General features: G+C 42.3%; 3 protein-coding genes and 2 pseudogenes across 12 annotated transcripts; 2 read left to right on the top strand and 3 right to left on the bottom strand.

The window, feature by feature from the left end:
- Positions 1–3,709: 3,709 nt before the first annotated feature.
- Positions 3,710–28,172, bottom strand: LOC115105682 (gap junction delta-2 protein-like; annotated as a pseudogene).
- Positions 28,173–32,118: 3,946 nt separating this feature from the next.
- LOC115105683 (ras-related protein Rab-6A) lies at positions 32,119–63,144 on the bottom strand. Of its 4 annotated transcripts, none has more exons than XM_029627974.2 (8): positions 62,881–63,144; positions 43,076–43,134; positions 38,403–38,456; positions 37,176–37,281; positions 35,980–36,091; positions 34,834–34,927; positions 33,964–34,030; positions 32,119–33,749 (listed from the first exon to the last, which is right to left on the bottom strand). In XM_029627974.2, the coding sequence occupies exons 1-8, from the start codon at positions 62,948–62,950 to the stop codon at positions 33,685–33,687; spliced, it is 627 nt and encodes a 208-aa protein (XP_029483834.1). In that variant the 5' UTR covers positions 62,951–63,144; the 3' UTR covers positions 32,119–33,684. The 4 variants fall into 4 exon arrangements, with proteins under 4 accessions (XP_029483834.1, XP_029483833.1, XP_029483832.1 ...); XM_029627973.2 differs by lacking the exon at positions 37,176–37,281 and adding an exon at positions 37,449–37,554 and having other exon boundaries at positions 62,881–63,138; XM_029627972.2 differs by lacking the exon at positions 34,834–34,927 and adding an exon at positions 35,271–35,364 and having other exon boundaries at positions 62,881–63,133.
- A 9,229-nt stretch (positions 63,145–72,373) lies between these two features.
- dnajb13 (DnaJ heat shock protein family (Hsp40) member B13) lies at positions 72,374–89,461 on the top strand. Of its 4 annotated transcripts, none has more exons than XR_010460559.1 (9): positions 72,374–72,561; positions 72,700–72,803; positions 72,927–73,088; positions 73,205–73,362; positions 73,552–73,665; positions 80,114–80,227; positions 80,558–80,634; positions 81,391–88,246; positions 88,351–89,461. XR_010460559.1 is itself a non-coding variant. In XM_029627979.2 (9 exons), exons 1-8 carry the CDS (start codon positions 72,494–72,496, stop codon positions 81,542–81,544), a joined length of 951 nt encoding a protein of 316 aa, XP_029483839.1. In that variant the 5' UTR covers positions 72,374–72,493; the 3' UTR covers positions 88,109–89,461. The 4 variants fall into 4 exon arrangements, 2 of the variants coding, with proteins under 2 accessions (XP_029483839.1, XP_029483836.1); XR_010460558.1 differs by having other exon boundaries at positions 81,391–84,599; positions 88,109–89,461; XM_029627979.2 differs by having other exon boundaries at positions 81,391–81,544; positions 88,109–89,461.
- Positions 81,664–84,834, bottom strand: LOC115105685 (mitochondrial uncoupling protein 2-like; annotated as a pseudogene).
- A 3,837-nt stretch (positions 89,462–93,298) lies between the features above and the next one.
- On the top strand, positions 93,299–106,870 carry LOC115105687 (protein phosphatase methylesterase 1-like). 4 transcript variants are annotated; one of them, XR_010460560.1, is made up of 16 exons: positions 93,299–93,556; positions 95,669–95,762; positions 95,968–96,060; positions 101,752–101,809; positions 101,918–101,969; positions 102,057–102,266; positions 102,419–102,573; positions 102,764–102,854; positions 102,961–103,026; positions 103,145–103,271; positions 103,487–103,616; positions 103,752–103,796; positions 103,976–104,040; positions 104,198–104,265; positions 105,596–105,781; positions 106,440–106,870. XR_010460560.1 is itself a non-coding variant. In XM_029627981.2 (15 exons), exons 1-15 carry the CDS (start codon positions 93,471–93,473, stop codon positions 106,441–106,443), a joined length of 1,344 nt encoding a protein of 447 aa, XP_029483841.1. In that variant the 5' UTR covers positions 93,300–93,470; the 3' UTR covers positions 106,444–106,870. The 4 variants fall into 4 exon arrangements, 3 of the variants coding, with proteins under 3 accessions (XP_029483841.1, XP_064863462.1, XP_029483842.1); XM_029627981.2 differs by lacking the exon at positions 105,596–105,781 and having other exon boundaries at positions 93,300–93,556; XM_065007390.1 differs by lacking the exon at positions 105,596–105,781 and having other exon boundaries at positions 93,301–93,556; positions 102,057–102,203.
- The last annotated feature ends 37,309 nt before the right edge of the window (positions 106,871–144,179 follow it).

Raw genomic sequence — 144,179 nt, forward strand, 5'->3', positions numbered from 1 at the left:
TTATATGTTGGTTTTCAGCGCATGTACTCTGCATGTGCACACACTCCTAATTTCCTCCTGGCCACGTGTCAATGGGTTCATAATAAATAACCCCACCATTCATTACTCCTCATATTATTATGGATCAAATTGTCCACATGTCTTCAATCTTAACTGTCCCTCCTCCAATCCCACTCTTTTCCAGTGCCCTCCTGGCCTCCCCGAGGCCCCAGTCACATGGCTGTCCACTGACTGGCTGAAGGTTTAATCTCACTAAAAGGCGCCACACCCTCTATCTGGACCACTCTTATTAAGGTAGTGGCAGGTAGCCTAGTGGTTAGAGTGTTGGACTAGTAACTGGAAGGTTGTAAGATTGAATCCCCGCGCTGACAAGTTGTGGTTCTGTGGTTCTGCCCCACAGTTAACCCATGGTTCCTAGACCAGTTAACCCACTGTTTCTAGACCAGTTAACCCACGGTTCCTAGACCAGTTAACCCACTGTTCCTAGACCAGTTAACCCACTGTTCCTAGACCAGTTAACCCACTGTTCCTAGACCAGTTAACCCACGGTTCCTAGACCAGTTAACCCACTGTTCCTAGACCAGTTAACCCACGGTTCCTAGACCAGTTAACCCACTGTTCCTAGACCAGTTAACCCACTCTTCCTAGACCAGTTAACCCACTGTTTCTAGACCAGTTAACCCACGGTTCCTAGACCAGTTAACCCACTGTTCCTAGACCAGTTAACCCACTGTTCCTAGACCAGTTAACCCACTGTTCCTAGACCAGTTAACCCACAGTTCCTAGACCAGTTAACCCACTGTTCCTAGACCAGTTAACCCACTGTTCCTAGACCAGTTAACCCACGGTTCCTAGACCAGTTAACCCACGGTTCCTAGACCAGTTAACCCACGGTTCCTAGACCAGTTAACCCACTGTTCCTAGACCAGTTAACCCACTGTTCCTAGACCAGTTAACCCACGGTTCCTTGGCCGTCATGAAAATAAGAATTTCCTCTCAACTGATTTGCCTAGTTAAATAAAGAAACTCTTATCAGCAAAGCCATTAGGTCTAGGATCACTAACGCTCTTATTTCCTATCGCTATGTCATATTAGAGGTAAGATTGGGATTACAATAGATTATTCAAAGATATTGGTATTGTTTTGAAAATATGTAGTTTTGTTATTTGGTGAAATAATCATGTGTTTTATCAGGTTATGTCTGCTTCCTCTGTCTTACCCATATTAATCCAACATGTGATGGCGTTTGAGGAGGAGTTGAGGCCAAGCAAGTGACAGCTGTGGTGTACTGGGAGTCAGTGTGTGCGTTTCAGCAGGAGTCAGTGGGAGACTGGGGGAATCACGTGTAGGTAAAACACACTCCATTGCATTACACTACATTACACACAACAGACTAACTGACTGCACAATGTTTCAGTCTGTTATCATAAAACCATTCAGGTCAGGAGTTTTACTTTCATATCTAGACTGAACTGGTGCAATATCAGTGATTCATAGGTAGGAACTCGATCTATACACAATAATGTAACCTAACCTCTGAGAGAGATGTATCATTCTTGTTTCTTTAATAATTGATGCTAACGCAGGTTTTGAAACTCTGTGCAGCTAAAAGCCAATGGATTGTTAAGTTGTATTACATGAGATAAACTGCAGAGCAGAGGAGGGAGTACAGTTTAAACATGTCCCACTCTATAGAGAGCTACTGTTGCCAGTCAGTGCATGAGTAGAGTCTACGTACAGTTAAAGTGTACATTTGAAGGAGGTTCAAACTTTTCACACATGCTGGACCAGCAATTACTAATGACACTTGTCCATCCATGACCACTGAACTGAGAGCCAGAAAGCTATTGAATCACCTAACCATACCAATAGGCAGATTCTGAAACCTGACCAGAGATAGCCAGCCACTCCCAAAATGTGCATAGTTACTAATCTCTTACTCAGAGGACTCTGAGTGAGATCAGTTGGAATAAGCTCACCTGGGAATATCAGTGTTGGACAGGAATGTGCTGCTGTCTGTCGGTCTTCCTGGACTGCATGAATCATAGTCTTACGCACGCACACGCACTCGCACACACACACACACACACACACACACACACACACACACACACAGCTCTGTTCAGTTCAGTTCAGCTCACTGAATCCTCCAGTGGTGACACAGGCTATAAGCCTCCATCAAAGAGCCTTAGATGAAAGCCTAAATAAAAGCACCTGGGTTGTGATTTGTGATTAGCACTTGGGTCAATGTTTGTATTTGATCAAAGCCAGAGCCTGTCTGTGTGGAAGTCTCTGGTCTGCTGTGGACTCTGCTCATAGGTCTGCCCTGTGATGTGTACTGAGTGGATTTTGGGGCCATTGCAACTAACTCTGCCTGGCTGACTTTGTTTAGCGTGCTCATTCATGTTGTTTCCTTTTCATTACCAAGTAATTCATGTTTGCCTGTGGTTTGTTCATGTCTGGCCTGGGTACACAACTTTAATCATAGTTGTGTTTTAATAACAGGCTAACATTGTCATAAAGTATTTGCACAGAAATTCAAAGTGTCCATGCGTACTCATTACTGTATATCTAAAGTTAATAGTTCACTCAGTTTATCATGTCATCAGTGACTATAAATATGCTGCTGTATGTTGGTATCCACTCTGTAAACAAATCCTAGTCTTTCTGCTACCCAATATATGGAACTGTCCTCTTGATGTGATTTAACCTTGTGCCCTCTCATAGCCTGCACACTGACATTGGGTAGAAAGCTGAGGCGTTTTGATATTTATTTATTTGTAATTTTTTTACACATACATACATACATACATACATATATATACATACATATATACAGGTATATATATATATTATTGCTGTAATTCTGGAGCCATTCCAATATTCGCTCCCAATATCCCCATAACAGGGTGCTATGTTCATATCTGATACATCATTTTTCATCTTAACGCATGCTGATTATTACATGTCACAGTAGCAGGATGCAAATAAATGAAACAGTCTCTTTTTTAAATTGCATGTCATGTCACAATCTATCCATTCTATGAATGCTTCAGGAACATGCTTTTTTCAAAGTCCATAGGAGAAAAAAACATACAGTTTCCATTAGAGAACAAAATCTTAACAAAGAGAACATTAATTTGATATATTCTTAAAGCTGGCAATCTATGATTAATCTCCAGCGCCACCCAAATCCCAGCACCCAACCTGACGCATGCCATGCCCCCGCCCACCTAAGCCTCATAGCTGAAAAAGCAGACTTTAGGCAATTATTATTACATTAAACTATTTACAGTAACTTGGAAATATGGCACCAAATTTGGTAGTAAAGAAAACAACTTGTGGGTTACACGTTAAAATGTTCTGTGAGTAAATACTTCTGTTTCCTGTGTAATGGAAAAAGAAGGGCTTGTTGGAATTCCATTAATTCCTTTAGTGCTTCATACTGTAGTCAGTTCTTTAAGAATGCATAATACAGTAAGAGAGGAGGGGTGCTAGTGGGGGGGCGAACGAAGGAGGGGGTGCTAGTGGGGGAGCGGAGGGCGGACGGGGTGCTACTGGGGGAGTGGGAGGAGGGGGTGCTAGTGGGGAGCGGAGGGCGGAGGGGGTGCTAGTGGGGGAGCGGGCGAAGGAGGGGGTGCTAGTGGGGGAGTGGGCGAAGGAGGGGGTGCTAGTGGGGAGCGAAGGGGGAGGGGTTGCTACTGGGGGAGTGGGAGGAGGAGGGGTGTTAGTGGGGGGAGGGGTGCTAGTGGGGGAGCGGGTGGAGAAGGGGGTGCTTGTGGGGGATGGAGCAGATGAGGGGTGCTACTGGGGGAGTGGGGACGGGGAGAGGAGGGAGGGGGTGCTACTGGGGGAGCGGGGACAGGGAGAGGAGGGGGTGCTAGTGGGGGTGTGGGTAGAGGAGGGCGTGCTACTGGGGGAGTGGGCGGAGGAGGGGTGTTAGTGGAGGAGGGGGTGCTAGTGGGGGTGCGGGTGGAGGAGGGGGTGCTACTGGGGGAGCGGGCAGACGAGGGGGTGCTACTGGGGGAGTGGGGACGGGGAGAGGAGGGAGGGGGTGCTACTGGGGGAGCGGGGACAGGGAGAGGAGGGGGTGCTAGTGGGGGTGTGGGTAGAGGAGGGGGTGCTACTTGGGGGAGTGGAGATGGGGAGAGGAGGTTTCCAGTTTGTGCTGAGGTATTGTTTTAGTGTTGATTTTTGATGTTTTTTTTTAAGGTGCATCACCTCTGCTTGGCTCCTCCGTACATTGGAGCTGCCGCGGGGAAGGAAAATAACTGAAAGAAAGTTATTTTCAGTCCCTCAGCAACTCAACTTCGCCCATCATCCCTGCTCTGACTCTGCAGAATAAAGGCATACACACTGCTTTATCTGTCGCACACACACGTGCAGGCATACCTTCTTGCATATGCACACATACATAAAGAAATTAAGGGACTATGTTGCAAAAGCAAAGGATAGCACTTTTTAGGTGAGACTTATTTCTTATTTAACTGTCCTTATTTCATATTCTTACAGTAATTAGTCCTATGTCCTCTTTTTCCAGTGTGTTCTCTTGGAAGGCACCTAGTGTCACCTAGGACTCAGAGCACAACTCCCCCTACAGTTAAAATCTAACTTTAGTAACAGCAACAAAACTGCCCTTGACGTACTTTCTCTCTCTTGTAGAGTCCAAAAAGCTCTTCTCTCCAATAATCCTCCAATATGTCCATATGAGGTCCCTCTGCGCTCCTGAATAATGTTGCAGTGTACATAGAGTTAGTGTCCCTTAGGGTGGGGGTAGCTGGGCTAAGTGTTTGTCCTCCCCAGAAAAAGCTTGCTTGGTCCAGAAGTCCACGTCCCCCCATGTGGAGGAACCTCTGTCAGACATAGGCTGACTCACTGGACTGAGTTCTGCCCAGGTTGGGGGCCTGGGACACATGCGGCACGTCCTTCTTACGCACCTCACAGATGGACTTCCTGCGGGCCTGAACACCCCTGACTGCCGTCTTGATCTTCCTCCAGCCCAGGTGGTTGAGCTCGGCCAGGTTGAGCAGCACACAGATGCCGCTCACTGCAAACATGAAAATCAGGAACACCGTCTTCTCTGTAGGGCGTGACACATAGCACTCCACCTCCTTCACACAGGGGTAGCGGTCACACTCAAACATCCCTGGTACGTTGAAGCCATACAGGAAGTACTGGCCGGCCAGGAAGCCGATCTCCAGCACGTTACGGAACACCACCTGGATGACGTAGAAGCGGGAGATGCCCTCCTGCCGCCGCACCTTGGCACTCTTGGCCTGCGTGAGCCCCCGGGACACGTTGGGGATCTCCTTGACCTCCAGGTCCTGCTCCTCCTTGCCGCTGTCGGGGTTCTGCACCAGGATGCCATTGATGTTGCGCAGCTTGCGGGCGTGGTGATCGCCTCCACGACTGTGGTGACTTGCGTGACCGTGGTCTATGTAGGGGTGCAGGATGGAGTAACTGTGGTCACGCTGCTTGGCGGACTGGTGTACGGAGTAGGTGATGAAGCATAGGCTGGGCGTACACACCAAGATGATCTGGAAGACCCAGAAGCGGATGTGGGATATGGGGAAGGCCTTGTCGTAGCAGGCCTGGTTGCAGCCCGGCTGCATAGTGTTGCAGATGAACATTATCTGCTCGTCCTCATAGACCTTTTCACCCACTATACCTACTATCAAAATACGGAAGATCACTACTACAGTCAGCAGGATCCTGGAGAGAAAGAAAGAGGGGAGAAGGAAGGGGGGAAGAAGAAAAATTCAGAATTTCAGTTGTGTTATCAGGAGTGTAAAATTTCCCTGTAAGAAATTTGTCACAGAGCAGAACAAAGAATCATTGTAAGTACTGTGATACATCATACAGTACAGTATACTGTATGATGTTACTGGTCTAATATAATTCAGTAAAAGTGCCTCGGCACTGTGTTTGCATGTTGGATTTGACTTTTATTATGTGTGAGTTAGAGTGACATCATTTGTCTTAAGCCAATAAAGGCTGTGCTTATGTACCTCAGCTCAACCATAGCAAATCAATAGAGACAAAAGTAGCTCTCACACCAAGGACAAGTTTCATCAGATGTGTGTAGTAGTGTGTGTGTGTGTGTGTGTGTGTGTGTGTGTGTGTGTGTGTGTGTGTGTGTGTGTGTGTGTGTGTGTGTGCTTGCGTGTGGACGAATCCCTCAGCTGCTGCAGCGTGTACGGAGGGGTGGAGTTGTTGCGCTCTAAATAGCATGCTCACGTGAACACACTACAGACTGTGCACACTGATTGAATCAACTCTGTTTCAACGTAATTTGTCAACATATTGTGACGTGGAATCAATGTGGACAATACATATAATTTTATTAAAGTCATCAGTATGGAATCTCATCAAGTTCCAAATGTGTTGATAGCTCTGCTAAAATGAGCACAGTTGTTTCCAAAGTTAAGCAGGGTATATAGAGGTAAGCATCTGGATGGTCTCACTGAAGTGCATTACCCCTGATATACCAGTAGGAGTCACTGTTCAGGCAGAAATCGTTGGATTGTGCCTTCACATTTAATTTAAATATACCTCTTTGTTTGGGTTGATAGCATGACGTTGGAACAATGTTGATTTAAATATACCATTTTACTATCAACATTTGAACAAGGTAGAATAAAATATGTATAATCAAATCTAAAATTCAACATGCATCATTTCAACCACCTAATAATATACTGTATATTTAATGTAGTATGTACAATATTTTTTACATTTTATGTGGAATTGTCAATGTAATATCAACATATACATAGTTCTGATGATTATATTGAAATTAGATTGCTGTAACAACCTAATAGTTAGATTAAGTCAATGTATTTACATTGAAGTTTTACTCTAATTTCAATGTTTACAACGCTATTTGAAATTAGATGAAAACATTACTGGTTGATTACTTTTTTCTAATCCAATTTTCCACGTTGATTCCATTTCAACCAGTGTGTGCCCAGTGGGTATGCAAGATGAGGGGATATCACATGAATAGAGGGCATTTCACACTCATCAACACTCCTTAGCTGAATGAGAACAACACACTCACAGAAAAACTATTCAGACTTACACATTAAAATGTGTGTGTGTTTGTGTCTGTTTGCATGTGTGCGTGTGCGTGTGTGTGTGTGTGTGTGTGTGTGTGTGTGTGTGTGTGTGTGTGTGTGTGTGTGTGTGCATGTATGCATGTGTTTGTGTGTGTTGCTGAGATTTAAGACACAAAGGAGGAAGGAAGGAAGGAGAGGATGGAGAGAAGGAGAGTCTCAGTAATTATTGTGAATAATGAACATGTGGGTCCCTGCATGAATATCCATTATGTTGCTGGCTGAGCGTAACCCCACCTGTCTCCTATCCAGCCAGCATTTCCATTCATTTTTCAACATTAGACAGATAAGACATGAGCTCTCTCCCTTACAGTTCTGCCTTTCGAGACATGAGTGGAGAGCCTAATCCCACACCCCCTCAATCTACCCAGAACTACTACATCCACACACAGACACACAAGATCTAAACGGCATTATATTGTAGGCTACTGTACTTTATCTATGCTTCCTTATGTACTACAATATGCTCCACTGGCATCAGTGGATATGTAAACCAAATTAAACCAAATCAGCTATGTTTAAAATCCACTGCTAGTGCTGCCCTGGAGCAATGCCCCGTCTCTCCTGCTCTTTCTCCCTCCCTTTCTGTGTATTCATTATTTAGCACACAATATTGGGGAAGTGTTCAATGGGACATTGATTGAGTGTGTGCACTTTATTTGGACCACTAGCCTGTAGAGTTCCTCAGAAGATGCAGGCCTCCATTTCCACTGTAGCTAAGCAGCTTAGATGGCCTCCATTTACGTGCCATAGGCAGCTACCAGTGGCTGTTCAATTGAAGTCTGTAGCACTGCTGAACACGTGCTGTCATTTTCTCTCTCTCTCTCTCTGTCCCTCCCTCCCCGTCCATATCTCCTGTTCTCTCCCTCTCTCTTCTAGTTTTTTAATAGCAGTGTCAAAGGAGACCCTGGTGTGTCTTTAAAATTAGCCCCACACCCACTCTTCATAGCCGGTTACCACAGCAACCACCTTTTGAACCTCCTCTCTCAGAGAGAGAGGAGAGAGCAAGAGATGAAAGGAACATGAGGATCGAGGGTGTAAGAGAAACAAGAATTGTGTGTGTGGGGGGTGAGAAGTGAAATAAACCTAGATAAAGGTCAGAGACAGACAAGACTTAAAATGAGAAAGATCAAATAAAATAAAATGTTATTTGTCACATGTCTTTTACACCATTTTAAAAGATACACTTCTTGTTAATCCCACCACAGTGTCCGATTTCAAAAAGGCTTTACGGCGAAAGCAAACCAAACGATTATGTTAGGTCCGAGCCAAGTCACAGAAAAACACAGCCATTTTTACAGCCAAAGAGAGGAGTCACAAAAAGCAGAAATAGAGATAAATTAATCACTAACCTTTGATGATCTTCATCAGATGACACTCATAGGACTTCATGTTACACAATACATGTATGTTTTGTTCGATAAAGTTCATATTTATATCAAAAAAATCTCTGTTTACATTGGCGCGTTACGTTCAGTAGTTCCAAAACATCCAGTGATTTTGCAGAGAGCCACATCAATTTACAGAAATACTCATAATAAACATTGATAAAAGATACAACTATTATGCACGGAATTATAGATACACTTCTCCTTAATGCAACCGCTGTGTCAGATTTTAAAAATGCTTTACCGAAAAAGCCACCATGCAATAATCTGAGTAAGGCGCTCAGAAACCAAAACAACCCAAATAGATATCCGCAATGGTGTGTAGTCAACAGAAGTCAGAAATAGCATTATAAATATTCACTTACCTTTGATGATCTTCATCAGAATGCACTCCCAGAAATCCCAGTTCGACAATAAATGTTTGTTTTGTTCGATAATGTCCATAATTTATGTCCAAATACGTCATTTTTGTTCGCGCTGTAGCAGCTGTAGAACTTTTTAGGATCTGGGGACCCATGCCAAATCTTTTCAGTCTCTTGAGGAGAAAATGTGTTCTCGTGCCCTCTTCACAACTGTCTTGGTGTATTTGGACCATGATAGTTCGTTGGTCATGTGGACACCAAGGAACTTGAAAACCTCGACCCGCTCCACTTCATCCCCGTCAATGTTAATGTGTGACTGTTCGGAGGTCGGTATGTGAATTGGAGTGGGTGTAGGGTTTCCGGCATGATGGAGTTGATGTGTGCCATGACCAGCCTTTTAAAGCACTTCATGGCTACCGACATGAGTGCTATGGGGCGGTAATCATTTAGGCAGGTTACCTTCGCTTTCTAAGGCACAGGGACTATGGTGGTCTGCTTGAAACATGTTGGTATTACAGATTCGGTCAGGGAGAGGTTGAGAATGTCAGTGAAGACACTTGCCAGTTGGTCCGCGCATGAGTACACGTCCTGTTAATCCATCTGGCCCTGCGGCCTTGTGAATGTTGGCCTGTTTAAAGGCCTTGCTCACATCAGCTACTGAGAGCATGATCACACAGTCGTCCGGAACAGCAGGTGCTCTCATGCATGCTTCAGTGTTGCTTGCCTCAAAGCGAGCATAAAAGGCATTTAGCTTGTCTGGTAGATTTTAGCTCATCACTGGGCAGCTCGCAGCTGAGTTTCCCTTTGTTGTCCGTAATATTTTTCAAGCCCTGCCACATCCGACGAGCGTCAGAGCCAGTGTAGTAGGATTCAATCCTAGTCCTATATTGACACTTTGCCTGTTTGATGGTTCGTCTGAGGGCATAGCGGGATTTCTTATAAACGTTCGGATCAGTGTCCGAATTCTTCAAAGTGGCAGCTCTAGCCTTTAGCTCAGTGCGGATGTTGCCTGTAATCCATGGCTTCTTGTTGGGAAATGTACGGGCACTGTGGCGATGACTTCGTTAATGCAGCTATTGATTAAGCAGGTGACTGAGGTGGTATACTCCTCAATGCCATTGGATGAATCCCGGAACATATTCCAGTCTGTGCAAGCAAAACAGTCCTGTAGCATAGCATCCATGTCATCTGACCACTCCCGTATTGAGCGAGTCACTGGTATTTCCTGCTTCAGTTTATGCTTGTAAGCAGGAATCAGTAGGATAGAATTATGGTTAGATTTGCCGAATGGATGGCGAGCGAAAGCTTCGTATGCGTCTCTGTATGTGGAGTAAAGGTGGACTATAATTTATTTTTCTCTGTATGACCAGCTCTGTATGATCTGTGTCGTCGTTCAGCCACATCTCGGTGAAATAAGATAGAGTTTTAATGACCCGTTGGTAGGATAGTCTTAATCGTAGATCATCCAGTTTGTTTTCCAGTAATTGCATGTTGACCAATAACACAGAGGGTACCTCCGCGTTGGACTCATTAAAGAAAACATCTGCTGAAGTGGAGGGAAATAGTGATGAAACAAATTCCTAGCAGGGTAGCAGAGGCAGACAGGGTAGAACATGTGTTACTGGGGTACAGATTAAATAGAGCAGCATGCTGCTGCAGGACTGTTCTCACACCACCTGGGCCTTGTGTGTGTGTGTGTGAGTTTGTGTGTTTGCGTAAGCGTGTTTGTGTGTGTATTTGTGTGTTTGCGTATGTATATGTGTGTGTGTACTTGGATGTGTGTGTGTGTGTGTGTGTATAATCCATGTATATCACTTGTTTGTGCAAGATGGCATGTGCGTCTGGCCGTTTGGAGCAGCTGTGAGTGTGTACGCTACACTACCTTTCATTGTGTTTGAAAATAAAATGGAAGAGATCTTTACGCATTTGGTGTTTCAGATGTGAAATGCATGCCAAGTACACTGTTACACACTCCTGCTCTTACAATACACACGTGAATGTAGGGAATAACACAAGCAAACAAACACACTCGTTTTCTCATGTACAGTCAGGTCCATAAGTATTTGGACAGTGACACAATTTGCATAATTTTGGCTCTGTCCACCACCACAATGGATTTGAAAGGAAACAATCAAGATGTGCTTGAAGTGTAGACTTTCATCTTTAATTTAAAGGTTTTGTCAAAATTATTGTATGAACCGTGTAGGAATTACAACAATTTGTACACCCCCCCCCACCACCACACACCACACACACACACACACACACACACACCATTTTAGGGGCTCAAAAGTAATTGGACAAACTAACACATTCATAAATTAAATTGTGAGTTTTGATACTTGGTTGCAAATCCTTTGCAGTCAATGACTGCCTGAAGTCTGGAACCCATAAACATCACCAGATGCTGGGTTTCTTCCCTGGTGATGCTCTGCCAGGCCTTTACTGCAGCTGTCTTCAGTTCCTGCTTGTTCTTCGGGCGTTTTGCCTTCAATTTTGCCTTCAGCAAGTGAAATGCATGCTCAATTGGATTCAGGTCAGGTGACTGACTTGGCCATTGCAGAACATTCCACTTCTTTGCCTTAAAAAGTATTGGGTTGCTTTTGCAGTACGCTTTGGATCATTGTCCATCTGCACTGTGAAGCGCCATCAAATGAGTTTTGAAGCATTTGGCTGAATCAGAGCAGATAATATAGCCCTAAACACTTCAGAATTCATCCTGTTGCTTTTGTCATCAGTCGCGTCATCAATACATACAAGGGAACCAGTTACATTGGCAGCCATACATGCCCACGCTATAACACTACCTGTACCATTCTTCACAGATTTGTTTTTAAATTGAACCTTTATTAAAATAGGCAAGTCAGTTAAAAACACATTTTTGTTTACAATTATGGACTACCGGGGAACTGCCTTGTTCAGGGGCAGAACAACAGATTTTTACCTTGTCAGGGTCGGGGATTCGATCCAGCAACCTTTCGGTTACTAGCCCAAAACTCTAACCACTAGGCTATCTGCCACACCACCACAGATGAGGTGGTATTCTTCGGATCATGAGCAGTTCCTTCCTTTCTCTTCTCTTCCCATCATTCTGGAACAAGTTGATCTTTGTCTCATCTGTCCATAGGATGTTGTTCCAGAACTGTACAGGTGTTTTTTAGACTTTAAAAAAAAACTCTAATCTGGTCTTCCTGTTTTTGTGGTAAACCCTCTATATTTACTCTGGTGAAATCTTCTCTTGATTGTTGACTTTGACACAGATATGCTTACCTCCTGGAGGGTGTTATTGATCTGGTCAACAGTTGTGAAGGGGTTTTTCTTCACCAGGGAAAGAATTCTTCTGTCATCCACTACAGTTGTTTTCCGTGGTCTTCCGGACCTTTTGGTGTTCCTGAGCTCCCCAGTGCTTTCTTTCTTTTTAAGAATGTACCAAATAGTTGATTTGGCCATACCTCATGTTTTTGCCATCTCTCTGATGGTTTTTTTCAGCCTAATGATGGCTTGTTTCACTGGCAGTGACAGCTCTTCAGGCTTCATATTAAGGGTTAACAGCGACAGATTCCAAATACAAATACCACAAATCAAATCTAGATGGTTGATGGTTTGACCGGACATGGAGGTTAGTCTGTATGAAGTGAGGAGTATTGATGTTTCTTTTCAGCAAGACATTTGACAGACACTGCTAGATGAGAAGCAATTGGTGTCCTGTTCCAAAAAGCTAATGGCAAAGACCCTTATTATACCTACTGTATCTCTGGGCTTTGAAATGTGAGAATATATAGAGCTGTGGCAGATGATTGTCCTGCCAATGTATTGAATGTATAATAGAACAAGACAAGCTTCTGTAGGGGATAGTGGGGTAAGTTGAGCCATTTTTACATTCAGCTTCACTCCATCAAGAGAAATAAAGTATTATTTCTAACAAAGACATCATATTTCAGGATGTTGAGTATCTATAGAAATAATCAGAATTCATAGAACATTACAGTTTTGAAAACATAGCTTGTCCAAAAAAAGTGGTCTCTTGGATGAACAACCTAGCCCGGGTATGGGGTAAGTTAAGCCACAGAACCGGGTAAGTTATGCCGCCTACAAATTTCTGTAATGAATGAAATATTACCATGTCTATTGTTATTTCCCAAACACAATTCAACACAATCACAACAGGTTTTTTGTTATTGAATCATTTAAAGCAGATTTTAACACAGGCTTAACACCTAGCAAAAACTGTACTTTTTTTTTTACACCTTTAACATAAGCCAGGCCCTGTTGTTACCTCATATCCCAGGAATAATGCCTTGCATTACACCTGGGAAGAAAACACTTAAATTTGCTGAACTTGGCATTGGCTCAACTATTGGCTCCACTTACCCCATGGCAAACATTTTGACTATTTTAGCACACACAGCTACAAGGATGCACTAGGTTTAGGAACTCATATAGAAGCTTAGAAAGACCCCAACTGATGTATAGAACAATCTTAAAATGATATACATTGGTTTACATACAAGCATCACAATAAATTAAATAGTTAAAAAAAAATTACCTAACTTTTTCCATGTGATTTCTCCCTTCACAGACCCCATGAAATGATTACCTCTTCCTAAATATTTGGTCGAATTATACATTTTCTGTATGGTTTCAAAGAAACAATAGTGTCTCAACTTACCCCTTTGGCTCAACCTATCCCACTCTCCCATTTATATCTCGACAACAGTAGAGTCTGTGTGTGAAAGAGTCTCTGCACTGTCAAGTTGTCACAGAGATGCTCTGAGTGAGTTTGTTTTGCAGCAGTTCCCTTGGTGCAGCCTGGTCCAGGTCCTGCTGTCACTATGAGTGATTGTCATGATCGTTCAAACACCTGCTGTGTGCTGCATCAGTGAAGCGGGCCGTGCCCAGCCATGCACATCCACACCTACATTACACTATTCAAGCTGTCTGTTCAAACTCCCACTGAATAGGACTGAATGGTTTCTATCTCCTAACCTACCTATAATCAACATGACACATGTGTTCATTAGGCCTCAATAGGGGTTCACAGCAAAGTTATTGTTATTGTCTAAATTCTTATTATTTTAATTTTCATTGACAACATTCACATTTTTGAAGTCATCAGAGACATTACTGTGACAAACCATGTCACGTTTGGCATTGATATCTAAAAAAAAAAATAAGGACACCATGAACAATGAACCTTTCTGACTATGCAACTCTAATGCTTAAAATAATCATAAAAAATCTTCTTCTCATGGACTAAAAGTCAGATTCACTACAAATGTGGTCTTTGCACTCATCACAATAGTCACTGGAGTTTGAGAAATTAAAGTTGATCCATTCAAAGATGGCCATATTATACTAGTTGATGTGTATTAGCACATACGCTAATATGCTAAAATATGCTGAGAATACTTAAAAAATCTTCTCATGAACCATATATAAATAGTTGCTGCATTCAAATATGGCTGCACTATAGATGAATGTTAGCACATATGCTAATGCTAAACATGCTCGTTAAATCTTCTTCTCATGAACCATAAGTCAAATTGACTCCAGATGTGGTACAGTATATAGACTCAATAAATTAGCCTCTAATGAATTTGATAATGTTTAGTTGCTGAATTCAAGGATGGCCCCGCTACACCACTAGATGGCACCACATCAAACCCAGCCTAAAATAACCTACGGACATGAAGCCATGAAATATGGAATGCAAACTTTATGTACAGTACCAGTCAAAAGTTTGGACACACCTACTCGTTCAAGGGTTTTTCTTTATTTGTTACTGTTTTCTACATTGTAGAATAATAGTGAAGACATCAAAACTATGAAATAACACATATGGAATCATGTAGAAACCAAACAGGTGTTAAACAAATCAAAATATATTTTAGATTTTAGATTCTTCAAAGTAGCCACCCTTTGCATTGATGACAGATTTGCACACTCTCTCAACCAGCTTCACCTGGAATGCTTTTCCAACAGTCTTGAAGAAGTTCCCACATATGCTGAGCACTTGTTGGCTGCTTCTCCTTCAGTCCAACTCATCCAAAACCATCTCAATTGGGTTGAGGTCGGGTGATTGTGGATGCAAGGTCATCTGATGCAGCACTCCATCACACTCCTTCTTGGTCAAATAGCCCTTATATAGCCTGGAGGGGTGTTGGGTCTTTGTCTTGTTGAAATACAAATGATAGTCCCACTAAGCACAAACCAGATGTGATGGCATATAGTTGCAGAATGGCAAGTCTCTTCTTCTCATTGGTGTCCTTTAGTAGTGGTTTCTTTGCTGTAATTCGACCATGAAGACCTGATTCACACAGTCTCCTCTGAACAGTTGATGTTGAGATGTGTATGTTACTTGAACTCTGTGAAGCATTTATTTGGGCAGCAATTTCTGAGGCTGGAAACTCTAATGAACTTATCCTCTGCAGCAGAGGTAACTCTGGGTCTTCCTTTCCTGTGGCGGTCCTCATGAGAGCCAGTTTCATTATAGCGCTTGATGGTTTTTGCGACTGCACTTCAAAGTTCTTGAAATGTTTCGTATTGACTGACCTTCATGTCTTAAAGTAATGATATACTGTCGTTTCTCTTTGTTTATTTGAGCTTTTCTTGCCATAATATGGACTTGGACTTTTACCAAATAGGGCTATCTTCTGTATACCACCCCTACCTTGTCACAACACAACTGATTGGATCAAACACATTAAGAATGAAAGAAATTCCACAAATTAACTTAACAAGGCACACCTGTTAATTGAAATGTATTCCAGGTGACTACCTCATGAAGCTGGTTGAGAGAATGCCAAGAGTGGGCAAAGCTGTCATCAAGGCAAAGGGTGGCTACTTTGAAGAATCTCAAATATAAAATATATTGGGATTTGTTTAACACTTCTTTGGTTACTACATGATCCCATATGTGTTATTTCATAGTGTTGATGTCTTAACTGTTATTGTACAATGTATAAAATAGTAAAAATAAAGAAAAACCCTTGAATGAGTAGGTGTGTCCAAATTTTTGACTGGTACTGTATATATCCTTAGAAGATGTGTGAATATAAAGTCACTGCAACCTTAGATGACTGCACTAGATCAGTTTGTGGCACTATAGATGCCATTGGCACCAGTGACATAGGATACTAGAGCAATAACTATTGATTGAGTGGACTTTGTCTCATCGAAATGAATGTGAGATTTAAATTATGCAGATTAACAATGGGACATATCACGGAAATAACATTGAAAATATTTCACAAATCTGAAGCATAAACCATTAGTCAAATTGACCCCAGATTTGATATATAAACTCAATAAATTAAGTACTGACTTTGAAAATTATTACCTGCTACATTCAAAACCACCATACAGCACTATACTTCACTTGTGTCATCCTTGTGGTATTGAGAGAAAACCATAGTAATACTTTCACTGATTGCACATAAAGGAAGGTAGTTCCTACATGATAGAGTGCTTGCTTTGTTATCCAACTGATCTTGTGTCCTTTCTGTCATCCTGTGGACCCCGTTCATTGCTGCTTACATCTATATTGTTTAATATATTATTGTACTGAATATGGTTGGATATTTCCATGTTTTGTATTTCCTTAGAAAGACACAGGTTATTAAGTTTCCCTTCCATCTATTAGACTCTGTAGAATTCACATGGTTGCTTTTCCTGCGATGCTTGACTGAGGTTATGTGATGGTGGTGCACAGTGTGAGTTTTACTGCAGTACTGAACTGTTGGTTTATGCAAGTGTTGGACTGTCTGGGTGTAGGTGTGAGATGGTTTGGGATTCCGTGTGTGTGTGTGTGTGTGTGTGGTATTCTGCTGTGGAACAGGATAATCAGCATGCAGTAGATTGCTGCATTAGCAGAAAGCAGTGGAAGAAGGTCATCTAGAAACATCAGTGTTGCTAAACCCTGCAGAGAGAGAAATGCCCATACATTAGAGCAAATTAAGGGAAGAATGCCCTTGGGCCCTCACCAGCAGAATATCCGATGCCCACTGCAGATGATCAAAAAGATTTAATTAGAAGTTCGCCCTGCTTTTTTGAAACCTCTTCAATCAAGCCAAAGGCATAATTTACACAAGGCCATTGATTGAACTGTTTTAACTGGTCCAGAAGATCAAGGATGGGGATCCAGGCCCCACATCTACACAGCGCTGTACTACGGCATCAAAGCTCCGGCCTCAGTTCCCTCACAGCAAGACATGCTGAAAAATGATTATGTCTTACATCAGTCAATCTCACACTGGCTATGTTTACACAGGCAGCCCAATTCTGATATGCTTTTTACTAATAGGTATTTTGACCAATCAGATAAGCTCTTAAAAATATCTGATATGAAATAAATCTAATGTGATTGGTCACAATACCAATCAATGGAAAAAATATAATTTGGCTGCTTGTGTAAATGCACCCACTGAGTGCCCTACAGTGTGTCCTATACCTGGTGCTAACATGTGTCCTTTGTCCTGATTGTGTCCACATCCTGAATATCTGTCAAATAATTTGCATACAGGAAGAGACCGGCAAAGAACGTCTTCATCACTGGTACATTAATCTGGGCAGGCTGTTTCTATAGTAACGCTGCTTGCTGTGTATTTTCATTATGAGTAAAAGTCTAAAAGTATTTGTTTTTAAATATAGTTAAGTATCAAAAGTAGATTAAAATGTATGAATAATTCAAAATTCCTTATATTAAGCAAACCAGACGGCACAATCTTCACACTCCAACAGTCAGACATAATTTAAAAACAAAGCATTTGTGTATAGTGAGTCCGCCAGATAAGAGGCAGTAGGGATTACCAGGGATGTTCTCTTGATGAGTGTGCAAATTGGACCATTTTCTGTCCTGCTAAGCATTCAAAATGTAATGAGTACTTTTGAGTGTCAGGGAAAATGTATGTAGTACATCATTTTCTTTAGGAATGTAGTGAAGTAAAAGCAAAAGTTGTCAAAAATATAAAAAGTAAAGTACTGATACCCAAAAACTACTTAAGTAGTACTTTAAAGTATTTTTACTTAAATACCTTGCACCACTGGTTAGCGCCAGGTATAAACAAAGCTCTTGAAAGCCACAGGATTCGAAGTATATGACGAAACTATACTTTCAATGTCTAACTTCTCCAGATCTGCATTGCATATGTATTGCAATTGATCAGTGCTCATAATGAGCATACACAGCAAGCAGTGTGCTTATACACAGTTGTGAGTCCAGATTAATGTACCAGTGATGAAGGCCTTCTTGGCTGGTATGCAATGTGATGTGAACCACCCTGCAGCCTCTAGCGATCCACCACAGCCAGGTCTCTAACTGGAGACCCAATTAGCTCATCCAGCTAAAGAGCATGTCTGATTGCAGCCCAAGTGGATAATTGAGTCTCAAAAGCTATCTTTGGATTCAGCATGACATTATAATCACAAATCGGAGCAGGCTACTAGAGCTCTTAAAGTTATGCTGAAAGGAAGAAACAGCCAGTAAACTGAGTGTAGAGCCGGTGTCTGTTGAAATATCTGCAGTGTGAAAATGGTTTATACTTGAAATGGTGTGTTGGTAATATTGCATAGCTTTGAAGACATTCTATCCAATGCATTTGATGTATAGCCTCTAAATGCTCTGTAGCTGTCCTGTATTGCTTCTACAGTATATTTCAGTTTAGCTGTGTAGGCTGCCTAACCTGTGTGTTCATAACTCCAGTGTTAGATCCTATGGTAGCTCATGTAGTAGCTGGTGTGTTGGCTGGACACGCAGGCCCTGGCTCTCCCAGAGGCTCTCACACACATTCATCCACACAGCAGCTGTTGCCATCAGCCTCAAGGGGCAACACCGGCCCTGAGCACTGACACCAGATGCACTGGGAAAACACACACATCACGCACACACACACCTCAAACACATACTAGCACTCACAAATAGGCATGAATACAGACAGAACTAGCAGTAACATATACGTTATGGACAGTGCACTAACACCAAGGGCACAAAAACAGAGACCTGTCACATAATGTTCAGCCACACATACTGGACACCCAGAGTGAAAATGTCATTTAATCTCATATGGAGCATGTCTCCATAATAAGACATAGCTCATTTCTGGTGGCAGAACATAATGAATGAAGACCTGACCAAGCACAGAGATTAGAGAGCTGAATTACATTACAACTCTATGGCTATCACACTGCAGATGCATCTCTCTCTCCCTCCCTCCCTCTCTCTCTCTCTCTCTTGCTCTCTCCTCCTCGCTCTTTCTGTCTCTCCCTCACTCCTCCTCTTTCTCTCCCCCACTCCTCCTCTTTCTCTCCCCCATCTCCCCCCATTTCTCTTGCTCCCACTCTCAATTTGTGTTTGAGCTAGTTAAAATCCCATATTCTCCTCCCTAAGTATAGTTTTCGGTATCTCTACTTTACTTTGCTATTTAAGCAACATTTACTTTTACTCCACTACATTCCTAAAGAAAATAATGTACTTTTTACTCCATACACTTTCTCTGACTCCGAAAAGTACTCGTTACATTTCAAATGCTCAGCAGGACATGAAAATGGTCCAATTCATGCACTTATCAAGAGAACATCCCTGGTCATCCCTACTATCTCTCATCTGGCGGACTCACTAAACACAAATGCTTTGTTTGTAAATTATGTCTGAGTATTGGAGTGTGCTCCTGGCTATCTGCAAATAAATAAAAAACAAGAAAATTGTGCCATCTGATTTGCTTCATAAAAGTAATGTGAAATTATTTATACTTTTACACTTTTAGTTAAGTATATTTAAAACCAAATACTTTTAGAATTTTACTCAATTACTATTTTACTGGGTGACTTTCATATTTACTTGAATCATTTTCTATTAAGGTATCTTTACTTTTACTCAAGTATGACAATTGGGTACTTTTTCCACCACTGCATGCCACTGATCATGATAACAACCTGTGCTGCCTACTCAGATCGTCTGCACATGGAACCGTCCCCTCTTTTCCTCCCTCTCCCTCTCTTTCCTCCTCCTTCCTCTGTGTATTCATGCTCCAAACCCCTCTCTTTCCTCCTCCTTCCTCGGTGTATTCATGCTCCAAACCCCTCTCTTTCCTCCTCCTTCCTCTGTGTATTCATGCTCCAAACCCCTCTCTTTCCTCCTCCTTCCTCTGTGTATTCATGCTCCAAACCCCTCTCTTTCCTCCTCCTTCCTCTGTGTATTCATGCTCCAAACCCCTCTCTTTCCTCCTCCTTCCTCTGTGTATTCATGCTCCAAACCCCTCTCTTTCCTCCTCCTTCCTCTGTGTATTCATGCTCCAAACCCCTCTCTTTCCTCCTCCTTCCTCTGTGTATTCATGCTCCAAAACCCTCTCTTTCCTCCTCCTTCCTCTGTGTATTCATGCTCCAAACCCCTCTCTTTCCTCCTCCTTCCTCTGTGTATTCATGCTCCAAACCCCTCTCTTTCCTCAGCCTCTGCAGCTTTATCCCTTCCTCCTCATCCGTCCATCTCCTCGTTTCCATTGTTTCATCTCTCCCTGATCCACTAGTCCTCCATTATCCCCTCTTTTCGCACCACTCCTCTCTGGCACTGTCCCCACAACAGCATTGCAGTGAAAATGATGCATCAACACACTTCCTTTCACTTTTACCTGCAAGGTGTTTAAATCTGATTTAATACAAGAACCCCCAGGCTTATTCTCTCCTGGAAAAGCGCATTACAGCTTTGTAAGAGAGATCACAGGTGGTTGTGTGTGTGTCAAATGGAAGCAGAGAAAGAGGGGGAGGTGAGCGAAAGGTTAAAGAGGACAGTTAGGACAAACACACAGAGTATACACCACAGTGACGGCAGGAGGAAGGCAGAGACTTGATTTGAAGTTAGGAGATAATCTAGTCAACAGGATTATACCAGAACGGTCACATATACATACCTTCTAATCCCACATTGCACAGGTGACAGGACCCTGATGTATAATGAGTTTACCAGAAAAACTTCTCTGAAATAGCAGTCTGACCACATGAAACACAACTTCACAGCCTTACACTAACACATTACAGTAGTTTAAATAAGACTCCTGCTAGCCCGACGACACACTTAATTATTCCGCTGCTTTGTGAGACTGCCATCATTGAAGTAATTTGCGGTGGGGCACTGTACAAAACAAAGTCATAGGATCATTTCTAACCAATCAGAGTATCAAAGCCAATTACTGCTGTATTTGTGTTCTGGCTCTGGCCCAGCCCATCGGTTTCTGCACTAATCAGATGGCCCTGAATGTGTTCACATTCGGTGAAGGGTCGGGGAGGTACTCAGATTCACACTCACTGCGGAGAAGAAACGAACATCTGTGAGCATATCATTTGGCTGGAACAAGGAGTCTGGATAGCCAGGCAACCTGTATACACTATGTACAGTGCATTCTGAAATAATTCAGACCCCTTGACTTTTTCCACATTTTGTTATGTTACAGCCTTATTGTAAAATTTATTAAATTGTTTATTTTTTCATCAATCTACAGACAATACCCCATAATGACTGCAAAACAGGTTTTTATATTAAAATATGTTAGAAATAAAAAAGCAGAAATGTCATATTTACGTAAGTATTCAGACACTTTACTCTGTACTTTGTTGGTGCACTTTTGGCAGCAATTACAGCCTCAAGTCTTATTGAGTATGACGCTACAAGCCTGGCACACCTGTATTTGGGAAGTTTCTCCCAGTCTTCTCTGCAGATCCTCTCAAGCTCTGTCAGGTTAGATGGGGAGCATCGCTGCACAGCTATTTTCAGGTCTCTCCAGAGATGTTCGATTGGGTTCAAGTCCGGGCTCTGGCTGGGCCACTCAAGGACATTCAGAGATTTGTCCCGAAGCCTCTCCTGCGTTGTCTTGGCTGTGTGCTTAGGGTCATTGTCTTGTTTGAAGGTGAACCTTCACCCCAGTCTGAGGTCCTGAGCACTCTGGAACAGGTTTTCATCAAGGATCTCTCTGTACTTTGCGCCGTTCATCTTTCCCTTGATCCTGACTAGTCTCTGCGGCTTAAAAACATTCCCACAGCATGATGCTGCCACCACCATGCTTCACCGTAGGGATGGTGCCAGGTTACCTCCAGACGTGATGCTTGGCATTCAGGCCAAAGAGTTCAATCTTGGTTTCATCAGACCAGATAACCTTGTTTTTCATGTTCTGAGAGTCCTTTAGGTGCCTTTTGGCAAACTCCAAGTGGGCTGTCATGTGTCTTTTACTGACGATTGGCTTCTGTCTGGCCACTCTACCATAAAGGCCTGATTGGTGGAGTGCTGCAGAGATGGTTGTCCTTCTGGAAGGTTCTCCCATCTCCACAGAGGAACTTTGGAGGTCTGTCAGAGTGACCATTGGGTTCACCTCCATGACCAAGCCCCTTCTCCTCCATTTGCTCAGTTTGGCTGAGCGGCCAGCTCTAGGAAGAGTCTTGGTGGTCCCAAACTTCTTCCATTTAAGAGTGATAGAGGACACTGTGTTCTTGGGACCTTCAATGCTGTAGACATTTTTTGGTACCCTTTTGCAGATCTGTGCCTCGACACAATCCTGTCTCGGAGCTCAATGGACAATTCCTTCGACCTCATGGCTTGCTTTTGCTCTGACATGCACTGTCAACTGTGGGTCCTTATAAATCATGCCTTTCTAAATCATGTCCAATCAATTTAATTTACCACAGGTGGACTCCAAGTGTCAAGGATGATCAATGGAAACAGGATGCACCTGAGCTCAATTTCGAGTCTCAAAGCAAAGGGTCTGAATAAGGTATTTCTGTTTTTATTTTTTGCACAAAAAAAAAACAATTATGTGGAATTGTGTGTCGGTTAATGAAGATTTTATTATTATTATTATTATTATTTAATCCATTTTTTAAATAATGGTGTAACGTAACAAAATGTGGAAAAGTAAAGGGGTCTGAATACTTTCCGAATGCACTGCATATATCTAAACACTAAGTCCCATAGCTGTAATAGCTATAAGCATCTAAGTTCAGGCAGAATGGACCAGCACAGAGATATCAGTTACCGCTAATGCCTAGAGGCTAACCAGACAGTTCTGTTGGCCAAACAGATTGAACATGGCCCAAACACTAAGGGATCATTTACAACACACCCTCATGTCCACATCAGCAGTATTGAGCAAGCTACTGGAGCAACCAGAGGAATCTATCTAGGCTACCGAGGGACAAAGGTACAAACTCCCAGCCATCAAATAGGAGACAAATATCTGTGGTGCACTATAGGGCCACCCATTTCACAATTCACATTACCACTTATTTACATTTGACATTTGAGTAATTTAGCAGACACTCTTAAAAGAAAGTGTAAGTGAGTGTTAGTTCACAAAAGGCATTTTATTTGGGGGGGGGGGGGTTGGATTATTTAAGATACTCTTTGAAGAGGTAGGGTTTCAGATGTTTTCGGAAGATGTGCGGGGACTCTGTCCTAGGTTCAGGGGGAAGCTGGTTCCACCGTTGGGGTTCCAGGACACCGAAAAGCTTGGACTGGGCTGAGCTGGACCTGCCCTCCGGTAGGGGTGGGATGCCCAAGAGACCAGAGGTGGCAGAACGGAGGGTTGGGGTGTATGGTTTGAGCATAGCCTGAAGGTAGGAAGGGGTAGTTCCCCTTGCTGCTCCGTAGGCAAGTACCATGGTCTTGTAGTGGATGCAAGCTTCGACTGGAAGCCATTGGAGTGTGCAGAGGAGCGGGGTGACATGGGTGAACTTGGGAAGGTTGAACACCAGGCGGGCTGCAGCGTTCTGGATAAGTTGCAGGAGTTTGATGGCACAAGTGGGGAGCCAACAGCGAGTTTCAGTAGTCCAGACAGGAGATGGCAAGTGCCTGGATTAGGGTCTCCGCCACTTCCTGTGTGAGGTAGGATTGTACTTTACAGATGTTGTAGAGCATGAACCTGCAGGAGCGAGTCACTGCTTTGATGTTTGCAGAGAATGACAGGGTGTTGTCCAGGTTTACACCAAGGTTATTTTCCTCTGGAAGGGGGACACCGTGCAGTTTTCAACTGTGATCGAGAGGTCTTTGAACGGGCAGACCTTCCCGGGAGGAAGAGCAGCTCCGTCTTGTCGAGGTTGAGCTTGAGGTGGTGGGCTCTCATTCAAGCTTTGATATCTGCTAGGCACGCAGAGATGCGTGTCACCACCTGGGTGTCAGAAGGGGGGAAGGAGAAAAGTAGTTGAGTGTCATCCGCATAGCAAGGATAGGAGAGACAATGTGAGGATATGACGGAGCCGAGTGACTTGGTGTATAGAGAGAACAGGAGAGGGCCTAGAACCGAGCCCTGTGGGCCACCAGTCGTGAGAGTATGTAGTGCCGACACAGATCCTCTCCATGTCACCTGGTGGGAGCGGCCTGCCAGGTAGGATGGAAGCCAAGAGTGTGCAGAGCCTAAGACACCCAGCCCTGATATGGTGGAGAGGATCTGATGGTTCATGGTTTCGAAGGCAGCGTATAGATCTAGGAGGATGAGAACAGAGGAGAGAGAGTGAGCTTTGGCAGAGCCTCCTTGACACAGAGAAAAGTAGTCACAGTTGAATGACCGGTCTTGAAGCCTGATTGGTTAGGGTAAAGAAGATCGTTCTGAGAGAGATAGCGAGAGAGTTGGTCTCTCGCTATTTCTCACGTCTGGTATAGAATGTGGAAACACCACAATGCCTTTTACACCACACATATAGATGCTACAGAGGAAGATGTGACAATTAATAAAAGGAATGACCAAAATTTAGCTTGAGGAGTATTAGTCTTGAAGTCTGTTTGATATGGGGTAAAGCCTTTCTTGTCGGGCCTGTAAAATGCATGATCAACAGCAGCGCTCAGATTAAGTATAAAAGACAAGAACAGAAGTCCATGTCTGCATTAATAATGCTCTCTGTCAGACGCTGCAGACAAATTGAGAGAGTTGTCTCTGCTTCTGAATTGTTTCATTCATTGATTAATTCTCTGATTAGTTTATTCCTCTTTTGCACCAGACAGGCTATCAATGATTCCAGTTGCCAAACAGAGGTTTGATCTCAACTCAAAGGAGATGTGAAGAAAATTCAGATCCCTTATATCAATCGAATGGCACTCAGACACATGGAGAGATATATATACACCAGGGGAGGCTGCTGAGGGGAGGACGGCTCATAATAATGGCTGGTACAGAGCAAATGGAATGGCATCAAACACGCGGAAACCATGTGTTTAATGTATTTGATACCATTCTACTGATTCCACTCCAGCCATAACCATGAACCCGTCCTCCCCAATTAAGGTGCCACCAACGTCCTGTGGTATACACTCTCACCTATTTGGTTTTATTGTTTGTGTGGTCTACTTCATTTGTATCTTTCTGAACTTTGATCTACTCTAGCATGACCCCAAACCATATGATGCTGAATAACATGACAGAAACTACTATGGTGATACCACACCACAACCCTACATTTAACACCTTGAACATTGTTGAGGGCGACATCTTCATAGTGCAAAAGCACTGTCCAACGTGAAAACCTCATAATTATCTGTCAACGTGATTTAATTTGAAACTTTTCTTAAACAATTTGCATTATGAAGAGGCTATTTATGTATTGCTCAGTTTAGTAAACTCAAGTTAAATAATCACCTCCGATTTGATTATTTAGGTGATTATGTAACTGAAGTTTAGTAAACTAAGCAATACATAAATAGTTGCATCTTCATAATGCACATTGTTGAAGAAAAGTTTAAAGTTAAATGATATAGTAATACATTCAGCATTATTACATCAAGGGAAATGTAGTATTCTTTCTAACAAAGATATCTGCATATTTTTTAGGGTGTTGTGTATCCTTGGAAATAATCTGAATATATGTAAACATAACAGTTTTGAAAACAGCTTGGCAAAAAAGTGGTCTCTTGGCACAACTTGCCCCGAGTCTGGGTACATTGTGCATAGTGATGGGGTTAACATGGGGACACATTTCTAACACTTTGTACTATTTAAAAACACTTTCAACATAAGCTCAGGCCCTGGTGTAACCTCATAACCCAGTGACAATGCCTTGCATTTCGCCTGGGAAGAAAACACTTCAGTTGTGGCCTAGAAGGGGGCGAACCCAACTGAAGAATGAATTTGACATCATTCGAACTTGAGTAATCACATGAATGCGAGGTGTCTTCAAAATACTATGCATAAAACGGACAAAATGTAATCATCATTTGTATGGGGTATATTGATTAGCCATTGGCTCAACTTTCCCCTGGACAGATGGCACAATTGACCTTAAAGGAACTATTTTTACTAGATTAGCCCACAAATCTACAAGGATGCACTTTCATCATAGGTTTAGGACCTCATATTGTAGCTTATAGAGATCTCAACTGCTGTATAAAACATTATTTAAACTATCTACTTTGGTTTACATACAAGCATCATGAACTTCTAACACAATACATTCATTTGACTTTGTGAAAATCTGTTTTTTGGATCTAACTTGCTTACCACTTTCCACATATGGTTTCTTCCTTCACAGACTCCATGGAATGACAACCTCTTCCTAAATATTTGGTCACTGATTTTGTGTATGGTTTCCTAGAAACAAGGGGTGGCTCAACTAACCCTTTGGCACGACTTACCCCACTCTCCTCTACTGTATATAGCCTTCTAGCCACACACTCTGATAGACGTTATGCACACACACACACACACACACACACACGGATGGGAGAGAAGGTCAGGCGTTGCCCTAGCGGCAGGGGACTACCTGGGGTTGAGGTTAATGAGCACAGCAGTTCAGTTGGCCTCCATGCTAACACAAGTAGCCAAGCTCTGTAGCCAAGCTCCCCAGCTCAACACGGAAGGACAGAAAGAGAGAGTACACTAGATTTCTTCTCTACTGGACTGTACTTCAAATCATACAGCTATATATTTCTCTGGGTAAGCAAGCATGTGGAAATGGCAATGTTGTGTGTGTGTGATTATTCTGTACAGATGGTGAGTGCAGTTTACCAGTAACTCACATTGTGGTTAATGGGTGGAAAATCACACTTTGAATTTGACTAATCACACAGGCGAGAGACAATGAAGCAGATTTTTTACACCCCAGATTAAAAAATAATCTATTACAGAATGTTTGTACTCAATGCTAATTGGACTCCAATCTGTTCATGCATGACCTTCTGCCACTACACTGCTGTAACTAGAGAACACACAAAACCAGAGAAATTACACAAAAAGCAATCTCATCTCCTCCAAGTTCAGATTCATTTTTTCCACCTTCAACTCCTCCTCCAACTCATGCTGCTCCGCTCTCTTCCACACTTCCATTTCTGTCCTCTGTCTCGGTATATCTCTCTCTCCTCTTCTACTAGAGATCCCCCAATGCCCCTCCATCAATACCAGTGCCAATAGTTGAAATCAACATTAATTAACCCTAATGCCTTGTAATACCAGTTATTTATTATGTTCAATTAGCTTGTCCCTTAACTAATGATGGCCTAACAGACAAGCTAAATTCCTTTTGTGCTTACTTCGAGGCAAGCAACACTGAAACATGCATGAGAGCACCAGCTGTTCTGGATGACTGTGTGATCCCGCTTCCGTAGCAGATGTGAGCAAGACCTTTAAACATTCACAAGGCCGCGGGGCCAAACCGATTACCAGGACGTGCACTCAGAGCATGCGCGGACCAACTGGCAAGTGTCTTCACTGACATTTTCAACATCTCCCTGACAGAGTCTGTAATACTTAAATGTTTCAAGCAGACCACCATAATCCCTTAGCCCAAAAATGTGAAGGTAACCTGCCTAAATGACTACCCCCGTAGCACTCACGTCGGAAGCCATGAAGTGCTTTAAAAGGCTGGTCATGGCTCACATCAACACCATCATACTGGAAACCCTAGACCCACTTCAGGGGAGGGAAGGGGAGGCAGAGAGTAGAGGCTACTGCTGAGACACACACACTTTCAATCAGAAAAACACAATCATCACACAAACATGAAAGAATTAAGAATAAAAAACTTTTACACGCACGCACGCACACACACACACCGAGGTGATGAGTGGCAGGAAAGTCTTACCTCCCAATCATGGTAGAATGTTGCTGGACAGCAGCCTCTAGCAGCCGCTCCAGAATGGTCCACTCCCCCATGGTCATCGAAAGACAGGTTCAACCTACAGAGGAACTGGGGCTCTGGGGCTCTCTCCCGATTCCTTCCCCTCCTCCTGGGCTCAGCGCTCCAGCCAGAGGGGGCGCATCCGCCCCCGTCCCACACCAGCTTCTCCTGCCCTCTACTCGTTGACCTGGCCGATGGTTCTCTGTAGGAGTGACTGTGTGGGGGTGAACGTGTGTCCTCCCTCGGTTGGTCCAGTTCTGCTCTTCCCTTCCTGACAGAAGAGCGGTGCCGTCTGCCTCTCCTCCTCCCTCCCTCCCTCCCCCTTCCTGTGCAGTGAAGCTTGTCCCCCCCTGCCGCAACACTCAGATCTATACTATAGCTCACTGTATCTGACAGCCATGATCTCGCTCACTCTCTCTCTCTCCTTCTCTCCCTCCTCCTTTATATCTCCTTCCTCCCCCTTTTTCTCCCCCTCACTCTCTCTCTTCCCTACCCCCTCTTTCTCCTTCCTCCACCCTACACCCAGGGCTCTCCTGGTACCTCATATGCACTCCCTCCCATCAGTGCGAAGCTCTTGTCCTTGCATTGTGTTCAGTACCTTCCCTATAACCTTCCTTCTCAGACCCAGCACACTGCACCCAGCTGACCCTTCCTCTGCTCACCTCCATGCAGAGCCGTAGATACACTCACACACACTCTATGACCAACTGTCACTGCCTGGGATCCTTACTGCATTTACTACGCTTGAATGTAAAGACACATTTGCAAATAAAGCTCCTGGCATGCACAGTATTGCTTACTGAATTTTCTGGTCATGAGACACGGTGGCTCCTCCCCCAATCACGACAAGAAACTGTAAAAAGCCCGCCGGCACACACACACTCCCTCAGTAACAAATCAACTGCCTTGCTGCATGCACCGAGGCAGTGGTGCTGCAGACCTGTTGTCCTGTATCATCCCTCTAGCTAATTCCAGCAGAGTCCTCAGCCTGGAGTCAGGTCTATCGCAGAGAGCAGGGATGAGTGGCTATATAGTAAAACTATTTCTGGGTTCCATCATCTCGTTCCTCTTCTTTCACTCTCTTACTCACTTTGCTCTTTCTCTCTCCTCGCTTCCCCCTCTCCTTGTGTTTGTGTGTTGAGCTCACTCTCTCTGTGATTACTTATTTCTCTCTAGGTCTCACTCCTGTTCCTCCCTATCCTTTCTGTGCGCGCTCTCTCTCTCTCTGCTTCGCTCTATCAATGTCACACTCCGTAAGCATGCCACACACCCCCCCCCACCTTCTCACTTTCTCTCTACCCTCCTTCCTTCTCGAGTAAATGTGCTTGGATTGCTACCCTGATCGCTGCTTTACTTGTGCTTGCAATAATTCCTCCCTCCCTTGTGCCGTCTCTGTTCTCTCCCCCTATGCTATTGGAATAAGCGATTCTACCGCCACCTCTCCTTCCCTGCTTTTTTCGGTAATCCTCCTTCTCAGTGTGGAGTCTTGGTAGAGCTATCTTTCTCTCTCACTGTAGTTCTGTCTCCCATCATCCTCTTGTACACATGGTCTCTCTTTTTTATCTCACTTTTGTTCTTTCTGTTACACATCACCCTGCTAGTGCTTCTGTTGAGAGGATTACAGGTGAATCATGGTTCTGCACCCCCCCCCCTTCCTCCACACCTATTTAGCTCTGCAAGAGCCCTATCATCTCCCCTCCCCTCCTCATTCACTTAATCACATTCTGTCCATTTCCCCTTCTCCATTCCATCCCTTCTGTCTCTCTCTCTGGAGAGATGAGCACAGTATAGTATTCTGCCATGACATTGAATACTGCATTCATTAGATTAATATTATGACGGTGTGAGACTGTATATACTGTAGGCTACCCCCACCCACAGATACACACGCTCTACCACACCTGTGCATTGCCAACAGTAACAGCATCAAGCGGAAGATGGGCAGACAGATATATGGAGTCTTGGACCATAAGGAGAAATAGAGGGAGGTGAGAGGGAGGGGGGTTGGTGTTCAGATTGCGTGCAGGTTTGTGAGAGGTGAGTAGAACATGTGCCTGTGATGTCATGGTAACAGTGCATGCATTGTTATAGCATTCACTTATATAAAACCAGCCACGGCTTCCGCAGTCAATCAGGCGAGAGGGAGCAAGTTCACAACCACAAACCTTACACAGCAACATCTGCAGTGAATCAAGGATTGGCTTAACTAGCTCTGTGTTTGTGTGTGAGTGAGAGAGCAGACGGGGAGGGAAGGAGGAAGCATTGTGTGTTCAGCATCTTGGGCGAGGGGGCTTACGGTCTCACCCTCATCCAGGACACATGGTGTATCAGTCCTGTGGCAGGCAGACTGAACGCAACAGCTCTGACTGAGGTGCATCAGTGGAATATGTTTGGACCTGGTTTAGTGGTTAGTGACAGAGAGGCTCTGGAGAGCTGTTGTCAGCTGGCCAGGGATAGGGATGGGGCTGAATGAGTTCAAAGCTCTAAGGCACATAAGAGAGAGAGACGCAGGTGTGTCATCAGTGACCTGGAACAGCCATCTTAAAACACAGACACACAAGCAAACAATGAAATACACACACACGATTATTCATACACAAATGACCTTGGATGGCCAAATAGGAAACACCAAATTGCTTTAATTAATTAACAGGAAAAGGACATCTTAGATTAATGGATATTCCAAAAAGACTATTTTAAAGCTGGAATTCTTATGATTTTCTTGCCACAAAGATGCTGATCATTAATGATAGACATGGCTATTCCCTCGTCAAAATCCTGTATTGATACTCCATATTTAGGGCTCAAGCTTGAATGTTGAGTATGAATCAAATAAGATGAAAAGAGATCGGACATTTAATAACCCAAAGTGTGAAGTCAGAGAGAATTATCCAGCTACTCTAAAGAACAGGAGTCACTTAACCAAAAGAAGAATGATAGTATATGAACTACGTAGGTCATCGGGTCTCTGAAGAGAGAGGGGGATGCAAGGTTTGGTGTGAAGCAGCGTTCAGGTGTGTGTCGGAAATGTTCATCAGGGAGCAGATTTAGATCCAAGTTTAACACGATCACTCTCCTGTGGATTTTTCTGCTCATGGGCCCCTGGCCAGTCTTTGGAGAGGCTGCCATCTAGTGGCTGTACAGGCTCTCAGCAGGACAGTAAAGGGATGGGCTCCTGTTAGAGACCTAGTTGATTTATGCATGTCTCAACACCATTACCCTTTCAACGTTAGACGAGTTAAACCAACCCCAATAAGAAAATGCCAAGTCAAATTCACTGTGATAGCTGGGAGGCTGTAATCACGAACTGATATGAGAGCTGACAAATGGTGGGCGTGTAGCTTACTGGTAGGACATTGATGTCAGAAAGTGGATGCAGTGTTGATGGGGAGTGCAGACAGGCAAGATTAGAGTATACATTCTGACTTATACATAGAATGTATACTCTATGTATAAGTCAGAATGTATACTCTGACTTATACATAGAGTATACATTCTGACTTATACATAGAGTATACATTCTGACTTATACATAGAGTATACATTCTGACTTATACATAGAGTATACATTCTGACTTATACATAGAGTATACATTCTGACTTATACATAGAGTATACATTCTGACTTATACATAGAGTATACATTCTGACTTATACATAGAGTATACATTCTGACTTATACATAGAGTATACATTCTGACTTATACATAGAGTATACATTCTGACTTATACATAGAGTATACATTCTGACTTATACATAGAGTATACATTCTGACTTATACATAGAGTATACATTCTGACTTATACATAGAGTATACATTCTGACTTATACATAGAGTATACATTCTGACTTATACATAGAGTATACATTCTGACTTATACATAGAGTATACATTCTGACTTATACATAGAGTATACATTCTACCCAGTAACTTCCCCTTGACATCTAACCATACCTGACAGAAGGTCAATACTCTGGTCTGAAATGTACAGTACCATACAACACACTACCTCGGTCTGAGGATGACAGCTAGTTTTGTCCATGTGTCAGACTTCTTAAACATTGCCCCATATATGTTGTGGGGAAATTATTTAGACTTAAAATATTGAATTCAAATATTTTCCACACTAACATAACACCACTAAGTTCACAGGAAATAACCAGACAACTCCCTCTTTCCAGATTGCCTTGTCTAGCATTTATCAATTTATTATTCAACCATCAAAAACAACATTTCAGTTACTAATTGCAGACCTTTCTTGGGGATGTTGATAAGACACTGATGAATTCTAGCAGTGCAAATGATGCGCTTCATTGCACAGAGACATGGCAGCGCAATGCAGATACAGTTGACCTCTAACATCCAGTTAAAACCATTTCAATGAAAAAAGGTTACGAACTAAGAGACTACCAAAAAAAAGTGGACTTTCCTCCCAAAAAAATACTAACATTGCACTGTTTTTTCTTCAGTTAAATTTGCATTTTGGGTGGAGTAGAGGGGTAGTGATGTCACCAGAAGAGCTGGGAGACATGTTTGAAAATCAGGTGGTTGACAAAATACTCTTATTCGCCGTTTAGGGATCATCCCAACAATAATAGTATTAACAATAATACAAATGAAGAAACATGATCTATTAGAAATAAATATTACAAGTCATTATTAAATGAACATGTAAAATAATTATCATTAAACAAAAGATCAAAACAAAAACAAGCAAAGAAAAGAAATTACTCTAAAGTGTCAATATTATAACAAACCTAACAAAGCTAGGAAAACCCTAAACCATGGAAGCCCTCTACAATTAACTTTTAAAAGGCATGTCTGCATATATTATGAAGTTGGGTTTGTGTTGAATTTGATACTTATTTCAATATACAAAAATCTTTTCGTAAACACTACTGTTCTCCAAAGCAATATATTTTCATCTATGATAATAATTGTACTCTTTAGAAAAAAGTAAAGACCTAACCAAGAGATAATAGAAAAATGGCAGCCAAGGTGAAGATAGCCTTCATTCATTTGTGAGGAAAAGTAAGGGACAAATTAAGGACGGTCGTGTAGTGGTAGTGAGACTGCCCTTGTGTTGTATAATGTCACGTCATTGTGGTGGGACTGTGTGTGTGTGAGTTCTTGTGGTTTCCCTATAGTATCGTCATGCCATGTTTCTGTGAAGTGACACTGTATGGCTGCTCTGTGGTGGGACTGGCATTAGAAAGGGAGGTTGTTATGCTCAACTTTCACCCAGTGAGTGATATTGATTGGGGGCTGCTAAACTGTAATAATCCGTTCAGGACCCACTTATGGCAGAAACATTCCACTCAGTATCTATGGGTCTAGGTCCCTCACAGGCTGCCATCATTTGACAACTGTGCAACCAAACATTTCGGTACTACAGACAAATAGGATACAGTGCTTGATTTTTGGGGGGATTTTGCCAAAGTAGAGTGAAAGATCAACTGAAATAAAATAGCCTTCACATCTATACTGTGCTTGTTAAGTTTAAGGTCATCTCAGTGAGAGAGCGGGTTACCACAACGACAAGAATGATGGACAGGTAGTGTTCTTCTCTTTCAGGCTGGGGAGAAGGAGTCAGGATTCAAGGGGTTCAGACAGAGGGAGAGCAGTCAAGCAGAAAGAAAAGGTGCAGTATAGAGAGACATAGGGGGAGTGAATAAACCAGGGTGAGAAGGATCAAGAACAAAGCACAGGAGAGAGAGCGAATGAGTGATAAAGAGTTGAGTTAGCAGGAGCAGCCTCCTTCGCTGATGGGCTGTTCTGGGGGCTTCTCCAGCTTTATGTCAATCACTGGGGGAGGAGGGGTTAAGGACCAACTCAAAGAGCTCAGACAGGAACACATTAAGTCTTTTCAAACACTTCCCATCTTCTCAATATGTTTTAATAGGTTTACAAGCTACCCAATAGGTGGCTGTAAATGTTTGAGTACAATCTGTTTCTACTATTGCCACTGAAAAACATGCATAGTCAGTCACACACACGTTTCTGTGTAGAGTAAGGATACTGTCTTCTCTGCTCTTGTCCTGTGTGCTCTCCATGCCAGGGAGGGCAGCGGCCACGCGTCGGAACAGCTGCAGGGGAGAGAACAGACCTCGTTTGTCAGAGTCAGAACACTCCAATCTTCCTGTCTTGACACCAGGCCTGCAGCTCTGTGTGCTCTCGTTCTTCTTAGTACGTCATCATTGGTAGGGCTGACAATTACCATATAACCATGGAACCGGCGGTCATGAATGAAGACTGTCATGAAAATACATTAACTGTAAAAAATGTACTTATTATTTGTGGAATGAACAGCTGACTGAAAACGGGGTGGTTTGGCATTTGCATGGTTGAGTCCGTTTCTGCTGTAACATGGACTCTACAACGTGGCTCCTTACTGAAACAAACAAGATGTTGTAAAGTCTGCGGTTGCCTAGGCAACACCCCCCTCCCTGCAGCCTAGGTTGAAGATGAAAAGAGGATTCTAATACCCCACAAATGGGACCAGCTATGCTAGTTGATTTTCTAAAAAGCTTCCACATGGAATGACAACAAAAGGTTAGGACAAGTTATCTTCCTCCTAGCTTGCAGCAGCAGCACATGCAGTCAGGAGGAGAGGAGAAAATGTTTGATTTACATTTATTTTGTTCATTTTGCATTTAGTTAAATGATAAATATAATATATTAACATGTCTATTTTTAAACATTTTTTCACACCTGCCTAAAGTGGATGGTCTGTCCCAGGTTGCACGGGGGAACATTCTGGTCTTTAGTAATTATGGCCAACATGGGATGGATGGGCAAGAGTTCTGAAAATAATCCAAGGACCCCCTTTAGTGTAAAGCAAGCCAGATTTAAGAGTGTGAGCACTGCACACACGCATGCTGTGCTCTACCTGTTTGACATTGTAGCCCGTCTTTGCACTGGTTTCAATAAACAGAACATTCAGCTCTTTGGCTCTCTGTTCCCCTTCCTCTGTGGTTATCTGTCTGCAATGTCCCACGACAACAGACACACACATGAACGAGAAAACAAAAGGCAAAGACAATGTGAAGATCGTGAAGGATCAACATGCCGTGTTTCCGCCCGCTACCCACTGCGGCAGCCTCTGCTCCGTCTAAAAGTGCCCACACAGTCAGACTCTCTAAAACATCTCAGAGCACCAGCGTAACTCCAGGTTCAATACACCACATATGATTCTAATTAAAGGCTCTTCATTATTGTAGCAATTGACCCTAAACCTCTGACTGTGATGAGTGACCTTTTCAAGGGTGAGCCGAGGCAGCAGCAGTGGCAGCATGGACGGAGAGAACGACTCAGCCACACACATACCTGCTTGACGTTGTATCCTGCTTTAGCACTAGTCTCAATAAACATTACATTTAGCTCTTTGGCCTTCCTCTCACCCTCTTCAATAGCAACTTGCCTGTGGTAGATAAGAGGGTTAAACATGCAAAACAGCATCTTACAGTCAGTTCAGAGAATCTAAAGCATGCCAATCATTTGAAAACACAGCCGGAAAGCATCAATCACAAAAAAAAATGGGAATAGTACAAAGAAGTTGTTTAAAGGCATAAAAGCATTGAGGGTTATAGTGCCAAACCATGTGTTAAAATAAAAAGGTATATTTCATTATCACAATTGTTTGAACACACAAATGGATAAGACTCGAGGGTGAATCTCAATCTGTTGAATCTGTGAATAATTAAACTAATTCTAGGCCATGCTGAGCTCCAAAGGCCGTCTCTGTGTGTGGACTGTTCAACCCCAACCAGATCTGTCTCTAGAGAGCCTGTACCAAGTGACGAGGCTAATAAGTCCCTGCTTAGCTGTCTCTAGAGGGCAGTATTTCTCTCGCTTAACACAGGAGGGCCTAAAGGTCTGTCAGGAACTCACTGTGGTGCCAGTCTTAATCATTCTACAGTAACAATCAGTCGATTCATTAGTATGCTCTAATGGAGAGCCCTCCAGGACCTGGTCTGATGAGAACTGAAGAACTCTACAGGCTTACTGACATCACCCTTTAGTTATTATGTCACACCTTTTGTCTGCAAGGTCAGTCTTGTTTCCCACCAACATGATGATGACATCACTTCCTCTCTCCGTTCTGACATCATCAATCCATTTTGTGGTTTGCTGGAAAGAGTTGACATCTGATAGAAGAGGGAGGGAGAGAGAGTTCAATGTTAATCTCCAAGTTGTGACAAGTACTGAATTATGGTAAGGAGCAGAAGGACAGAAAGACAGTGCAAATATAGAGACAGTGACAACAAATAACAACATATCATTAAACTACGTAAATCCATCTCCCATTTCCTATCCATCTAGGATTCTCTTATTATTTAGCCATATCCTTGTATTCTATCTTCCTGTATGTCCAGCTAGATGTGGTGTTTGTTTTTCTGAAGAGACAGACTTCCTCTTCCAGTTAAATAGCCCTGCTGCAGCGCCATGTCTCCTTATACAGTATCTGCCCCTAACGGTCCTCAAACACACATGGTAGGAGAGACGTGAAAAAGGAGACATCTCTGAACATTACATAGAAAGGCTGCAATATGTTAATTTCATAATGGGCAAAATAGGCCTCTGAAGCAACATTAAAGCTGCCAATACCAATTATTTTAATTAAACCAATAAGACACTTAATTCTTTTGTACGTATGTGACAACAGAACTAGCAAGTAATTGGTGGCCATAATGGGGGGGAAAAACAGACATTAAGAAAGATAGAATAGAGAAATCAAGATAAAAAGGAAGGATAGAAAAGAAGTGATAGGTTGCTCTGTTGGGGAAAACAAGATGATAAATCTGCCATCCATGTATTCATGACCACAAATCTAAGAAACCACTAGACTATGGATTAAGTCTATGGTTCTTTAGTATTACAGATTTCACCGACTGATATTGTAGCCTAATTGGGTTTGCATGTAGTAAGATTAGCATAATCTTTTTATATTTATTACAGAAACAGAAGCTTTCAGACAACAAAAAATGCAAAAAGCTAACATAAAAAAATTACAAACTTGTCCAAGTGGACTCACATACAAAAAGAGTGGGAGGGAAAACATCTACAAACAAGAAAAGGGGACAAAGAGGAGGAAAGATATCTGGAAGGATAAAGAGGGTGGGAAAACAGAAAAAATGAAGAGGGACTTGAGCCAGCGGTGAAAAATGAGGACATCTTTTGTTTTGGTCAGCATCGTTCCATCACTTTTCCATCAATAGGGGCCGCACTCACTTGTGATGTCATAGACTACCACAGCCACGGTGGAATCTCGTATGTAGCTAGGGATCAGACTCCGGAAGCGCTCCTGGCCGGCTGTGTCCCAAAGCTGCAGTCTCACCTGAGCAGCACGTTAGCACCAGTACACAGGGAGAGAAGGAGAAGGGGGGAGATGGCGGAGAGGAAGAGGTGGTGGTAAGAGAGGGGAGAACTGGACGAGGGTTGAGGAGGGGTGGGGAGGGGCACGCACGCACGTCGAGTGGGCGGGGCGCGGAGGCGAGTACCTACTTGTGATGTCGTATACTACGACAGCTGCGGCAGAGTCTCTGATGTAACTGGGGATGAGGCTACGGAAACGCTCCTGCCCAGCCGTATCCCACAACTGCAACCTGATCTGTTGCGGATGGGAGGGGAAATAAAAGAAAAGGAAAAGGAAAAAGAAAGGATGAAAAGAAAATGAGAGAAAACGAGTGCAGAAACAAAGGAAAACATGAGGTAAGAAACCATAAAGAGTAAGGAAATAAAACAAAACCTAATCAACTCATGAGAGAAAAAAAAGGAGGGAGAGGGCTGCATGCAGGGAGTGTGTGACCATAGGAGGGGTGGTGAGGGCCAAGGGAATCATGGGTACTAGGCCTCATTTCTGAAATGTTCTTCCCTCGTTCAAACTTGATGTTTAATTTTAACATGAGAATGAAGAGAATATGAACAGATGGGAAAAAGGGAAGAAAATAATGAGTGTCTGGAGAAGAAAGCTAGCAGGAAGGAAGATGCAAGGTAAGCGCCAATCCCAGGCCAGGCCGGCCCTCGGGCTTCTTTAAGGTGCTAGTGTGTGCACTGTCTGGTGTGTGTGTGCGTGCGTGCGTGCGCGCGCGTGTGAACCTGGGCCAGGATAAGACACTGTTAGAGCAGACAGAATCAGGTCACAGGATACCCAGTATCATCAAAGTCCCAGAAACCACCAGTGGCAAGGACTCAGGGACCTGTGTGATTGGGTGGGGGTGTGTGCGTGCGTGCCAGTTGAATGAGTACATTTTTTAATTTCAATGAAACTGGATTGAAGGGAGACAATTTCAAAATCACCATAATGAAATGTAACATTATTCAGTCAAATCACAATGCCACAGTCATGACTAACAGACTCACTTAAAAACGAACTAATTCCTCTCATAATCAATATATTATGACAAAATCAGCATGCTACCACTCAATGGAATTTAAAAAGGAGAAAGTAAAACTTACTGTTCTGTCTTCGAGGTACATGGTTTTAGACAAAAAATCTATTCCTATTGTGGCCTGGAAATGTGAAAGAACGAAGAGAATGAGACAGAACATTCTAACAATTATGATGGTAGATTGATAAGGAAAGGCTTGAGTACTGTACTTAAACTGAAGGAACAAACCTATTGCCCATGCACCTAAAAAAAAGTTAAGTAACTGCTTCCACAGCCTTTTAAGTTAACTCAAATTTTCAATCAAAAGGAAAAAAAAAAAAGTGTTCGCTGAATCGAACATATATAGTTGGCCCAAAATTAGCTCAAACTTAAAAAAATATATATATATTTTTTTTTTAAGTATGCAAAAATGTAGTCCAATTTAAATTGTGAGTTGCTCAACTTGTCTCATCTTCATTCAACTAGAAATTATTATTTGGGCATCTTCACTAAACAAGGTTGTGGAACTAGTTACCCAATGTGCTTTTGACATAGTAGAAAAATTGTAGCCTTACATTTGACAGACATGATTACATTGTGCATATTCAACTATACAGTAATTATTGTTCAACATGTCCTGATCTGAACTCACAATCTTTTGTAGAGGTTGGCCGATTAATCAGAATGGCCAATTAATTAGGGCCGATTTCAAGTTTTCAAAACAATCGGTAATCGGAATTTTTGGACACCGATTATGGCCGATTACATTGCACTTCACGAGGAGACCGCGGCAGGCTGATCACCTGTTACGCGAGTACAGAAAGGAGCCACGGTCAGTTGCTAGCTAGCCTTAAACTTATAAAAAACAATCCATCTTAACATAATCACTAGTTAACTACACATGGTTGATGATATTACTAGTTTATCTAGCTTGTCCTGCGTGGCATATAATCGATGCGGTGCCTGTTAATTTATCATCGAATCACAGCCTACTTCGCCAAACGGGTGATGATTTAACAAGCGCATTCACAAAAAAAGCACTGCCGTTGCACCAATGTGTACCTAACCATAAACATTAATGCCTTTCTTAAAATCAATACTCAAGTATATATTTTTAAAACTGCATATTTAGTTACTGCCAACATGAATTTCTTTTAACTAGGGAAATTGTGTCACTTCTCTTGCATTCTGTGAAAGCAGTGTCAAGGGTATATGCAGCCTGGCTCGATGCGAACTGTGTGAAGACCATTTCTTCCTAACAAAGACCGTAATTAATTTGCCAGAATCGTACATAATTATGACATAACATTGAAGGTTGTGCAACGTAACAGCAATATTTAGACTTAGGGATGCCACCTATTAGATATAATACACAACGGTTTCATATTTCACTGAAAGAATAAACGTTTTGTTTTCTAAATGATAGGTTAATAATATGATCAAATCCGGAAACTAAGGCTCGTATTTCTGTGTGTTTATTATATTAGAATTAAGTCTGATTTGATAGAGCGGTGGTAGGCAGCAGCAGGCTCGTAAACATTCATTCAAACAGCACTTTCTTGCATTTACCAGCAGCTCTTCGCTGTGCTTCAAGAATTGCACTGTTTATGACAAGCCTATCAACTCCAGAGATTAGGCTGGCAATACTAAAGTGCCTATACGAACATCCAATAGTCAAAGGTATATGAAATACAAATGGTATAGAGAGAAATAGTCCAATAAATTCCTATAATAACTACAACCTAGTACCTGGGAATATGGAAGACTCATGTTAAAAAGGAAACACCAGCTTTCATATGTTCTGAGCAAGGAACTTAAAATGTTAGCTTTTTTACATGGCAAATATTGCACTTTTACTTTCTTCTCCAACACTTTGTTTTTGCATCATTTAAACCAAATTGAACATGTTTCATTATTTGAGGCTGAATTGCTTTTGATGTATTATATTAAGTTAAAATAAAAAAGTGTTAATTCAGTATTGTTGTAATTGTCATTATTACAAATGTATATATAAAAATCTGCCGAGTATAATCGGTATCGGCGTTGAAAAAACATGAAATCGGTCGATTTATAAATCTCTGGCTCACGGCGTACCATCTTCCTGTTACGCCAGCATGTATGTGTCAATGACTGATTTCACCTGTATTGCTACACTTTGCAATTCAAAGTAAATCTCAGCTCTGTTAAAAGTACACTCAAGTAAAACCATTTTATTTATCTGTCACTAGCCGGCTACCACCCGGTTACTCAACCCTGCACCTTAGAGGCTGCTGCCCGATGTACATAGAATTACTGGTCACTAATAAAATGTTTATATACTGTTTCTCATTTCACATGTACAGTGGCAAGAAAAAGTATGTGAACCCTTAGGAATTACCTGGATTTCTGCATAAATTGGTCATCAAATTTGATCTGATCTTCATCTAAGTCACAACAATAGACAAACCGTGTGCTTAAACTAATAACACATTGTATTTGTCTTTTCTATATTGAATATTTATTTTACTTAACCAGGTGGGCCAGTTGGAAACAAGTTCTCATTTACAACTGACCTGGCCAAGATAAAGCAAAGCAGTGCGACACAGAGTTACACATGGGATAAACAAACGTACAGTCAATAACACAATAGAAAAATCTATATACACAGTGTGTGCAAATGTAGTAAGATTAGGGAGGTAAGGCAATAAATAGGCCATAGTGGCAAAATAATGACAATTTATCATATAATTTAAAACATTCACAGTGTAGGTTGGAAAAAAGTATGTGAAACCCCTAGGCTAATGACTTCTCCAAAAGGTAATTGGAGTCAGGAGTCAGCTAACCTGGAGTACAATCAATGAGACGAGATTAGAGATGTTGGTTAGAGCTGCCTTACCCCATAAAATAACTCACAAAATTTGAGTTTGCTATTCACAAGGAGCATTGCCTGATGTGAACCATGCCTCAAACAAAAGAGATCTCAGAAGAACCAAGATTGAGAATTGTTGACTTGCATAAAGCTGGAAAGGGTTACAAAAGTATCTCAAAGACTTGATGTTCATCAGTCCACAGTAAGACAAATTGTCTATAAATGGAGAAAGTTCAGCACTGTTGCTACTCTCCCTAGGAGTGGCCGTAAGGGAAAGATGACTAAAATCACAGTGCAGAATACTCAATGAGGTTAAGAAGAATCCTAGAGTATCAGCTAAAGACTTACAGAAATCTCTGGAACATGATTGCATCCCTGTTGATGAGTCTCCGATACGTAAAAAAAATAAACAAGAATGGTGTTCATGGGATGACACCACGGAAGAAGCCACTGCTGTTCAAAAAAAACATCTGAAGTTTGCAAAAGTGCACCTGGATGTTCCACAGCACTACTGACAAAATATTCTGTGGACAGATGAAACGACAGTTGAGTTGTTTGGAGGAACACACAACACCATGTGTGGAGAAAAAATAAAATAAAAAGGCACAGTACAACATCAAAACCTCATCCTAACTGTAAAGTATGCTGGAGGGAGCATCATGGTTTGGGGCTGCTTTGCTGCCTCAGGGCCTGGATAGCTTGCAAACACTGATGGAAAAATGAATTCAAGCTTATCCAGACATTTTGCAGGAGAATGTAAGGCTGTCTGCCTGCCAATTGAAGCTCAACAGAAGTTGGGTGATGCAACAGGACAATGACCCAAAACACTGAAGTAAAGCAACAGAATGGCTTCAACAGAAGAAAATACACCTTCTGGAGTGGCACAGTCAGAGTCCTGACCTCAACCCAATTGAGATGCTGTGGCATGACCTCAAGAGAGCAGTTCACACCAGACATCCCAAGAATATTGCTAAAATGAAACAGTTCTGTAAAGAGGAATGGTCTAAAATTCCTCCTGACCGTGGTACAGGTCTGATCCGCAACTACAGAAAACATTTGGTTGAGTTTATTGCTGCCAAAGGAGGGTCAGCTAGTTATTAAATCCAAGGGTTCACATACTTTCTCCACCCTACACTGTGAATGTTTACACGGTGTGTTCAATAAAGACATGAAAACGTATAATTGTTTGTGTTATTAGTTTAAGCAGACTGTCTATTGTTGTGACTTAGATGAAGATCAGATCAAATTTTATGACCAATATATGCAGAAATCCAGGTATTTCTTGCCACTGCATTCTAGTCAATACCACTGACATTGCTCATCTTTAATATGCATATATTTCTTAATTCCATTCTTTTACTTTTACATTTGTGTATTGTTGTGAATTGTTAGACACTACTGCACTTTTGGAGCTAGGAACACAAGCATTTAGCTTCACCCGCAATATCATCAGCTAAATATGTGTATGCGACCAATAAAATTTGATAATTTCTAGTAGAATTAAGATATGAGACAAGTTGAGCAAACACATTTTAAGAATTTTTGCCTGTTTTCTTAAGTTGGAGCCAAGTTCGGGTCAACTAAACATGTTAAATTCATGTAACACTAGCCGAAATGTTACTTTTTTTTTTAAAGGCTGTGGAACCAGTTAGTTAATAATATTAGTTTAAACTACTTTTTTTAATCTTTTTTTTTTACAGTGTAGTCAAGCGCAGCACAACCACACCGCACCGGACTCAAATGGATAATCATAAAGACTTACTAGCTGAATCAATTGTGTTTGTCTGGAGCAAAAGCCTGCCCACTCTGTAGTAGGACCAGGACTAGGGTTAGGCATTGAGACCAGTGATGTAATAAACCTAGCCCTAACTATCATATCCAGATTCAACTCTGTATGTGTGGTCTAGCCTCACCTGGTAGGTGTTGTCGAAGCTGTCGTACATGAACCTGGTAATCAATGATGTCTTCCCCACTGAAAAACAAGACAGGCTCATGTTATGACCAACATTTTTATAACCCCATTAATCTGTGTAATAAAACATGTACTACAGTCTTGAAGGGCAAGTAACACACCAGTAAGGCTGGCAGATAGTACTGACAAAACAGACAAGTCTCATTTCACACAGGCAACACAGAAATAGACTGAATCATTCCATTTCTATGAACTAACATGTTCCAGCCTGATTTGATGCATCAAATCTCCAGCAACTCCTCAGTCAATTTGCAGGCCACAGCTCAGCACAACTGTATGACTTGACTCCACCAACCAACCATCAAGAGGCCTGGAGTAAGAGTCCAGGAGGAGCTGTCGGAGTCTGTATACTCACCATAAGAAACCCAACACCACAATATAGACTGCAAATCAACAAGGGATTTCTGAGTGAAAAACCAGCAAAAATGACATAAGAAAATCATAAAACATATTTTTTTTGTATAGACTTGGAAAAATCCCTCTAAGGAATGCTGGGAGATTGTCAGTGGCGGTGCCGGCCCAAACCTGGCCCTCTGACACCAACACTCCCTCGCCCTGCACTGGCATGTGACAACACTAAGGGAAATTAAAGGGGGATTAAAAAACAGGGAAGAGGCAGAGGAAAAGCAAGAAGAATGGACAGCATTTTGTTTCATTGCTCCAGTCTACCACATTGTGGAATGCACAAGTATTCATTTCCAGTACAACCTCCCTCTCCCTACTCCTTTCTACCGCTTCCATGTATGTCTCACCCGGCCACTCTATCATATTACTGCTGTGTCACTGTTGAACCTGGCTGGGTAGCCTCAAGTCATGTATCCTGAGCAGAGCTCTCAAAAACACAGCCTCGGGAGCATGGCATAGCAGTTCAGACGTCTTTTGTCCTCGTCTTGTCGTGTCGTGTATATATATATATATATATATATATTTACAACTTTTTTCACATACATTTTATTTTTATTTTCCGTCAACTCATCTTCAATACACTCTCCTGCAACCTGCCTCACCAATTGATATGTATAAATACGTATTATTTACCTCAAATCTGCAATCCTCCAAGAAGCTAGCCAGGAGCTAGCCAGAAGCTTCTTTACTGGCAACTCGTTAGTATTCAGCTAACCACGGTTTGTGGTCATCAGCTATCCTTTAACTCGAAAATCTATCGCCAGTTTTGTACGGCGCAGCGCGGCTCGGAACGGAACATACCGGACCGATTTTTCTTTCCATGTCCCTGGATTTCAACTGCTCTCTGGACATTCACTCCCGGATCTCAAAGCTAGCTGGCTGCTATCCGTGTGTCTATCTGCTTTCGTCGATTCCGGAGCAAACATCAATTACTCCGGAGCTAGCCAGCTCCGTCAATCACTCCTGAGCTCCGTCAATCACTCCTGGGCTGCAGTCACCTATCCGGACCCGTTTTACTGCCTACGCGGAGCCCCACCGGGCCTTCACAACTGGACTGCCGACGTTATCTACCCGAAGGAGATCCGGCTGGCTCCTCCGTCGCGACGTTACCTGAACGCCCATCTGCGGCCTGCTAACCGTTAGCTGTCTTACCGGCTGCTCTCAGAATAGACAATCGGACAATTTATTTATTTTATTATTATTATGTTTCTTCTTGGGCCTCTATAACTATATATATTGTTTTTATTTTTTTGTTGTTGTGCGATTTGGACTAATCCCCTCTACAACACGGAACTCCACTAATCTACTGACGGAACGCAAGAGGTGGCTAACAACAGACCTCCATCCTATGCTAGCTTGCTACCGATGTCCTGGCTAGCTGTCTAAATCGCCGTGACCCCCAAACCAACCTCTCCACTCCCTGGACCCTTTTGATCACTCGACTAAGGATGCCTCTCCTTAATGTCAATATGTCTTGTCCATTGCTGTTCTGGTTAGCAAATGACTTAAATGTAAATGTAAATGTAATGGTTAGTGTTTATTGGCTTATTTCACTGTAGAGCCTCTAGTCCTGCTCACTATACCTTATCCAACTTATTAGTTCCACCACCCACACATGCAATGACATCTCCTGGTTTCAATGATGTTTCTAGAGACAATATCTCTCTCTTCATCACTCAATACCTAGGTTTACCTCCACTGTATTCACATCCTACCATACCTTTGTCTGTACATTATACCTTGATGCTATTTTATCGCCCCCAGAAACCTCCTTTTACTCTCTGTTCCAGACGTTCTAGACGACCAATTCTTATTGCTTTTAGCCGTACCCTTATTCTTCTCCTCCTATGTTCCTCTGGCGATGTAGAGGTGAATCCAGGCCCTGCAGTGCCTAGCTCCACTCCTATTCCCCAGGCGCTCTCTTTTGATGACTTCTGTAACCGTAATAGCCTTGGTTTCATGCATGTTAACATTAGAAGCCTCCTCCCTAAGTTTGTTCTTTTCACTGCTTTAGCACACTCTGCCAACCCGGATGTTCTAGCTGTGTCTGAATCCTGGCTTAGGAAGACCACCAAAAATTCAGAAATTTTAATTCCAAACTACAACATTTTCAGACAAGATAGAACTGCTAAAGGGGGCGGTGTTGCAATCTACTGCAAAGATAGCCTGCAGAACTGTCCTAGTATCCAGGTCTGTACCCAAACAATTTGAACTTCTACTTTTAAAAATCCACCTCTAAAAACAAGTCTCTCACCGTTGCCGCCTGCTATAGACCACCCTCTGCCCCCAGCTGTGCTCTGGACACCATATGTGAACTGATTGCCCCCCATCTATCTTCAGAGCTCGTGCTGCTAGGCGACCTAAACTGGAACATGCTTAACACCCCAGCCATCCTACAATCTAAACTTGATTCCCTCAATCTCACACAAATTATCAATGAACCTACCAGGTACCCCCCCAAAGCCTTAAACACGGGCACCCTCATAGATATCATCCTAACCAACTTCCCCTCTAAATACACCTCTGCTGTCTTCAACCAAGATCTCAGCGATCACTGCCTCATTGCCTGCATCCGTAATGGGTCAGCGGTCAAACGACCTCCACTCATCACTGTAAAACGCTCCCTGAAACACTTCAGCGAGCAGGCCTTTCTAATCGACCTGGCCGGGGTGTCCTGGAAGGATATTGATCTCATCCAGTCAGTAGAGGATGCCTGGATATTTTTTTAAATGCCTTCCTAACAATCTTAAATAAACATGCCCCATTCAAGAAAATTAGAACCAGGAACAGATATAGCCCTTGGTTCTCCCCAGACCTGACTGCCCTTAACCAACACAAAAACATCCTATGGCGTTCTGCATTAGCATCGAACAGCCCCCGTGATATGCAGCTGTTCAGGGAAGCAAGAAACCGTTATACACAGGCAGTTAGAAAAGCCAAGGCTAGCTTTTTCAAGCAGAAATTTGCTTCCTGCAACACTAACTCTAAAAAGTTCTGGGACACTGTAAAGTCCATGGAGAATAAGAACACCTCCTCCCAGCTGCCCACTGCACTGAAGATAGGAAACACTGTCACCACTGATAAATCCACCATAATTGAGAATTTCAATAAGCATTTTTCTACGGCTGGCCATGCTTTCCACCTGGCAACTCCTACCCCGGACAACAGCACTGCACCCCCAACAGCAACTCGCCCAAGCCTTCCCCATTTCTCCTTCACCCAAATCCATTCAGCTGAAGTTCTGAAAGAGCTGAAAAATCTGGACCCCTACAAATCAGCCGGGCTAGACAATCTGGACCCTTTCTTTCTAAAATTATCTGCCGAAATTGTTGCCACCCCTATTACTAGCCTGTTCAACCTCTCTTTCGTGTCATCTGAGATTCCCAAAGATTGGAAAGCAGCTGCGGTCATCCCCCTCTTCAAAGGGGGGGACACTCTTGACCCAAACTGCTACAGACCTATATCTATCCTACCATGCCTTTCTAAGGTCTTCGAAAGCCAAGTCAACAAACAGATTACCGACCATTTCGAATCTCACCATACCTTCTCTGCTATGCAATCTGGTTTCAGAGCTGGTCATGGGTGCACCTCAGCCACGCTCAAGGTCCTAAACGATATCTTAACCGCCATCGATAAGAAACATTACTGTGCAGCCGTATTCATTGATCTGGCCAAGGCTTTCGACTCTGTCAATCACCACATCCTCATCGGCAGACTCGACAGCCTTGGTTTCTCAAATGATTGCCTCGCCTGGTTCACCAACTACTTCTCTGATAAGAGTTCAGTGTGTCAAATCGGAGGGTCTGCTGTCCGGACCTCAGGCAGTCTCTATGGGGGTGCCACAGGGTTCAATTCTTGGACCGACTCTCTTCTCTGTATACATCAATGAGGTCGCTCTTGCTGCTGGTGAGTCTCTGATCCACCTCTACACAGACGACACCATTCTGTATACTTCCGGCCCTTCTTTGTACACTGTGTTAACAACCCTCAAGGCAAGCTTCAATGCCATACAACTCTCCTTCCGTGGCCTCCAATTGCTCTTAAATACAAGTAAAACTAAATGCATGCTCTTCAACCGATCGCTACCTGCACCTACCCGCCTGTCCAACATCACTACTCTGGACGGCTCTGACTTAGAATACGTGGACAACTACAAATACTTAGGTGTCTGGTTAGACTGTAAACTCTCCTTCCAGACCCATATCAAACATCTCCAATCCAAAGTTAAATCTAGAATTGGCTTCCTATTTCGCAACAAAGCATCCTTCACTCATGCTGCCAAACATACCCTTGTAAAATTGACCATCCTACCAATCCTCGACTTTGGCGATGTCATTTACAAAATAGCCTCCAATACCCTACTCAACAAATTGGATGCAGTCTATCACAGTGCAATCCGTTTTGTCACCAAAGCCCCATATACTACCCACCATTGCGACCTGTACGCTCTCGTTGGCTGGCCCTCGCTTCATACTCGTCGCCAAACCCACTGGCTCCATGTCATCTACAAGACCCTGCTAGGTAAAGTCCCCCCTTATCTCAGCTCGCTGGTCACCATAGCATCTCCCACCTGTAGCACACGCTCCAGCAGGTATATCTCTCTAGTCACCCCCAAAACCAATTCTTTCTTTGGCCGCCTCTCCTTCCAGTTCTCTGCTGCCAATGACTGGAACGAACTACAAAAATCTCTGAAACTGGAAACACTTATCTCCCTCACTAGCTTTAAGCACCAACTGTCAGAGCAGTTCACAGATTACTGCACCTGTACATAGCCCACCTATAATTTAGCCCAAACAACTACCTCTTTCCCAACTGTATTTAATTTATTTATTTATTTTGCTCCTTTGCACCCCATTATTTTTATTTCTACTTTGCACATTCTTCCATTGCAAAACTACCATTCCAGTGTTTTACTTGCTATATTGTATTTACTTTGCCACCATGGCCTTTTTTGCCTTTACCTCCCTTCTCACCTAATTTGCTCACATTGTATATAGACTTGTTTTTTTTACTGTATGTTTGTTTTACTCCATGTGTAACTCTGTGTCGTTGTATGTGTCGAACTGCTTTGCTTTATCTTGGCCAGGTCGCAATTGTAAATGAGAACTTGTTCTCAACTTGCTTACCTGGTTAAATAAAGGTGAAATAAAATAAATAAATAAAGTGTCCAGAACCACAGTACACACAGCAATCTGTACCATCAATATAACACTACACTAAACTAGAGGTCGACCGATTAATCAGATTTTTTTATACCTAGGCAAGTCAGTTAACACATTCTTATTTTCAATGACGGTCTAGGAACGGTGGGTTAACTGCCTCATTCAGGGGCAGAACGACAGATTTTCACTGTGTCAAGTTGGGGGATCTAATCTTGCAACCTTACAGTTAACTAGTCCAACGCAATAACGACCTGCCTCTCTCGTTACACTCCACAAGGAGACTGACGGTTAACGCGAGAGCAGTAAGCCAAGGTAAGGTGCTAGCTAGCATTAAACTTATCTTATAAAAAACAATCAATCATAATCACTTGTTATCATCAACCATGTGTAGTTATTACAAGATATTATCTAGCGTGTCCTGCGTTGCATATAATCTAACTGAGCATACAAGCATCTAAGTATCTGACTGAGCGGTGGTAGGCAGAAGCAGGCGCATAAACATTCATTCAAACAGCACTTTTGTGTGTTTTGCTAGCAGGTCTTCGTTGTGTGTCAAGCATTGCGCTGTTTATGACTTCAAGCCTATCAACTCACGAGATGAGGCTGGTGTAACCGAAGTAAAATGGCTAGCTAGTCAGCGCGCGCTAATAGCGTTTCAAGCGCCACTCGCTCAGCCTTGGGGTGGTTGTTTTCCCTTGCTCTGCATGTGTAACGCTGCTTCGATGGTGGCTGTTGTCATTGTGTTGCTGGTTCGAGCCCAGGGAGGAGCGAGGAGAGGGACATTTACATTACATTTAAGTCATTTAGCAGACGCTCTTATCCAGGTCAATATGTGTGGCCCTATGGCCAGGGTGGGAAATTAACGTTTTGGTCCACCAGCAACTGTGGCAGGTAGATACGTTTACACACACACACAAAGAAACGTCCTCTCACTGTCAACTGCGTTAATTTTCAGCAAACTTGTGTAAATATTTGTATGAACATAACAAGATTCAACAACATACAAACTGAACAAGTCCCACAGACATGTAACTAACAAATGGAATTGTGTGTACCTAAACAAAGGGGGGGGGGGTCAAAATCAAAAGTCAGTATCTGGTGGCCACCAGCTGAATGTAATACTGCAGTGCATCTCCTCCTCATGGACTGCATCAGATTAGCCAGTTCTTGCTGTGAGATGTTATCCCACTCTTCCACCAAGGCACCTGTAAGTTCAAGGACATTTCTAGGGGGGACGGGACGGCCCTAGCTCTCACCGATCAAACAGGTCCCAGACGTGCTCAACAGAATTGAGATCCGGGCTCTATGCTGGCCATGGCAGAACACAGACATTACTGTCTTGCAGAAAATCACGCACAGAACGAGCAGTATGGATGGTGGCATTGTCATGCTGGAGGGTCATGTCAGGATGAGCCTGCAGGAAGGGTACCACATGTGGGAGGAGGATGTCTTCCCTGTAACGCACAGCGTTGAGATTGCCTGCAATAACAACAAGCTCAGTCCGATGATGCTGTGACACACCGCCCCAGACCATGACGGACCCTCCACCTCCATCCCACTCCAGAGTACAGGCCTCAGTGTAACGCTCAATCCTTTAACGATAAACACAAAGCCGACCATCACCCCTAGTGAGACAAAAACCGCGACTCATCAGTGAAGAGCACGTTTTGCCATTCCTGTCTGGTTCAACGACGATGGGTTCGTGCCCATAGGCAACGTTGTTGCCGGTGATGTCTGGCGAGGACCTGCCTTACAACAGGCCTACAAGCCCTCAAGTCCAGCCTCTCTCAGCCAATTGCGGACAGTCTGAGCACTGATGGAGGGATTTGGTGTTCCAGGTGTAACTCAGGCAGTTGTTGCTGCAATCCTGTACCTGTCCTGCAGGTGTGATGTTCAGATATACTGATCCTGTGCAGGTGTTGTTACGTGGTCTGCCACTGCAAGGACGATCAGCTGTCTGTCCCGTCTCGCTGTAGCGCTGTCTTAGCATCTCACAGTATGGACATCGCAATTTATTGCCCTGGCCACATCTGCAGTCCTCATGCCTCCTTGCAGCATGCCTAAGGCACGTTCACGTAGATGAGCAGAGACACTGAGTATCTTTCTTTTTGTGTTTTTCAGAGTCAGTAGAAAGGCCTCTTTAGTGTCCCAATATTTCATAACTGTGACCTTAAATCGCCTACCGTCTGTAAGCTGTTAGTGTCTTAACGATCATTCCACAGGTGCATGTTCATTAAATGTTTATAGTTCATTGAAAAAGCATGGGAAACAGTGTTTAAAAACCTTAACAATGAAGATCTGAAGATATTTGGATTTTTACGATTTATCTTTGAAAGACAGGGTCCTGAAAAAGGGAAGTTTCTTTTTTTGCTGAGTTTACATTTAGTTGAAGTTGGAAGTGTACATACACTTTCAGCCAAATACATTTAAACTCAGTTTCACAATTCATGACATTTAATCCTAGTAAAATGCCCTGTGGTAGTAGGTCAGTTAGGATCACCACTTTCTTTTAAGAATGAGAAATGTCAGAATAATAGTAGAGTCATTTCTTTCATCACATTCCCAGTGGGTCAAAAGTTTACATGCACTCAATTAGTATTTGGTAGCATTGCCTTTAAATTGTTTAACTTGGGTCAAATGTGTTGGGTAGCCCTTCCACAAGCTTCCCACATTAAGTTGGGTGAATTTTGGCCCATTCCTCCTGACAGAGCTGGTGTAAATGAGTCAGGTCTGTAGGCCTCCTTGCTCACACACACTTTTTCAGATCTGCCCACAAATGTTCCATATGAGGTCAGGGCTTTGTGATGGGCACTCCAATACCTTGACTTTGTTGTCCTTAAGCCATTTTGCCACAACTTTGGAAGTATGCTTGGGGTCATTGTCCATTTGGAAGACCCATTTGTGACCAAGATTTAACTTCCAGCGTTGAGATGGTGCTTCAATATATCCACATAATTTTCCTCCCTCATGATGCCATCTATTTTGTGAAGTGCACCAGTGCCTTCTGCAGCAAAATACCCCCACAACATGATGCTGCCACCCCTGTACTTTACTGTTGGGATAGTGTTCTTCGGCTTGCAAGCCTCCCCCCTTTCCCCCCCAAACGTAACGATGGTCATTATGGCCAAACAGTTCTATTTTTGTTTCATCAGACCAGAGGACATTTCTCCAAAAAGTTTCTGCAAACTGTAGTCTGTCTTTTTTAATGGAGCTTTTGGAGCAGTGGTTTCTTCCTCATCAAATCTACACACAATAACTATGACAAAAGCTTTGAAATTCTTGCAAATGTATTAAAAATAAGAAACAAAATTACCTTATTTACATCATTATTTCAGACATTTCGCTATGAGCCTCGAAATTGAGTTCAGGGTCTTCCTGTTTCCATCCTTGAGATGTTCCTGCAACTTGGAGTCTGTGGTAAAATTCTATTGATTGGACATGATTTGGAAAGGCACACACACGTTTATATAAAAAGGTCCCACAGTTGACAGTGTATGTCAGAGCAAAAGCCATGAGGTCGAAGGAATTCTGCGTAGAGCTCAGAGATAGGCTTGTGTCGAGGCACAGATCTGCAGCATTGAAGGTCCAAGAACAGTGGCCTCCATCATTCTTAAATGGAAAAAGTTTGGTACCACCAAGAATTCCTAGAGCTAGCAGCCTGGCCAAACTTCGCAATTGGAGAAGGGCCTTGGTCAGGGAGGTGATCAAGAACCCAAAATGGTCACTCTGGAGGTCTGTCAGAGTTCCTATGTGAAGATCGGAGAAACTTCCAGAAAGACAACCATCTCTGAAACAAGATTCTCTGGTCTAATGAAACCAAGATTGAACTCATTGGCCTGAATGCCAAGTGTCACACCTGGAGGAAACCTGGCACCATCCCTACAGTGAGGCATGGTGGTGGCAGAATCATTTACATTTACATTTAAGTCATTTAGCAGACGCTCTTATCCAGAGCGACTTACAAATTGGTGCGTTCACCTTAAGACATCCAGTGGAACAGCCACTTTACAATAGTGCATCTAAATCTTTTAAGGGGGGTGAGAAGGATTACTTTATCCTATCCTAGGTATTCCTGAAAGAGGTGGGGTTTCAGGTATCTCCGGAAGGTGGTGATTGACTCCGCTGTCCTGGCGTCGTGAGGGAGTTTGTTCCACCATTGGGGGGCCAGAGCAGCGAACAGTTTTGACTGGGCTGCGCAGGAACTGTACTTCCTCAGTGGTAGGGAGGCGAGCAGGCCAGAGGTGGATGAACGCAGTGCCCTTGTCTGGGTGTAGGGCCTGATCAGAGCCTGGAGGTACTGAGGTGCCGTTCCCCTCACAGCTCCGTAGGCAAGCACCATGGTCTTGTAGCGGATGCGAGCTTCAACTGGAAGCCAGTGGAGAGAGCGGAGGAGCGGGGTGACGTGAGAGAACTTGGGAAGGTTGAACACCAGACGGGCTGCGGCGTTCTGGATGAGTTGTAGGGGTTTAATGGCACAGGCAGGGAGCCCAGCCAACAGCGAGTTGCAGTAATCCAGACGGGAGATGACAAGTGCCTGGATTAGGACCTGCGCTGCTTCCTGTGTGAGGCAGGGTCGTACTCTGCGGATGTTGTAGAGCGGATGTTTGATTTGATTTGATTTTGTAGAGCATGAACCTACAAGAACGGGCCACCGCCTTGATGTTAGTTGAGAACGACAGGGTGTTGTCCAGGATCACGCCAAGGTTCTTAGCGCTCTGGGAGGAGGACACAATGGAGTTGTCAACCGTGATGGCGAGATCATGGAATGGGCAGTCCTTCCCCGGGAGGAAGAGCAGCTCCGTCTTGCCGAGGTTCAGCTTGAGGTGGTGATCCGTCATCCACACTGATATGTCTGCCAGACATGCAGAGATGCGATTCGCCACCTGGTCATCAGAAGGGGGAAAGGAGAAGATTAATTGTGTGTCGTCTGCATAGCAATGATAGGAGAGACCATGTGAGGTTATGACAGAGCCAAGTGACTTGGTGTATAGCGAGAATAGGAGAGGGCCTAGAACAGAGCCCTGGGGGACGCCAGTGGTGAGAGCGCGTGGTGAGGAGACAGATTCTCGCCACGCCACCTGGTAGGAGCGACCTGTCAGGTAGGACGCAATCCAAGCGTGGGCCGCGCCGGAGATGCCCAACTCGGAGAGGGTGGAGAGGAGGATCTGATGGTTCACAGTATCGAAGGCAGCCGATAGGTCTAGAAGGATGAGAGCAGAGGAGAGAGAGTTAGCTTTAGCAGTGCGGAGGGCCTCCGTGATACAGAGAAGAGCAGTCTCAGTTGAATGACTAGTCTTGAAACCTGACTGATTTGGATCAAGAAGGTCATACTGAGAGAGATAGCGGGAGAGCTGGCCAAGGACGGCACGTTCAAGAGTTTGAGAGAAAAGAAAGAAGGGATACTGGTCTGTAGTTGTTGACATCGGAGGGATCGAGTGTAGGTTTTTTCAGAAGGGGTGCAACTCTCGCTCTCTTGAAGACAGAAGGGACGTAGCCAGCGGTCAGGGATGAGTTGATGAGCGAGGTGAGGTAAGGGAGAAGGTCTCCGGAAATGGTCTGGAGAAGAGAGGAGGGAATAGGGTCAAGCGGGCAGGTTGTTGGGCGGCCGGCCGTCACAAGACGCCTACAGAATCATGCTGTGGGGATGTTTTTCCAGCAGCAGGGACACTAGTCAGGATCAAGGGAAAGATGAAAAGAGCGAAGTAGAGAGAGATCCTTGATGAAAATCTGCTCCAGAGCGCTCAGACTGGGGCAATGGTTCACCTTCCAACAGCATAACAACCCTAAGCACACAGCCAAAACGACACAGGAGTGGCTTTGGAACAAGTCTCTGAATGACCTTGAGTGGCCCAGCCAGAGCCTGGACTTGAACCGATCTAACATCTCTGGAGACACCTGAAAATAGCTTTGCAGCGACGCTTCCCCATCCAACCTGACAGAGATTGAGAGGATGTGCAGAGAAGACTGGGAGAAACGTCCCAAATACAGATGTGCCAAGCTTGTAGCGTCATACCCAAGACTCAACGCTGTAATCGTTGCTAAAAGTGCTTCAACAAAAGTACTGAGTAAAGGGTCTGAATACTTATGTAAATGTGACATTTTCTTCTTTCCTCTTCCCCACCCCCCAAAAAAGTTTTTGCTTTGTCATTATGGGGTAGTGTGTGTAGATTGAGGGGCAAAAAAAAACGATTTTATACATTTTAGAATAAGGCTGTAACGTAACAAAATGTGGAAAATGTCAAGGGGTCTGAATACTTTGAATGCAGTGTAGTGTAGCAAATGGTCATCTAAACTGCTGTGAAATATGTTTTCCATAACCAAAAATATTTACATTTCAGCTGGTGTACAAAATCAAAAGTAAGAGGCAAAAACAAAAACGGGAAGCATAGAAATAAAACAGATCTACCGCTTCTTACTTGCTTTCAAATGAGAATGATAGATCTAGAACTCACATTGCTATGTGAATTTGGTCAAGTCTCCCAAAAAGATAGATATCTATCTATAGCAACTTCAACAATGATAGCCCCTTGAATCATTCAGAAAAGATGACGGTTTCGGCTGGGAAGAATGTGGACGTCTTTACTGTCGTGTAAAAATGGGCACAGAAAAAAAGCTGACCCACTAGGAAGGTGTAACTGACACTTCAGCGTGAGAACGACACTTATCAAGAGAGCTAGTTCCACCCATTCCCCTTCTCTATAGCGAGCCCTTCATCTGGCCCACTGAATGTTGTTAACCTCCCAAAGAGAGGATACGAGAGCAAAGGGAGGGTGGAAGACAAATGACACAAAGGAATGTGTAAAGAAAAAAAAAAAGTGAGTTGGCCTCAATTCTCAGCTTTTTCTCTCACACCTGTTTTAATTATTAATATGCTCTGCTGGCATTCTATGTACCTCAGTGTGTGGGTGAGTGTCTGTGCCCTCCCTCTTTTTAAACAGGTCAAATATCTTCCTTAGATGACCGATCCTAAAACTCACATAGCCTCATCTCCCAAACCACTCATCCTTCCCAGACCCCTCCCAAACCAGCAGGTTCACCCCTCCTCCCATTTCCCTCATGGTAGGATGGTAGGACATCCAGCCCCCCCCCCCCCCTCCCCCCCCGGACACAAGTCTCCTGTCAGCTCCATTCCCCTTATACCCGTTCCCACTCCTATTGTTCTGTAGTCAGTGCCAGTGGGCAGACAAAGGCGGTCTGCATTTGGGAAAGTTCAAAAGAATGTTTAATGAGCCAAAATGCAGAGGCCCACCACTTCCTAAATACAAAATTGTATTTGGTCTTTCATTGAATTAATGAACACAAGAGTTGTTGGTTAACACATTTTTACTTACCAGGTAAGTTGTCTAAAAAGTGGGAACACTTTACAGACACAACCTGGGAAAGAGTTGCCGGGCGATGATAGTTGAAGCTGGGGATGATTAGGTGGCCAGGGTAATATGATGGCCATCTTGGGAATCAGCCAAGACACCAGGGTAAACACTCCCTCCCTACTCTTATCAGGACCTCAATTTAACATCTCATAATTATTGGGAAGGGTAGGCCTAACTTGGTAGGGTCTGGGTTTAGGGTCAAGCCATCCTCTCAAACATGTTATTACACTAATAAGACTTAATTGTGAAAAAAAAACCTGGAATGTAAAGCAGAGGAGGCTGGTGGGAGGAGCTATAGGAGGATGGGCTCACTGTAACGGCATAAATGGAATGGTACCAAACAAGAAAAATTGAAACAACGTGCCTGACCCTGTTCCACTGAGTCTTCCCACCTGCCTCCTCCGATGCAGTCACTTCAAAATCTATACTCAGCTTAATGGGAGTCTGTGGACATTACATATCAAACAAAAATCTGGAGTGTGAAATGTATTGTGTGTGAGTTTCCCAGCGGTGAGGGATTTATACTAACCAGGCCTATGTGTGCACATGAAAAGGCAGTAGATAGTTTGTCACCCTGATCCAGTGTCAATCTCTCACGCCAGTGCGGAAATCCACATTTACAGTGCCTTGCGAAAGTATTCGGCCCCCTTGAACTTTGCGACCTTTTGCCACATTTCAGGCTTCAAACATAAAGATATAAAACTGTATTTTTTTTTGTGAAGAATCAACAACAAGTGGGACACAATCATGAAGTGGAACGACATTTATTGGATATTTCAAACTTTTTTAACAAATCAAAAACTGAAAAATTGGGCGTGCAAAATTATTCAGCCCCTTTACTTTCAGTGGAGCAAACTCTCTCCAGAAGTTCAGTGAGGATCTCTGAATGATCCAATGTTGACCTAAATGACTAATGATGATAAATACAATCCACCTGTGTGTAATCAAGTCTCCGTATAAATGCACCTGCACTGTGATAGTCTCAGAGGTCCGTTAAAAGCGCAGAGAGCATCATGAAGAACAAGGAACACACCAGGCAGGTCCGAGATACTGTTGTGAAGAAGTTTAAAGCCGGCTTTGGATACAAAAAGATTTCCCAAGCTTTAAACATCCCAAGGAGCACTGTGCAAGCGATAATATTGAAATGGAAGGAGTATCAGACCACTGCAAATCTACCAAGACCTGGCCGTCCCTCTAAACTTTCAGCTCATACAAGGAGAAGACTGATCAGAGATGCAGCCAAGAGGCCCATGATCACTCTGGATGAACTGCAGAGATCTACAGCTGAGGTGGGACACTCTGTCCATAGCACAACAATCAGTCGTATATTGCACAAATCTGGCCTTTATGGAAGAGTGGCAAGAAGAAAGCCATTTCTTAAAGATATCCATAAAAAGTGTTGTTTAAAGTTTGCCACAAGCCACCTGGGAGACACACCAAACATGTGGAAGAAGGTGCTCTGGTCAGATGAAACCAAAATTGAACTTTTTGGCAACAATGCAAAATGTTATGTTTGGCGTAAAAGCAACACAGCTCATCACCCTGAACACACCATCCCCACTGTCAAACATGGTGGTGGCAGCATCATGGTTTGGGCCTGCTTTTCTTCAGCAGGGACAGGGAAGATGGTTAAAATTGATGGGAAGATGGATGGAGCCAAATACAGGACCATTCTGGAAGAAAACCTGATGGAGTCTGCAAAAGACCTGAGACTGGGACGGAGATTTGTCTTCCAACAAGACAATGATCCAAAACATAAAGCAAAATCTACAATGGAATGGTTCAAAAATAAACATATCCAGGTGTTAGAATGGCCAAGTCAAAGTCCAGACCTGAATCCAATCGAGAATCTGTGGAAAGAACTGAAAACTGCTGTTCAAATGCTCTCCATCCAACCTCACTGAGCTCGAGCTGTTTTGCAAGGAGGAATGGGAAAACATTTCAGTCTCTCAATGTGCAAAACTGATAGAGACATACCCCAAGCGACTTCGCAGCAAAAGGTGGCGCTAAAGTATTAACTTAAGGGGGCTGAATAATTTTGCACTCCCAATTTTTCAGTTTTTGATTTGTTAAAAAAGTTTGAAATATCCAATAAATGTCGTTCCACTTCATGATTGTGTCCCACTTGTTGTTGATTCTTCACAAAAAAATACAGTTTTATATCTTTATGTTTGAAGCCTTAAATGTGGCAAAAGGTCGCAAAGTTCAAGGGGGCCGAATACTTTCGCAAGGCACTGTACATAAATGTCTGTGGGGTGAGGTCAGTAGGGGCAGGACGATAATCAGTATCTCCATACTCGTTAGTATCATCATTAACTTCTTTAGCACCGGTTCTAGTGGCATGCATTCAAAATGAGTAGCTTTTCTTTTGCAAAATAACTATGAATTACCTAACTTATTTTGAAATAATTGTCAACATATGAACACCAAATTAAGGTGTGGGATGTTCACTGTATTACAAGGAACAATAGCAGGTGTATTTTGCTCCAGTAGCTGGCATATTCTGTCCGTTCATAATTCACCTGGGGCGGCAGGGTAGCCTAGTGGTTAGAGCGTTGGACTAGTAACCGGAAGGTTGCAAGTTCAAACCCCCGAGCTGACAAGGTCGTTCTGCCCCTGAACAGGCATTTAAACCCACTGTTCCTAGGCAGTCATTGAAAATAAGAATTTGTTCTTAACTGACTTGCCTAGTTAAATAAAGTTAAAATAAAATACCTGTGGGAACATACTGGCTCTCAAAACCCGACAACAGAAAGAGTTGGCCAATACTATCTGAGAGATTGTTTGGGAGGAAATTACCTCAGCCCTCGAATTGCATTTAAAAACTACTTAATCCCTGCTATTGTTCCTTGTAATACAGTGAACATCACACACCTTAATCCACTTCTAAAGTGGATACAGTGCATTCAGACCACTCAAATTTTTCCACATTGTTACATTACAGAATGATTCTAAAATGGATTAAATCGTTTCCCCCCTCAATCTACACACAATACACCATAATGATGAATCAAAAACAGTTGACATTTCTTGCAAAAATATTTTTATTTATTTAAAAAAATATATATATATATTTCTTTATTAAAAAAAAAAAATACCTGGAAATATCACATTTACATAATGTGATGTTTCAGTTTTTACATCTGGTTTCCTCCAGATGTGATGCTTGGCATTCAGGCCAATGAGTTCAATCTTGGTTTCATCAGACCTCAGAATCTTGTTTCTCATGGTCTGAGAGTCTTTAGGTTAAACATATCCAGGTGTTATTGGCAAACTAAGCGGGCTGTGATATGCATTTTACTGAGTGGCTTCCATCTGGCCACTACCATAAAGACCTGATTGATGGAGCGCTGCAGATATGGTTGTCCTTCCGGAAGGTTCCCCCATCTCTATAGAGGAACTCTGGAGCTCTGTCAGAGTGACCATCGGGTTCTTGGTCACCTTCCTGACCAAGGCTCTTCACCTCCGATTCCTCAGTTTGGCCCGGCGGACAACTCGAGGAAGTGTCTTGGTGGTTCCAAACTTTTTCCATTTTAGAATGATAGAGGCCACTATGTTCTTGGGGACCTTCAATGGTGCAGATTTTATTTTAAAGAATAAATAAATTTGATTTTTATTTGATTTGAAGGCCGATGCTCCCGCCTGAGAAACTCGCTCCACCCTCCAGTCAAACCAGCTCCACTCACATAATCTGATCCACGCACAATCTCGCAGCGTAGCCAATGGCTGTGATACTGCCCTCAGCACAAGACAATGAGAACACCCCCTCAATTGGGTAAAAGGAACACATTATTATTGCCGAGCATTGGATTTCATTATTATATTTCCTATGTTCAAAGACATTTAGACAATGACTCCACGCAAACTAAAGAGGTACGGACAAAATAAAGTGAATTCGGTAAATATTATAAAATGAATTAAATACATTTTTTTTAAATTGCTCAATCTACACACAATACCCCATAATGACAAACCGAAAACAGGTTTAGAAATGTTTGCAAATGTATTACAAATAAAAAAACTGAAATATCTTATTTACATAAGTATTCAGACCCTTTGCTATGAGACTCGAAATTCAACTCAGGTGCATTCTATTTACATTGATCATCCTGCAAATCTTTCTACAACTTGATTGGAGCCACATGTGGTAAACTCAATTCATTGGACATGATTTGGAAAGGCACACACCTGTCTATATAATGTTCCACAGTTGACAGTGGTCTGGTCTTGGTCTGGGAGGTGACCTAGAACCCGATGGTCACTCAACAGAGCTCCACAGTTCCTCTGTGGAGATGGGAGAACCTTCCAGAAAGACAACCATCTCTGCAGCACTCCACCAATCAGGCCTTTATGGTAGTGGCCAGACAGAAGCCACACCTCAGTAAAAGGCACGAAAGCCCTCTTGGAGTTTGCCAAAAGGCACCTAAAGACTCTCAGACCATGAAAAACAAGATTCTCTGGTCTGATGAAACCAAGATTGAACTCTTTGGCCTGAATGCCAAACGTCACGTCTGGAAGAAACCTGGCACCATTCCTACGGTGAAGCATGGTGGTAGCAGCATCAAGCTGTGGGGTTTTTCAGCGGCAAGGACTGGGAAAATAGTCAGGATCGAGGGAAAGATGAACAGAGCAAAGTAGAGAGATCCTTGATGAAAACCTTTTCCGTGGCACTCAGAACCTCAGACTGGGGGCAAAGGCTCACCTTCAAAACAGCTGTGCAGCGATGCTCCCCATCCAACCTGACAGAGCTTGAGAGGATCTGCAGAGACGAAAGGGAGAAACTCCCCAAAGACAGGTGTGCCAAGCTTATAGTGTCATACCCAAAAGATTTGAGGCTGTAATCGCAGCCAAAGGTGCTTCAACAAAGTACTGAGTAAAGGGTCTGAATATTTATGTAAATGTGATATTTCAGTTTTTATATTTTAATACATTTGCAAAAATTGTCATTATGGGGTATTGGGTGTAGATGAGGGGGGAAAACAACTGAATACATTTTATAATAGGGCTGTAACGTTACAAAATATGGAACAAGTTAAGGGGTTTGAATACTTTCGGAATGCACTGTATTGAAGTGCCATACAGACGGAGGTTGCTTTCTTGTGCGGCTACAGCACATTGTATCCCTATGGGCTAAACTGTTGAGGATAGATGGCCAGTCCCATATGGGCTTCCACACAACCCCCCCATCCGTCCGTGTTACCCAGCAACAGCCCCAAAACATCACTGCTCTAGAGGAGATCTGCATGGAGGAATGGGCCAAAATACCAGCAACTGTGTGTGAAAACCTTGTGAAGACTTACAGAAAACATTTGACCTCTGTCATTGCCAACAAAGGGTATATAAGTATTGAGATAAACTTTTGTTATTGACCAAATACTTATTTTCCACCATAATTTGCAAATAAATTCATTAAAAATCCTACAATGTGATTTTCTGGATTTTTTTTCTCTCATTTTGTCTGTCATAGTTGAAGTGTACCTATGATGAAAATTACAGGCCTCATATTTTTAAGTGGGAGAACTTGCACAATTGGAGGCTGACTAATTACTTTTTTGCCCCACTGTATATTTGAAGTGTAGTATGGGTTCTGGTTAAAGGGGGGGATGTTTGTTGCTGACAGTGGTATATAGGATAGCCTACTTTATAGCCTTGCCTACGATGAGAGGAACAGATTGACGTACTGCCCACCTCCATACCAGCCCACCCCCCCAGCAGTGCTGTGATCAGGCTGGTCACCCAGGCTTCACAATGCATCATTCCAGTCCTTGGTTCTCCCTCAATGCACTTTCATACTGAAAACTACAGGCCTTAAATCAGGGTGGTTCTGTCTGCAATGTATGTTGTAGGAAAGTTGGGTTTCAGGTATACCGGATCCATCCAGCATATACAGTAGCTCAAATTCTCAGAATCAGAGATAGGCAGATTGTTTCATAAGAATGGTGATGCTTTTTAAAAATCACAATTGCCACCACATCATGAGAATAGAGAGCTGTTGAAATGTACAATATGAAGTCCCCACATCAGAGAAAAAGACAGTGCTGGCTGGCAGGCAGGCAGGCGCCTATAAATCAACCATATAACGTTGATACTTGGTTTGACATGCAATGAGACGTCTTTCTTGGCACAGAGGCTGTCTTTAGCAAGAGTGACGACTGAGATGGTTAGCACCAGAAACTCTACAGCCGCTCTGAAAACCAAAGACAAATCTGACTGAATAAACACACCAGAGCAAACCCTAGCTATAGTTATACAATAGCGGCTAGTTATTGTAGTCGTAGTATGTAGCATCTAGCTAGGTTAGTGGTTCATGTATTGATTTATTTTAGCTAACGTTACAAACCGACTGCTGACTGTAACTAGAAACAATTAGTCTCCCAACAACAGCTTGTTAGTTTAGTTAACTTGCTAGCCTAAATAGCTAGCTTCCTGACCTGTGTCGAAAACATTAGTTAGAATAACTGGCTTGCGCTGCCAAATAGTTAGCCAACTAACCATAAATTAGTTAGCAATGTAAACATTTGATATCACCGAAAGGTTAAGTTAAATATCAATGATCGGTAATCGTAGCTATCTATATAACTGAATCGCCATGGTCTCAGTTGTATAGCAGTCGGTGGATATCGATTAAAAAAAAGAGACTCGCCCAAGATGAACAGGGCTGGCATTAGCTAGCTAGCCAGCCAGCCAGCCAGCTAAGTTAGCAAGCTTTTGATCACATAGCTAGCTATTTAGCGAACTCCGTGTTAAAACGGTCTCATTTTCAACCTTGGCCGAACGTTACATCATATAGTTTTCAGTTGTACACTTACCGCTCTGCTCGCCAAGAAAGACTAATTTAAATTTCCTTAGAGGGTTTCCAAAATCTCCTGCCGCGGTCATGACTGCAGTATAGTTAGGCAGGCAAAGGCAAGTTGTAGACTGGGAGAAACACACTAGGGCCCTACTTCAGTGAGCTAGCTAAATCGCTAGCTAGCCAATTCGTTAGCTACCTAGCATTAAGCAATGCTCCTCTAGTGCAGTATACTGGCCAGACTGAGAGTCGGTGAGTTTAATAGGTAATTGGCTAGCTAAACCTCAGCACTCCCCCCAATGTGTTGTGAGCAACATTAGCGTGAACAACAATAGTGGAATCTGCGGTTACTTCAAAATAAAAGTCACCAATTGATCATGCAAACGGATTTGAAAAAAGAGAGTAGAATCATGCCAGAATTGGCCTAGATAATGCTAAACAAGGTTGAAAAAGACAATTATTAGTTAATTTGACAAAAAAATCTGTTTAAGTGACTAATATTAGTGTAAATTCTACATAGTTGTGTTTTGTGAGTGTCACTCAGTAGGCTGATAGCCCATTTTCATGGGTGCACAAACCATAGATTAGGCTGTACAGTGCAATGTACAGTGCAATATTTTTTTATTTTACCATTATTTAACCAGGTAGGCTAGTTGAGAACAAGTTCTCATTTGCAACTGCGACCTGGCCAAGATAAAGCAAAGCAGTGTGACACAAACAACAACACAGAGTTACACATGGAGTAAACAAGTAAACAATATGAATGTTCAATGCACATAGGTTGACTGTTTTTTTTTTGTGTTTTTTTTTCACCTTTATTTAACCAGGTAGGCTAGTTGAGAACAAGTTCTCATTTGCAACTGCGACCTGGCCAAGATAAAGCATAGCAGTGTGAACAGACAACACAGAGTTACACATGGAGTAAACAATTAACAAGTCAATAACAGTAGAAAAAAAAGTCTATATACATTGTGTGCAAAAGGCATGAGGAGGTAGGCGAATAATTACAATTTTGTAGATTAACACTGGAGTGATAAATGATCAGATGGTCATGTACAGGTAGAGATATTGGTGTGCAAAAGAGCAGAAAAGTAAATAAATATAAACAGTATGGGGATGAGGTAGGTAAAATTGGGTGGGCTATTTACCGATAGACTATGTACAGCTGCAGCGATCAGTTAGCTGCTCAGATAGCAGATGTTTGAAGTTGGTGAGGGAGATAAAAGTCTCCAACTTCAGCGATTTTTGCAATTCGTTCCAGTCACAGGCAGCAGAGAACTGGAACGAAAGGCGGCCAAATGAGGTGTTGGCTTTAGGGATGATCAGTGAGATACACCTGCGGGAGCGCGTGCTACGGGTGGGTGTTGCCATCGTGACCAGTGAACTGAGATAAGGCGGAGCTTTACCTAGCATGGACTTGTAGATGACCTGGAGCCAGTGGGTCTGGCGACGAATATGTAGCGAGGGCCAGCCGACTAGAGCATACAGGTCGGAGTGGTGGGTGGTATAAGGTGCTTTAGTAACAAAATGGATGGCACTGTGATAAACTGCATCCAGTTTGCTGAGTAGAGTATTGGAAGCTATTTTGTAGATGACATCGCCAAAGTCGAGGATCGGTAGGATAATCAGTTTTACTAGGGTAAGTTTGGCGGCGTGAGTGAAGGAGGCTTTGTTGCGGAATAGAAAGCCGACTCTAGATTTGATTTTAGATTGGAGATGTTTGATATGAGTCTGGAAGGAGAGTTTACAGTCTAGCCAGACACCTAGGTACTTATAGATGTCCACATATTCTAGGTCGGAACCATCCAGGCTGGTGATGCTAGTCGGGTGTGCGGGCGGGTGCAGGCAGCGAACGGTTGAAAAGCATGCATTTGGTTTTACTAGCGTTTAAGAGCAGTTGGAGGCCACGGAAGGAGTGTTGTATGGCATTGAAGCTCGTTTGGAGGTTAGATAGCACAGTGTCCAAGGACAGGCCGGAAGTATACAGAATGGTGTCGTCTGCGTAGAGGTGGATCAGGACATCGCCCGCAGCAAGAGCAACATCATTGATATATACCAAGAAAAGAGTCGGCCTGAGAAATTAACCCTGTGGCACCCCCATAGAAACTGCCAGAGGACCGGACAGCATGCCCACACTGAACTCTGTCTGCAAAGTAGTTGGTGAACCAGGCAAGGCAGTCATTAGAAAACCCGAGGCTACTGAGTCTGCCGATAAGAATATGGTGATTGACAGAGTCGAAAGCTTTGGCAAGGTCGATGAAGACGGCTGCACAGTACTGTCTATTATCGATGGCGGTTATGATATCGTTTAGTACCTTGAGCGTGGCTGAGGTGCACCCGTGACCGGCTCGGAAACCAGATTGCACAGCGGAGAAGGTCCGGTGGGATTCGAGATGGTCAGTGACCTGTTTGTTGACTTGGCTTTCAAAGACCTTAGATAGGCAGGGCAGGATGGATATAGGTCTGTAACAGTTTGGGTCCAGGGTGTCTCCCCCTTTGAAGAGGGGGATGACTGCGGCAGCTTTCAATCCTTGGGGATCTCAGACGATATGAAAGAGAGGTTGAACAGGCTGGTAATAGGGGTTGCGACAATGGCGGCAAATAGTTTCAGAAATAGAGGGTCCAGATTGTCAAGCCCAGCTGATTTGTACGGGTCCAGGTTTTGCAGCTCTTTCAGAACATCTGCTATCTGGATTTGGGTAAAGGAGAACCTGGAGAGGCTTGGGCGGGTAGCTGCGGGGTGGGGGGGGGGGGGGTGGAGCTGTTGGCCGAGGTTGGAGTAGCCAGGAGGAAGGCATGGCCAGCCGTTGAGAAATGCTTGTTGAAGTTTTCGATAATCATGGATTTATGGTGACCGTGTTACCTGGCCTCAGTGCAGTGGGCAGCTGGGAGGAGGTGCTCTTGTTCTCCATGGACTTTACAGTGTCCCAGAACTTTTTGGAGTTAGAGCTACAGGATGCAAATTTCTGCCTGAAGAAGCTGGCCTTTGCTTTCCTGACTGACTGCGTGTATTGGTTCCTGACTTCCCTGAATAGTTGCATATCGCGGGGACTATTCGATGCTATTGCAGTCCGCCACAGGATGTTTTTGTGCTGGTCGAGGGCAGTCAGGGCTGGAGTGAACCAAGGGCTATATCTGTTCTTAGTTCTGCATTTTTTGAAAGGAGCATGCTTATCTAAAATGGTGATGAAGTTACTTTTAAAGAATGAGCTTAATGTTGCTAATTTCAGTGGTTTTAGAGTTCCGCAATAAGAGCTAAGACACTAATATCTGTGGAAACTCTTCACATGTATGTTATGTGGCTGTCACTGAATAGGCTGATAAACCATTTAACCATTTCATGGATGCACAATCCATAGGTTAGGCTGAACAGTGCATATATGTATGCCCCAATGGAATTCTGAATTCAAATACATCCACTTTTATTGCAAAATATTTGTACATGTTTTTTGTCAAATTAACGAGTAATTGTCATTTACATCCCAACCTTTAGCATTATCTAGTCCAGTTGTGGCATCATTCCACTAGTTTTATCCGTTTGCATCAGTTTCCATGGATTACTTTTATTTTGAAGGTGAACTGCCGATTCAATAGTTGTTGCTCACGCTAAAAGTTGTTCACAACACACTGGTAGCACTCCCACTCGCTAGCTGTTTCAGAGGAAGTTTGTCACAACCTATTATTTTACTACGACAGACACGGCTCCACCAATACAATGCAATCGTGGCATCCGATGCAGTGGTGTAAATTATGTCATTATGGCCCACAAACCTTCCAATATATGAGATATCCGGTATTATAAACTGGGCGGTTCGAGCCCTGAGTGCTGATTGGCTGACAGCTGTGGTGTATCAGACCGTATACCACGTGTATGACTAAACATTTATTTTCATTGCTCTAATTACGTTGGTAACCAGTTTATATAATAGCAATAAGGCAACTCGGGGGGGGTTTGTAGTGTATGTCAAATATACCACGTCTAAGGGCTGTATCCAGGCACTCCGTGATGCGTCGTGCTTAAGAACAGCACTTAGTCGTGGTATATTTATTGGCCATGTACCACACCTCCTCGGGCCTTATTGCTTAAATATATTTCTTAATGGGAACCTGTACATTAAACCGTGGCTTGCTGCTTTTGTGTTTCGTTCTCGCGTCCTAATTTTGGATATTTCATTAAATTCCATGTATTATTTGGGCCAGAGAGGAAGAGGAGAAGTTTTTGCATGGGAATGTAAAATACACATCCGAGAATGTCTCTGTCACAGATGAAAGGGGAGTTGATGCAGTGGCTCTTGCAGTGTTCAAAACAACGGTAACTCGTAAATCTCCGACTTCAGTGCGTTCAAGACAAAGTTTTGAATGGTTATCCAACTCGAAATTCCAAGCCGGAAACTCGGCCATCTTTCTAGAGCTCCGACTTTCCGACCTATAGAGATCACTGATGTCATGACTGACCTCGTTTTTTTTCAAGTTCCCGTTTGTCTTCAAAGCACCATAAGGTCCTGTCCAGTGGTGTAAAGTACTTAAGTAAAGATACTTTAAAGTACTACTTAAGTATTTTTTTTTTGGGAGGGGGGGATCTGTAATTTATTATTTATATTTTTGACAACTTTCTTTACTTCATTACATTCCTATTTCAATTTGAAATAATGTATTATTATTTTAAACCAAATACTTTTAGACTTTTAATCAAGAACTCAAATCGTTCTGTTCACCTGATTTAGAATTCCTCACAATCAAATGTAGACCGCATTATCTACCAAGAGAATTCTCTTCGATTATAATCACAGCCGTATATATCCCCCCCCCAAGCAGACACATCGATGGCTCTGAACGAACTTTATTTAACTCTTTGCAAACTGGAAACCATTTATCCGGAGGCTGCATTCATTGTAGCTGGGGATTTTAACAAAGCTAATCTGAAAACAAGACTCCCTAAATTTTATCAGCATATCGATTGCGCAACCAGGGGTGGTAAAACCTTGGATCATTGTTACTCTAACTTCCGCGACGCATATAAGGCCCTGCCCCGCCCCCCTTTCGGAAAAGCTGACCACGACTCCATTTTGTTGATCCCTGCCTACAGACAGAAACTTAAACAAGAGGCTCCCACGCTGAGGTCTGTCCAACGCTGGTCCGACCAAGCTGACTCCACACTCCAAGACTGCTTCCATCACGTGGACTGGGACATGTTTCGTATTGCGTCAGATAACAATATTGACGAATACGCTGATTCGGTGTGCGAGTTCATTAGAACATGCGTTGAAGATAGCGTTCCCATAGATAGCGTTCCCATAGCAACGATAAAAACATTCCCTAACCAGAAACCATGGATTGATGGCAGCATTCGCGTGAAACTGAAAGCGCGAACCACTGCTTTTAATCAGGGCAAGGTGTCTGGTAACATGACCGAATACAAACACTGCAGCTATTCCCTCCGCAAGGCTATCAAACAAGCTAAGCGTCAGTACAGAGACAAAGTAGAATCTCAATTCAACGGCTCAGACACAAGAGGCATGTGGCAGGGTCTACAGTCAATCACGGACTACAAGAAGAAACCCAGCCCAGTCACGGACCAGGATGTCTTGCTCCCAGGCAGACTAAATAACTTTTTTGCCCGCTTTGAGGACAATACAGTGCCACTGACACGGCCTGCAACGAAAACATGCGGTCTCTCCTTCACATGCGGTCTCTCCTTCACTGCAGCCGAGGTGAGTAAGACATTTTAATGTTAACCCTCGCAAGGCTGCAGGCCCAGACGGCATCCCCAGCCGCGCCCTCAGAGCATGCGCAGACCAGCTGGCCGGTGTGTTTACGGACATATTCAATCAATCCCTATACCAGTCTGCTGTTCCCACATGCTTCAAGAGGGCCACCATTGTTCCTGTTCCCAAGAAAGCTAAGGTAACTGAGCTAAACGACTACCGCCCCGTAGCACTCACTTCCGTCATCATGAAGTGCTTTGTGAGACTAGTCAAGGACCATATCACCTCCACCCTACCTGACACCCTAGACCCACTCCAATTTGCTTACCGCCCAATTAGGTCCACAGACGATGCAACCCTGGGTCTCGACCCCGCCCTGTGCAACTGGGTACTGGACTTCCTGACGGGCCGCCCCCAGGTGGTGAGGGTAGGCAACAACATCTCCTCCCCGCTGATCCTCAACACGGGGCCCCCACAAGGGTGCGTTCTGAGCCCTCTCCTGTACTCCCTGTTCACCCACGACTGCGTGGCCACGCACGCCTCCAACTCAATCATCAAGTTTGCGGACGACACAACAGTGGTAGGCTTGATTACCAACAACGATGAGACGGCCTACAGGGAGGATGTGAGGGCCCTCGGAGTGTGGTGTCAGGAAAATAACCTCACACTCAAGGTCAACAAAACAAAGGAGATGTTTGTGGACTTCAGGAAACAGCAGAGGGAATACCCCCATATCCACATCGATGGAACAGTAGTGGAGAGGGTAGCAAGTTTTAAGTTCCTCGGCATTCACATCACAGACAAACTGAATTGGTAGCAGCGCCTCTTCAACCTCAGGAGGCTGAAGAAATTTGGCTTGTCACCAAAAGCACTCACAAACTTCTACAGATGCACAATCGAGAGCATCCTGGCGGGCTGTATCACCGCCTGGTACGGCAACTGCTCCGCCCTCAACCGTAAGGCTCTCCAGAGGGTAGTGAGGTCTGCACAACGCATCACCGGGGGCAAACTACCTGCCCTCCAGGACACCTACACCACCCGATGTTACAGGAAGGCCATAAAGATCATCAAGGACATCAACCACCCGAGCCACTGCCTGTTCACCCCGCTATCATCCAGAAGGCGAGGTCAGTACAGGTGCATCAAAGCTGGGACTGAGAGACTGAAAAACAGCTTCTATCTCAAGGCCATCAGACTGTTAAACAGCCACCACTAACATTGAGTGGCTGCTGCCAACACACTGACATTGACACTGACCCAACTCCAGCCACTTTAATAATGGGAATTGATGGGAAATTATGTAAATATATCACTAGCCACTTTAAACAATGCTACCTTATATAATGTTACTTACCCTACATTATTCATCTCATATGCATACGTATATACTGTACTCTATATCATCGACTGCATCCTTATGTAATACATGTATCACTAGCCACTTTAACTATGCCACTTTGTTTACTTTGTCTACATACTCATCTCATATGTATATACTGTACTCGATACCATCTACTGTATGCTGCCCTGTACCATCACTCATTCATATATCCTTATGTACATATTCTTTATCCCCTTACACTGTGTATAAGACAGTAGTTTTGGAATTGTTAGTTAGATTACTTGTTGGTTATTACTGCATTGTCGGAACTAGAAGCACAAGCATTTCGCTACACTCGCATTAACATCTGCTAACCATGTGTATGTGACAAATAAGATTTGGATTGATTTGATTTGATTTGAAGTGGTATTTTAATGGGTAACTTTTACTTGAGTTATTTTCTATTACGGTATCTTTACTTTTACTCAAGAAAATGAAAAAAAAAAACAGAAGAAGCAAACAAGGATAAAACACATTTGAAATAATTTCGAGATTTATGACGTGATGACTTCAGTTTAAAATTAGAGCAATGAATCCTGTCATTCTCAAGGTAATGTGTCTTCTACCAAGAAATGGCATCTTTGACACAGGTTGTAGTTAGCTGGCAAGCAAGCAAGAAGGAAGGTCAAACATGTCAGTATATCATATCAAAACACTTGATAGATGGATGATTTGTTTGTCTTCTATCCAGTTACAGGCCTCATTGGCCATTCATTCACGTACATTGGACCGGGCCTCAATGGTGCTGCCCATGCACTCAGACTCCATAATAGGACAGATCCAATGATGCAGTGTCTAAGTCTATGGGTGGTAGCTAGCTACCTCTTGATGTCTGTTAATTTTATTTTAAGGGCATCGGTATCAGATAAACTTCCGATTCAGGGTAAGTCCTCCCCCAATAACAATAATAAGTTACTACTATGTGTATACATTTAGACTTTATAGGAAAGCCTTAGGAAGGGATTATATTAGTGATGGGGAACTGAGGATTTCTGAAGGCTTTCAGCGCTTTCACCAAATTGTGCCTGAAAAAGAGTTCATTACTCTGAGGTTCTTTATCTGTTCACAATGCACATTAGTGACATCTGTTGGTTAGCAATAAATATCAGCGTGTGAATATCAGAGCAGTTTTTTTAACACTTTTCAATAAAACTGTGGTGCAGCGATACGTCGTTGGCTTTAGTAGCCTATAATCAGGTGTAATACCAGGTTCACATTTTACATCATGCTTGCCTTTTTTTGCTCAGTGATTTTATGGCCCAAATATCCATGTCTGTTGCAAAGTTCATAATGCTTCAATAGGAGGCACATATTTGGCCCTCTTGCATAGCATGGGATTACATCATCCAAGGTATTTTATTTATTGATTAATTAACAAACCTTAAAGGGATGAACTAACTATTCTCCTCATCTCAGCTATGCATTGCCCACTAAGAGCACAGAAGTCATGGTCATTGCCGGAGCAAGGGACCGACCAAGATGTATGTAGACGCCATCCTCAAGACCCATGAGCGAATTGTTCAGGTAATGGAGTGTTTTGAGTGTTAGTAATGTGTTCTCTGAACTTTTGGCAGTTGCATGACATAACTTTTCACTCTAGAGCATTGATAAGGATTTTGTTTACAGCTCAGCCAACTAAACACCACATTATTCCCCATCTTTATGGAGGTTATGTTGAAGAATCAGCCACAGGGGTTTCAACTCTCTGTAAAGCCAGTGAGCATATTCTGTCTGTGTTGACCTCTGCATGACTTTTCTTTTGCACATGGATCATATCCTATATCTATGTACATTTATTTTGTTACGAACTGTTCAATATCATAACACTTGCTTTTCTGTTTCCCCTAGCACACAGAGGCAGATTACCAAGCCCGTTTCAAGGCACGTCCAGAGCTAGAGGGACTGATGGCACAGATGACCTAGTGAGAGCAAAGACTGTTCACCCCACCCTTTTACCTCAACTGTCATCATACTTCTTCTGACATCTACCGTTTCATCTTTTTTTCATCACGTTTTTTAAAATATAAATTCATTTTGGATGAATGTAGGACATATACTTTGCTGTTGTAGCTTCAAATAAAATATTTAATCTAAAATCCAATTGGTTGGTTTATTCTTGGTGTAGAAATGGCTTCATCGGATGCTAAAAGCAAGAATAAGGTAAATACATGTTTTCAGTACATTGATTTATCAATGGATTAACGGTTTATTGCCTGATTGCGTAGATAAAGCACAACCAGCGGCTGACGTGTTCATGGCCTGGCTGACAGTGCTTCGGTATGTGTTGTGAAAGAGTTAGAGGCGAAGGTGCACGGTGACTACAGGGGTTGTAAACCTTTGATTTGGCGCCATCCATCGGCAACTCCCAATAAATACATTTAAAGCGTCGCGCATCTATGGCAACCAAATACAGAAACCGCAAACAATTGTCCATCCCATGTTTTTATTTTCTTACTGTAAGACCTAGCTAACAGTAACGTTAGCTAGTTAGCTTTCTATATTTGTTTAGCTTTTCATATTACATGTTCATTTTATTTTAATCGACAATGGGGAGGGATTATTATGCAGCATTGGAGATAAATCGAAATGCAACAGATGCAGACATAAAAAAATCGTAAGATTAGTTACTTTTTTATCTTTGTCTCAAAATGACAAAAGCTAAAACATTTTTTACATACATTACATTAGCTAGCCTACTAGATAAGTTTTCATAAAAACAACAATGCTTAGCTGTATTTTTTTGCCCCTGTAGATACCGACGACTTGCCTTGAAGTACCATCCTCACACAAACAGCAAACCGGGTGCCTATGAAAAATTCAATCAACTTGCGGAGGCCTATGATGTTTTGAGTGACCGTAAGTAAACGTTACAACAATCATCAGTGTAACCGCTGCCACGATCAGTTCAGTGCTGTTTGGGGAAATCTTCAGAGACGTCAGGTCACATAAAATGATAAGTCCACAATATTTATTTTTCAGCTCGAAAAAAGGCAACCTATGACAAGTTTGGAGAAGAGGGTCTGAAAGGAGGTATCCCACTTCAGTCTGGGGAGACTGGAGCTTGGACATCAGGATACATCTACCATGGAAACCCAGACAAGATATTCAGGCAGTTTTTTGGAGGTGACAACCCATTCGCAGGTAGGAAAAATAACATTCAGTATTTTCTTTACATAAGTTTTATTTATTTGAATTATCTAAATGATCTCCATAGTAATGACTACTCTTATCTTGCATGATAATGCTTCCCTCTTCAGACTTCCACATGAAAGATGGGAATGAAGTGGCCATTGGGTTTGGAGGCCTGCGAGGAAGAGGAGTGAAAACACAAGACTCCCCCATTGAAAGGGACCTTCACTTGGCCTTGGAAGACCTCTTCTATGGATGTACCAAAAAGATCAAAATATCTCGTAGGGTAAGATGGGATCATAATGCCTGATGAGTGTTGAGATGTCCTTCAATCAACGTACCTATAGGCCTATATTGAGTATTTAAAAAAGAAAAGCTCTAACTTTAAACATTGTTATTCTGTTCAGATGCCGTACTGCTTACTTCAGGTAACCAGTATCAGATTCAGTGTAAATTTGCTCAATCTCTGAACCAGGTCATGAATGAAGATGGACACACATCCAGTATCAAGGACAAAATATTGACTATCATTGTAAAACCAGGATGGAATGAAGACACTAGGATAACATTCCCAAAGGAGGGTGATCAGGTAAGATAATCATCAGGCATTAGTTCCCTCAGGGGCTCCAACCTGCCACATTAATGTTTGTACACGTAAATATCTAGTCGTGCGGGGTGTCTGTGTTTATCTTCTATAGATATAACTTAGCCACTAGTGTTGGGGAGTAGTGATAACTTGGTGGTAGTTAATCACAATTCATATCTAGGTAGTGTTTAGTAGGCAATCATTTCCTTTCTTTTTTTGGCTTCAGACCTGCCTAATTCCTAATTCTCAATTGAAACATTATTTGTCTTTAATAGGCATTCTGTTAACATATGACCAAACTGATCTGTTCTTGCATCAAAGTTGTCTTTGAAATGTCCGATATACATATCATTTCATTAACTACTTTTTCAAACTATGTTTTTTTACACTAAAGGGTAGCTTTAGTGTAGCTTAACCTTTTCCAGTGTGAAGTAATTGCTAGCTTGGTAAACTACACTGAACAAAAAATATAAACGCAACATGTAAAGTGTTGGTCACATCTTTCATGAGCTGAAATAAAGATCCCAGAAATTGTCCATATGCACAAATAGCTTATTTCTCTAAAATGTTGTGCACAAATTTGTTTACATCCCTGTTAGTGAGCATTTCTCCTTTGCCAAGAAAATATATCCACCTGACAGGTGTGGCATATTAAGAGACTGATTAAACAGCATGAGTATTACACAAGTGCACCTTCTGCTGGGTTCAAGAAAAGGCCATTCTAAAATGTGCTGTTTTGTCACACAACACAATGCCACAGATGTCTCAAATTGTGATGGAGCGTGCAATTGGCATGCTGACTGCAGGAATGTACACCAGATCTATTGCCAGAGAATTGAATGTTAATTTCTCTACCATAAGCCGCCTCCAACGTCGTTTTAGAGGATTTGGCAGTACGTCCAACCAGCCTCACAACTGCAGACCATGTGTAATCACGCCAGCTCAGGAATTCCGCATCCGGCTTCTTCACCTGCGGGATCGTCTGAGACCAGCCACCCAGACAGCTGATGAAACTGAGGAGTATTTCGGTCTGTAATAAATCCCTGGCTCCCAAGTGGGTGGGCCTATGCCCTCCCAGGCCCACCCATGGCTGCACCCCTGCCCAGACATGTGAAATCCATCGATTAGGGCCTAATGAATTTACTTAAATTGACTGACTTCCTTAAATGAACTGTAGCTCAGTAAAATATTTAAAATTGTTGCATGTTATGTTTATATATTTTTTCAGTGTACATAATATTCAATTGTCTTTATATTCAAATTGTCTTTATATTTCACTACATTGTAGGCCCCCCATGATGTTCCAACACATAATGACATGAAAGTGAATTCTGACAGTGTAAAATGCCCTTAGTTCAAATCAAATGTTATTTGAATACAACATGACCTTACCGTGCAATGCTTAATTACAAGCCCTTAACTAACAATGCCATTTTCAGAAAATAAGAGTTAATAAGAAACTATATACAGTACCAGTCAAAAGTTTGGACACACCTACTCATTCAAGTTTTTGAAAGTTAAAAAATATATATTTTCTACATTGTAAAAATGATGGTGAAGACATCAAAACTATGAAAAGCACATATGGAATCATGTAGTAAGCAAACAAATATTAAACAAATCAAAATATATTTTAGATTCTTCAAAGTAGCCACACTTTGCCTTGATGACATCTTTGCACACTCTTTGCATTCTCTCAACCAGCTTCATGAGGAAGTCACCTGGAATGCTTTTCCAACATTCTTGAAGGAGTTCCCACATATGCTGTGCACTTGTTGGCTGCTTTTCCTTCACTTTGAGGTCCAACTCATTCCAAATTCCAGGCCGGGTGATTGTGGATGCCAGGTCATCTGATGCAGCACCCCATCACTCTCCTTCTTGGTCAAATAGTGCTTACACAGTCTGGGGGTGTGTTTTGGGTCATTGTCCTGTTGATAAACAAATGATAGTCCCACTAAGCGCAAACCAGATGGGATGGCGTATCACTGCATAATGCTGTGGTAGCCATGCTGGTTAAGTGTGCCTTGAATTCTAAATAAATTGCCGACAGTTTCACCAGCAAAGCACCATTGAGTGGATAGCCCAAGACGAGTGTGGTGGTGAGTATCTTCTTTAATTCTTTGAACGCCTCCTGGCACTCTGGCGTCCACCGGAAATGAGCATGCTTCTTTGTAAGCTCATGAAGGGGCTTGGCTACAGCAGCAAAATGTTTGACAAATCGTCAGTAGTACGAGGCCAGGCTGACGGACTTCTGAAACAGGTAGGCTGGGACCATTCTTGGACTTTCAGAATTTTCTGGGATCTGTGGCGATGCCGTGTTTGGAAAACACCTGTCGGCGGAAGAAACAGCACTTGGAGGGTTTCAATTTCAGTTTGGCTTGGCGTAGCCGATCGAACACTTGTGCCAGGCGTTGGAGTATCTCTGTGACATCCCTTCCCAGGATGATGATGCCAGTAGCCTGACGCTAAGTCCAAAGTGCTAAACCATTTGGCCGTTGACAGGGTATCTAGAGTGCCTTGGATACGAGGAAGTGGATATGCATCCTTAATAGTACGCTCATTTAGAGCCCTGTAGTCCACACATAGATGATATGTCTGGTCCTTTTTGCATGCCATGACAACATTCGTCTGCACTTAGCACAGTAGAGCTCTCCATATACACCGACTGTAAGTGAGCAGGAACCGCTGGGGAGACGAGACTAGTTTTTGGTGACATGGAAGAAATATCAGTGGCCTGATCAACATCTGCTGCCTGGAAGAATCCGGCGATAGCACCCCTCTTTACTTTCACAGACTCTGTTCCTGGGTTGTAGAGCCTGATGGGGATTTGATTATTGGCCTGTGCGTCAACTACAACCTGTGCCACCAGAAGACGATGCTTCTCAATTAATCCTTTAGTTGGGCTCAGCACCACGTCATCCTCTGACAGGTTCCCGGAAGTGTGCATTCCCCGGCACGATGTTCTCACATCATGATTCAAGACGGCTGTGCATACTATTCTTATGACAGGCACCTTCGGTCTGTTCTTCGAGTTGAAGTAGGGCACCTGCTCACCAAACAGTACAATCCTCTGGCTGCCAAAATCAAGGCGTGCCTGTGCCTGTACCTGCTCCAGGAATGGATGACCAAGGATGGCTTCGGTGTTCTCCGTGTTAACACTCACTGTGCTGGTACCAACCTGAATGGACATGTGAACTTCTCCAAAGACTTTGACATTTACAGGACCAATGCCCTGCAGAGACTGCACAGTCGATAGCTGGAGTGGACGTTTACCGTCTAGGTGAATGGTGTCGTAACGGTCCTAAAGAGCACATACAGTGGGGCAAAAAAGTATTTAGTCAGCCACCAATTGTGCAAGTTCTCCCACTTAAAAAGATGAGAGAGGCCTGTAATTCTCATCATAGGTACACTTCAACTATGCAGAGTTTCCCGCTGGACAGAGTGGTGAATGGATGCGCTGCTAACAGGGCAAATCTACTGCAGAGATAGCCTGCAGAGTTCTGTCTTACTATCCAGGTCTGTGCCCAAACAATTTGAGCTTCTACTTTTAAAAATCCACCTTTCCAGAAACAAGTCTCTCACCGTTGCCGCTTGCTATAGACCACCTTCTGCCCCAGCTGTGCCCTGGACACCATTGCCCCCCATCTATCTTCAGAGCTTGTGCTGTTAGGTGACCTAAACTGGGACATGCTTAACACCCCGGCCATCCTACAATCTAAACTTGATGCCCTCAATCTCACACAAAGTCTCAATGAACCTACCAGGTACAACCCCAAATCTGTAAAAACACAGGCACCCTCATAGATATCATCCTAACCAACCTGCCCTCCAAATACACCTTTGCTGTCTTCAACCAGGATCTCAGCGGTCACTGCCTTTTGCTTTTGTCGTCTGTTAATGGGTCTGCGGTCAAACAACCACCCCTCATCACTGTCAAACGCTCCCTAAAACACTTCAGCGAGCAGGCCTTTCTAATCGACCTGGCCCGGGTATCCTGGAAGGATATTGACCTCATTCCGTCAGTAGAAGATACCTGGTTACTCTTTAAAAGTGCTTTCCTCACAATCTTAAATAAGCATGCCCCATTCAATTAAAAAAAAACAGGAACAGATATAGCCCGTGGTTCACTCCAGACCTGACTGCCATTGAACATCACAAAAACATCCTGTGGCGTACGGCATTAGCATCAAATAGCCCCCGTGATATGCAACTTTTCATGGAAGTTAGGAACCAATTAGGAACCAATATACAGGCAGTTAGGAAAGCAAAGGCTAGCTTTTTCAAACAGAAATTTGCTTCCTGCAGCACAAACTCCAAAAAGTTCTGGGACACTGTAAAGACCATGGAGAATAAGAGCACCTCCTCCCAGCTGCCCACTGCACTGAGGCTGGGAAGCACTGAGGCTGGGAAAGACTGTCACCACCAATAAATCCACAATAATTGAGAATTTCGACAAGCATTTTTCTACGGCTGGCCATGCTTTCCACCTGGCCACCCCTACCCTGGTCAACAGCCCTGCACACCCCAAAGCAACTTGCCCAAACGTCCCCCATTTCTCCTTCACCCAAATCCAGATTGCTGATGTTCTGAACGAACTGCAAAATTTGGACCCCTACAAATCAGCAGGGCTAGACAATCTGGACCCTCTCTTTCTAAAATTATCAGCCAAAATTGTTGCAACCCCTATTACTAGCCTGTTCAACCTCTCTTTCGTATCGTCTGAGATCCCCAAAGATTGGAAAGCTGCTGCGGTCATCCCCCTTTTCAAAGGGGGAGACACTCTAGACCCAAACTGCTACAGACCTATATCTATCCTACACTGCCTTTCTAAGGTCTTCGAAAGCCAAGTTAACAAACAGATCACTGACCATTTCGAATCCCATCATACCTTCTCTGCTATGAAATCTGGTTTCCGAGCTGGTCATGGGTGCACCTCAGCCACACTCAAGGTCCTAAACGATATCATAACCGGCATCAATAAGAGACAATACTGTGCAGCTGTATTCATTGACCTGGCCGAGGCTTTCGACTCTGTCAATCACCACATTCTTATCGGCAGACTCGACAGCCTTGGTTTCTCAAATGACTGCCTCGCCTGGTTCACCAACTACTTCTCAGACAGAGTTCAGTGTATCAAATCGGAGAGCCTGTTGTCCGGACCTCTGGCAGTCTCTATGGGGGTGCCACTGGATTCAATTCTCGGGCCGACTCTTTTCTCTGTATACATCAGTGATCGCTTTTTCTGCTGGTGATTCTCTGATCCACCTCTACGCAGATGACAGACACCATTCTGCATACTTCTGGCCCTTCTTTGGACACTGTGTTAACTAACCTCCAGAGGAGCTTCAATGCCATACAACTCTCCTTCCGTGGCCTCCAACTGCTCTTAAATGCAAGTAAAACTAAATGCATGCTCTTCAACTGATTGCACCTGCCCAGCATCACTACTCTGGACAGTTGACGTAGAATATGTGGACAACTACAAATACCTAGGGGTCTGGTTAGACTGTAAACTCTCCTTCCAGACTCACATTTCTTTTTTTTCACCTTTATTTAACTAGGCAAGTCAGTTAAGAACAAATTCTTATTTACAATGACGGCCTAGGAACAGTGGGTTAACTGCCTGTTCAGGGGCAGAACAACAGATTTGTACCTTGTCAGCTCGGGGGTTTGAACTTGCAACCTTCCGGTTACTAGTCCAACACTCTAACCACTAGGCTACCCTGCCGCCCCAACATTAAGAATCTCCAATCCAAAATTAAATCTAGAATCGGCTTCCTATTTCGCAACAAAGCATCATTCACTCATGCTGCCAAACTTACCCTCGTAAAACTGACCATCCTGCCGATCCTTGACTTCGGCGATGTCATTTACAAAATAGCATCCAACACTCTACTCAGCAAATTAGATGCAGTCTATCACAGTGCCATCCGTTTTGTCACCAAAGCCCCATATACTGCCCACCCCTGCGACCTGTATGCTCTCGTTGGCTGACCCTCGCTTCATATTTGTCGCCAAAGGAACTGGCTCCAGGTCATCTATAAGTCTTTACTAGGTAAAGCCCCGCCATATCTCAGCTCACTGGTCACCACAGCAGCACCCACCCATAGCTTGCGCTCCAGCAGGTATTATTCACTGGTCACCCCCAAAGCCAATTCCTCGTTTGGCAGCATTTCCTTCCAGTTCTCTGCGGCCTGTGACTGGAAAGAATTGCAAAAATCACTGAAGCTGGAGACCCATATCTCCCTCACTAACTTTAAGCACCAGCTGTCAGAGCAGCTCACAGATCACTGCACCTGTACATATCCCATCCAACTACTTCATCCCCACACTGTTATTTATCTCTTTTTGCACCTTTGCACCCCATGATCTCTACTTGCACATTCATCTTCTGCACATCTATCACTCCAGTGTTTAATTGTAAACACATTTAGCTGGTTGTTTCTCCCAGGGACCCAACAGTATTCCTGCAGATATTGTGTTCATTGTGCGGCAGAAGAGTCATCCCCGGTTTGCAAGGCAACACAATGACCTGGTCTTTACGGCCCAGATCTCTCTGGAGAAGGTGAGAAAATCCAAGTCTGACCCTGGAGGGAAAGTACAGAGAACATGTTTCACTCAATAGTCTGCTTTGTTTAACTCACTGCAAGTCCCTACAAAGAGTCACCTGATGCTTTGTCCAGGTCAAAATGGGTCACTAAAGAATCATTTCTTGCAGATCTACTGTGGAACTATTGTGTTCCGACTTGGTTACTAAGTCTTAAGCATGTTATCTCAGCAATAATTTTGTAGGCAAAATATGTCTCCCATGTTGAGTAGAATATCTATTTTTCTTCCCAAATACTTCAGCATTGAGGTCTTTCAACGCACAATTAGTATATTCCTCTTCCCACAGGCTTTGACTGGATTCGCTGTTGTAGTGAAGACACTAGATGACAGGATACTCAATATCCCCATCAATGACATTGTGCAGTGAGTAGTGCTTTTACTGTATTTGGGGGGGGGGGGGGGGTGTACCCAATTTGTTCGCTGACATTCACTACGATTTAGTTTCACTTCGTGCTGCTACCATTCACACAGTCATTCCGAACACGGAAGCTGGTTCCTTGTTGAATAGTGGCAAAATGTTATGGGATGTTTTAACCTGTATATTTTGAACCTAGACACATGCCAGGAAGTAAAATCAGGAATCGCACCCTTCGCTCTGTGCTGTATCGCATTAGTGGGAACCAAGGCTGCTCAGGGCAGGTCTGCCGGTTGACTCATGTAGCAGGTTAGAAGTTAAGGGTAAACAAAACATTTAATTTGACAAACATCCCACTACAACCAGGCCTGCCCTGAGCAGTCTTGTTTCCGCTAATGCAATGAGGCATGATGTTGACCCAACTGACGTTACATTTTTTTTTTAAATCCATACATTTGAATGAAGTCTACATTATCATGGCAATCCAGCATTAGTTGATAACATTCCAAATTAAAATATCAGGCAGCCATTGAGTGTACCAGTCAAATTGGCAGTGTACCAAGCCCGTTCCATTTGTGATTAGGAAATGCTACTATACTCGCAACTACCCTGCTTGTTGTAAGATTACTAAACCATGATCATGCAGTTTTATAAAGTAATTAAAGGATGTAATTCATACATGATTTGACAAAGGTGCAAGTGTACATCTCTTGTATGTCAAAGCTTCAAATTACCTATGCTAAAATTCTCACTTCCCCACCCAGTCCAAAATACAGCAAAGTGGTGTCTGGAGAAGGCATGCCTCTGTCCCAGGATCCCTCCCAGAGAGGAGATCTCATCATCCAGTTCGACATTCACTTCCCTCAAAAGCTCTCGGCGGAGAAGAAACACCTGATCAACCAAGCTCTAGCTTTCTGAGTAAACAGCCATTAAATACAGCCTAATTGCAAATCTCCTTCCTTGGACCCCTATTTGAGAATGGTGTTCTTTGCCAGTAGGTACAGGTGAGATTGTGAAGTTATTTGCATAAGAGAAGCCACTTCAAAATATATTTTATTGTCAGAAGTTAGTACTTAAAAAAGACACTCGAGTGAAAGGTGAGTGAAAAGTAGTTAAAAAGGAAACTACATGGGCCACATTTTTTGTTGTTGAATAAAATAAAACACATCAGCACAGGGTCACCCTCTACTGTAGACCTGGCCATTGGCTGCAGAGGAGTGGTGTAGTTTTGGCGGGCAGCCATAATGGCACGTTTCAGCTGCTCATATGTAACAATCACCACGTTCCACGAGCCCAGTCGGAGGAAAGAGGGCATGAACCTGTAGGGAGAGAATAGAGACAACTTAGATCCAGGCAAAAATTCAAATAAACCGGAGAAGGAAATAAAACGACCAGGTTGTTAGACATTCATGAATGTTACAAAGCAAGCAGCAACAGCGAATAAACCACTGATTGAGAAGGTGTTGCAACCCAAGCCAGGAGACTACTCCCTAGCAACTAAAACACATGGCTTACCCTTTGTAGAAGGCAAGGGGTCCCTCCTTGGTCACCATGGCAATAGCACAGTTGAGGGCGCCGCTGTACTGGCCGAGGGCAGAGTTCATATATCGCGTCTTCACCACATCCACAGGAGAGGCAATCACAGTGGTGCAGAATCCTGCACCGAATGCAGATGTGAAGTGGCAGGGGAGGTCATCTGTTGGGTGAATGGAATGGGTTAAGGAGAGGCATCACAATACCAGAGGGAAGCATGACAGTTAAAAGTCAGTCATTCTGCACAATATGTGGCAAGGCAATGGCTCACCAGTCAGGGGTGTGTTTCTAATAAGTAGGTCTTTGATTAGGTCATATGTAACCAGTTCAGTGCAGTTCACGATAGCATAGCGGACAATGTTTGGGCCAGTACCTGCAAGGTGGGGATGGAAATGTTAGCAATACTGCTGACAAAAACATTTGACAAAGGCACAAATGATCCTTGTGATAAAGCAAACAACCACCTCTCCACAGGCCACGGATGCCCTCTTCCTTGGCAATGGTCTTGTAGGCCTCCATGGTGCCATGGTAACGCCGGTTTAGCCCAGAGGAACTAGTCTGTGCCTGAAAGCGCACCTTCACCACATCTGTGGGTTGGGCTAATGCGACTGCCATGGTTCCAGTGGTACAGCCCGCCAGCAAACGACTGCCAATCCCTACATCTGAAGAGAGAAATGGGCAATCAGAACAGTTTGAGTAACATTCAATAGAGAATAAGTATCAATATAAAAAGGTTGATATACAGTATGTGACATGTACTCACGGTCAGAGCCTTTGGTGTAGAATGACTTGACAGAGTCGTAGAGGCCGATGCGGACAGAGGCAAAGCTCATCTACCTCTGGAGCCCTGCCACCAGCCCGCTGTAGAGGCTCCTGGGCACCCTCTGTACGCACCATGGTGGTGATGGTACCAAACACACCCCGATACCGCACTACAGTGCCATGACTAGCTGCCGCACCTTTTCCCTCTCCCTGGATCTGTGCGGAACGAAAGGGGCATGGAGAGACTTAACAGGCACTGGCAGATGTGGGAGGAGAATCCAGCCACTAGTGTCCACAATGCTAGGTCCAGGGCCTGCCAATTCCTAGGGCTTAACCATCCTGGGCCACTTAGTTGGGGGAAGGAAGTCAGGAGGGACAAAATTGAAAGAAATAGAAGGCGCAAGTCAGTTTTAATGTTGGCAAAATAAAATAAGGTGAATCCAATTAACCAAAAATGAAAGGGGTCATCTTGGGTCGGTAATGGATTTGGGTATCATTTTGTGGACCAACCAAGTTCCCAAATGTGGACCCAAGACAGTAATAATGAGTTAGAGACAATATGATTGATGCAGCAGTAATCTCAAGCATCCCTTAATCCCTTTTAGTATGATGGCTCGCCACGTTTGACCTGTCAAATGAGTTCTTTCGGGTGATTTCATCAGAGAAACGGTGACCAGTCGTAACCATCCTGGGTCCCCAACAGCTAAAGGGGGCAATGCTTGGATTCTCCATTAAATCATACTACAATAGAGGACCCCACCAGTTCATTTCAACAAAGAACACATGCTCCTTAGGCTTACCTGTAGCCGGACTTTGGCTGTGTCCAATGGAAAGGTGAATAGGTCAGCAATGCAGGCCGCTGTTCCAGCACCAATAAACTTCACAGCAGCGGTTGGGGGCACATCCGCAGGTCTGATGAATGTAATGTGAAGATTTAAGAAGACTGATGAGGTGAAGACGAGACAGGGAACTCTACCCAATTCTGAAACAGGAGGGACAACAATTTTACAATGTCAATATTCATAATTGTCACTGACATGTTGCCAAATCACAATTGTATGTTGACTCAAGTGACTAGACTATGGGAGCCTACAGTTGACCTACTGGGCTTAAGGGGCCAAAGCACATGAAACAAGTTTGCTGCCACTCCTTCAACAGACCTCACTTTGTAGTCTACTCAGTAGTGCTTGACAGGAAATAACTAGTCAAAGGGAGAGCTGTACCCTGTTCACGCGATGCTGAAGCAGACAATGAGCAACCCATTTAATCAACACGGTGCGTGCAGGGATAAAATGTAGCGACCGGAAAACTAAACAATGAACTTCTAAGTAACAGGCAAGCCAATATTAAAATTGTTGAATTATAATACAATTAAAAGTTGAAGACCTTTCAACTTACTGTTTATCTAAACAAAAAAAGTGGTCATTACATCTGGAGATCGGGCAAAAGAACTTGAAGTTAAACGTTATCCAGTTCCTGTATATTATGAATACTTTACCGTCACTTAAGGGAACCAGGACTGTGAAGGCAGAGATCAGGATTCTCTAAAGGCGTCTGTCTCTCTGGTCGAAATTACCTTCAACTATGATTTGATTGCCTTTTTCTTCCATAGAAAAACGTTCAAAAACGATGTATCCTAAAAACATACTACAAATTCTGAAAAACAAGACGGCTACAGGTTAGTCAACAGCTGATGCTAATACCAACCAGTATACAAGAAAAATAACACTATCAAAGCATAACGAGTGACATCAATTTAACTTTACATTCTCCATCAGTAAACTTTTGACAGGCCTATTAACATAAGTTTGTTTACCTTAAATAAAAGAGTAAAAATTGGATTAGGAAAACCGGTGAAATCCTTTTGTGCTGATACCTCGTGATAACACGTGAATTCCTAGTCGATACAGCCGTAAAAGAACAACAGCAGTTTTTTATAACCCCTTAAACCCTGTTACGTCATGAGAAGGCAGCTGTGTTTGTTCTCAGCACATGCTGGTTGGTGGATACGAGCCAAACTGGCCCTGCCCTGTTCTCGCGTACACCTTATAGTTGCTTGTGATTGGCCCATTCAATTGCCACACCTCTACCATTCCACACAACTTCCAACCAAACATGTAATGTGTTTTATTATATAAACTGGGTGGTTTATTATAAATTGGGTGGTTCGAGCCCTGAATGCTGATTGGCTGAAAGCCATGGTATATCAGACCATATACCATGGGTATGACAAAATATGTATTTTTACTGCTCTAATTATTTTGGTAACCAGTTTATAATAGCAATAAGGCACCTCAGGGGTTTGTGATATTTGGCCAGTATACCACGGCTAAGGGCTGTGTCTTAGCACTCTGCGTTGCATTGTGCATAAGAACAGCCCTTTGAATATTTGCCATATACCACACCCCCTCAGGCCTTATTGCTTAATTATTTCTTAATTATTATTGCTTAATTATAATTATTGCTGAATTATATCAGCATTCAGGTTCAAGCCCTGAATGCTGATTGGCTGTGATATATTGGGGCGGCAGGGTAGCTTAGTGGTTAGAGTGTTGGACTAGTAACCGCAAGGTGCATGTTCAAATCCCCGAACTGACAAGGTTCGTTCTGCCCCTGAACAGGCAGTTGACCCACTGTTCCTAGGCCATTATTGAAAATAAGAATTTGTTAAATAAAGGTTAAATAAAAAATATCATATCATATTAGACCACCGGTATCTGGCATTGTTTTTTTACTCCTCTAATAACGTTGGCAACCAGTTTATAATAGCAATAAGGCACCACTGGCTTTTGTGGTACAGTACATTCGGAAGGTATTCAGACCTCTTCACTTTTTCCACATTTTGTTACGTTAGAGCCTTATTGTACACACAATACCACATAATGACAAAGCTAAAACTTTTTTTTTTTTTTAAGAAATAAACTGAAATATCACATTTACCATGACATCCCAAATATGAGGTCCTGAGCGCTCTAGAGCAGGTTTTCATCAAGGATCTCACTGTACTTTGCTCCGTTCATCTTTGCCTCGATCCTGACTAGTCTCCCAGTCACTGCTGCTGAAAAATATCCCCACAGCATGATGCTGCCACCACCATGCTTCACCGTAGGGTGCCAGGTTTTCTCCAGACGTGACTCTTGGCATTCAGGTCAAAGAGTTCAATCTTGGTTTCATCAGACCAGAGAATATTGTTTCTCATGGTCTGAGAGTCCTTTTGGCAAACTCCAAGCAGCTGTCATGTGCCTTTTACTGAGGAGTGGCTTCCGTCTGGCCACTCTACCATAAAGGCCTGATTGGTGGAGTGCTGCAGAGATGGTTGTGCTTCTGGAAGGTTCTCCCATCTCCACAGAAGAACTCTGGAGCCCTGTCAGAGTGACCATTGGGTTTTTGGTCACCTCCCTGACAAGGCCCTTCTCCCCTGATTGCTTAGTTTGGCCGGATGGCCAGCTCTAGGAAGAGTCTTGGTGGTTCCAAACTTATTCCATTTAAGAATGATGGAGGCCACAGTTTTTTTGGGGACCTTCAATGCTGCAGAAATGTTTTGGTACCCTTCCCCAGATCTGTGCCTCGACACAATCCTGTCTCGGAGCTCTAAGGAAAATTCCTTTGACCTCATGGCTTGGTTTTTGCTCTGACATGAACTGTCAACTGTTGAACCATATATAGACAGGTGTGTGCCTTTCCAAATCATGTCCAATCAATTTAATTTACCACAGGTGGACTCTCCAATCATGTTGTAGAATCAATGGAAACAGGATATTGCTGAGTTCAGTTTCGAGTCTCATAGGTCTGAATACTTATGTAAATGTCATAATTCCGTTTTTTACATTTACTTTTGCAAAAAATTCTGAAAACCTATTTCTGCTTTGTCATTATGGGGTATTATGTGTGGATAGATGAGGAAACAAAAGCAATTTAAGAATAAGGCTGTAACGTAACAAAATGTGCAAATAGTCAAGCATTTTCAAGTCTTGCCATAGTTTAAGACAAAACTGTAACTCGGCCATTTAGGAACCTCCCCTGTCTCCTTGGTAAGCAACTCCAGTGTAGATTTGGCCTCGTGTTTTAGGTTATTGTCCTGCTGAAAGGTGCATTCATCTCTCAGTGTTTGGTGGAAAGCAGACTGAACCATGTTTTCCTCTAGAATTTTGCCTGTGCGTGGCTCCATTCAGTAGATTATTTTTATCCTGAAATCTCCCCAGTCCTTAACGATTACAAGCATACTCATAACATGATGCAGCAACCACTATGCTTGAAAATATGAAGAGTGGTACTTAGTGATGTGTTGTATTGGATTTGCCCCAAACATAACCCTTTGTATTGAGGACCAAGAGTGAATTGCTGTGCCACATTTTTTTGCCGTATTACTTTAGTGCAATCATGGTGAAATCCCTGAGCGGTTTCCTTCCTCTCTGGCAACTGAGTTCGGACAGACGATTGTGCCTTTGGTGTATTGATACACCATCCAAAGTGGAATTAATAACTTCACCATGCTCAAAGGGATATTCTATGCAAATAGTCTGGGTAGCCATTTGACTAGATGTTCAGGAGTGTTATGGCTTGTGGTTGTGAAATCGTGTGCATGTGATGCAGGCTACATTACAGTACAGTATCGTTAGCATGCTACAGTAGTTTATTTTCGGTTCCATTGTATGGCACAGGTTTATTCAACATGTATCTCGCAGTATCAGTCATTTATTAGCTAATACATGTATTATGTTAGCTAGTTTAATGGTGTGAAAATCGTGATATTAGCCTTACATTTCAATCTACATATGCGTATGGGTCTGCTATGTTAGGTAGGCTATTCAATTCCCTTGACATTTCGCAAGCTTGAGTACTTTACAATAAGGGAAGATATGCAGTGTTAATCTTACTATTTGCCCATTAGATCTGACATGCATTGAATGCTAGACAACTTTACATGCATGCTTTTCATAAATGCCGTGTGTACTTTGCAAAGATGAAAACCCTTCCGTGATGATTCTCCCTTCCTGTATCTGTCATATAGGCGTATGCATTTTTGTCCTATAGCTACAGCTACATAACTAAATATAGTAGCTGTCACTAACCTTTCATGCCACGGCTTGACTGTAGATTTGCTCTCATGGTGCTGAGAATGCTTAATACCGTAGCTGTCACTTATGTATTCTCTACATGTATATGTATGAACCCCTGGACGTACAGGTACCTCCAGCGCTCCCTCCTGCCTCATGTTCGGCCTGTCCCTGGTAATCTACCCCAGGCTTTTGTCCTTGCCCCGGTGTGGCGAAGACCAACAGAAGAGGGGGATGTCCTTCCTGCCTCCAAAGCATGTCTCGGAAAGTGCTGAGATTATTATTATTTTTTAATAATAAATGACAAGCTTGTAAATGGTAATTTTAATATTTGCTCATGTTGGTTTAACTCGGTCTTTCCCTTAAATGCAGCTGGTGATTCCAGAGACCTGGCGGGCAACTCTCAACAAGAAGCACCAGCAGTGGATTGACCTGACGCTGTTTACCCAAGTTGACCAAAGTCACCTTGCTAACTCCTCAAACCTGATGGCTCCAAAAACAGATTTTCACCAACTCAAATTGAATTGACATTGTTAGGTTTCATGATGCTTCTATCTAAAGTCACCATGTCCTAGAGAGATTTACATGGTTATCAAAACTTCACGATGCTTAAAAGATGCTTAAAATTATTAAAATACACAAAAGTGATTGTTGTTGTGTTGAATTGTGTTTGGGAAATATTTCTATCAATACAGAAATGTGTAGGTGGCTTAATTTACCCTGTCCCGTGGCCAGAGATCACATTTTTTGGACAAGCTATGTTTTCAAAACAGTAACTTTTACATGAATTCTGATTATTTCCAGGGATACACATCATCCTGAAATATGTGTGGATATCTTTGTTAGAAATAATATTGTATTTTCCTTGACCCAGTGATGCTGAATGTAAGACATGGCTCAACTTACCCCACTTTCCCTACCCTGTCCCTATGCTCAATTTACTCCATATCTGATCTGTGGTAAATTGTGCCAAGAGACCACTTTTTTTGGACATGCTCTGTTTTCAAAACAGTTGTTGTTTATATGAATTCTGATTATTTCCTGTGATACACAACATCCTGAAATATATGTAAATATCTTTCTTAGATAAAATACTATATCCCCCTTGATGTACTGATGCTGAATATAAAAAATGTCTCAACATACCCTACATACAGTATGCGTGTGGTACATTGAGAAAAAAGTGATGTGACGGCCCCTCCCTGCTCTGTCTACTGGGCTTTGCTGCGCTTACTTCCTGCAGGAGATTGGTGGGCGGAGAAGGGTCGTCAGTGCTGATGGGGCACACCTGTGAAAGCTCAGCTGTGGCATAAAGCAACTACTTCCCCATTCAGCAAGATATTCCTCTCTCCATGCATAGTGTTGGTTGTTTTGTTGTGGCTTTGGCAGTTGATGTGTAATTTACTGACCTTCATATCTCATCTGATTATTGTTGTGAGTGTTCACTTTATTTATGGAATAAATTCATTTTGTTATTCCTTTACTGAGTGTGTGGTTTCCCCTTGTTTGGTACAATTTTGAGCCGGGTTGTAACAGGGAATGCTGTGATACTGTGAAATGGGTTCTTCTGTGGCATGTTAGGAATTTGTTTGTTCCATGTGAAACTCTGATTCTATAAGCTTGATAAAGCTTTTCTTCTGTGTAACTAGTCTGAACATCAGACACCGCTGAGTGATATGAAAACTGCATAACACACTATGACAAGATGTAAAGAACAGAATGTCCTATTCAAACAACTTCCTCCTTTAAGGAGTGGCCCTTTAAACACTGCAGATAATCACACCTGACAGATGAAAGACTTCTTGTGTGAAGCGAGCAAGAGAGCGTGCATGTGTTTGTCTGTGCTCAACAATACTCTCTAACCACCTCTGTCAAGTAAACAGTACCAGGAAGTATCCAAACCACAGCTTTACTTTGCACTCTCTATCACGTGAATGAGCCAAAACTTCAACACATGGTATGTCTGCCATGTTATATGGAAGTGGGTGTTATATGTACTGTATGTGCAGTGTAGTGGGGAACCATGAATGATCATTTGTCATTACTCTGTCAGTTGGTTCCTGAGAGAGCTCTCCAGCTTGTTGTGGGTTGATTTTTGTCCGCATGGATGGTTGGGCCTGAACATAATTATAGTAATTTGCACACTGCAAATTGACCACAAGTAAACCCAAAAATAGTTTGTATTTGAAAATAACAATTTCATACCTTGATTACAATAAGACACAATCATACTGTCTCTCTTTTTATTTGTGGGAATACTTGGGAACATATTTCCTCAATTAAAATATAAATTTTTAGCAGAATTCATGGTATATTTACAGTCTTTTATGACCAAAAACGGAAATTCTCTTTTATTTTTTATTTTTTACTGAAAACCTTTGGGGCCCTCACAAAAAAACGCCTGTTGTCGACCCCTGCTTTACAGTGTTATATTGGCATGTAGTTGTGCTCTGATGTTATATCCTTTATTGCCCTCTAGTGGAGCTTTGTTGCAGGGAAGGATATTCTATAGTAGTAACATTCACTCAGGTCATGTCACAGAGGGATGACATTTACATTTACATTTAAGTCATTTAGCAGACGCTCTTATCCAGAGCGACTTACAAATTGCCATATAAGTTGTATTGTCTCTGTATGGGGATGACTCTATTTGCATCAATGACAGTTTGCATACTTTTAAGAATCAGGATAGAGTGTAGAAGGTTAACACAATGACATAGCAGCAACCAGGGTTATTGCCTGCGTTCTTCATGATTACATACGGTAATATGTATGCTCGTGGCATTCTGCGCCTCAAAGGGGAATCTCAGCAATATCAAACTCCAGCCTGGTCAGGGGGGAAGGTAATGATGGGGGGATTGAAGCAATGATGATGATGTCATGGTGAAACAACCCCTGCTGCCACGGACACCCAAGAACATACACAAATCCTTACACATGTCAGTATTGAGGCTATTTCTTAATTGATTTGACTGAGGAGTCAGAAGCTGTGTATAAAAAGTAAGAAACTGTTCATCTCTGGCCTGCTTCACACTGGCCTCCACTGGTTACTCTATGGTAGTGCTCCTCTGTAATATACTTCACCTTGCTCACTTGCACAGCTCCTTGCACACTTTGCAATGAACTGATGCTTTGTACCGATAGAGGTATTATATAAACTTTTTGTATTGCTAGGTAGTACTGCACTGTTGGAGCTAGAAACACAAGTATTTTGATGCACCTGCGATAACATCTAAAAATCAGTGTACTCAACCAATAAATAAACATTGATTTAATCCAAGAGAATGGGACGATGATGATGATTAGGGTCCAGTTATGATTGTTATGCTTGTTACTATGATTAACCATTGCCATTGGCAATATAATGATGATTATCATTTTTCTGTAATACATTTTTCTGTAATCAACACCAACGTCTTGCTCCCGGACAAACTAAACACCTTCTTCGCCCGTTTTGAGGAAAACACAGTGCCACCGACATGGGTCCCTCCCGAGGACTGTGGGCTCTCGTTCATCATGGCTGACGTAAGACATTTAAGCTTGTTAACCCACGCAAGGCTGCCGATGCAATCGCCATTGCATTGCACACTACCCTATCCCATCTGGACAAGAGGAATACCTATGTAAGAATGTTGTTCATTGACTACAGCTCAGCCTTCAACACCATAGTACCCTCCAAGCTCATCAATAAGCTTGGGCCTGGGACTGAACCCCACCCTGTGCAACTGTGTCCTGGACTTCCTGACGGGCCGCCCCCGGGTGGTGGATGTAGGAAACAACACCTCGACTACGCTGATCCTCAACACAGGGTGCTCAGCCCCCTCCTGTACTCCTTGCATGGCCATGCATGCCTTCAGCTCAATCATCAAGTTTGCAGACGACACAACAGTAGTAGGCCAGATTTCCAACAATGACGAGGCAGCCTACAGTGAGGAGGTGAGGGCTCTGGCAGAGTGGTGCCAGGAAAATAAGCTCTCCCTCAACGTCAACAAAGATTAAGGAAATGATCGTGGACTTCAGGAGACAGCAGAGGGAGCATGCCTCCATCAACATCGACGGGGCAGCAGCGGAGAAGGTGAAAAACTTAAAGTTCCTTGGAATACATATCACAGACAATCTGAAATTGTCCACCCACACAGACAGTGCAGCGATGAAGGCAAAACAGTGTATTTTCAACCTCAGGAGGCTAAAGAATTTCTGCTTTTCCCCTAAGACCCTTTCAAACTTTTACACATTGAACCCTAACCCTAACCCTAACCCATTGAGAGCATCCTATCGGGTTGTATCGCTGTCTGGTATGGCAACTGCACCGCTTGCAACCGCAGGGCTCTCCAGAGGGTGGTGCAGTCTGCCCAACGCATCACCGGGGGCACACTGCATGTCCTCCAGGACACCTACAGCAGCAGATGTCACAGGAAGGCCAAAAAGATCATCAAGGACATAAACCACCGAGCCACGGCTTGTTCACCCCGCTATCATCCAAAAAGCGAGGTTAGTACAGGTGCATCAAAGCTGGGACCAAGAGACTGAAAAACAGCTTCTATCTCAAGGCCATCAGACTGCCATCACTAGCCGGCCTCCACCCAATACCCTGCCCTGAACTTAGTCACTGTCACTAGCCGGCTACCACCCGGTTACTCAACCCTGCACCTTAGAGGCTACTGCTCTGTGTACATAGACATGGAATCACTGGTTACTTTAATAATGTTTACATACTGTTTTACTAATTTCATATGTATATACTGTATTCTAGTCAATGTCATCCTATTCAACTATTGCTATATACTATTCTATTCTATCCTACGTATTCTACAGATATATATATATATATAGTATATATATATATATATATATTTATATTACAGACTCCGACATTGTCGGAGTCCGTAATATAAATATATATCTGTAGAATATATATATATATATATACTATTCTATATATATATACTATTCTATCCTACGTGCAGAATACGTAGGATAGATATATATGTATATTCCCGGACTCCGACATTGCTCGTCCTAATATTTATATTTTTCTTAATTTAATTATTTTATTTGTGTGTATTGTTGTGAGTAGTTAGATAGTACTGCACTGTTGGAGCTAGGAACACAAGCATTTCGCTACATCCACAATAATGTCTTCTAAATATGTGTATGCACCAATAAAATGTTATTTTATTTGATTGCGTCATTTTCTTCTTTTTTTTAACGAAGATTAAGGTTCTACACTTACACCATGTTTTCTGGGAAATATAGTTTTTCTATGAATGTATCTTGATGATTTAGTTGAGAATAGTGAGCAGTATGCGAACATATCCCAGAATGCAATGTGGCAATTGGCAAACGGGTAATGTTGTGGGACAATAAACACATTTAGCTGTTGTCAATTTATAGCTGCTAATAGCTGACTGGTGCTGGAAGAACATCGTATGGTTCGAAGGAGGGGGAAGATTTGTATTTGACTGAACGGCCTTGGCCCCGCGTTCGACAGCATGGAGAAACAGTTGCATTTGAATGTGTTAGCTTCCAGACCTCCCGTTTCAGGAGGCTTGCAGTCGCGGTCTAAAATGAGAATGGGGTGAGTTCACAGCTAGTTTTGAGATGGTTGGCGATGCTATAATCAGATAGTTGTCTGGCTCTTGTTGCTAAACCCTACAACTTGTGAATGCGTAACTAACCTGAGCCAACAACAGTCTTTTCCTCTTTTAACTTTTGTGGTAAAACTAGCTAGCTAAGTTCAAAACGTATCTAGCTAGCTAGTAAGCTAACTAGATAACAGTTAAATATATCTGACAGCTGACATTAGGTACTGAAAATAATACAGTTTTTCAATCCTATCTTGTGAACAATGCTCCTCTTCACGTGTTGTTTAATTGTTCCATTTAAGTGCGAAAGCCAGCTGGTTTTGACAGGTCAGTACATTAGGAGCATCATCTGTTAAGTCCCAGTCAACAAGCTACCGTGTTATGAAATAAGTTAGCTTGATAGCTACGAATCTTTTATGGATTATGCTGCCTCCATATTCTTCAATATTAGTGTTTCACATGGGTCGTTGATGGTCCAATTTATGAACCGGTATCTCTAAAATGAATCCACCCTCTTTGTTGTGTTGGTATCCCTCCTTCCTCTCTGTTACCAGAGCTGCTGTCATAGTCCCTCCCGTGTCATGACCAATGATTTATCATCTAAATCACTGGTCATGACTCAATTTCTTACTTTATAGTTAAGAAGTCATTCTCACAGGTAATCACTATTTGATCAATAAGGTCTTTCTGCTTCATCTGATTTGAATGGTTTCATAATTATTGGTATACAACATCCACTGATTAATTAACCATACAGTTGATGGCATGCCCCTGAGTGTATATGAGAACATGACATTTACAGCTTGAGCTAGGGTTAATAAGGGTTAATGTAGGACTACACTGGGGTAAATTCTTTTAAATGAAATCCCTTTTTGTCTGCCTCACTTTTGATTTCTACATAACTTTCCATACACGTTTGCCCATAAATGAAGTGGTTGGAAAGTAACTTTTTCTTTAGATAAAGGTTCTCAAAGTTGACCCATTTTGCATACCCCACCATCCATGTCTTCATCACTGGGAAATATAAACGGTCTAGTTTGATATAATTTTAAAGCTTGCCTACAAGGCTTAAAAAATATGTCATAATTAGTTTTTGAATATATAAACATTACGTTTTTAAACCTGTAGTGTAAATTATCAAAAAATGCTTAAACTATTTTTTAATTCATATTTGCATATTTTGTAGCTTAAACCCTACTTTACAACATTTGAGGTTTTTGATGTCCCTGACATCATTTGAGACATATGCTATTGAATACAGGGTGGGTGTCATTTCAATCATAGAAATATAATTCATATAATGGACCTATTCTTCCATATCACAGCAATTTAGCTGATACACCGTTGAAATGTAAATTGAATTAACATTTTTACTTCTAATTACTACCACAAAGATGACCACTGTCAAATGTCAACTTAAATGGTCATGTCTATCTATTATCTACATTTATATGATTTCAATAGGTTTCCTATAAAGAATTGACAGTATAATTTCAATTTCGTCTATTCCCATTCAAGTTCTCTGATTTGTGGACTTCTAACCATCTTTGTGGTCCCATTTGAAAGTTGACATTTAAATTGTATTCCCATTTTAGTACATTTATCAGCCAAAACGTGACAACCACCAAGAGCATCTTGTCTCAAACAATGGCGGGCACAACATAAAAACCTCAGATTATGTAAAATAGGGTTTTAAGCTACAACACATGTAAATATGAGGGGGGAAATGATTTCATGCATTTTTAGATAATTGACAGGTTAAAAAAAATTACAAGTTTTATTTAAAAAACAGTTTTTTCAAGAAATGATAAAATATTGAAATTATATCAATCTCAACCATTTATCCTTTCCAGTGGTGAAGACATGGATGTTTCATGGTATGGTGGGATATGCAAAATGGGTCAACTTTGAGCACTTATCTCTTGAATGTTTTGGCATTCAGGTCCAAAATGTCACTTTCTGAGCACTTCTACACTGGGCAAATATGTATGGAAGGTTTTGTTCAAATCAAAAGGGGTGCTGTCAAAAAGTGATTGAATTCAAATGGATTTACCCACTGTTTAAAATCCTCTTTTTGCTTGATACTCAACCTGGCTAACACACAGACCTGGACGGAAGAGAGACTTCTCCCCTCTCTCCTGGAGTGAATACTTTGAAGCGATGGAAGATGTAGAAGTGGAAAACGATAACGGCAAAGATATATCCTTTACTGTGGCTCCCATAAGTGTGCTAATGTTCATCTACACATGGAATTGAACCATGAATGATGTATCATATTTTTTGAAACACTTACTGAAGAGAATTCATTTTATATTGTGTAATATAGAACTCCTGATCCAGTGCATCATAAGCATATCTCCATTGTGAATGTGTCTATACTCTATATTCCTTGACTACTCTGCACACGTTCAGAATCTACTGCAGCGGCCAGCATGGTCCTGTGCTGCTCCTGCTCCATGGAGGAGGCCACTCTGCTCTCTCCTGGGCTGTGTTCACTGTGAGTAATACTATCAAATACCAGATAGAGCACCCATACTGTTTTATGTACACACACTACCATCACATGTCCTGCATTTACAGAGCCTTCAGAAAGTATTCATACCCCTTGACTTATTCCACATTTTGTTGAGTTTAGGGCTGTGGCGGTCATTACTTTTTGTCAGCTGGTATTTTCATGCAAAAGACTGCCAGTCTGACCGTTAATTAACATAAAGATGTTTAGCATCTCCAGGCATACAAGCCACTGATATGCACCTAAAAAAAAAACAAGTCTAATAAATACATTTTAATATAGTCTAATAAATCTATTTAACTAGATTTAGAATGGCCCATTATCAAATTGGCAGTGGGATAAAGACATGTCATCATTATGTATTCCAATAGCAAATGGAGGCCGCTTTTCCGGCTTGTTAGTTTTTCAATCCTATGCTGGGTAGGCTACTCCGGATATTTCACTCCATCTATCAACCACTGTTTGAGGAGCATGCAGCCTCTTGCTTTGCAACAGGGGATTTTCTGCCCAAACTCTGTATGCCATGGGATCTCCAACCCTGTTCCTAGAGACTGGGCGTGGTTTAGACTCACCCAGCCTATCGTTGATTGTTGTCGTACGAGCTGGTACCAGCCCCCGGGCGCTCCAGTTGATAGATGTAACTGTTGCTGTGTCGAGTATCTATGCGCTCATTCCCTAGATACCGTTATCACATATCGGGTTTCTGTTATTGTTAAGTTTGAGTTCTAACAAAAAACAGTCTGTGGTTTGCTACACTACGTTCTGTATGTGTCCGTTTTTATGTTTTTCTGTATTTTTCCATCATGAGAAAGGCCGATGGCCCTGAAACTGTTAACAATGTTTCAAGTCAGCTATGTTGCATAACACATACATACATACATCCACACAAGCCATCAGCAGATAATATTCAATCACATATATGGTAACGGGCTATAGTGCATAACAGTGTCCTCATACTACCCATTGCTTAATTTGGGAAACCAAGGGAAATCTGTTCGGGGACATTGATAGTAACATGTTTTCACAACAAAACATATTTCATGAAACTATTGACAGAACCTCTCTGTGCGCACGAGAACAGAATTAAGGAGAGAGGAGGAGATGGAAATACACAGTGGTGAGATTCTGTAGCTAAAGGTAATGTCAGCCTATTAATTATGAAAATATAAAAATGCCCTATTACTAGGCTATTCAAAATCAAACACAAATTCACTATAATTATAGGCTAACTCTGTAAGCCGCCCTGCACAATCAATGAACCAACAGCATCACCTAGGCCTATACGTTCGCTCCCAAACTCATGGATAGAAAGTTTGGAGCGTAGCATGAGGAAACAAGTCCATCCAGTATGCATACAGTCCACTCTCAAAGGTGGTTACTAGAATAAAACTTTTTGGGAATAAGGCTAGACCAATTATGTACCAAACACATTTGAAATCTTTAATTTTAAAAATATTTTTCTGCCGTGCATAGTATGCGGTAGGCTATATATTGTATAACAGCAGAATCATTATTTTAATTCAGGATATTTTTTGAGGCTTGGGCTCATATATAGGCCTATGCATATGTGTGTTTTGAATAATCCTCACCTTAGAAAGTGCTATCCATTTCGTTGTTATTCTTAGAAACAACATGCACAACGTCCATATTTTCCACTTTTTTTTCTTCAAATCAATCAGTTAGGTGAGTTAAAAAAAAAAAAGCGTGATACTGTTTTGATTGTGATTTTCGAATCCATTTGCATTGATGTCAGAGTGGTTAGAGGGACAACAGAGCCCTGCATACTAGGCAATTAGCGTGTTGGGTACTACCAATGCATGTCCTGAGTGCATAAAAGGAGATTACCGTGACTCAATGGTCACTTGGAATTTTACTGCAGTCATGACTGGTGGTAATATGGTCACCGCAACAGCCCTAGTTGTGACAGCCTGAATTCAAAATGGATTAAATTGATTTCTTATCTCACACATCTACGCACAATAGCCCATAATGACAAAGTGAAAACATGTTTTTAGACATTTTTGCAAATTTATTGAAAACGAAATACGTTATTCCACACCCTTGAGTCTTTTGTAGAAGCAGCAATTACAGCTGTGAGTCTTTCTGTGTAAGTATCGAAGAGCTTTCCACACCTGGATTGTGAAACATTTGGCCATTATTCTTTTCAAAATTCTTGGCAAATTGGCTGTTGATCATTGCTAGACAACAATTTAAGTCTTTCCATAGATTTTCAACTATGTTTAAGTCAAAACTGTAACTTGGCCACTCAGGAACAGTCATTGTCTTCTTGGTAAGCAACTCCAGTATAGATTTGGCCTTGTTTTAGGTTATTGTCCTGCTGAAAGGTGAATTCATCTCCCAGTGTCTAATGGAAAGCAGACTGAACCAGGGGCCTCATTTATCAATATTGCATAGACACTATTATAAAATACTACTTACGAATGGAATTTAAAATGTACGTATGCATAGAAAAAGTGTGTTTTATCAAACAGTCCTACGAGCGTCATGCACACATTTTGTATTTCGAAATGCCCCTAATTAGCCATATATGGGCAAAATCATCCCTTTTAAGCATATAGGGAATATACAAGACCGTATGATGAAATACAATGGTGCAACCAAAAAAAGCTATGAAAAAAACACTTTTCCAAGACTGGAATAGAGGTGCTAGTGTCAGATTGATTACAACCAAAAGGTTTTATTTGACTTGCTCAGATGTGGTTTTACCAGTAAAAATAAAAACATAGCTACAAAGAGAGGACAATTCAAGTTGCTTTAGAAATGGCAAATACTTCAAATGAGTAGGCAACACTCACCATCCTCAACAGCTCCCTCCGGTAGGCGTATAGGCCCACATTGCTATTCTGCGGACGGACGAGTCATGAGTTTCACCTGGCAACCTTGCCACCACATTCAGTAGTGCTTTTTTGCACATTGCATAATCACCTGCACATTAAGAGTGGAAGCCTTTTTGTGTTAACATAGCCTAGTTGAACTCGTTTTGGAATGGTGCTTTTATGGTGACATGGGAGCTGTTTTTTTTTCTTTGGGAACCCATTGATGTCAAAGAAACCCCTCTTAGCCTGTTGTGCCATGGTGTATGGGAATTGTATGTTTCAGCTTGTTTTTCTGATGATTGAATCCAAAACATTTGCTCATTGAAGGATGTGAAATGCCGGTCGGCAAGCTCCTGCCTGAAAAGTGCCCATACCCGAGGGTAGCGAGCACTTGATGTGCACCCGAATGGTATGTGTTTCCCTTTCAAAAGTAGGTCTTAAATCCTCACAAAGATCCCATAACATTGGTTTTGGGAAATTATATCTGATGAGCCAATATGTACTTTCTGCAAAAATTCCCACCTGTCTCAAACTCACTCTCATTACATCACTCTCATTACATTTACATTACCAGAAATATTGTATTTTCATCTGTTTGAATGCTGGTGTACAAAATGGAAAGTAAAAGACGCAAAAACAAAGCTTAAGAACTGGAAGCATAGAAATAGTGCACATATAACATATCTACTGCTTCTTAGACTTGCTTTCGATGAGAATAGCAGATCTATAACATACTTTTCTATGATTTTAGGTCAGTCTCCCAAAAGGTTACGTTATTGCAGCTTTAAGCAAATGTTTACTTCTGAACTCATTTAGGCTTGCCATAACAAAGGGGTTGATTACTTATTGACTCTTAAGACATTCAAGCTTTTCATGTTTAATTAATTTGTAAAAATTTCTGAAAACATAATTCCACTTTGACATTATGGGGTATTGTGTGTAGGCCAGTGACAAATAAAAATCTAAATTTAATCCATTTCCAATTCAGAAAAAGTCAAGGAGTGTGAATACTTTCTGAAAGGGCACTGTAAGGTTGTATTGAGTGACTGTTGAAGATTTTTATTTAAAAAAATATTATAATAATAATTTCCCCTTTATTTGACCAGGTAGGCCAGTTGAGAACAAGTTCTCATTTACAACTGAGACCTGGCCAAGATAATGCAAAGTAGTGCGACACAAACAACACAGTTACACATGGGATAAACAAACGTACAGTCAATAACACAATAGAAAAATGTATATACAGTGTGTGCAAATGTAGTAAGATTAGGGAGGTAAGGCAATAAATAGGCCATACTGGTGAAATAATTACGACATTGACGACATTGATGTATACAGAGAAAAGAGTGGCAATTCTCGGGCCAAGAGGTCCAGACAGCAGTCCCTCCGATTTTACACACTGAACTCTATCTGAGAATTAGTTGGTGAACCAGGCGAGGCAGTCATTTGAGAAACCAAGGCTGTTGAGTTTGCCGATAAGAATGCGGTGATTGACAGTCGAAAGCCTTGGCCAGGTCGATGAAGACGGCTGCACATTACTGTCTTTTATCGATGGAGGTTATGATATCGTTTAGGACCTTGAGCGTGGCTGAGGTGCACCCATGACCAGCTCGGAAACCAGATTGCATAGCAGAGAATGTACAGTGGGATTCGAAATGGTCGGTGATCTGTTTGTTAACTTGGCTTTCGATGACTTTTAGAAAGGCAGGGTAGGATAGATATTGGCCTGTAACAGTTTAGGTATAGAGGGTCTTCCCCTTTGAAGAGGGGGATGACTGCGGCAGCTTTCCAATCTTTAGGCATCTCAGACGATGAAAGAGAGGTTGAACAGGCTAGTAATAGGGGTTGCAACCATTGCGGTGGATAATTTTAGGGAGGTTCCAGATTGTCTAGCCCAGCTGATTTATAGTTTTCCAGATTTTGCAGCTCGTTCAGAACATCAGCTATCTGGATTTGGGTGAAGGATAAATGGCGGGAGGCTTGGGCAAGTTTCTGTGGGGGATGCAGAGCTGTTGTGTGAACCAAAGGCTATATCTGTTCTTAGTTCTACATTTTTTGAATGGGGCATGCTTATTTAAGATGGTGAGAAAAGCACTTTTAAAGAATAGTCAGGCATCTTCTACTGACTGAATGAGGTCAATATCCTTCCAGGATACCCGGGCCAGGTTGATTAGAAAGGCCTGCTCGCTGAAGTGTTTTAGGGAGCGTTTGATAGTGCTGAGGGGTGGTCGTTTGACCACGGACGCAGGCAATGAGGCAGTGATCGCTGAGATCCTGGTTGAAGACAGCAGAGGTGTATTTTGAGGGCAGGTTGGTCAGGATGATATCTATGAGGGTGCCTGTGTTTACAGATATGGGGTTGTACATGGTAGGGTCCTTCATCATTTGTGTGAGATTGAGGGCATCTTGCTTAGATCGTAGGATGGCCTGGGTGTTAAGCATGTCCCAGTTTAGGTCACCTAACAGTACAAACTCTGAAGATAAGTGGGGGGCAATTAATTCACATATGGTGTCCAGGGCACAGCTGAGGGTGGTCTATAATAACAGTGAGAGACTTATTTCTGGAAAGGTGGATTTTTAAAAGTAGAAGCTCGAACTGTTTGGGCACAGACCTGGATAGCATGACAGAACTCTGCAGTAGATTGCAACTCCATCCCCTTTGGCAGTTCTATCTTGGTGGAAAATGTTGGGGATGGAAATTTCAGAATTTTTGGTGGCCTTCCTAAACCAGGATTCACACAAGATGGATCAGTATGTTTGTGAGCCTGCCTTATAATAACACAGACTGACACTGAATTCTGCCCAGAGTTAAGTTAACACAGTGGGTTTGTGCTTGCAGGCGGTGATATACAACAGAATTAACTGCCGGGTGGTGGCTATGGACCTCCGGGCCCATGGTGAGTGGCTAACTCTCCCTCATTGATAACACACATTCCTTCTGGTTACATCATATTCATGGTCTCAATAGCATTATTTTTTTTTAAATTATTTTCTTTCCCACAAAGGTGACACCAAAGTAAAGAATTCTGACGATCTCTCAGCGGAAACAATGGCCAAGTAAGTTGTCAGGAATGTTTTTTCTGTCATCATTCAGAGATGAGTGTTAAACAGGGTGTGTGATGGGGAAGGTATTGTGTTGTTTAGATGGGAGGAAACCGGACGGGACCTGAGGCAGTGGTGGAGGATTACTGTAAGGGGGTGGAGAGAACCTGTTGGAGAGCGAGGAGAACTGAGTCAGATGAGCTATCGGCTGCTGCTGTCTCCCATTGAGACACTGATCTGCTGTTTGATGCAAGGAGAGAACAGGCTTGCTGCAACCCCCAGAATAGTCTTGTTTACAAGGACAAAGTGCCAGTGGGAATAAACTGACATCTCTTTCCATCTCTTTCTATATTGTCTATCTTCTGTTGGGTGTGATTGTTTGAGGAGCTGGATTAGGCTGGTTTGTATGGATGAGATTGTTCTAGCAGTTAATTTATGCTGGTTTTGTCTCATCTCTCCACCAGGGACATTGGCAAAGTGGTAGAAACACTCTATGGAGAAAACCCACCTCCGATCATGATGATTGGACACAGCATGGGTGGAGCTATAGCAGTTCATACCGCTGCAGCAAACCACGTGCCGTCTTTACTTGGCCTGTGTGTGATTGATGTTGTGGAAGGTGATTATGGTGTTTGTTTGTTTGTCTCATGATCGGGACTTGTCATTTGATGATCAAACAAGCAGCAGTTGAGGAGCTGACAGAAGATTAATTTATGTATTTATTGTTTTAAACTATCATGTGACACACGGTGTCATTAATTCATTGATTGAGTGATTATTTCATAAAATTTCCACTTGTGTTTTTTCAGGCACAGCAATGGATGCCTTAAACAGTATGCAGAATTTCCTCAGGAGTCGGCCAAAGACCTTTAAGTCTGTGGAGAATGCCATTGAGTGGAGGTGTGAGATGCTGTCCATACACACAAGTGTAGAAATGCTCAGCAAATGCTTTACTAATAGAGCATATTCCAAGTCATGTGTTCTGATCTTGTCCCTCCCCCATTAGTGTGAAGAGTGGACAGATCCGAAACGTTGAGTCAGCCCGGGTGTCCATGGGAGGCCAGGTGAAAAAGTGCGTCTGGACCTGAGAAAAACTGGCTCAGAGGGCAAAATACCTTTTAAATTCATCAACTTCAAGGTGTGACTTTTCAGGACCTGTAACTAAACACAAGTTCTGACCTCCTCCATAGATGTGAGGAACCCCTCAACAGTCCAGGCGTCTCCAAGAGCATCATAGACGGCATCATTGAAGAGGAGGAGGAGGAGGAAGAGGAAGGAGAATCCAACCACAAAAGAAAGAAGGAGGATGACCAAGAGGTTAGGGATGGGATGATTGGGGGGGTAATGTTTATTTTTTTACAATATATTGTATACCTATGTATTCAGGTGTGTTTGTATGCGTGGGTCTTCTTAGGCATTAGTAGTTGGTGTATACATCTGGGTGCATATGTCATTTCCCACCTTTACAAAGTCTGTTGTAGTGTGTACATGAAGAGTAAATTTAAGGTTAACTGTCTCTTGGCCTTCTTCAGGTGAAGAAGGATACCCTTTATACCTGGCAGATTGATCTATCAAAGACAGAGAAGTACTGGGAGGGCTGGTTCAGTGGCCTGTCTGCCCTATTCCTTTCCTGTCCTGTGCCAAAACTGCTCCTGCTCGCTGGTGAGTCCCTCGATTCAGTACATTTTAATCCACATGATTTTTACACTTGTGTGTTTTCAATATAATTCAAATACATTTGTCTTTGACATTGGACTACAGCACACAATGTTGCGTATAACGTTTTTCCCTTTACAGGTGTGGACAGGCTTGACAAAGATCTCACAATTGGACAGATGCAAGGTGAGGACGGCCTCAGATTAATGTTTGTTAGGTTGGTTGTTGTTGACAATTGTGGTTCTGATGGTGACACTGACAATCCACTTAACATCGTTCCCCACTCCCTATGGTTTTACTGTAACATCTTCTAAATCCAATGGAAGCATATTGCACATAAAGATTTGTGTTCCATTTGTGTTCAGGGAAGTTCCAGATGCAGGTGCTCCCTCAGTGTGGCCATGCTGTCCATGAGGACGCCCCTGAAAAAGTGAGTGGGTATGAGGCTGAACAACTGCTTGTTAAATGTGTCGTTGTTTCCCATTTTGTTGCGATAGTAATTTCAGGCCAATATGTAAGTAATATTGCACACAAAATACTATTCTCAATGTCTGGGAACTAAACCGACATTGCTCTTGTTTCCCCAGGTAGCAGATGCTCTGGCCTCGTTCATGGTCCGTCACAAGTTCACTGAATTTAAGGAGGGTTTCCTGTGGTAAGACTAATTTAGCACGAATAGAAACACATTGTTTATTACCTTTTAAGTTTGCTCCTCCAGTAATCATTGTAAAGTCTCATTGTGAAGACCTACATAAGCATGTATCGCTTATCTGCACTGTTAAATGTTAAAACCACATGATTTGTGGACTAGTGGTTAGTGCTACCGCCTATAAGCACACATGCTTGCCGGTGTTGGCGAGGGTTAGAATGTCTGACTATCTTTCCCACTGTCCCTTCTCAGCCCAATAAAATATAACCCCCCCCTTAAAATATACACTAAGTCTACCAAACATCAGGAACTCTGTCCTTACATCAGGAACTCTGTCCTTACATCAGGAACTCTGTCCTTACATCAGGAACTCTGTCCTTACATCAGGAACTCTGTCCTTACATCAGGAACTCTGTCCCTTTTGACCTCAGAACAGCCTCAATTTGTTGGGGCATAGACTACAAGGTGTCAAGCATTCCACAGGGATGCTGGCCCATGTTGACTCATTTGACATTTTTGTAATTTAGTGATTTACTGTTAGTGCATTCATCTTGAGATAGCTAGGTGGGACAACCATGTCATAGTAAGCATTTTTACTGAGCAAAATGTACTATCAGCAAAGTTAGCTAATAAGGGGAAGGGGAAAAAAGTCAAGTGTGAGTGTTAGTTCACGAAAGGCTTTTTTTTTTGTGTGGGGGTCAGGGTGATGAGGGGGGGTGCGAGCAGGTGAGGAAGGGGTGTGAGCGGGTGCTGTGGCATGATTTAAGATACTCTTTGAAGAGGTAGGGTTTCAGATGTTTTCGGAAGATGCCCTAGATTCAGGGGCGTGCTAGGACAGAGAAGATCTTGGCCTGGGCTGAGCGGGAGCTGGGCTGAGCGGGAGCCTGGGCTGGGCTGAGCGGGAGCTGCCCTCTCGTAGGGATGGGAAGACCGAGACCAGAGGTGGCAGAATGGAGTGCTCGGGTTGAGGTGTAGGGTTTGATCAAAGCCTGAAGGCAGAGCGGGGCAGTTCCTTTTGCTATTCAGTAGGTAAGCACCATGGTCTTGTAGTAGATGCAAGCTTCGACTGGAAGCCAGTGTAGTGTGCGGAAGAGCGGGATGAAATGAAAGAACTTGGGAAGGTTGAACAACAGGTGGGCTGCTGCATTCTGGATAAATTTCATGGGTTTGATGGCACAAGCGGGGAGCCCAGCCAACAGCGAGTTGTAGTAGTCCAGACGGGACATGACAAGTGCCTGGATTAGGGCCTCTGCTGCTTCCTGTGTGAGTTAGGGTTGTACTCTATGGATGATGTAGAGCATGAACCTGCAGGAGCGAGTCACTGCTTTGTTTGCAGAGAACGACAGGGTGTTGTCCAGGGTCACACCAAGGTTCTTTGCACTCTCGGAGGGAGACACTGGAGTTGTCAACCGTGATGGATAGGTCTTTGAGCGGGCAGGCCTTCCCTGGGAGGAAGATCAGCTCCGTCTTGTGGAGAAGAGGAGCGGGCTTAGAACCGAGCCCCGGGGTACACCAGTTGTGAGTACGTACTGCAGACACAGATCCTCTCTACTTCACCTGGTAGGAGCGGCCTACCATATAGGATACAGGCCATGAATGTGCAGAGCCTCAGCTGTGAGAGTGTGGACTCCAATGCTTCCCACAGTTGTGTGTTCAGTGTGGAAAAACCCAACAGCGTTGCAGTTATTGACACACTCAAACCGGTGCGCCTGGCACCTACCATACCCCTTTGCAAGGCAATTAAATATTTTGTCTTGCCCATTCACCCTCTGAATGGTACACATTCACAACCCATGTCACAATGCTTAAAAATACTTATTTATCCTGTCACCTCTCCTTCATCTACACTGTTTAAGTGGATTTAACAGGTGACATCAATAAGGGATCATAGCTTTCTCCTGGATTCAACTGATCAGTCTGTCATGGAAAGAGCCAGTGTTCCTAATGTTTTGTATACTCAGTGTATGTGTATATATATTTTTAAATAAACAAATTATGGACATAATACAATAAGGTTTTGTAAAGATTGCTGCCACCAATATTGGTAGTTACTGTATAAGGTCTGTTCTGACACAAGTAATACTTTTTATGTCAAAATGGGATGCTTACTGGTACAGGAAAACCAAAAAGCATTTGTTTGTTTTGTTTTTTTACATTTTATTTATTTATTATTTTAACAGCTAACGGGACTCAAATCAACTACATAGACAAGTGCCAGTTTTGCCCTGGACCCATCCAGCAGTCATGGAGGAGATGCCTGGAGCCTCAAGGACACCATCTTCTGCCAAATACCCCCAACTGTGATAAAATAATGTTCATGAGCACTATATAACACTATACAAAATTCTCAGCACTTAAATTGGTAAAAAAAATATAATTTAAATGTATTGTTATTATTACTATTACTTATACTTTGACACTTATGGTTTTGCCTTTTTTTTTTTTTTTGAAAGCAGGTATTTTGTTTCACCCATCCCACTCAACATTTTTTATTTTCATTCCCTGTGATGCCTTTCCTGTTTCTTGTTACATTTCGGCCAGCTGCATCTTGTTGTGCTATGTGTTTAATGTTGTTGGATTTTAAGAATGATTAATAAAAATGGAAAAGGAATATTTCTCCCGATTTTTAAGTTCTGTTGTATGTCTGGTATATGCACTATTTATTTCCATGATAAACACAGACACCCATTATGGAGTATTTTGCAAGTGTACAAAACGGGGTCTCCCCATAGTCTTAAAACCAAATGGGCAGATTCATCAGCTTGAAGGAACAACGCTTTCTTCAATTGTACCATCACAGCAGGCTTGACTTTTCTAGTCCTGCAAGTTATGTAGTGTAGGAACCGGTTGTACGGCGCCATCCCTCAGCCCATATTTGAGGGGGCTCAAACGTCTTAGCAGGATGAGGAAGTTGACATACTGCAGGTCAGTAAAGAGAGCACTACTGCCTGCACTGGCCAGTGCGCTTTCTAAAGGTGCATACAGTACAGGAAAGAGAGGGACAGGCCCAACTGAACCATGTGCAGTAGCACTGTCTTGTGGGCCTTACTGGCTTTCGTTTTGTCAAAAAGGCAGACCTGGCTGCTACAATGATGGTGATGTACAGTACCAGTCAAAAGTTTGGACGCACCTATTCATTCAAGGGTTTCTTTCTTTTTCTACATTTTAGAATAATAGTAAAGACATCAAAACTATGAAATAACACACAGGAATCATGGAGTAACCAAAAAAGTGTTAAACAAATCAATATATTTTATATTTCAGATTATTCAAAATAGCCACCCTTTGCCTTGACAGGTTTGCACACTCTTGGCATACTCCACCAGAATTCCCTCCAGCTAGGTACGAGGTTGTCAAGGTTCTCATTAGCAGCTTTGAGAAAATTGTATATTATGCTCACTCATCAGTTGGCTTTGTGCTTTTGGACCTACCCTGCCAGGCAGGCTCAGACTTTTGAGGGGACGGTGCTGCTTTAGTGGGTCTCTGACCTCGTTCACCTTTCTGTCATGGATGCCTAGGCTACTTGCAGTAAGCATATAAAATGGATAAGGACTTCTCCTTAGTGGGTGGGTTGCTCAGGTGGGTGTCTAGGATATAGGGTTGGCACCATTCCATCATGATAGGAAAAAATAAACTAGATAATTTTATGTTAAAATGTATATCCTATATTTGCGCAAAAGTGAAGACTTGCTCTGTCAGCACTCCTGCTCGCAGACACACATGGGCTCTGGCATTTGCAACCATTTTCCTTAGTCACTCACTTAATTCATCACATAAAACACACAGGCACCCCATCTTCCAACACACCCGCACTCCCCTCACATATACACACGTACATACTATGCCTTTTATGTCCTTGTTTTTCTTCTACCTTGTTGATTCCTGCCTCGTTTTGGGCTTTGGGTACTTTTTGTGTTCCAGTTCCTTGTATTTTAAGATTTATTATTTCATGAATTGTCCTATCTATTTATAAATATTTACATTTACATTACATTTAAGTCATTTAGCAGACGCTCTTATCCAGAGCGACTTACAAATTGGTGCGTTCACCTTAAGACATCCAGTGGAACAGCCACTTTACAATAGTGCATCTAAATCTTTTAAGGGGGGGTGAGAAGGATTACTTTATCCTATCCTAGGTATTCCTGAAAGAGGTGGGGTTTCAGGTGTCTCCGGAAGGTGGTGATTGACTCCGCTGTCCTGGCGTCGTGAGGGAGTTTGTTCCACCATTGGGGGGCCAGAGCAGCGAACAGTTTTGACTGGGCTGCGCGGGAACTGTACTTCCTCAGTGGTAGGGAGGCGAGCAGGCCAGAGGTGGATGAACGCAGTGCCCTTGTTTGGGTGTAGGGCCTGATCAGAGCCTGGAGGTACTGAGGTGCCGTTCCCCTCACAGCTCCGTAGGCAAGCACCATGGTCTTGTAGCGGATGCGAGCTTCAACTGGAAGCCAGTGGAGAGAGCGGAGGAGCGGGGTGACGTGAGAGAACTTGGGAAGGTTGAACACCAGACGGGCTGCGGCGTTCTGGATGAGTTGTAGGGGTTTAATGGCACAGGCAGGGAGCCCAGCCAACAGCGAGTTGCAGTAATCCAGACGGGAGATGACAAGTGCCTGGATTAGGACCTGCGCTGCTTCCTGTGTGAGGCAGGGTCGTACTCTGCGGATGTTGTAGAGCATGAACCTACAAGAACGGGCCACCGCCTTGATGTTAGTTGAGAACGACAGGGTGTTGTCCAGGATCACGCCAAGGTTCTTAGCGCTCTGGGAGGAGGACACAATGGAGTTGTCAACCGTGATGGCGAGATCATGGAATGGGCAGTCCTTCCCCGGGAGGAAGAGCAGCTCCGTCTTGCCGAGGTTCAGCTTGAGGTGGTGATCCGTCATCCACACTGATATGTCTGCCAGACATGCAGAGATGCGATTCGCCACCTGGTCATTTGAAGGGGGAAAGGAGAAGATTAATTGTGTGTCGTCTGCATAGCAATGATAGGAGAGACCATGTGAGGTTATGACAGAGCCAAGTGACTTGGTGTATAGCGAGAATAGGAGAGGGCCTAGAACAGAGCCCTGGGGGACGCCAGTGGTGAGAGCGCGTGGTGAGGAGACAGATTCTCGCCACGCCACCTGGTAGGAGCGACCTGTCAGGTAGGACGCAATCCAAGCGTGGGCCGCGCCGGAGATGCCCAACTCGGAGAGGGTGGAGAGGAGGATCTGATGGTTCACAGTATCGAAGGCAGCCGATAGGTCTAGAAGGATGAGAGCAGAGGAGAGAGAGTTAGCTTTAGCAGTGCGGAGGGCCTCCGTGATACAGAGAAGAGCAGTCTCAGTTGAATGACTAGTCTTGAAACCTGACTGATTTGGATCAAGAAGGTCATTCTGAGAGAGATAGCGGGAGAGCTGGCCAAGGACGGCATGTTCGAGAGTTTTGGAGAGAAAAGAAAGAAGGGATACTGGTCTGTAGTTGTTGACATCGGAGGGATCGAGTGTAGGTTTTTTTCAGAAGGGGTGCAACTCTCGCTCTCTTGAAGACAGAAGGGACGTAGCCAGCGGTCAGGGATGAGTTGATGAGCGAGGTGAGGTAAGGGAGAAGGTCTCCGGAAATGGTCTGGAGAAGAGAGGAGGGAATAGGGTCAAGCGGGCAGGTTGTTGGGCGGCCGGCCGTCACAAGACGCGAGATTTCATCTGGAGAGAGAGGGGAGAAAGAGGTCAGAGCACAGGGTAGGGCAGTGTGAGCAGAACCAGCGGTGTCGTTTGACTTAGCAAACGAGGATCGGATGTCGTCGACCTTCTTTTCAAAATGGTTGACGAAGTCATCTGCAGAGAGGGAGGAGGGGGAGGAGGATTCAGGAGGGAGGAGAAGGTGGCAAAGAGCTTCCTAGGGTTAGAGGCAGATGCTTGGAATTTAGAGTGGTAGAAAGTGGCTTTAGCAGCAGAGACAGAAGAGGAAAATGTAGAGAGGAGGGAGTGAAAGGATGCCAGGTCCGCAGGGAGGCGAGTTTTCCTCCATTTCCGCTCGGCTGCCCGGAGCCCTGTTCTGTGAGCTCGCAATGAGTCGTCGAGCCACGGAGCAGGAGGGGAGGACCGAGCCGGCCTGGAGGATAGGGGACATAGAGAATCAAGGGATGCAGAAAGGGAGGAGAGGAGGGTTGAGGAGGCAGAATCAGGAGATAGGTTGGAGAAGGTTTGGAGAAGGATCTAAATACTATACTTAAAAATGTAATACAAATTATTTTACAACATTCCCTAACTTAAATAGTATAGTGTATTTGTGACCGACCGCCTCGATTCGGTCTTATGTAGCAATTTTTTAAAATAGTGTTTTTTACATTGGATAAAAGTAGAGACTAGAAAATGGTATATCATCCACAGCAGTTGAGGAACAATGGGAAAGTAATTCCGCTTTGAAAGTTGATAAACTTGTGTCACGAGAATTTTCAATCACAATGATAATAACTAACAATCAATAAACTTTGACCAATCCCCAAAGTTTGTAAGACCCTGGGTTTAATAATAATTAGGCAAAGACTCAGCTTATGCAAAAGGCTCATACAGTTTATTCACGAGAACATTCTGAAGTCCACAATTCAATGACATCCATTTTATAACTTGCTCCCCACTTACGCACATACCTCCACACAAACAGTAGATATCATACACACGAACAGGTGAGTTGTATCCTTCCCCAGAGTTCTCACTACTGTTTATCACTACCCAGGTAACAGTTTCATTCCCCCAAGATTAGAGGAAACTTGAGAAGGACTCCCAGTCCTATCATAAGCTTCTCAGAGTTCTAGCCAGTTCGTGTCAAACACAGTTGAATTGTTCTCTGTATTTTCTTGAGCACACACATACACACACATTTCTATCCCTCACAGATCTCTTCTGAAACTTGTTGGACTTACATTTAACCTTTTTGGGATAGGGGGCAGCATTTTCACTTTTGGATGAATAGCGTGCCCAGAGTGAACTGCCTCCTACTCTGTCCCAGATGCTAATATATGCATATTATTATTAGTATTGTATAGAAAAAACTCTGAAGTTTCTAAAGCTGTTTGAATGATGTCTGTGAGTATAACAGAACTCATATGTCAGGCAAAAACCTGAGAAAAATCCAACCAGGAAGTGGGACATCTGAGGTTTATAGTTTTTCAAAGCTTGGCCTCCTGAATACACATTGAGATATGGATGAGGTTGCACTTCCTAGGGTTTCCACTAGATGTCAACCGTCTTTAGAAACTGGTTTGAGGATTCTACTATAAAGGAGGCGCTCATGAGACCTCTGAGTCCGTGGTCTGGCAGAGAGCCTTGGTCTCATGACGCGCGCTCCCAACAGAGTTACTTCTCGTTCCAGTGCTTTTCTGAAGACAAAGGAATTCTCCGGTTCTAACATGTTTTATATTTTATGTTAAAAACATCCTAAAGATTGATTCCATGCATCGTTTGACATGTTTCTAAAGGACTGTAACGGAACTTTTAGTTTTTGTCTGGATGAAGTGCCTGCTCCTCATGAAGATGGATTACTGGGCTGAACATGCTCACAACAAGTGGCTATTTGGACATAAATGATGGAACTTTATGGAACAAATCAGTAATTTATTGTCGAACTGGGATTCCTTCGAGTGCCTTCTGATTAAGATCATCAAAGGTAAGTGAATATTTATGGTGTTGTTTCTAACTTTGTTGATTCCAAAATGGCGGACATTCCTCTGGCTGTTTTGGGTTCTGAGCGCCGTTCTCAGATGCTTTTTCCGTAAAGTTCTTTTGAAATCTGACACAGCAGTTGCATTAAGGAGAAGTCTATCTTTAATTATGTGAATAACACTTGTATCTTTTATCAATGTTTATTATGAGTATTTCTGCAAAATCACCGCATGTTTTGGAATCAAAACGTTACTGCACGTAAGGCGCCAACGTAAACTGAGATTTTTGGATATAAATATGCACATTATCGAACAAAACATACATATTGTGTAACATGATGTCCTATGAGTGTCATCTGATGAAGATCAAAGGTTTGTGATTAATTGTATCTATATTTCTGCTTTTTGTGACTCCTATCTTTGGCTGGAAAAATGGCTGTGTGTTTTTATGACTTGGCTCTGACCTAACATAATCATATGTTGTGCTTTAGCTGTAAAGCATTTTTAAATCGGACACGATGGGTAAATTAACTTCTTATGGCTGGGGGGCAGTATTGAGTAGCTTGGATGAATAAGTTGCCCAAAGTAAACTGCCTACTCTTCAGTCTCAGTTGCTAATATATGTATATTATTATTAGTATTGGATAGAAAACACTCTAAAGTTTCTAAAACTGTTTGAATGATGTCTGTGAGTATAACAGAACTCATATGGTAAGCAAACTCCGGAGGAGAAATCAAAACAGGAAGTGGGAAATCTGAGCTTTGGATTTATAGAGTCCCCAATGAAATCCCCTTGAGATATTAATGATGTTGCACTGCCTAGGGGTTCCACTAGATGTCAACCATCAATATAAATTATAATGAGACTTCTATGGTGTTGTGGGAGTGAATGATAGCAGAATCAGTCAGGTGTCTGGCAGTCAGCCATTTTCTGATCATGCTTGTTCCTCGTGGTAGTCACTTGCGTTTCATGGCTCATGAAGACAAGGAGGAATAGTCCGGTTGGAACTTTATTGAAGGTATATGTTAAAAACATCCTAATGATTGATACTGTACATAGTTTGAAATGTTTCATCGACCTGTAATATAACTTTGAGGTTTTCGTCCGATGTAAAGCTGACCAGAATGAGAGTTTGGATATGTATACCAAACGCGCTAACAAAAGAAGGTATTTGGACATAAATAACGGACATTTTTGAACAAAACAAACATTTATTGTGGACCTGGGATTCCTGGAGTGCTTTCTGATGTAGAACATCAAAGATAAGGGAATATATATAATGTAATTTCTTGTTTATGTTGATGTCAACATGGTGGCTATTGTGACTAATGTTTCTGAGCGCAGTCTCATATTATTGCATGGCTGGCTTATTCCGTGAAGTTTTTTTGAAATCAGACACAGTGGTTGCATTAAGGAGAGGTATATCTATAATTCCATGTGTATAACTTGTATTATCATCTACATGATAATTGCTGGTACGCGCCCACCCTACATCAGTTTTAGGTGCTGTGAGGTTAAGAATTTTCTCCTGTACTTCCAAACCTAAGTCAGTCACATTAACGATTACCTTTCAGCCATTAAAATCATCTAAGCTCTCAGTGCAATTCTTGTATCTATAACACTGGTACTCATCAGGAGTTAAAGTGAACTGAGGTGGGTTGGCCAGAGTACTTCAATCTGGCCAACCCAATCCCTGTAAAGTAATTTACTTTCCTAGGGAATTGTTTTGTTTACCTTAAATCATACATCTTGATCTTCTTTGACTCCTTATTCTGTAAGTCACTTATCAGTGTATTATATAGTTTATCTATTACTTCTTATCAATGACAACGGCGTCATATAATTAGTACCGGAAGGTGGTGGATCTGGATGTATCAGAAAGGTTACCAAGACTATGATGCAGCTCAGAGTTCCTACTCTTCCCAAAAACCGCCAAACCTCTCCTGCCCTTAGTCTGTCTGCTAGGTACCACCCCATACTCACACCTCTAGGAGCACACACACAGTGATGAACGGTCGGGATAGGGAATCTTCGTTAAAGAGGTAACCCCCAGACCCTGTTGGTACTCGGTTCTTCTCCTAACTTTGTGTGTGATCAGCAGTGCTTGTATGTGTACATACCTTTTTGCAGTGGGTAACGTGGACCCATGTGACCCTCTCAGCTATTCTAATGGCAAAGGCAGTGGTTTAACAGAACCTGGTATGGGCCTTCCCAACGGGGCTGCTTCGAGTCTTTTCTCCTCAGGGACTGGATCCACACCCAGTCTCCTGGTTGGATTGGGTGAATCACCTTCTCCTGTAATTCACCTGTTGGACACAATCTTGGACATACGGGTTTGGTTAACAGTCTTCTCATGTGTTCTGCTAGTATATCTTCAACTTCTATGTCTACCTGTTCTGGTCCCTAATTCTGGCATTCTATTCTGTTCTACCTGATTAGCTAGAATGTCATCCATTATTTAAAGAAATAGATCCTAGTAAACCCACTCTAGGGATAATATCTTGACCTAATATTTTAAGTTGGGAACTCTTCTACCCATTTAATATACTTATCTATTATTGTTAAACACCCCTTCTTTCCCTCACTTTGGAATAGTTCAATGAAGTCCATTTCCAAATGTTGGAGTGGATATTCTACCAATTTTTAAAAAGTAGTTATCTTCTAGGCCACTAAGTCTTTCCTAACCTGCAGTGTTTGCTAACCTGCTCTACCACCTGGTGTTTCCTAACCTGCTCTACCACCTGGTGTTTCCTAACCTGCTCTACCACCTGGTGTTTCCTAACCTGCTCTACCACCTGGTGTTTCCTAACCTGCTCTACCACCTGGTGTTTCCTAACCTGCTCTACCACCTGGTGTTTCCTAACCTGCTCTACCATCCTACCTCCCTGTTAGCACATGGTTCTGCCCATGTGTCAATTCTGCTGCATATCTAAAAAGTGTCTTTGGTAAGATTAGTCAATTATCCTTAGTTCAGACCTCATCTTGTAGGATTTCCCCCTTTCATTTTCCACTTGTCCAATTCTCCCTGGGGCGTTCGTTCTTGGCTATCCTGTAACAATTCTCTGTCAAGTGTCTTATCTACTTTTAAGATGTATCTGTGCTGCTTTGTATGATTTTAAATGCATATGTGCAAATAGTAACCTCTCTCTCCTTTCTTATTTCGCAGGCTCTAGTCAATGCTACTATTTCGGCCTGCTGTGCAGAATAATTTCTGGGCAATGGTTCAGTGTCTAACACCTTAGTTCCTGAAACCAACTAAGCTTTCATTCCCCTTTTAGTTAGGGTAACAACAACTTTCAACAAAATCATCATATCTCTTCCTAGCGAATTTACTAACCATCCACTTAAAATAAAAAATAAAATACCTGCCTCCCTAACTGTTAGAGGAAATTATAGTTTAGATGATTAATCATGTATACATTATTGATTAGAACCATTTGTTCTAATACTATTATGTTATGGTATGAAAAGTAAAAGTTATTGGTTAAGCTGTTACTGAAAATGTAAGCAGAATGAATTAATTGTCTGGGCCTCTTGGGAAGTTAACGGGAGGAGCGAGGCTATGGCTTGTCCTACAGATAAGAAATGTCTGGAAGACGTTCCAGGCCTGATGAACAATGGGCCCTTGTGAGAATCGGAGAGAGGGGGATAAACTGATGATGTCATGTTCAGTTTATAACCTGTGGAAAAATGTGTATGCTTCAGTACTCTCTGGAATTAAACGCTCTTACCTGGCTTTTGAGACTGGTCTCGATCTACTTCATGCATAATTAATGAACTTACACATCATTAATGAATTAGAAACGAGTGCAAAATTGGTTTTGGCAATTAAAGCATAAAGGAATTTAGAATTCCTCTATCAATTTGGTCCTTCGAAGAGCCGGATCTAAAATATCCCTCTCTGTGCCTGGAGGTAGTACGCTGGAAAATTGTGCACGGATGAGTTTTTGACTCGTTTTACTAAAGACCTGACCTCTGAATTGAGGTTAAAATTGAAACAGGCCTGCGTATTATCACAGAGGACAGAGAGGGTGACTAGATTCAAACGAACAATGCTTATCCCAGTCGGCAGCAGGTAAAGTAGCCTTTATTCTCGAATTTGGGAGGGATTATTTAGGATATTTATTGATTAAAATGTTATGAAGGAGTTGAATTTGATCAATAATAGGTGCTTGAATATTCCGAACAAATAAAATGGGTTTCTACCGGGGGTATTAACCAGAATATCAATAAAATGGAAGCAGGTCCGAAATTGACCTGAGGTAAGGTGCGCTACCAACAAATAAACTAGAGCTTAATACGGCCTGGTTTTGCAAGCCAAGGATTATTAAGGAGTGATATAGTACGCATTGGAGAATTAGGACGCTTGTTCCGTACAAATAGGATGGCCAATAATTCAATAAACATACCTAAATAAAGTTTTTACCTAATAGTCTATCTGTATATGGGAAACTGACTGTGGAAAGTAGCAGATAGATATGTTAAAACAGGTGAGGATAAATTAGGCTTGGTGAGAAGGCAGGGTAATTCTAGGCGAACAGAATAAATGAACCTGTACAATGCTGAAAGAAATTAATATCAAATGATACGTGATTAGTCTAGAGTAGTGAGATTTGAGACATTTTACGTTGAAAGTCCCAAAAGGAATATCCTACGGGTGAAATTGAATGTCCGATCAAAAGTCTTCTATAGACGTGGTTCACAGGAGAGGTCAACTTAGTCTAGAGAAGTGAGATTCGAGACATTTAACGTTGAAAGTCCCAGAAGGAATATCCTATGGGGAAAATGTGATGTCCGATCAAAAGTCTTCTATGGACGCGGTTCACAGGATGGAAAATACATACTGATTATTTTTAAAGGGACACACACATAGTCAGACAGAATAGTAACTAGAAGTAACTAAGTAACGGTAAATTACAAATTTATAGAACTGCACGCACATAGAATTAAAAATTATATAGAAGGGCATAGATAAGTGTTTAAAGACCATAGCTACTAGTAACGGTAAGGATTAAGAATGGGGAGAAATGCCTCGAAAGAAGCCCCAGAACTGACGGGAGATCGAGCGATGTATGTATGGGGGGGTCTTTCCCGGTTTTTAGTAGTCAGTGTTCTTGATAGTGAAAAGTGATCGTGTGGGTGAGTTAAATGTCAGATTGAACAAAGTATCCAGCGGAGAGACAGAACAAGTGACCCCATAGATATATAGATCTTGGTAATAGATACTGCAGGTTGGTGGTCTTTATTTAGATTATGGGGAACAATTGAGTTGCTTTTCCGTTGGTCATTTTCAATCAACTCTACAGATTAAGCTATATTTGGGGCGATATTTTAGTTCAAAGTCCTATAGGAACAGGGATTACTGTATATTACTGCAGTGATCGCTGTATACGGGTGAAAACTAGTATCAGATTGAACGACGAGTGGACGGAGACTCTTGAGACTCGGTCTATTTGTCTTCGGTCAACCCTACTAGTAGGCTGATTTGGAGCGGCAATCTTAGCAAAAGTCCTAAAGGAACAGTAATGTATTGTATACGGGTGAGACTTAATGTCAGACTTTGGTAGATGAGGATTCCAATAAAAGAGATATTAACCATAAAGTGTTAAATATTGGAATTACTAGGCGTAAGTAAATAAGGATTCCAATAAAGATAAATTAACATAAAGGGTTGAAGATTGGAATTATTAGGGGGGGCAGGAATTTATTATAATGGGTAGTAACCCTTCTAAACTGCTTTCTGCAAAGACGGAAGATTACCGTTATATGAAACAAAAAGATAGAAGGAATGTAGATTTCTGTCCTAAATGGGAAAAAAGGTATGGTTTTGACGGACGCCTAGATGTCGAAAAGTTAGAATCCCTTCTAAAACAGATACAAAGGGAGCGAGATTAATGAGAATCCTAAACTGAGAGAAAACGGTTGGGCGTTTAACTTTGGGCTATTTTCTGTTGTCTAGATGTCGGAGTAACAAATACAGATAACTGTGAAAATGGGTATATTTGCGGAGAGTCTCAGTCAAATTCCATTGTGCTGGTAGGGGAGTGGTGAGCGCGGCAGTCTCACCAACGGTAATGTTTGATTGACGTACTGTTACTAGAGGAGACCAAGTTGAGACGCTGGACCAGGTGGATATGGTATGATTCAAGGCAGGTTTATTAAAGGTAAAGATATCTGATACAAAGCGTGCACGGATCCTCTCATTTGGCTCAGAAGGAGTCAGCTGAAAAAGGATCCCTAAACAGAGTGTGCAGAGGTATTTAAACATAGAATGACGTATGTTGATTCTTGTAGTTCTGTCATCTGACTGGTTGGTGGAGGTTGGAGGCAGGTCCTGTCCGACCCTTTGCCAGTGCCCCATTGGTGCTTCTTGAAGTTGTCTGATCCTGGCCCCAGCTCAGTTGACTTGAGTGTGGGGTGTGTGTGCGTTGAGATGTCTGTGTGTCTGTGTGTGTCAAGGGGTTGAGAAAAGGGGAACTGGAACTGACTGTGGTCCAAGAAGGGGTTTGTGTGTCCAGGGATGTCAGTTGAAATGAGTGTGGGGTGTGTGTGTTCGTGCGCTATACTGTACGTGCGTGTCAATGTGTGTGTCAAGATATGTGTCAAGAGGCCATGAGTTAGGGGCGATAGGGGGAACTGGGACTAACGTTGGTGCTTTAGGCTAGGGAGTTTCCCTGCCTTGGTGGGGATTTATGTGATAACTTCAGTCCGACCATTGTGTTTGGTGCTTTACAGTTGGTTTGTGGTTAGAATGTGCTTTTGACCTGGACAGAATGTGTCTGGGTTAATGCAGAAGTATGTTTGAGTAATAGCCCCCTAAGTCTCAGTCATGGGATGTGTTTTAGTTATATGGTTCCAGGCCACTCTGCTAGGCTATGAGTAAATAATATATGTTATGATATACTACAAATCCCCCTCTTCACGTCTACTAGACGTGAACATAATCCAGGGCGAAATGTGAACATATAGGAGCATAAGCTAAAAATTTGTCAGCGGACAAATTTTGTGATTCCCCCTCTTCACATCTCACCAGAGACGTGACACAACCTAACTAGATCCAGACACAAAGAGAAACTTCTCCCAAAGGGACTATGAAATAAGGCACGGTATTAAACAGAAATAGATATATATGTATTACCATCATGTTCTCCATTCAATCCCACTATGTACTAAGTTGGCTACCAGCCACCTAGGAACTTACAACCCTCATTTAACAGAGCGGAGAACAACAGCTCAAAATAAAAGTAAAATGCTTGTCCACATAAGCCAACTTTTTCCCGCAGGAAAAAAGTTGTGATTCCCTCTCTTCACATCTCCTAAGAGATGTGATATAGTCCAGATACATTACTCCCAGCAAAAACGAAAACATAATCCAAAAAGGAAAAATAGCCTAAACTAGGTAAGTCTATACGGAAATGGCCCACAAAGAAAAATAATTTCCCCCTCTTGTCACCCACAAGGGTGTCACTTATCAAAAACAGGATAAAACTTTATTGTTATTGACATGTAAGATGTAGGATAAAACTTTGGTCATGGAAAACAGAGTAAAGAATTATTAGAAACCATCTGGTCCTCTCAGCTACTCCTATCCTGTACCAGGTGGGCTCCTTGCCACCCAGGGACTCCAAACCATGTGTCATCCTCAGTCAGTCCCATCCTCCCCTGAAAGCATGCTTCAGTATCGGCATCGCCAACTGGAGCATCAAGCAAAGGCATATGCCTGAAGCCTTCACCACATCTGTAACAGACTTCTTAAAACACGGTATGATGCAAGCAGCACATCACATCAATAACAAATAATACAAGAATTAGGGTCAGAAATCCAGTAACCATCATACCAGTGTACTTACCAAACCAGGCCAAGAGAACAGACTCCTCCACCCCCCCTGTGGACCTCATCTTAGCAGATAGTGCATCAAGCCCGCCTTAGATATACCACCATCTGGACTGGTATTATTAGGAATATACGTGCAACATTGTTCACCGACTATCTTGCAGACGTCCCCCTGACTGGCAAGAAGCATATCCCAGGCAAGTCTATTCTGTCTGGAAACCCCAAATGTGGCCTCAAGCTGTTCAGACATACCAGTGAGTGCATCACGGGAGTAATTCACAAAACGCTGTTGATTATAGTAGATATAATTAATCCATGCAGTCTGTCTAGCATCCACTATGGCTAGACCCATAGTAGGTAGTAAGTGCCAGAGTCCATCATTCCTACCCAAGGCCTGAAACTCATGAGGAATCCCCACTGGCACTCCCAACAGGTTAGTGTGTATGTCAACTACATCCTCTGTCCATGGAACACTACATCTATGTCTCCCATGGGATGGAATGTTTTCAGGTCCCCTGGATACAGAACTCAGCAGCTGTTCAGCAGCAACATCAACAATGGTCAGTGGAATTATCAAACTGGTCAGACCACACGTACCTTGCCATTCTCCTCTAAGAATGGGTCTCAGCACTCTTTTGGCTCCACACATCAGCCAGACCACTAGTTTGGTTTAGGCCTGTAACTGGCCAAGTGGAATTAATGGTTATGTTACTACTGCAATCAGCTTCAGGCAATCTCCCATAATCAATGCCATTACCTGTACCCGTGATGCACTCGTAATTGCCCCCATATGCCCCAACACCCCAAGAGGCCCGATGAGGAGGTACTGCAGGAAACACAAGGCTCAAAGAGGAACAGAGGGTTGAATTGGGCTTAACCTGGTAAAAACTTCTCAGAATACACAACCACCCCTCTCCTTCTCCTACAGCAAATGGGTGTGTAGCCAGAACAGGTCTAGCATGACTACAAATAATACAGTCCTTTCTTCTCAGGGTTTTAGCTGTGTACCTCATATAAGACAGCCACAAATTGTCCCTACTATCAAAACCAGTCTCAGTTCCTAATTGATCAATAGCCGAATAGTCTCTAACATTAATTACCTGAATGGTATTTTTAACACAGTGGTGGTAGAGGAGTGTGTCCGGTTACCTCTGGTCTTGGCAGTACCTTAATAGAAAACACACCCATCATGTCTGTCCTCGTCCTTTGTAGTCCGAGGGTGTGAGTGCCTGCATCAGAGAGCTTAATATTTTTTATGGTTAGTAGGATTTCATCACCTTTACAAAGTTCAACATTGCTCCCAGGTTTCCCCATATCATGGAAAACCTATCCACCTTTGTGGGATCTCCTATGCTATAAGGATACCCTCTTCTCTAATCCTAGAACTGTCCGAAGTCGGTTATCATGTAATCTCTACTCTAACTTCCTGTCTACCCAGATCTAGGGATCTCTTATGCTTATTTTGGAACAAAATACACATCACATAGCCAGAGCCAGACACATCCTCACTTCTATGAACAAAAACAGGGGTGATAGGACAGGTAGGGTTACTTAATTCGAGAGTTGGCCCCCGGAATTCTGTTAATTCCAGTTCTTCTCCCGAACTCTGTTTATTGTCCGACAGTGAAAACGTGTCTTACCCACCCGCCGTGCGATATGAATCTGGGTAGCTCTTTCAGCTAGCTGTCACCAGGGGTCTTCTATGGTCCCCAAGCCTCTGGGACTGGATTGAGTGACTTCACCTGTAGTTCACCTGTAATGCATAAAATCCTGGACATACAGGCTTGGTTAACAAACAATTTCTCATATGTTTTATCTGATTATATCTTTAACTTCTATGCCCAATTGTTAGCTTACATTTTTTTAAATTATTAGTTTCTTATCCAATAAGCCCCATCCTATCCTAGACCACAATTTACCCATCCCCCTTTTGATACCTGACTCTGCCCAGGTATCAACCTTACCTACTCTAAATAATGACTTAGGTAAGATTAGTATATTATCCTTATGTCTGACATCATCATGAAGGAGCCCCTTTTAGTTTTCCACATGTCCAATTCTCCCTTGGGCGTCAATCCAGTACCAATTCCCTGTCAAGTTTCTTATCTACTTAAGAACTATCTGCGCTACTTATATATTTTCTTAAATATATATTTACCAATTTAAACCTTTTCTCTCATATTTCTCAAATACCACTAAGCTTCTAACTGTTTGACTTTATCTAAAACCATGTCTATGAGTGTCAATCTCTAAAGTCCTTACATTTCCTTAATCAACCTAACAATAATCCTAAATCATCACAGATGTCCTATATACCTGTTAAATTTAATACTATTATTATTTTTTTAACTCCTAATGGTCAAAAAATTCAAAACAAATGCTTATCATATCAAAATCCTTCCTTCAAGGACCCTCAGTATTCTATCTGACAATAACATGAATTTAATATATGTTGCAAAGTGCAGAATTCCTTATCTACAGTAATTTATCACCCCTAAGAACTGAAACTTATTTTTCTATGTAATTCCCTGCCCTATTGGCTTAATATATCTCCTATCCCAACCTTAATGTATCTTATCTTCCCCTATTTATTCTCAATGATAAATAGGATTATTTTTTTATTTTTTTTCTGTTAATAGCCCATTCAAAAACTTCACAGCTAATGTTGTAAAACAGAATCCTGAACCACTTTCTCATTTGCAGTTCAAACAATAATTCTAACCTCCTAACCTAAACTCCTTTATAATGAATTTACCTTAAAACTAGTAACTCAATATGACCACATTCATTATACCATTGACTCTCCCCCAAGGCTGATCAGACCTTAGAAGACAGTCATGATAAGGTCCATGAGTCAACCCACCCTTTTATAGTCAAGTTCTATACTACATTAGACATATTAAAGAACCCTTTATCCTTAAAATCCAAATTCACTTGTGTAATTTAAAACTCATAAAATAAAAACTCATAAAGTTCCATATTTGAGCGTGTCTCTTTAAAATACCTTTGCACCAAAACAAATAGTTCTAACAAATGTTTTATGTGTATATATTTGCAAACCTTAATGATTAATCAAAACTTCCAGGCCTTTCCAATTTGGTCGTTTATGGCCTCATTCTCCCCAAGATTATAATCCCTGATATTTAATAAAAATAACGTATTTATGGTATCTGTCACTACCCCCATCATATCAGGCTTCTTGTATGGTTGTGTTCTCTGAATTTCTTCAATTGCCCATGTTCCTATCTTCAGTTCAGCCTCTGCCCTCTCTCTGTGTTTGGTTCCTTCTTTCTTGAATAGATGAGCCCTATTCCTTTCCTCTTCACTTGCAATCCCTTCCTTCACTGCCTCCCCTAGTTCCTTCTCCATGGTGGAGAGGTGCCCTTTTGACGGAGCACTTCCACTTAGGTAACCTGCTTGTGTCCACTTCAATTTAACTCCCTCCCAAACTTTCTTTATGGACTTGTACTGTTCCTTTCCACCTGCTCTATCCTGCCTCCTTTGATCTAAATATTCATTAAATTTAAATTTTGGGACAGTGGTTGTGGCCATTTTATCGTTTAACTGCGTCTGGGACCTTAACTATCTTGGTGCACTTAGCTCGTCGCTGGTCAAGACCAGCGATGTATTCACGGCGCCAGACACAGACTTATCTCTTGTGTCCCACCCTCGTACACAAAGAATTTTATTGCCGAATGTACAATGAATTAGACCGCTATTTTAACCGGATTATTCGGCAATACTCTTTTAGAACAATATATTAGTAAATTCAGGCGCTCCCAGAATAATTATCAGAATAATTCTAGGACTTAGATAGGAAAAAATATTATCGTCACATATTCAATCAATTAATTAAATGCTCCCCGAAAGTATTTCAAACGTCTCCTTTTGGAGCAATATTTAAATGGAACCCAGCGCTTCCACAGTAATTATCAGAATAATTCCAACCCACAGTATTTCAAACGCCTCATTTTGGAACAATATATCAATGAAACCCAGCGCTTCTATAGTAATGACCAAATTAATTAACTTCTATAGTATTTATCAAAATAATTCCAACCCAAAGTATTTCAATGAAGCTCAGCGCTTCTATAGTAATGATCAAATTAATTCCAACCCTTGAGGAGATACCAACAGCACAGAGGGAAAACCAAGCAGTCACTCAGCTCGGCGGCTGCCAACTGGTCAAAATTTCGACTCGGCGGTCACTTCAGCCCCTCAATCAAATTTACACTGCAGAAATAGGAATGGCCAGCAATAATGACACTTCAACACAGCAACGAAATCATACTGGAGAAATAGTAATGGTCAGCAACAATGACAATTCAACACATCAACTAAATCATACTGTAGAAATAGTAATGGTTACAAAAATATCAATGGTCAACAGCGGTGATGCTTCAACCTCTCAACAAAGCCTTACTGTGAAATTGGTAAAAATAGTAATGGTCAACAACCGTGATGCTTCAACCTCTCAACAAAGTGTTACTGTAGAAATAGTAACGGTAAACAAAATAGTAATGGTCAACAAAATAGTAATGGTCCACAAAATAGTAATGGTCAATAAAATAGTAATGGTCCACAAAATACAGAATAGTAATGGTCAATAAAATAGTAATGGTCCACAAAATACAAAATAGTAATGGTCAATAATATAGCAATGGTCCACCAAATACAAAATAGTAATGGTCAATAAAATAGTAATGGTCCACCAAATACAAAATAGTAATGGTCAATAAAATAGTAATGGTCAATAAAATAGTAATGGTCAAAAAAATAGTAATGGTCAACAAAATAGTGATGGTCAACAAAATAGTGATGGTCAACAACCGTGAGCCCCGTTAAACGGCCAAGCTGTTACAATATGGTTACACACGTCACAGTCACAATAATTTGGAGAGCATGAATCTATTTTCATGCCCCTAACACAAGGTTAGACTTATTTACTGGTGCCACCTAGTAGAAAAATAGTTATCCACTAGTTCCAGATTTGCTATCTTGAGTCAAACAGTTATAGACTTATTTACTGGCGCCACCTTAGCAGAAAAATAGTTATCCACTAGTCCCAGATTTGCTATCTTGAATCCAACAGTTATAGACTTATTTACTGGCGCCACCTTAGCAGAAAAATAGTTATCCACTAGTCCCAGATTTGCTATCTTGAATCCAACAGTTACAATATGGTTACACAAGACACATTAGTTTGGAGAGCATGGATTTAATTCCATGCCCCTAATTCAAGGTTAGACTTATTTACTGGCGCCACCTTAGCAGAAAAATAGTTATCAACTAGTCCCAGATTTGCTATCTTGAATCCCGAATGGTCAAGCTCAGTTTAATTCCGTCACTCAACGAGGGATGCCCGAGGTTGCCAACAACTTGCACTCAACTAGCTTCAGACACTGATCCAGACTTGACACTCAACCCTTCTCTGTGGGTCTATCACAACACTGAACCCTTCTCTCGTGGGTCTATCACAACACTGTACCCTTCTCTCGTGGGTCTATCACAACACTGTACCCTCTCTATATACTCTGAACTCTGAACCCCTCTAATGGGTATAAAATAACATTGTCTTAGATATCTTTACACAACTGCCTTATTTTTAACACAAGTAAATTTAACAGAAATTCATACTCACTCTCAGTCACTGATCTTAAATTTGGTTATGTCTATAGTACAATATGCAGAATTTTGATTTAACAGGCTCTTGCTTACCTTTGTTTAGTCGACTTTTTTAGATCAGGTTCCTGAGGTGAGATGAATCCCTGGCGGCTCCTTTGCAGGTCACCCGTCCCTCTGGATTGTGCCTCCAACTCGCCTCTCCTCTCATCAACCTCTTTTGGACCGAATTTAGGTGTTTATATCAACCATCCTCTGCTACCATGTTTGATTGACGTACTGTTACTAGAGGAGAGAGACCAAGTTGAGACGCTGGACCAGGTGGATATGGTATGATTCAAGGCAGGTTTATTAAAGGTAAAGATATCTGATACAAAGCGTGCACGGATCCTCTCATTTGGCTCAGAAGGAGTCAGCTGAAAAAGGATCCCTAAACAGAGTGTGCAGAGGTATTTAAACATAGAATGACGTATGTTGATTCTTGTAGTTCTGTCATCTGACTGGTTGGTGGAGGTTGGAGGCAGGTCCTGTCCGACCCTTTGCCAGTGCCCCATTGGTGCTTCTTGAAGTTGTCTGATCCTGGCCCCAGCTCAGTTGACTTGAGTGTGGGGTGTGTGTGCGTTGAGATGTCTGTGTGTCTGTGTGTGTCAAGGGGTTGAGAAAGGGGAACTGGAACTGACTGTGGTCCAAGAAGGGGTTTGTGTGTCCAGGGATGTCAGTTGAAATGAGTGTGGGGTGTGTGTGTTCGTGCGCTATACTGTACGTGCGTGTCAATGTGTGTGTCAAGATATGTGTCAAGAGGCCATGAGTTAGGGGGCGATAGGGGGAACTGGGACTAACCGTTGGTGCTTTAGGCTAGGGAGTTTCCCTGCCTTGGTGGGGATTTATGTGATAACTTCAGTCCGACCATTGTGTTTGGTGCTTTACAGTTGGTTTGTGGTTAGAATGTGCTTTTGACCTGGACAGAATGTGTCTGGGTTAATGCAGAAGTATGTTTGAGTAATAGCCCCCTAAGTCTCAGTCATGGGATGTGTTTTAGTTATATGGTTCCAGGCCACTCTGCTAGGCTATGAGTAAATAATATATGTTATGATATACTACAGTAATCCACGGTTCGGTTCCCGTTTAACTAAAATTCATAAAAAATAACGGCGAGACAATTTCGACTTAAAACGCTATTTCGCCCAAAATGATCTGGTGGAATAATGTATTGAGATGGGAGTCGTAGTTAAATAGATGTATCATAGAAGAAAGAGAGTTGCCTGGAGTTGAATGGAGGGGATAACGGAAAAATACAATACAATTCCAGCCTGTCTGGACGTTATGGCTATTTATGAATCAATTGACAAGTCGCTCTGGATAAGAGCGTCTGCTAAATGACTTAAATGTAAATGTAAATGAGAAGTTTAACACAAAAACATGGTACGTTTAATGTTAGGGTATAGTAAATTGAGAAGTTCGGTTGGGTTTACTCTGATGATTAGAATTTAAAACTGAACTCAATCTGAATAGGGAATATATATTTTACAAAGGCGGGCAGATTTGTGTCTATAGCCAAGCAACGGAATTGCTAGACACTCAATGGGGCTATATAGTGCAACGCTTTGGACTATAAATTAGGTAAGAATAGTTTAATCGTAAGAAGTTGTGATTGTTTTTCTGATTATTGATTTTTGGTAACGCCAGTGAATTTGAACAAAAAGTAACGTATTCTAAAAATGATCTGATTTCCGTCCTCATTGCGGGGAACAAATAAAATGTCTTATCTTAAAGGGACAGTGCACGGTAATCACAGTGGTTTGAGTGCATGACAGTGGAAAAAATATTGTGGGACGACAATTCGAAGATAGAAAAATAAGTTACATGATACATCAAGAGATTTAAAACGAACGATGTGAAGGAATCATCAGAATTATTGGGTGTCGTTGTAGGAGTGAAATTTTGGGTTAAGGGGATTTCCCTGTTCCCAGAGACAAGGCATTTTTAAGGCGTGCACTCACTAATGCTGGTCTGAGTTTGTAATTAGACAAGTGAATAACGTATTGGGAATAGAGTTGTAATTAAAATACTAAGTCAAAGACGAGACAGGTATTTAGAGCAAAATGGATTCTAAATGATAACAAAGAGACAATTATGATTTATGCCCATCGAAAAGCTTTTATAAAATTGGCGAATTTAGAGATGTTGGTTGGGGTGGTAAATTATAATTCAGGATTTGAACAGATGTGAAAAATTAGGTTTGGTTAATCGAACAAGAATTATTTACAATTCATTTGAAGTCATTTGAAGTCAATTCATTTGAAGTCGCTACGAATTGGCAGGTTGAGCGCTTGATGATGATGTCACTAGCGAGACACTTTTGTCACCAGTTAGTGTGTGTATCGGGGTTTCGAGTAACCTTTCAGAAGTTGAGATAAAAGTGTTTTATATATATATATATATAAAACAACTGTTAGAACGATTTGTTTTAGTGCAAGGAGATTTTAAAGAGGCACGCTCACACATGGAACCTTATGAGATGTTTTTTTTATGGGTTTGAATTATACAGGTGACTATTTCTATTGTAAGGATAAAGGGATCTTTATGTCTAATATGGTATGGCCTTTTGACCTTATCATGACTGGCTTCTGAGGTCTGATCAGCCTCAGGGGAGAGTCATTTGTATAATGAATGGCGTCATATTGAGTTACTAGTTTTAAGGTAAATTCATTAGAAATGAAGCAGTTTTGGTTGAGGGTTTAGAATTACTGTTTGAACCGCAAATGAGAAAGTGGTTCAGGATTCTGTCTTATAACATTAGCTGTGAAGTTTTTTTTTGAATGGGCTATTAGGGAGTTGGTATTGTAACAGAGAGAAAGTCATATTCATCATTGAGAATAAATAGGGGAAGATAACATATTTTGAGCCAACAGGGCAGGGAAGAAATTGAGGTATTTTTATTTGATTTTAACACCCGTGTACAGGAGTGTCAAAAGACGGGGGACATTACCTGTGTAATGGGGGAGGGTGTCCGTATGGGGATTACATGATAACCAACTTGGGACAGTTCTGGGACTGGAGAAGAGGATATCCTTATAGCATAGGGAATCCCACAGAGGTGGATAGGTTTTCCATGATATGGGGGAAACCTGGGAGCACTGTTGAACTTTGTAAAGGTGATGAAATCCTACTAACCATCAAAACTATTAAGCTCTCTGATGCAGGCACTTACACCCCCGGACTACAAAGGACCGGGACAGACACGGTGGGTGTGTTTTCTATTAAGGTACTGCCAAAACCAGAGGTCTCACACGAACCAGGGCCGGACACACTCCTCTACCACCCCTGGACCGAACCTGCCACCACTGTGCTAAAAATCCCATTCAGGTAATTAATGTTAGACTATTCAGCTATTGATCAATTAGGCACGGAGACTGGTTTTGATGGTAGGGACAAATTGTGGCTGTCTTATACAGAATAGACTTGCTTAGGATATACTTCTTGCTAGTCAGGGGGGAGTCTGCAAGATGTTCGGTGAACAATGTTGTACGTATATCCCTAATAACACCAGTCCAGATGGTAGTATATCTAAGGGCCTTAATGGGCTTGATGCACTATCTGCTGAGATGTGGACCATGGCGGGGGTGGAGGAGTCTGACTGTCCACCTGGTTGGGAGCCTGGTTTGGTAAGTATACTGGTATGGTGGTTACTGGATTTCTGACCCTAAGTCTTGTATTATTTGTTATTGATGTGATGTGCTGCTTGCATCATACCGTGTTTTAAGAAGTCTGTTACAGATGTGGTGAAGGCTTCAGGCATGATGCCTTTGCTTGATGCTCCAGTTGGAGAGGCTGAGGTGAAGCATGCTTTGAGGGGAGGATAAGACTGACTGAGGATGACCCATGTATGTTTGTTCTCCCTGTCGTGAAGGGTGGCATGGTGCCCACCTGGTGCTGGATAAGAATAGCTGAGAGGACCTGATGGGTTATAAGAATGCTTTGTTCTGCTTTACTCTGTTTTACAGGACCAAAGTTTTATTCCACACTTTGCAACACATTAAATCCATGTTATTGTCAGATAGAATACTGAGGGTCCCCAAGGAGAGGGCTTGTTAGTGTAGGAAGGATTTTTAATATGGTTAGCATTTATTAGATTATAAGTTTTCAAATAGTATTATATTTAACAGGAATATAGGACATCTATGAGGAGTTAGGATTATTGTTAGGATTAAGATAGATTGATTAAGGAATTTGGAGAAAAGCCGCTCATAGACATGTTTTTTTTCTAAAAGAGGGTCCATGGGTTTGGATGGAGCCAAACAGTGAGACATGTAGTTCAAATTTGGAAAACATGAGAAACATAGCTATAGGCAGGCAGAGGAGCCCTCCCCCGCACTGCAGAGACCTTGAAGGTTGGAGAGCAGAGAAGTTTTAGAAGGGGGGCCAGGACGAGCAAAGATAACAGTGTGTAGATAAGTTACTGAGTGGAGACAAAAAGTGAGAATTGGACATGTGGAAAATGAAAGGGACACTCCTAAATGGAATTTCAGACATAAGGATAATTCACTAAATCTTATCTAAGTCATTGTATAAGAATAAGGCAAGGTTGTTACCTGGGCAGAGCCAGGTAACAAAAGGGGGATGGGTAAATAGTGTTCTAGAATAGGATGTGACCTACGGGATAATTAACTAATAAAAAAAAATGTTGTTAATTGGTTTGACGAATAAGAAACTGTTTTATTAACCAAACCTGTATGTCCAAGAGTTTATGCACTACAGGTGAACTACAGGTGAAGACACTCAATCCAGTCCCGTGGGCCACCCGGATTCATATCGCACTGCGGGGGGGGTAAGATACATATTTCACTGTCGAACAAATAAACAGTGTTCGGGAGGAGAACTGGAATTAACAGAATTCCGGGGGCCATCTCTCGAATGAAGTAACCCTCCCTGTCCTGTCACCCCTGTTTTTGTTCATAGAAGTGAAGATGTATCTGGCTCTTGCTAAGTGATGTGTTCTCGGGGAAAGGGTGGGGTTTCACATGGAAGCTGTTCGTCTGAGCTGTCTTATCGTGGGTGACGTATTCCTGATACAGCACGTCCTACTAGAGATGCGGAGAGTGGTAATTTGACCCATGGTTTAGACGGTGAGGATTTTGTTCCAAAATAGAAGAGATATCAGTGCAGGTTCCCATATTGATCGTGGACACAGGTCATAGCTCACACTGAAAGGGATGGCTACGTAAACCCATACACTCAATTTGGGATCAGGTGGAGTATAGTAAGGGTTGGCGTTTTGGACTGTGTTCCCGAGCAAAGGAAGTATTGTATAAAGGTGCGAATTAACATTAAGGCGGTCAATACTCAGGACCTCGGGTTATGGTATGTGGGCTTCGACCAGTTAAGTTATAGAGGTGGAGACTGGGTTTGGGGAGTCCAACTTATGGTTGGAATGGATTCAATATACGGCCAGATCAGTGGCTAAAGAAGAATGTTATGCCTGTGCGAACGCTAAACCCCAGTTAACAACTATCCCTTTCCCACTGAACGGAATTAATTCCCCTAAGGGAATGGCATGTATGGTAAAGCTGTTCATGAAAGCAGGAATGCCAGATAATGACAGTTAATATATGACCACTGACCACTGACGAGACCATGTCTGAATTGACAGGCTGGTTGAACTCTGGGGATTTCAATAAAATAAAATGGGCCAGTGTCGCCATCTGGTGGTTGTGCGGGGGAATGAGTTTGTTATCAGTATTGCCGACTGATTGGACTGGTTAGGAATGCCTTTTACACTCATACAACACCAAGACATGAAGTTAGCCAAACGAGAGAGAAGAGATGCTCCATCTGGGTCTTTTGGCGAAAGAGTATATATTGATAACATTGGGGTTCCACGAGGTGTGCCGGATGAGTTCAAGGCAAGAAATCAGATACTAGCAGGATTAGAGTGGTCTACTCTCAATAAGAATGTAGACTGGATTAATTATAGTTACCAGAAGGGTTATTAAAGGGTTTGTAGAACAGACTGAAGCAATCAGCTGGAAGACCTGACAGAATAGAATTGCATTAGATAAAAGGAGGAAGTGGGCGTGGTAATCAGGACCATGTCTTACATCCCAGGTAGCACAGCTCTGGACGAATCAGTGCCCGAAGCCTCAGCTGGTTTGATCACCCTGGCTCACGGGTTGGCAGAAACTCTGGGGTGGATACTTCTCTGAACTAAATTGGGTAGACCGTATTTATGGAAAAATGTGGTGTTATGGGCCACCTTAACCGGTGTGACTGTGTTAGTCTTGTACGTACGTGGTTGATTGCGTGTATGTATGAAAGTTATTGTTTCCAGGACTCTGGAGAGATCAATGACACTACAGATGGTGCGTTATGGGCCGATTCCAGGTTCTGACCCATGGAGGACTGAAGGCATGTCTACAGAGGAAGTGGACGAATCTGGATCTGTCATTTGTGGGGAATTTATGTTTGATGAGAATAGTGTTGAAATGAAGGGGAATTAGATTGTAATTTGTTTCAATGATTAAACTGTTTTTTAATAAAGATTGTAAAAAGAAAAAAAAATACTGAAAGAGGAGTTATGATTCTGATGTAGGTTTAAAAACAGTTGGAGTTAAGGTTGGATTTGATTGATGAAATGTGAAGAGTTGGATAAACATTTCTAATTGATTTGTTGATTATGTGTCTATTCATATGATAATCTGATAAACCTCTATAAAAAGGTTAGTTAAGTTCGTTTATACTTTCATTTTTTATGATTAAATAAAACTAGATGTAGAATTGAATGTATAATATTTGATCAAAGGGAGGATTGTTAGAGGAAATTATAGTTTAGATGATTAATCATGTATACATTCTTGATTAGAACCATTTGTTCTAATACTATTATGTTATGGTATGAAAAGTAAAAGTTATTGGTTAAGCTGTTACTGAAAATGTAAGCAGAATGAATTAATTGTCTGGGCCTCTTGGGAAGTTAACGGGAGGAGCGAGGCTATGGCTTGTCCTACAGATAAGAAATGTCTGGAAGACGTTCCAGGCCTGATGAACAATGGGCCCTTGTGAGAATCGGAGAGAGGGGGGATAAACTGATGATGTCATGTTCAGTTTATAACCTGTGGAAAAATGTGTATGCTTCAGTACTCTCTGGAATTAAACGCTCTTACCTGGCTTTTGAGACTGGTCTCGATCTACTTCATGCATAATTAATGAACTTACACATCATTAATGAATTAGAAACGAGTGCGAAATTGGTTTTGGCAATTAAAGCATAAAGGAATTTAGAATTCCTCTATCACTAACTTTTCATATTTTTAAAACCAATGGAGCTAACAGTCTCTCCATGAATTAATATCCTAAAGCTAAGCGAATCAAATTCTCTCCCCCTTTTATTCTTATTCTGTCTTTTCTGTCTGTCACGGTATTATTTCTGTCCCCCATTTCTCGGGAGAGCCTTACACTCTGCCATCTAATCCTGTTTATAATTTAACTATGCTGGTCTCTACTCAGTAACTGTTCTACCCATTCTGTGTCACTTCTATCTTCTCTCCTCCTGCTACTCCCAAACCATCAAGGTCTCAGCAGTGCGGGGGAGGGCTTCTCGGTCTGCCCTTCCTTTTATCTGTCCGTTACTCTTTCTTATAACAGTCAGTATCAAATATGGGTTCTGTTTCCAAATATTGACTAAATTTCTCACTGTCTCCCTGTCTGCACTCATGGATTTTTAGAAAAATCAACATGTCTATGGTAGTAATCTCTAAGATTATTACCTAGTTGATCAAGTTTATCTCGATACACTCAATGATCCTGAATCACCACAGATGTCATATATCCCTGTCCTGTTGGCTTAGAATATGTCCTAAATACTGTGAGGTTCTGTATTATACACTATAGCCCGTTACCATATATGTGATGGAATACTATTTGCTGTTGGCTTGTGTGAGTGCATGTGTTATGCAACATAGCTGACTTGAGACATTGTTAACAGTTTCAGGGCCATGGGCCTTTTTCTCATGATGGAAAAATACAGAATAACATGAAGACAGGAACTGTGCAATGAGTTGTGGGGGCACATTCAGAACATAGTGTTGTGAGAACAAATGGTCTTTTGTTAGATAACAGGAGCCAGGTGTGTGATAACTGTATTGAGCATGGGCGCATAGATATTCTACACAACTACAACGACTGACCGCTGAAGCGCCTAGGGGGCTGGGACCAGCTCGGGCGCCAACAATCAACGATAGGCTGAGTGAGTTTAAACCACGCCCAGTCTCTACTCTGACAGGCGGGCTCGGAAGCAGGAACTACTTCTGTCAGAGTATATTATAATAATTTTGTCAGGAACAAGTCAGTTCTCTGTTTGCCCTGCGAGGTGTGACAGAGAGCCCGTATATACGACAATTGCATTTACCATTTATTGCTTAGCTAATTAAAAAAATAGTATACAATCAGTGACTCAGTGTCATACTTGTTCTGATACCAGATTCAAATTGACACAACTCTAACAATACTTAACATGTCTACCATTATTAAACGTATTCTTGCTAACTTTATAACCGTATTCGACAACAACCTATAATAATACTATTATCAATTTCACAGCCTTGTTGTGTTTCTTACACTGCATACAACAACAGCTGACTACCTAAGGGAAAATAAACTTTGCTAGATTACTAAACATTACTTAAGCCAAAATAGTGGGAGTTTCAAAATAACCTTATGACAGTTTATAAACCCACCTTCACCCTATTTTTAACCCATAATTCTCCATGAGAGTATTGTATAAAAAATACTGCTACTGGTCAAAAGATAAAACAACATTTCAAATAACATAATCAGATCAAAATTACTACTCTGAAACCCTCCAAAGAAATATTATTGTACCCTTATTGCCATAGGAAGAGAGACTTCTTAAGGCTGCAATCCCATTAATGGGATCGATATGACAACAGCCAGTGAAAGTGCGGGGCGCCAAATTCAAAACAACAGAAATCTCATAATTAAAATTCATCAAACATACATGTATTTTATACCGTTTTAAAGGTAATCTTGTTAATCCCACCAGTGTCCGATTTCAAACAGGCTTTACAGCGAAAGCACCACAAACGATTATGTTAGGTGACCACCAACTCACAGAAAAACCCATCCATTTTTCCAGCCAAAGAGAGGAGTCACAAAAAGCACAAAGAGATAAAATGAATCACTAACACCATAGCTCTTCATGTTACACAATACATGTATGGTTTGTTCAATAAAGTGCATATTTATATAAAAAAATCTCAGTATACATTGCCGCGTTACGTTCACTAGTTCCAAAAACATCCGGTGATATTGCAGAGAGCCACATCATTTTACAGAAATACTCATTATAAATGTCGATGAAAATACAATTCTTAGACATAGAAATATAGATCTACTTCTCCTTAATGCAACCGCTGTGTCAGATTTAAAAAAAACTTTATGGAAAAAGAAAACCATGCAATCATTTGAGACTGCTCTCAGAATTTTTTACATTTTATCCGCCATGTTGGAGTCAACAGATAATGTCCATTATTTATGAACACTGGAGATCTGGTGCGTAGCTATGGCACCACTCTTCCAGGCTGAATGCCCACTCTAGCCTGGCACCTCCAGAGCGCAGGCACAGGTCGAACCGGGCTGTAGAGGAGTACTGGAGCTCTGGTGCTTAGCACTTGCACCTCTTGGCTGCATGCCCATTTTAGCCCGGCACGTGCGGGGAGCTGGAACAGGCCGCACTGGATTCTCCTTGCAAACTGGGGAAATGGTGCCTAGAGCCGGAGCAGGACTCACCGGGCTGTGGAAGCGCACTGGAGGTCTGGAGCGCCAAGCTGGCACAAGACATACAGGGCTGGGGAGGCGCACAGGCGGCCTGGTGCGTAGGGCTGGCACAGTCTTCACCAGACGGCTAGCAAGCACCTCAGGACGAGTATGGAGAGCTGACACAGGTGACATCAACTCAAAGACACGCTCCATAGGGAGAATGTCGTGCCTCATGCACCAACACAGCAGCTCTCTCATAGCTCTCTCCTCCAATCTCCCATCAACTCCTTCCCTGTCTCTGCTTCACTCCCTTCGCTCACCTCCAATTTCACCCCGACTTGCTCTGGTTCCATCCTCGGCTCCGCCAACCGTCCCGTGTGACACCCCCAAAAAAATTATTGGGTCTGTCTCTCCTGGCCACGCTGCTTGGTCCTTTGGTTTTGGGAAGTTCTGTCATGGCTGTTTGAAGGAGAGGACCATGGTGCAGTGTGGTGAGAGTACATTATCTTTTAATGATCAAAATGACGCCGACAAAACAATAAACAATACAAAAACAAACCGTGAAGCTCAAAGGTAAAATGCCATAAAGAAAGTCAACTTCCCACCAAGACAGGTTGGAAAAAAGGCGCCTCAGTGTGGTTCCCAATCAGAGACAACGATAGACAGCTGTCCCTGTTGAGAACCATACCCGGCCAAAACATAGAGATAGAAAATCATAGAAACACCTCACATAGAAATGCCCACCCCAACTCACGCCCTGACCAAACCAAAATAGAGACATAAAAAGGATCTCCAAGGTCAGGGCGTGCGTATTTCATAGTTCACAACCAATATCTGTTCATTTGGGCGGGGCCACTGAGTGAACAGAGTTTACCTTATGGAAACAATTCTCTCATTTAGAAGCTAAAATTATATTTAATATTTTCACAAATAGTTTCATATTTAAAATTTAAAATTGCACAACAATTCCATGTGAATCTGATAACTAGAATGTGTAGACTTTCCAATATACAGTTTATGTCATCCTATCATCAGTAATAATGTCTCAGATGACAACTGATCTGATATCATATTCTTTAAGTATCAATGCATATTTTCAACTGGTTGGATTACTGAAATATGGATCTGGTCCCCACCCTTTTGATGTTTTTAGACTCTCTCTATGTTAACAAAGGCTTTCCAATAGTCACACCTGTAGAGTAGAGAGAGAGGAAAGGGGGAAAGTATTTATGGGGGTCATAAACCTCCCCCAACAGGGCAACGTCATGACATAAGCTTCCTGGTTAGAGTCCTGCTCCTCGAAAGAGGCAGCTCTAACCTTTAGCTCAGTGCGGATGTTGCCTGTAATTCATGGCTTTTGTTTGGGGTATGTACGTACGGTCACTGCAGGGACGACATCATCGATGCACTTATTGATCAAGCCAGTGACTGATGTGGTGGACACCTCAATGCCATCAGAGGAATCCCGGAACATATTCCAGTCTGTGCTAGCAAAACAGTTCTGTAGCTTAGCATCTTGCAAGATCAAATCCCCGAGCTGACAATGTAAAAGATCTGTCGTTCTGCCCCTGAACAAGGCAGTTAACCCACTGTTCCTAGGCCATCATTGAAAATAAGAATTTGTTCCTAACTAACTTGCCTGGTTAAATAAAGTTATACAATTTTTTTATATTTTTTAAATCAGCTTCATCTGACCACTTTTTATTGATCTAGTCACTGGTGCTTCCTGCTTACATTTTTGCTTGTAAGCAGGAATCAGGAAGATAGAATTATGGTCAGATTTACCAAATGGAGGGCGAGGGAGAGCTTTGTATGCGTCTCTGTGTGTGGAGTAAAGGTGGTCCAGAGTTTTTTCCCTCTGGTTGCACATTTAACATGCTGATAGAAATGAAGTAAAATGGATTTAAGTTTCCCTGCATTGAAGTCCCCGGCTACTAGGAGCGCAGCCTCTAGGTGAGCGTTTTCTTGTTTGCTTATGGTGGAATACAGCTCATTCAATGCTATCTTAGTGCCAGCCTGTGACTGTGGTGTTATGTAAACAGCTACAAAAAATACAGATGAAAACTCTCTAGGTAGATAGTGTGGTCTACAGCTTATCATGAGATACTCTACCTCAGGCGAGCAATAGCTCGAGACTTCCTTAAATATTGTGCACCAGCTGTTATTACAAAAATACATAGTCCGCCGCCCCTTGTCTTACCAGACGCTGCTATTCTATCCTGCCGGTGCAGCGTATAACCAGCCAGCTGTGTGTTGATAGTTTTGTCGTTCAGCCACGACTCCGTGAAGCATAAGATATTACAGTTTTGAATGTCCCGTTGGTAGTTTAATCTTCCATGTATGTCATCTATTTTATTGTTGATTGTACGTTTGCTAGCAGAATGGAAGGAAGTGGGGGTTTATTGTATTGCTTACAAATTCTCAGAAGGCAGCCCGTCCTCTGTCCCCTTTTTCTCTGCCTCCTCTTCATGCAAATCATGAGGATCTGGGCCTGTTCCCGAGAAAGCAGTATATCGTTCCCGTCTGGCTCATCAGACTCATTGAAGGAAAAAAAGGATTCTGCCAGTCCATGGTGAGTAATCGCAGTCCTGATGTCCAGAAGTTATTTTTGGTCTTAAGAGGCAACATTATGTACAAAATAAATGTTAAAATGTGTTACAAGCAACGCAAATAAACAAACAAAAAACACCATCGGTTTGGGGCACGTAAGACATCTGCCTTCTTCTCGGGCTCCATTTCCACCAGTCTAATGTCCATTGCTCGTGTTTCTTGGCCCAAGCAAGTCTATTCTTCTTATTGATGTCCTTTAGTAGGGGTTTCTTTGCAGCAATTCGACCACGAAGGCCTGATTCATGCAGTCTCCTCTGAGCAGTTGATGTTGAGATCTGTTACTTGAACTCTGTGAAGCATTTAATTGGGCTGAAATCGGAGGTGCAGTTAACGCTAATGAACTTATCCTATGCAGCAGAAGTAACTCAGAGCTCTTCCTTTCCTGTAGTGGTCCTCATGAGATACAGTTTCTTGATGGTTTTTGCGACTGCACTTGAAGAAAAGATCTTGAAATGTTCCAGACCTTCATGTCTTAAAGTAATAATGGACTGTCATTTCTCTTTGCTTATTTGAGCTTTTCTTGCCATAATATGGACTTGGTCTTTTACCAAATAGGGCTATCTTCTGTATACCACCCTTACCTTGTCACAACACAACTGATTGGCTCAAACACATTAAGAAGGAAAGAAATTCCACAAATGAACTTTTAACAAGGCACACTTGTTAATTGAAATGTATTCCAGGTGACTACCTCATGAAGCTGGTTGAGAGAATGCCAACAGTGTTATTTAATAGTTTCCTTCATCAGGGAATCATTACAGTTTGACAACACAATTTTGAGAACTTAATAGAAATCATTCTGATTGCCTGTAACACACCCCCAAAAAAATCGTCTTGGTTTTGGGAAGGCAGATATCCAACCTGACAATCTCCAGATCATCGCTTAAATCCTATCTGACGTTATAAGCAATGTCCGATCTTACAAAGGCACATACCCCCCCCACCGTCCCGATCCTAATAGAGTGATTGCCTATCTCAATTTCTGAGTCACAAACAGATGAATCCAACCATGTCTCTGTAAAACACAAGACACACACCTCTGATTTATGAACCAACAGGCGTATCTCTTCAGTCATCGGTGGTACATGTAGGCTTCAGATGTTTACGTGCACAACATGTAAACCTTTCTTCCCAAAGGCCTCACTGAAGTTCCAATCCACTTGTAACTCGCCACCCGCATCACTACCATCCTACCACTGCACCGTCTCCAGTGGTGCCTACCCCTCCCCAGGTGCTGCTCTGTCGTCCTCACCACTGTGTCCCGCGTCTCTCGCCTCTGCTGCGGACCATGGTGAACTCGCCATCCTAGGTAAGTCCTCTGGTCCCACTCCACATTCAATGCTCACACACCCCACGGGTATAGCACATCGACAGCAAATGTATGTTTCATTGACCCCATGACCAAAGCTAGGATCGCTGCATTTTAGATTAATCAACTGCGCACATTCCAAACATACCAAACAACTATTGTCTTTGAAGAGTTGATGCAGTACTCGGAGTCGTTTTGCGATTTCCTTTGGGAACTGACCGTTCATGACTATTTTAACCATTATTGTATCTTTAAAGGATGCAAATTTGGCAACAATTGAGTGGTCGTATCGTTGTCTTCTCTGTCCAAAACAATATTTGCTTTTGAGTTTAATTTGCTCTACATGTCGCCTGGGATCTGCAGTGCTTTAACCAGGGTTTTAACCATGAATTCTTTCCCCACTCTCTCTCGATCTTCACCTTCATGGCTACACCTACTACAGAGTCCATGAACTGCCTTGGCTGAGCTCAAACTTAATCTGAGTCCTATTATGGAAAAGCCACACTGACGGCAAGGACTGCGAGACACCTTGGTCCTTAATGACACTGTGCTGCCTGGCTGCCCCTGGACTTGCTCCTGAGACCAACTTTGCTTGCTCTCCCACTTTGACCACCTCCCTCCATTGATCACACAAGCCATGAACTTTCTGACCCTCCCATGACTTTCCATTTCATAAATTATGTTGTTGATTTTTAAATTGCTTGTCTTTTTTGTGTTGCTTTAAAGCTCTTTGAGATTATTTATGTAATGAATAGTGCTATAAAAGTTGAATAAATTATTATTATTATGTTTGACCTCTCTTGCCCCACAAGGGAAAACACAGTTATGTTTTACAAATGTCCTCTTGTGCTGAGTGAGGAAAATAGATATGGCTCTGTAAGACATTCCAATTAAGATGTATTATTGTTATTGACAGTTAGGTCCCCTGAGCTAGGGATAACATAACAAATGGTCTTTCACGTCAAATGGGCAGGGAAGGAGTAAAAACAGACCCCATCCTGTCCACTTTTCTAAACAATGTATCAAAATGAATGGCTCACAACATGATAGGCATCAACACAATAATCACTGAACAAAAATGCAACATGCAATTTCTAATCCTTTAATGTTGTTATTGGATCTGATTTTAATAGCTAGCATTTTGATTGCCTTAACAAATAGATATTCAAAGCTCTCTGAGAAGTAGCCGTTATATACTATTTTACACCTGGTGTTGCTATACATTCTTTTTGATCCATTTTATAAGAGAATCCCCGAAATTGAAAAAATACAGGCATTTATAAATAAAATCCAGTCCTACTTTATCAAATGCCTTTTCAAAATCCGCTATAAATACCAGGTCTGGCTTCTTAGATGTTTCATGATGTTCTATTATTTCTAGTAGTTGTCGTATATTATCTCCAATGTATCATTCATGTAAAAAACCTGTCTGATCAGGATGAACAATACCTGGTAAAACCCTTTTAATTCTGAGTGATATGCATTTCGCTAGTATTTTTGCATCACAACATTGAAGTGTAAGGGGCCCCAGTTATTTAGATAGACTGGATCTTTATATTGGCCATCTGGGTCTTATTTTAAAAATAGAGAAATCAGACCTTCCTGCTGAGTAACTGACAAACTACCATTTCTATGGGAGTAGTTATAACAATCTTACAATGGAGCTTTTAGTATATCAAAAAAGACTTGATATACTTCTACCGGTATGCCACCAAGCCCTGGGGTTTTCCAGACTGAAAGGATTTAATAGCCTCAAAAAGTTATTCCTCTGTAATTTGGCCTTTGCACTGATCTTTCTGTACATTTGTTAATTTTCCATTTTTTGTATTATTTGGAAAGAATTCCTTACCGTAATCTTCATTCAGTGGGAGAGGATGAGACGGAAAAGAGAACATCTGCCTAAAATAATTAGCTTCCTCTTTTAAAATATTATTCGGAGAATCATAGATGTCTCCATCTTCAGTAACGAGTTTCTGCAAATAATTTTTGTTAGCGTTCCTGTTTTTGAGATTCAGGAAGAAGTTTGCATTTTTTCCCCCATATTCTATCCAGTTTGCTTTATTATGGTAATAGATAACATTAGATCGTTCCAAATATCCACTATTTCTAATAGTGGACCATTATATTCCTTTTCTTTTAACCACGTAAGACCAATCTTATTTTTTTATAATCTGGTAAACCGTTACAATTATAACTGGCTATACTTATTTCACCCCTTACCATAACTAGATACTATTCTCAGTCTAAATTGACCATAATTAGTGCTTGTAAAGTTACTGCCATCAAATCAAAAATGTAATGAAATTTATTTATATAGCCCTTCTTACATCAGCTGATATATCAAAGTGCTGTACAGAAATGTTAAAACAGTAGTTTTCGCGAATAGAGAGAGAGGTGAGCGAGGAAGAGAAGAGGAAAGAGAGAGTGAGAGAAGAGAGCGAGATCAGGTGTGTATGTGTAAGCGAGCATGTAATTTATTTATTTATTTTTTATTTCACCTTTATTTAACCAGGTAGGCCAGTTGAGAACAAGTTCTCATTTACAACTGAGACCTGGCCAAGATAAAGCAAAGCAGCGTAACACAAACAACAACACAGAGTTACACATGGAGTAAACAAACGTACAGTCAATTGCACAATATAAAAATCTATATACAGTGTGTGCAAATGTAGTAAGATTAGGGAGGTAAGGCAATAAATAGGCCATAGTGGCAAAATAATTACAATTTAGCAATTAAACCCTGGAGTGATAGATGTGCAGAAGATGAATGTGCAAGTAGAGATCCTGGGGTGCAAACAATAACAATTTGAGGATGAGGTAGTTGGGTGGGCTATTTACAGATGGGTTATGTACAGGGCAATGATCAGTAAGCTGCTCTGACAGCTGATGCTTAAAGTTAGTGAGGGAGATATAAGACTCCAGAGGAGTTGGCTTTGGGGGTGACCAGTGAAATATACCTGTTGGAGCGCGTGCTAAGGGTGGGTGCTGCTATGGTGACCAGTGAGCTGAGATAAGTTGGGGCTTTACCTAGCAAAGACTTATAGATGACCTGGAGCCAGTGGGTTTGGCGACGAATATGAAGCCTGCCAACGAGAGCATACAGGAGCATACAGGAGCATACAGAGAGCATACAGGGAGCATACAGGTCACAGTGGTGGGTAGTATATGAGGCTTTGGTGACAAAATGGATGGCACTGTGATAGACTGCATCCAATTTGCTGAGTAGAGTGTTGGAGGTTATTTTGTAAATGACATTGCCGAAGTCAAGGATCGGTAGGATAGTCAGTTTTACGAGGGTATGTTTGGCAGCATAAGTGAAGGATGCTTTGTTGAGAAATAGGAAGCCGATTCTAGATTTCATTTTGGAATGGAGATGCTTAATATGAGTCTGGAGAGTTTACGGTCTAACCAGACACCTAGGTATTTGTAGCTGTCCACATATTCTAAGTCAGAACCGTCCAGAGTAGTGATGCTGGATGGACGGGCGTGTGCGGCCAGCGATCGGCTGAAGAGCATGCATTTAGTTTTACTTGCATTTTAAGAGCAGTTGGAGGCCATGGAAGGAGAGTTGTATGGCATTGAAGATCGTTTCCTCCATAGCATAAAGCTGTTGGTACTTGTCGATTTCCCTAGGTTCTCCTTAGTATCCAGGTTGGCTCTTTACTGCAACCACTTGTTTTACAAAAAAAGATAACAATGAGTCTTTTCCATGACGATGACAGGTGTCTGTAGTACAGCCAGCTAGCACTCGTGGAATCCACGCAAAAACATTTTTGGTATTTGTATTTAATTAATACCAGTTTCATTTGAATCATTTTCCAGCATACAGTGTTCAGCTGCACACTCTGATGACGTACGAGTTTCCGATTCCTGTTTTAGTTTTAATGCTTGCTATTATGATTTTAGTTGTTCTTGATTTCCTTTGTTTTTTGCGTTGTTGTTTTCTGTTTTCCTTTGTCTTTTTCATTTTTCTCTTTAGTTAATTTTATTGGTTGTTGGTGCATTGGGAGGGGGTGGGTTTCTTGGGGGTGGGGGATGGAATTCATTTTATTTTGAATTATTAATTTTATTTTTATTTTTCTTGGCAGGGGGAGGGGTCTCAAATGGTTGAGGAGCAGCTATTGGGGAACTGTGGGGGGTTCTTGGAGGGTTCGGGTCCCCGTTTTTGGCCTTGTGGGAGATCTGTCGACGTGCCCTTGAGCAGGGCATTGACCCTGGATGCTTCTGTGTGTTGCTCTGAATGGGAGTCTGTTGGATGACTGGTATGGTATAGTTGTTGAGCAGCTTCACTGCAAGTATATTGTATGTTTTGGATATTCAATAAAAACATTTTATACATTTTTGAAAAAGGAAAGGAAAGACAGTATGAAAATCTAAAGACTTAAGTGTGTCTGCTTCTGTACTTCTAATGCAGGCCTCCCCTACCACTCCGGGCTCTGGGTCAAAGGTCACTGCTGCTGTTCTGGCAAAGACAAGTCTCAAAATACTGAGTATAAGGGTATTGATTAATCTTTTTAAGTGGGCAGTTAAAGGTTGGGTTAGTAAAACGTAAAGTTCAGCTCGTATGCTTGACATTATTTGACAGTTTCACAGTTCTTTATTCAGTGGTCTTTTCCTGAAACCATCTGCGGAGGCCCACTGTGTGGAGGATCTATGAGTTCCCCTCGGACCACCCTAACTAACAACAAACGTTCCCACAACTTTAGAGAACATCCCATTAAGAATCTAATTAGGTCATTAACTAACGTTTCCATAGGAATGCTCCCGTGATGTGCCAGGAATGTTTCCATGAGACCATTCCTTTAAAGTCAAATAGAACTTACACAGAACCTGGTTACCATATTCTCATAATTTACCATATTAATGCTCTACACATGTTTCATGGGAACATTGTAAAAACATGAGTGTGTCCAGTTTTATGTGGGTTTGGAGAATGTTCTATCAACGTCCCACCAAACATACACAGAACATGGTTGCCATGTTCTCAGAATATAAGATATTAATGTTCTAGACACATTTCATGAGAACGTTGCAGGAACATTTCTGTGTATCAGTTGTCAGGATGTCGCCTGATGGTCCCAAAGAAACGTTCTGAACCCAAAAGATGTGTTTCATTATACCTTGTTACTTTTGC

The sequence above is a fragment of the Oncorhynchus nerka genome, linkage group LG22, assembly GCF_034236695.1.
Source record: "Oncorhynchus nerka isolate Pitt River linkage group LG22, Oner_Uvic_2.0, whole genome shotgun sequence".
Lineage (NCBI taxonomy): Eukaryota > Metazoa > Chordata > Actinopteri > Salmoniformes > Salmonidae > Oncorhynchus > Oncorhynchus nerka.

Bases quoted from the DNA above. Each gene is read 5' to 3' on its own strand.
- LOC115105687 (XM_029627981.2), top strand. From the start codon at position 93,471: ATGGAGAAACAGTTGCATTTGAATGTGTTAGCTTCCAGACCTCCCGTT. The intron at 101,970-102,056 runs GTAAGTTGTCAG...TGTGTTGTTTAG, and splicing joins TCAGCGGAAACAATGGCCAA to ATGGGAGGAAACCGGACGGG. The intron at 102,574-102,763 runs GTGATTATGGTG...GTGTTTTTTCAG, and splicing joins TGTGATTGATGTTGTGGAAG to GCACAGCAATGGATGCCTTA.
- LOC115105683 (XM_029627974.2), bottom strand. From the start codon at position 62,950: ATGACCGCGGCAGGAGATTTTGGAAACCCTCTAAGGAAATTTAAATTA. The intron at 37,282-38,402 runs GTAAGTTTTACT...CGTGCTGCTCAG, and splicing joins TGTACCTCGAAGACAGAACA to GTGAGACTGCAGCTTTGGGA. The intron at 36,092-37,175 runs GTGAGTGCGGCC...CTCTTCTATCAG, and splicing joins GGTAGTCTATGACATCACAA to ATGTCAACTCTTTCCAGCAA.
- dnajb13 (XM_029627976.2), top strand. From the start codon at position 72,494: ATGGGGAGGGATTATTATGCAGCATTGGAGATAAATCGAAATGCAACA. The intron at 72,804-72,926 runs GTAAGTAAACGT...TTTATTTTTCAG, and splicing joins CTATGATGTTTTGAGTGACC to CTCGAAAAAAGGCAACCTAT. The intron at 80,635-81,390 runs GTGAGTAGTGCT...TTCCCCACCCAG, and splicing joins CCCATCAATGACATTGTGCA to TCCAAAATACAGCAAAGTGG.